Source organism: Cupressus sempervirens, chromosome 7 (assembly GCF_028749045.1).
Source record: "Cupressus sempervirens isolate cs-2001-9-10 chromosome 7, ASM2874904v1, whole genome shotgun sequence".
NCBI classification, from domain to species: domain Eukaryota; kingdom Viridiplantae; phylum Streptophyta; class Pinopsida; order Cupressales; family Cupressaceae; genus Cupressus; species Cupressus sempervirens.
This window is the reverse complement of record NC_143124.1, coordinates 786,310,348-786,454,526: the sequence shown is the minus strand read 5'-3', so window position 1 is coordinate 786,454,526 and position 144,179 is coordinate 786,310,348. Positions and strand designations below refer to the sequence as shown.

The following is a 144,179-nucleotide window of genomic DNA, read 5'->3' as shown; positions in this document are numbered from 1 at the left end:
TATTTCATAAATGAGAATAATAAATATTAATCAATAATATTTGCAAAATTCTTAGTGAATAACTTTAAATTAGTAATTAGTAATATATACAAAAATCTCAAATAAAAGAAGAAGTTTCTAAAGTAGTAATATAAAAATAAATAAAAATAAGTTTTTAAAATTCATTGTATTCTTATTTGAACAAAGATTTTGAATAATCATCAAAATAGAAACAAACAAAAAATAGAAACACATATATAATCAAATAATACATATTTATCATGCATACATATTATAACAATTATAAAATGATATTTTTGTATATTATTAAATAAAATATTAAGTTGTCTATAACAAGTGTTGATGATTTACTAATAAATTTATTTGTTATATTGATGGTTCTCTAAAATATTAGCTTATCAATTCATATGGTCATACAATTTTTTAGCCTGTCATATACGGTTAAAAAGTTCAAAGACGACCAATACAACCATCAAATTCCAGGCTTGCTTCCAACAATGATTTATGGAAAATTAAAATGTAACCAAAAAAATTGTAGAAATAATAAACTCTTCAAATGATTACAAATGCAAATTAAATAGATTTGATGGCTTTTGGTGATGAAAACTAGCACCCATCTCTTGTGTTCATTTGTCTGCACCGAAACTTTTTTTCACTGTGTATGCAGAGAGAATATTGTGGTTCAACTATTAACAAATACAAGTCAGAATTTCCTTATGAAACAACAATTAATGAAATATGAACCAAGATTAGTTATAATAAATATTCCAAATTAAGACAAGATATATCTTTTTAAATTATTTCTTGTTTTTTAATATTACAAGTTTATTTTATAGTATTTTTGTTGTTAAAATGTAAATTGTAGTATTTATATTTTGACATTGCTTTATTGTTCATTTGTGCAGAATGTGATGAACACTTTGCCAATGCAATCTTTGTGATGGGAGAGATTGATGAAAATGATTATAACTACCCTTTTTCACAAGGACGATCCATAGTTGAAGTGAAAACTTTTATTATACCAGAAATCAATAAAATTGAAGGAGCACTTAGAGTAAGCATAATTTTTTTTTCCCTTATTTGTGAAGTTATTTTTTATACTTCAAGTGACAAAATTTTATGTTATTGTTTGTAGACATTGATCACTCAAGGGGGTGCAAAGAAGATTCTGATTCAAAATAATTTGCCTATTGGTTGCTCACCTTCTTGTCTTTCTATAAAAAAGGGTCATTTAGATGAAATGGGATGTTTGAAGAACTACAATAAGTTTGTATAGATGAGTAACATGATCTTGAAACAAATGGTAGAGCAAGTACAAAAAGAGCATCCAAACATTTCAATAGTTTTTGCTAATTATCATGGTGCAGTACTTGAAATTTTGAAGGATCCATTGTTTAATGGTAAGCAAGTTAGAATTAAAATAAAATTATTTTAATAATTATTTTATCCATTAAATTTATTTTTTAATAAATTTTTTCAATAATCAAATTGAGAATTTGTATTGTGCAGGGTTACAACCACATGTTCTTCAAACTTGTTGTGGACATGGAGGACTCTACAATCACAACCCACTATTCACATGTGGTTCTATAAGATGTTGCCCTAATCCTCAAAAATATTTTAATTGGAATGGAGTTCATTTAACAGAGGCTACATACAAGAGAATTGCTTCAAAATTTATAGATGGAGAATTTACAAGCCCTTTGTTTAATTTTCTTTTTAAGAATTGTTAGATATTGTCACATACTATCTACAAAGTTTGTTAAAGATTAACAAAAGGAAATTTACAGGTTCCTTTTAGTTTGATTTTAAATAAAATTAAGTATTATTTGTCTAACAAGTTGTGAATCTTTTTATAGAAAATAAATTTTAAAAAATCACCCTATTTGATTCTGTTCAAGAATTATCTATGTAATGTTCATAAAATTGTTATTTAACATTTCTGATTTAGATGTATAATTTTTTAAAAGGTTATTGCTTTAAAATATATATTTGTAACATTCTAACTAAAATATAAATAGAAATGTTTAGTAAAATTTGTGCATTACTTATTCTAAATAATTAAAATCATAATAAATATAGAGCTTAATTGAAATTGGAAGACATGTATGCTTTCCTCTAATAGTAACTCTCAAATATTAAGACGTTTAATACAACTATATTTATCATTTAATAACTATCATGTTATACGCTACCTTTTAAGATGTCATGTGGATAATTTTAACATATTTTTTTTATATTTACTTTCAAATAAGAACTTCATTCACTTAAAATAATAAGAAAGATTCAAAGTAGACTTAGGATAGTATTTCAAATATCTAATAAAAGTAAGTAAATGGTGACAACTAGTGATACATATTGTCATGACACATCCTCCCTACCATGTTGGCTTGGAGGCATACATTTAGAAACATTTTTTCAAAACTTTAATACTATTACATGACTATGCCATTATACCATGTGTCTTTTGACTTTTATTATTGACATGGTGAATGTTTCTATACTTTTCTAGTATACATTCAAATTACATATATCTAAAAAAAACTTATGGAAATTTGATTTTTTACAATACAAAGCATTATTGTAAACTAAATATAATTACTTAAGAAATAATTTGATTTTAATAAAATGATTCTATTTCAAATATTATTAATTTTAATTGATTTTTCTACTTTAATATTAGGTTTGTGTATGAATTATTTCGTTATGTGAGAATATAAAAGTTGTAAGAATTCTATTTTGAAATAAAATTGATGAACATACAAATCAACAAAGAAAATATAAATATCAATTCTATTAGTTTTTGGATACTTAATGCTTGAGGTTCTAGTCATCCATTATGAAAGAGGGTGCTTAAAAAAGTAGATAAGAAACAATAAATTGAGAGATTACAAAAATTTGAAAAATGAATAGAAGATTAAGAAATGAATATAATATTGTAATAATTGCTTTTGTCGACCAACTCAAATCAATTACTTTACAAACCAAACAATTTCTCAAACATGATAACGCACAAATAAACTACATTGAACTATTTTTTCAATAATGACCATTATCATCTCCCTCCTGTAATATATCATTATATGCCTAATAATTATTTATTTTGCATGAATATGCAACCCATATTTTTCTCATATATTAAAAGAAAATTAGATACTTTATAAATTTTCTCTTTAAAGAGTTTCGAAGATTTGAATCTTGTATTCTATGCAATCTAAAAATGAGTTTCTATTCTTTAATTTATTCATATAGAGGCACAATGAATTCCTTCTATCATATTAGTTTTCACTTTAGTGTTCGTTAAAAATAAATAATGATAATAATATTAAATATTGTAAAATTTGTAATTAAATAATATAGAAATAAGAAATAGTTATATAATTGAGTTATATATGGAAATATATGAATTTAGTGTGTGTATATATATAAATATGTATGTATGCATGCACGTACATACAATCAAGAGAAAGGTTTATTTTTATTATAATAATATTTGAATATCAGTCTTAATTTCATTATTTTATAATATAGATCATAATAATTATTTAAAATATTTATGTTTTTTAATAAACATTAAAAATATTTTTGTTAATCTTGTCTTTTATCATAATATTTTTTTTCTTCAAAACACACAAAATTTGGCTACTTTTGTACGTCTCATTATGTTTTTTCACAAAGACCCCCATTTGAATAGTTTTCATTCTTCAATAGTCATAGTTATTTGACTATTAAATAATAAAAAATCTTCACCAAATGTAGTACTTCTTATGTATCCATGTGTAAGAACCATGTCCTACTAAGCAATTGCCACAACATCAAATTGCTAAAAAAATGGAAATAACACAAGCAAAACTCTAATTAAATAGTCAACATTTAATCTATTAGTCATAATCACATATTAACAAGATAGTTATCCATTAAATAATGTAACACATGACATTATCCAAGGATCCTAACTTACACGTCATCCATCCATCCACCAAAATGAATTAAATAATAATACATTCAATGATCATTACAATTACATTATCCATTATACATAATTACATCAAGTGATTATCATAAGATGATTGTATTAATTACATCAAATGGGAGTTTGAAACAAGTTTTCCTCAGATATGTGTCCATTTGCGAGTCTTGGTCTCCATAGCTATCAGGCATTGTCCATCTACTATCTAAGATGAGAGTGTGGCCCAAGAGCTTTTACGATGCCAACCACAAAGTATTTAGCTCCCTCAAGGTCCTTCCTGACATGAAGAATGCCTTGACCCTGGCATGAGAAGCCTAGCAACAAAGAAAAGAGGATGTCATATGCCCTTTAATAATGGAACTCAATATAAAATCACAATTGTAGTTGCTAATGATATTATCAAATAACTATCTACATATAAATAATTAAACTATTTATATATTTTTTTAAAAAAAGTAAAATATTAAATATATAAGCAATCACTAAATAAATCATAGACAGTAATAATTACATATAAAATAATGAACCGATTAACTAACAAATATCATGCTATTATTAAAATTATCTATATATGTTTACCAAATGGGTCATGACCCATCCTATGATGAAAATACACAGGAGTGTGTGCGTGCGCACACACATGTCAAAAATGAAAAGGTCAAGGAGACCATCAAAGGAGGAGATAATAATTAAATAACATGCAAACAAAATAAAAAGGCATAAGGAAGGCATTTGGTTAACAAAAAGAGGATAGACTTTTAGAAGGACATGAACATAAGCAAGAAAAACCAAGGAACTTAATGAATTCAAGTGATAAGAATGTGATTTATTTTGGATAAAATGGTACATATAAGCTATTTCCACTCCTTCTAAACATTTCCATATTAAGATAACAAACACTTGCACCCCGAAGGAGGTGCAAGGGGTACATCGATAGGGGAAAATTGCAAGTTTTTGTATTTGTGTGATTTTAAGATTGTTCCTAACATCATGAATAGTCAATTTACTAAATACATTCTAAGACATTGAAATGATTGAAATCAAACTATTAAATTGATTCTCCTTTGCAAAAACCATAGTCACAAATAGATACAAATGAAAGTTGAAGGTTGATTACATCAAACATTCAAATGCAAGTGGGAATAGAGCCTCGTTTTAATTGCATTATGTGGTTGGTTTCTTTCTTTTAGATTGTCAATGATTTTGTGGTTGTATCCTTATCTACCCTTGGTATGTGCAAGATAAAATTCATCTGTTATCCATTTTCCAAATGTAGATTCAAAAGGAGTTTCAAGAATATTAGATGAAGGATGCCTTTTAGGAGAATTCAGTCAACATTCTCCACACAAAACCCTAATTGGAAACCATGTTTTGAGCACTTGCAAATGAAAAGCTAAATACAACACAATCTAGAACCTTCAGAAATAACAATTTTTGTTATGTGGTTAGGTATGATTGATCATACTTAGATCCATGAGATCTTTACAAAGACCACGGAGTAGCAAATACAAGATGTGAAAAATAAATAAAAGATAAATATTTTTTGAAAACATGATAGATATTTTTGTACAAACTTTTGCATGTAAGTAAATTCATTTCTATAAACTTCAAATTCCACATTTTCTGCTTTCATATGCTTGCAAACCCATATTTCCATTTTAAGCTTCAATTTCAATTCAAATATATATTTTTTGTTCAGTAATTACCCAAAAAAAATATTTTATTTTGATTTTAAAATCAAATCATAAAGAAACAGTCTTTTCTTCTAGATAGTAATCGATTGAACACAGTTCACAAGGTGGAAAAAAATGTCTACAAAGTTCTCCTAAAAAAATTTACATCAATGACAATGAAATGACATACATTGTTGTGCCAGTACACACATTTACTCTAGATCGGTGACAATCCAACTTTAATGAATACAAATAGTAATAAAACTTACACAAACATTTTGTGCTCTTTTTGGCTCCTTATTTTTTCCTTTGTTAACCTCATAGTATGTTGTAGTGCTATTGCTTTAAATATAGGCTTTGGTAAGTGTTGATGTTTGTCAAATCTTGATAGCAATATGACAAATAAACTATTTGTTTGTACATTCCATATAAGAATATAATGTATCCAACATGATACACATCAATATGCTTAAGCTCTAAAAGATACTTAAAAAGTATTTTATTTCATATATGATGCTCAAAATATTAGAATTTTCTTATTAATGCAGATGTATAAATGTATATAATATTATTTTTTATTATAATTAAGAATAATTGCAAGAAATTATTATTTGATAGAAATGACGTGGATATGTTATATATTCAATTGAAAAGAAAAAAAAAAATTTAACTAATATTTAGAGAAAGAATAAATAAAAATGACATGTGATACAAAATTTTAAATATCATATAAAATTGATGTATAATTTATAACTCAATATTTATAAACTTGTGTAGATTCAAGGTTTATGCATTTGGCTCAACTATGTTACATGTTTCTATGAATCTCTCTGTGCTTCATGTTTTTCCATGTGTATGTGAGTCTCTAATGAGAGAGAAAATCCATGGGTTTAAATATCATTTTCAAACATTAGTGTCAATGATAGTAGTGATGTTCACTTTTTCATAATCTAGAGTGGTGCGACATTTCACTTGATGATCGTAATACTGCATAGAAACATGATACACAATCATCATTAATATTTGGATGGTGTAAATCTCCATTGATCACACTTTTAAAAGCATCATCCATCAAAGAAATTCTTTAATTTAAACCCAAACAAGTTCAAGTTTTCAATTCTAATATTTAAAATTTTAGTTAATCGAATTCCAAATTTTACAAAATTTCCATGGTTGTCCATTTTTTTAGCTATAGTGTCACTTTCCAATTCATTCATGGGATTGGGTTTTAGAATTGACATGGCCATAGGTGATTTCATGATCATATATTGCTTTAATATGATTAAAGATCAATGTGTGACAAATCATAAAACTATTTTACATTGGTGAGGAGCAACGTCATGAAAATAAAATTTGTCCTAGTTGTTTATTTTGGCTTATTAAAAATTAGTTGATGCTAGTTTTGGGCTATTAGGCATAGTTATGAATGGGACTCATGGATTGAAATTGGTCATCCCTAAATCCATAAGAAATTTCAATGGATTCATTTTTGAAAGAATCAAACTGATGTGACAAAAAAGGGAAATTCTATGAGGAGTCGGGGAGGATGATCAATCAAAAGAGTACATAATTTGTTTGGAGGACAAACTAGTTGAGAAGCGTGAAATGGTTTTGGGATGAGTTGATGGAAGTGGTTTATTTCTTCTAGTTAGGAACATAAGGAGTCTCTAAATGAATATTGTCATCCTTAGATTGTCAATAATGGTATAATGAAATAAGGTTTCTGTGACTTGATTCTAACACCATTTCCTCCATTATCATAACATCATTGTCTTGTACACATTCGGGTTATAAACATGTTTCCTTTGCATGTTGTAGTATGTTAAGGAAGCCAAGACCAATTCTAGTTGAAAATTCTGACAAATCATTTGTCAGATTGTCAGTCCAATTGATTGATGGTGGTGACATATTTGGTAACACAAAGAAGGGATTGCTACTACATATCTCAATAAAATCCATAGAATCAGGTAGATTTTCCATAGATAAAGAGAGAACATTCAATAAAATATTAAAATTATCATACAACTATATCACTTGCATCATTGTAAAAGTCAATTTACAACTAAAATCCTATTGAATGCAAATGTTCAAAAAAGTTAGAAAATAGAAAGTAATATCTTCAACCCTATTACAATGTATAATATTTATGATTAATTGGATATAATTGAAAATATTGTCCATCACAATGAAAATAGCTTACAATCTAAAGTTATGTTACTTTGTCTCTTCTAAAGTACCATAACATTATCATGTTCAAGAGCTCCAATGTATTATCTAGTGCATCTAGTGGAAAATATTGAAGAGCGAGAAGTCTTGAGAATCGATTTGGGGCTTGTACTAAAAAGTTAATCATGTCATACAAATAATGAAGTACATTTTAAAAGGTAAATCTCATTCTTCTATATCTCTGCATACATGAATCACACTATGGGAAATCTGTATGTAGTACAAGGTCCCTCCACACATATTGGATTATATTACCATAAATTATAAAATTACTTGGCATACAAAAGTTGAAGAAGATTTCAAAAGCTAAAGATAATTCTTGCATAGCTATGCATACAAGACTCTTCATGTGGGAAATCCATATGTAACCCAAGGTCCCTCCACTCCCATCTCAGCAAAGGGAATTTTTCACTTCAATGCATATCAATGTTCAAAATACTTGTAAATTTTAGAATCATGACTAGGCTTTAATAAAATCAAGAATTGACCCACCTACACAATTTATTCTAACTTCTAAACAGATACAACTGTTAGCCAATAAAATAAAAGTTAATCAATCCTAAATTTTAAAAAAGTCTTTATCAAGAGATCCAGATAAAGGAGATCAAACCTAAGGAAATATTTGTCTACAAAGGGACCTAGAAAATGAGGATTAATATAAGGATCCATTGAATAATGCATAGGAGAATGATAATGAACTGATAAATGTAAGGAAATAATTATTTTTTAACCATCTACACACAAGTCTACATTAATTTGTTTTGTGTTTGCACAAAATGTGAAGCAAGGAGTAGAGTGTATACTTCCACTTTAAAGTTGTGCAAACACCTTAATGAGAGATGAATTTAAAGAAAATAACATGCAATTAGAAGAGATGTTTCCACCATGGGATTCCCCTAAAAAAGGTCAAACCAAGTGAGAGAAGATGCATAAAAAAGAGAGCATGAAAGATATATATGCTAACCTTGGGCTCAATATGATCATATTCTAACTAATATCTATCAAAATTAATTATCATCATTCCCAAAAGGTAGAATAACTATAAGCACAATGGAATATCACATAAGATATACAAAGACAATTCTTTTTAGGAAAATATCATAGAGACCAAAAAGAACGGGAGCTACCATTTTGCATCATCCCCAACCGAACAACACAAAGGAACATTTACAAACAACAACACATGTATACAACATATAAGAAGAAATGAGATACAAATAGAGGAATTTCATGAAAATTTTATTCCTTTTCACCTTGCCCCAATAGAGAAACAATGGTCATTTAAGGAATTCTAACCAAAAAATATAATAATAAGCACAGTACAACAAGAGAACACAATTAAATCTACCTCTACAAATGAGATAATCAAGCATATTTCTTGCCCACCATCCTTGTTTGTAATGTTTAGGAGAGGTGGGAAATACATAAGAGGAAAAACATCAAGCACAATAGATGGAACAATACCCAGTTTCATACAAGGACCATGCTCTAAGGATGAGTCACTTTATCACAAGGATCAAGAGATAATTATTTTACAAATGTAGCTTATAAATCATGATTAATATCAATAATATCATGCATATCATCAAAGCCACTAGCATGATCATCATGAACATTAGAATCATTGAAATCATTGTCATCAAGAGTATCCTCTTCACCCAAATTAATGAAAATAGGATCTCTAGTCCAAATATAATCATCATATTTGTTCAATTTCATCTTTTTAAAATTTACTTCTACCCTTGGTCTATGTAAGGGATGATCAAAGGGAAAAAAATGAGTTAAAGATTTCTTAGAGGATGATTTTTTTTGGGAATCATGCTCATTAGATTTAGCATGATTTTTATGGTGATGATCATAGGCATAACAATTATGTTTGATTTTATATAAAAATGGCTTTGTTTAGAATCAATAAACATTGGTTCCTTTTATTCTTTAGGGAAAAGAACAAAAAGTACCCTACTATGTTGAGAGTTGACTTGTAGAGTATTTATAGCATATAGGAGGTGGAAGAAAGGAATAAATAGGAGGTGTGGAAGGTTTAGGATTAATTCTAGGTCTATGGAAAGGAGATAGAACAAGCTTAGGATTTATATGTTCATAAATCTTCTTAATTTTGAATTTTTGAGAGGATAGGGAATATTTTTCTTTTCAAGGATGGACTAATTAAGGCATAAAAGGCCAAAAGAAGTCAAGGTCAAAGTTCCCTCAATGCGCTAAAGGATGATAGAGACTATGAATAACCACGATGATGTCGCATCATGGGAATTTTTTAAAGGTTAATGAATAGGAGAGACTATAGATTTAATGGAACCGAGCGAAGGAAGATCAAGTCTAACTTAAAACTAATTGGAAGTTGGGATGGAAAATGAATTTGTAATCAATTTCTATGGAAAATGTGATGTAACCATGAGAAGTATATGTGGCATCATTAAAAATTTTGCATGACATCAGATTTATTATTGATATTTCAATTTAATTGCCCAATCTAAAGATTTTTTTTAGTTATGTCATTCACCATTAAAGTAGAACCTATAAGGTCACCATGAGAGAAAAGACCATTAACCTTTTCTATAATGTAAATAGGACCATTAGGTTCTTCAATAATTTCTTTGGGACCAAATGTAATGCAAATATTAGGTTCAAGTTTAGGTTTGGGTTTAAATTGATCCATAAGTTTGACAACATCGTTGGCCTCAGTGCACTTAGCATCACAACTCACAATGGTAGGAGAGTCAACAAAATGGGTGGAAGAAGGTAAATAATGAGTAAACTCAATGGTATGGGTCAAATGGGAAGGTAAAGGGTTGGTGTAAATTTTAAAGTTTTGATTGCAAGGGTCAATCAATTTGTTTCCTTGACCATTAACACCTTCAATAGATATAACATTAGAGTCAATGAGGTCTTGAATAAGAGAATTCAAATGAAAACACTTCTTAGTATAATGGCTATGTTGATGACGATACTGTTGGAAATATAAGAGGAGTAACTGAGAGGGGAAGGGTGAATCAATTACCACAAAAATAAATCCCAAATCCCTCAGATGTCAAGAAGAATAAAAATAAAAATTTTGCTAAAACTCAGTTAACACTAACAATTTACTGTCACTCTATATGTACTAAAATATCAACTATAACTCAGTAAATACTAAGCATGCAGATCTTAAGATATTAAGTGTGATTAACCTTAATTAACTTAGTTGCATACACATAAAATAAATAGCATGAACACAAGTGACACCAAGATTTAACGTGGAAATCCAATTTGGGAAAAAGTACCAATTGCAACTAGTTACTATTTTTCATTCTTCTAAAGTGAGCCCAGTTAGGAGCCAATCATGTTAAAGGTTTCAAAGAACATTGTAAGGTGTGACCCTATTAAAGGATTTAATCACCCTATTAGGAGTGTCCTTGTTAGAGGTCTTTAGACACTTCAACCTAGAAATGTCACTTTGTTAGAGGATTTGGCAAATAGTTGTTAAGCTAAATTTGTTAAGAGATTTGATATATTGCTACAATTATCAAAGAGTAACAATGATATGACTTGATTTTTGATTTCAAATCTTTGTTCTAGCTTGAATACTTGATCCTCCTTGATTAGATAAAACTTTACAGCTCAATCAACTTAGGATACTCTGCTATCCTTCCAATTTGCTTCCTTGGTTTATCTTTTCAATCCCATGCTTCTCAGATTTAATCCCACAACTTGACCTTATACTTATATCTTTTGCATAGTCTAGTCAGCTTAAATACACTTACAAATTTTCAATATTCATCCGTTAAGTCAGCTAGAATGAACAAATAAATTGATTAAGCTAGATATGTTGGTTTAAGAAAATCCTTTGTTAGCTGACCCAACTCAGTCAACACTAACTTATAAAACACTTTGTTCAAACTTCCTTTGTTAACTGTGTGAACTCAGTTAACACTACATCCTAAAGTAAATTCCTTTGGTAATTGAGTGAGCTTGGTTAATACTAGTTCCATGCCAACTTCTCTTTGGTGCTTGAGTGAACTTGGTAGACATTGTCTTCTTGCAAAATTTCTTTGGTGTATGAGTGAAGCTCGATGCATACTATCTCTAAACTTGGTTTACTTTGGAATGCTTGATAGACACTAGAAACTATCTTCATTGCTTGAGTGAGCTCAATAGACACTGATTAGGAAAGACTTGAAATTTTGTGTAAAATTAAAGACAATATACAATTGAATAATTTTTTTCAACAAGTACTTCCATAAGACTTTGTGATCAAAGGATTCAAGAATTTTTTTAGATATATCAATTGGTTTGATGGGAGGAAGTGTCAAAACATTAGCAATAAGAAAATTTAACATCACATGTAATGCCCCACCAAGGGATCCAAAGAATTTCACTAAGTTTGCCAAACAATTTTTATTTTTTAAACATGAAAGATAAACCATTCATAACATTTGCAGAAGCAATAGTAACATCCAACTGAAAGTAAACATAACATACATAACAAGTTACATTCTTTAAAGATCCCTTAACATTGAATTACTTCTACTCATAACTTATTCATCTAACATTACATCCTTAACAATGAAATAACAAGGATACATCCAATGTTCCTAAACAATATTACAAGTGTCCTTTTGTAATTACTTTAAATTGCTCAATCATCCACTGTACATGTTACAAGGTATGAAAAAGCTTAAAAGAATATACATCCATGTAAATAAAGTACATCATCATTCCAAAATTAATCCATGATGCAATAACATAAATGAAACCATAACCATACATGATACATCATCATCATAAAGATATAAACATCCATCATAAAAGATAATCATACATCACAAACATAACTAACTAAGTGCACGGTTCCTCCCAATCGTAAATAGCATCATTAGACCATCGTGGATCCTAGCCATCCCTCCGTGCGCAACATTCCAAAGCACCGAAGAGATCATCAGCTATAAACATAGTAGGAATGTCACTCCTAAAAACATCCTACTATCATGAAAAGTAAAGCATAAGATATCATCATCTAACATATGCAAATCATCAATATAGGAAACATACCAGAAAATACATCCATCATAAGGTATATCATCTATCATAATGCTCCAAGAACATAATGAAGATAAATACCAACCAAGAATGCTCCAGCCACGGTGTCTCCGACGGATCTCAAATGATAATAGTGGAAACACACTACCACCCGACCACGTGGAACCTAAATGGTCCACTCCCACCGTGCTGAGGAGATAGTCTCAAGTCCCAAATAGGATATCAAAACCACAAAGCATAAATCTCTATGAGTCCAAGAATCCTAACTCAAAGGTTCCAACACACACAAAACTGACATCTAATTCCCAGAGGCACAACAATGACATGTAGGAAATCTACTCTGCAAGCGGGAAAGTGTCATCGCATTTATCTCGTACAAGTTACCCTGGAAGTTATCTAAACTCCACGGGTCCATACAGATCTCATGCGGCCACTAGTATCCTCTCATACTGACGAGGCATACTATGGAATGCAAGGTCGCAACCATGTGTCTCACTACTCCCATCCTATCCTGTACAAGCACTCAAGGCATGGGCGAGAACATCCAAAACAATTATCTTTTTAGGTTCATTTAATCCCCATTTAGTGTGTAAATGTTATCACTTATTAACCAAACTTACAATGAGTTACCCTGGCAGCCACTTAGGGCCCCGGCCCCCATTGCAAGCCACTTCCCGACACTACATGTAGATTACCTACCCTAATGCTCATGGAATCACAAATCACCACAGTCCTATACAAGCGACTGTAAAGAAAATCCAAAAGATAATCCATAAGAAGAATCATCAAATATTCGCAAAATAATCATCAAATATCCATAATAAGAATCATCAAATATCCATGATAAAAGCATCAAATATCCATGAGCAACATCCATAGAAAATCATGACCACAACAGTTCTCTATTGGCAACTGAAGGCATCACTGATAATCATAAGTATCCATTGGTTCTCAATAACCAAAATATATCATCACATCCATTGGTTCTTAACAAGCAACCAAGAATATCTTAAAATCATACTGATCGAAGACTCCAAAATGGTTGAGTCAAACATGTCACAACATGACATCATCAAGAATAAATCCACATCATAGTCCCATCATGGCGACTAGAAAATAATCCAAGGATAACTGATCGATGACTCAAAAATGATTAGCTCAGGTGTCTCATACACATACATCTCAACTTCACACATGAAGACTGATGAACAAATACAAACATTTCATAGAGCATACGATCACATTACCATGGTTGGGCTTATAAAGATCAAGACCAAATAAGATCAACATGCCAACACATCTCATAACCCCCGAGCCTCTGGTAACAACCTACGACTGGTCAACACTAGTCAACCCAAAACCCAAAACAAGAAGCATATAGAATACACAATGCAAACACATGTTTTGGTTTACTAAACTCTCATAGTTGTATTAAGTGTAGAGTTTCATTTTTCCATTTTCAATTGTAGGGGTTTCAGTTTCCATTTTCAAGTATACTCAAGTGTCTAAGTTTCATCATTTGACCTACAAGTCAACCCATTTGTTTCTCGATAGCATTTTTCCTAAGAATAACCTAAGGATAATTATTCACTAAACTAATCATCATTGACTTTTAATTAAATTGTCCTCTATTTTAACCATGATCCATATCCAAATTGATCAACTCATCTTATCGTTACTTCAACTTTTCACATAAATCAAGGATCATTAATCATTAAATTATAAGAGAGCCAATTATCAATCTTCGAATAACTTAATTAAATCCATCAATTAACATAGGTACACCATCCATGACCTATTAACATCTAATAGTTTCCAATTAGAAACTCAATTAAGTATTACTAAAGTTTGAGTCTTTTAATTTAATCGTTATCATCATTGACAACCTTATAATATCTAAGGTCATAATTCAAGTCATAAGACTTGTCAACCTCAATATAGATAATTTACAATCTCGTCAAAAGATTTATATTAATTAAATCTCCATTACATAGCTTAAATATTAAATCCAATTAACTCTAATTAATTGATTTAATTAATAATTTCACAACCAAATTATCAACCCAAAGAATATCAGTTGACTAACAATAGTTTGTACATCAAATTCAACTTCAATCCAATACACAAATATTAATATTTTAATAATAATAATATTAGCAAGTTATTTGGTAATCTTATCCATAATGACTACATTCTTCTTTCTTAACAATTTTGTATTAATGATAATCATTTCCTAATTAAATCTCTATTGCATTTAATTATATCAAAAACTCATTAATTGATTAGAATCAATTATATTTCAATTCCAAAAAACTATTGTCTTTACAGAACTCCAATCGTTAAATAATCTCTTCTAGATTGATTCTAATTGAATTAACTGTTTATACTATTACTTAAACCATTATTTATTAATAGTTTGTTAGACCCAACAAACATTAATAAATAATAAACTTATCAAACTATTATTTCCATAAATCTCATTAGTTAATATTTAACTAACCTTTAAGGCATATCAATAATCAATATAGTAATTCAAATCGTAGCTACGTTAAGACAAGGTCAAAATGTAACAGTGACCCATTGTCCAATATTAATAAAATTTGAGTCACTTAATTTAAAATTACCATCTCCAAATTATATATTAAATGTTATTTAATACATATTAAATGTTATAAAAGTCCTAACAAATCCAATATCTCTAACGAATTCAATATCTCTTTTTCAATTTAATAATAATTAAAAAAAATTTATTAAATTAATAAACCATACTCAATCTTAGTTATTAACATCTATATATAATTTAATTGTCATATTCCATTATTAACAAATATATATATACATTTATAATGTTAAATCTTTATCACATTATAACATTAGAACTAATTAATAACAAATATTAACATTGATTAATTTATATATTTTAAACCATATTTAAAAATGTTATAACATAATATATAATATTACAAACGATGTACATTCCTTAAATCAAAGGTGGATAACCGTCGGCCACAATGCATGCGGCCTGCGGATCGCAGGTACCCTGCGATCACACAGAGCCTGCATCCAGTACCGCCGCCCGTAAAGGGATGGAGAGGGGGGGGTGCGGTGGTTAAAACCCCACCCACCCATATATATATAATTTCATTCATAAAATGTTTGTAGTAACGTTTTACTATTGTGCGCTAAGATATGCGATTTGGATTTATTATTAAGGTTTCTCATTTCAACTTATACAAATATATACATATATGTATATATGTATATATATGTATATACGTATATGTATGTATATTTATGTATATATATACATACAAAATTTGTTATCAACCATCACTATAATTTAAAATACAAATATATGTATTTATTTATATGCAGATTTACAAGAGAAAATGCATACTTAGATTTAAAGGACTTTTCTAAATAAGTATTTTCCCTTTGAAATAATTGTTTTCTAAACACATCCATTAATCTATCCAATAGGTTTTACTATAAATTTGAAATCATCTTTCTCAATTTAATTCTAATTCGAACCCAAACCCGTTTAGATCTAATGTCTCCTTAACTGGATCTAGGGTTTTCTAATGTTTTCTACTCAACCAATAACATCTCTAGATTTCAATTCCAGATTTCAAATTTATTCATGGAATATAATCTGACACATATAGCAACTTGATGAAGACAGGAAGAGAAATGGTGCAAAGAGAATACGCGAATATCATGAGTGCACCTGGACACTGATGCTAATTTTGCCATGCCTTAGAAGTCCATAGAAAATCCCTTTCTTCTCCATCATCCGCGATTCCTTCAAGATCCAAGCCAATCGAATCCTCCAAGTGACTAGATGTGCTAGAGGGAGCATCGAAGCATATAGAAAATATACGAGCATATGAAGAAGAATATGAGCTTGTAACTTGCAGCTTCCATTCAGCTTGTAGCTTCCATAAGGCTTCGCTTAAGCTTCCATAAAGCTTGTCCACACACACTAGGAGAGCCTCAATTTAAAGGCCTCTAAGATGCATCTAGAGTGTCTCTAGAAACAACTAGAAGATAAGCATGACAACCAAGCATGAGTCTTCTCCAACCTTCTAGATAAGTCTTAAGGTTGTAGACACCATGTGCTCAAATAAAATGCTAACTTCTAAGTGTAGACAACTAGTGCATTCTTAGAGTGCAAACTCCAGTGTTATCTACATGACAACTCTCGAGAATTCGCCAACTCCTATGTGAGCAAATAATAAAATAATGCACATTAATTAATATAATATTTACTTTACTCTTTCCAATTTAATTTATTTATTTATTAAATCTCATGCACAAACTTTAATAATTCCACTTTTCAATCTTAATATATTTATATTTTAATCACATGAGATTTAGAATCTTTTATTAATTTAAAATATATTTTCTACTTTTAAAATTTTATTTTCCAAAACTTAATTACTAAAATATTTATTAGCTTTAATAATAATATTATTTAGACATTTATTTAAAAATGAACTTCCAATATATTATTATTAAAATAAATATTGTCACATTCCAAATTTAAACTTTTAACTTTTATCTTCAAATTTAATTATTTTATTTAATTAATTTCTCAATTAATTAAATAAAATAAATATTAAAATATCATATTAATTTTCCATTTAATTAAAACATTAATTAAATCTTTTAATTAGGCTTAATTAATAGAAAATACACCAAAGATTCACAAGGTAGAAATACGAAAATCCATCATAGCCAAAATACATACAAAATCAAACCAAAGGTTTAAATCATGAATTACGTTATCCAACGTATTCGGAGGGTACTCAACTCAGATACTTGTCCTAATTTTCCAATTAGAACAAATGGCTTAAAGGTTGGGATTTGGACTTGAGAATTTATCTCCCCTCTCTTATCATTGAGATAGTGTGATAGGGTACACTCATCTTGGCAATTCAGGGAAGTCAATACCCGGTACCTGCAACCTGCATAAAAGCCATGCATGTACAAGCACAATATTTACTAAACTAAACAAGCAATGGCAGAAAGTGGTGCATCGTGTAGATCCCGACTAGCAGGTGACTACGACTCCCTTCCTTAACCACATCAGACACGCCATACAAAAGCAAACACGCAAGGCAAACACGCACACCATACACATGCAAGTATGGGGTAAGTATCCATAATAAAACACATATGATAATAAGTAATCTTACTAATCATCATTAAGCACTGTAATAATCATCATGCATACATGAAATATAAAGTCTAAGTGATCTCATCACATAATAAACTGAATCCATAGCACAATATTTGATAATCTCAAAACATGTTGCTAACCATCAACATGAAACTAGCTTTAAAAAGAGTTCAACAATGTTAGCAAAATGTGAACTAGGGGCAGGCACTACATCACATTATGTAAAAATCCAAAAAGAGGTTTTGTCCACTTGCTAATAAATTTTATTTAATGAATTATTTATCTTGATGAAGACATTATCTTTATAATTTTTTTAGAAAGGTTGAGATGCAACATCACTTTTATCAAGTAGGGCCATTTACATGATGCTCTCAAATTGACTCCCTTGAAGCTGATGATTGTAAAGCACAACAAACAATTGAATAAAATAAGAGAATTCAAAAAGAAAAACCTTAACACTAATGCTTTTTATAAACTAGAAATAAAATTACTTTGCACATATTTTTTGGCACATGATAAAAAATCTAAGCATGCAAATGCTTAAATCTACCAATGAAATCAATCACATTTTATTTAACACCTTTGTTTATGATGCATCAAACTAGCCAAATAAATATTAGGATCAATATGAATGGAGATAAAATCAAATTCATTTCACTTCAAAAGTATGATGGCGGCCTACTAGATTTGGTGATGACAAGGTGACATATTGTTTGAAAATGATCAATTACTTTCGATGGTAAGAATTACATTAAAAATGATTCTTATGTTAATGGTTTGTATCATAATATATTGAGCATTGGAAAAAGGTGTGAAAATAGATACAATGTCATATTAAATAATGAAGGTTGTGAAATTAGGAAGAAATCAAGAATATTGATTGTGTTTGGCAAGAAAATTGTTATAAATATGTACCAACTAGAAGGAGCTACATAAATATTCTTGATATCCACATTTGATGAAAGTTAGCCTAGCACCAAATGATGTGCCAAATAAATGTTGACAATTTGGTATGGATGAGTTCATCTAAAACTATTAGAGACTTATCAAAATTGAGAAAATCAAAAAATGTGATACACAAAAGATGTAAAGAAGGAAAGAAGAGAACATAAAAATTGAAGGCAAAATAGCTCCCATCTACCAGTTTAGTGGATCTTGTACACCTTGAAATTTGCAGTCTTACTAGAAAAAGAGGTTTTCTAGGTGAGAGATACTTTGTACTAATCATTAATTATCATTCCAAATATACATGGATTGCATTTCTAAGAGAAATATCTAAAGCATTTGAGAATTAGACATTTAAAACAATAATTGAAAATGAACGTGGTAGGAGAATCAAGTGTTTGAGATATGAAAGGGTGGAGAATTTACCTCTAAAGAGTTTAAAAGGTACTATGAGAAACATGGAATGAAATGAAAACTATTTGCAACCACAACACCATTATAAAATGTTGTTATGAAAAGAATGAATAGAACAATTTAGTAGACAACAAGGACTATGATCAAGGAAGAAAATCTACATTAAATTTACTAAAAGGAAGTTGTACACACTTTTATCTACACTTTGAACTAAGTTCTATATTGAAAAAGATATTGTAAGACTTAATATAAAATTTGGCATGAAATAGCACCTACCATGAAATATTTTAAAATCTTTAGAAGTAAGCATTACAAGAGACGAAGACAATTTGGGAAAGTTTGATAGTAGAATTGATGAAGGGATATTTTTGCAATACTCTACCATAAGCAAAAAGTATTGATGTTATGACAAAAGGCTAAATAAAGTTGTGAAATGGATGAATGTGGAGGTTGATAAATATTTTTAAAATAAACCATAAATTACTGTTAACTATGATCTAATAAAGTCAAGAAGAAAGAAGAAGAATCAAGACTAAAACTTAATTTTGTTGGTAAAACTCCAACATATGTATAGAAACATCATTTAAAAAATTAAATTATCACTAATAAGAACAAGGGTATTGTGACTAGAAGTAACACAATGAAAAATAAATAAATTTATATTGTATACTTTTAGAAGTTGAACATAAATATGTGAGAAAATCTTGTAATGATTAGAGTTGGATCAAGGTAATGAAAGAAGAGCTAAAGATTAGATTGAGAAGAACTAGGATTGGGAGCTTGTTCTTGGACCTGTGTGAAAGAATGTGATTGGTGCTAAATGGATTTTTAGGAATAAATTGGATGAAAATGGTAAATTTGTGAGAAAAAAGATATACTTGTAGGCAATAGTTACTCTCAAATTGAAGGAATTGGCTTTGATGAGACATGTGCTCTTGTTGCTCAAATAAAGGCCATTAGAATTTTCTTGGTATTTATAGCTTTTAGAAAATTCAAGGTTTATTAGATGGATGTCAAGTCAACATTTCTAAATAATGATGTAAAGGAAGAATTTTATATCTAATAATTGGAAGGATTCATGTTAGAAGTAGATTCAAATATAATTTGTAGATTGAAGAAGGCTTTTTATGGATTGAAATAGACACCTAGAGCTTAGTATAGTAAGTTGGATGAATATTTTTTCATTCAAGGATTATAGAAAGGTTCAACGGATAACAATTTGAACTTCAAAATAGATACTGGCACAACTCTAATTGTTGTATATGTGGATGATATGATATTTGGAGGAAAATATGACATATGTAAGAAGTTTGTTGAAGATATACAGAAAGATTCTGAAATGCCTATGATCAATGAAATAGTATTTATTTTTTGGATTGAAAGTGAATTAGAAAAATAAAGATATTTATCTCTTAAACCATATATGTGAAGGAATTGTTGAAGAAATTTGGCCTAGAAAACACAAATCCAATAAGTACCCCAATTGTTACCAACTACAAGTTGACTAAGGAAGATGACTCACTGAAATTGTAGAGACGAGTAAGTATAGATCGATGAGTGGAGGTTTGTTGTACTTGATTGTGTCTATACCATATATCATGTATTTAATATGTGTGGTAGGAAAATTTTAGTAAGAAATGAAAGAATCTCATGTTATGGGTGTGAAGAGGATCTTTAGATTCATGAAAGGGACTACATATTATAGGTTATGATATCCAAAAGGATCATATTTTATATTCAATAGGAAAGCCTTCTTTCTTGACTCTTGATTAGTTTCTTTGTCAAATAAGAAGCAGGATGTTATAAATCTTCCAATTTATAAATTAGAATATATTACATCATCCTCTTCATATACATAGGTATTATGGATGAAGTCTTTGAAAAACATATGAATCAGTTTCGGTGAACTAGTTCCTATACTATGCGATAAGACTATTGCTATAAGTATGTCAAGGAATTCAGTAATGCATTGAAGAATAAAATATATTGACATCAAATACCACTTTATCACAGGGAAGGTTGAGGTTAGAGAAGTTAAATTGGAGGATCTACCGACAAATGAGCATATTGCAAACATATTCACAAAACCTTTTTCCAAGGATACTTTCAAGTATCTCAGAGGGAAGATGAGCCTTTTGCCTCTTTCTATTGCTCATTAGTGTGCATTGGCCCAATGGTTTTTCTCATCTTTATCTTTTTGGATTAGTGTTGGCAAGCTTCCTCTTAGAGGGAGAAATGTGTTTTAGTAAGAGAGAACAATTTTTTTTTTTTGACCCTTTGCCATTGTTGTTAAAGGGGGAGAGTATTTGGAGATTTATTTTTTGAAAATGGTCTTTCAGTGCTTTGTAATTGATGAATTCTTCCATCAATTACAAAGGGGGAGTTTTTTAGAATTTGATGTTGATGGTTATCATTGATGTCAACATCTTTCTCTCAACCTCTAATATGTTAGTATTTGTGAACTGATAGTTTTGGTGTATATATTGATTGCATGTTGATTATCTTTCATTGATAGCCTGCATATCATATATTTTGCATCACAATTGGCTAGGCATAAATTATTTTACCATTTTGTGCCTCTGTGGTGGCATGCAACATTTTGGTGGATCATCTTTTTGGTTGATCCTTTGTGGAGAGTGTGGTTTCAATTTTAGTTCTAAAAACCTATTTTAGCATTTCCATCATAGCTGTTGGCATCCAAGATTGTTTCAGCATGTTGAATGCTTGAGGATTTTTGTGTTTCTCAAGGAGGTGTGACCTATCTCAAATATGTTTTAGTCAACCAATTTTTCCTGTGCATCTAGTATAAATATAGTATCATTTTAAGAGGGATGTATACAAGTTTATGTATGCAAATTCTTGTGATCTTGTTTTCTTATATGCAAGCTATATGTGATCCAAGTGGAAACTTACTCATTTAGTGTATTTTAGGAGATGGAGATAGTATAAGGCTATAACTAAAAAGGCTCAACAACTATATTCTATTGTGGTTCCTATTTCATCTATCATATACTAGATATAAGCTTATCAATAATGCACCTTTTCTTATTGGTAGTGAGCTATATTTCTTGGGCATAACTACTTTGGTAGTGACGCCTACTAGCAATACCCCTTCTTATGGAAATGAACATTTTAGGTTGTCATCCTTGTACAAAATCACCTTAATTTTTGTCACCCTAATAAGTGTTTTTTTATTTTTATAAGAATTAGCTTCTCTGTGGTTTTTTCCATATTGCATTTTACACGTAAATCCTAGTGTTGGTTGTGTCAGTGTTCCTATGCTTTTATGATTATCTTTCTTAAAGTGATTTATCACACTTTAATGGGAATATTGTGGTGCTTGATGATTGTTAAGTGTTAATAGATATATCAATTTTTCTATAAGTTTGTGAGAATAATTAATTTCCCCCCTCCCTCCACTTAGTTGTTCAGTATGTTCAACAATAGTCCTCCTTAAGAATAGGAGGGTCCCTCAGTCACTACTTGTGGGAAAGATTATGAGTTTCAAGAACTACTATCATGCATTATTGGACAATTCTTGATTTAAAATTGGTTTCTTCATTTCAAGGTAATATTGTTTCAAGGGATGATGAAGAAGTGGGCAAATATGACTTTCTATATGTTATTTGGAAATGCTAAAGTTATGACCAAAATAATTGGTGTACATATCTAAACTATATAAAAACATTAAACAAATGAATGCCTTATTCAACTTGGTTTTTGAAGAGGTGAGGTCGGATTGGTTTAGTATACAACATCTTCTAGTGATAATAGCTATTGTTATGCCTAGTATTGTAGGTAAAGTAATATAGTTGTATTTTTGTCCTTGGGATAAATATCAAGCATGTAATTAAATATGTTGAATGGGAGGAGGTCCCCGTCACAACCTCTACTAGTGTGGGGCTAACCTAAAAAATCCCTCTTAGTACACACACACACACACACACACACACACACACACACACACAGCTTAATGTTGGCCTCCATAGAAACACCTCTATAATAGCACAATATTGCAAAATATTGCAGAAATAATTGTAGATGCTTACACACAACCAATGGAAGATTGTAGAAGATGTGAGAAGGATTTTTTGAACAAGTATTGAAGAATGTTCTAGAAAAAAAACTCACCAATTTTTCCTGTCAAAAAAATAATTTTATCCCTGGCAAAATTGGTAGTGGAAAATCAAAAATTAGGAATTAGTGATTGAAAATTAATTTTTAAAAAATGCTTTTTAAACTTTAGAAACTTACTAATGTTGTTTGTTAAAATTATTTGTGAGCATCACTAGGAACATTAGTTCCCTGCTTATAGATAGGTAGGGACTAATAATAATTGTTTAATAGAATTATCATATTGTGTGTGTAACTTCATTAAATAGAATGATCATATTTTGGAACTCTATTAAAACATGTAACTAGAGTTTGAATCTAATATCTATGTGGAAAATTTTGAATTTGATGTTTGATATCTTTATCAAAAAACTTTGATATCCTTATTAAAAAAAGGATACAAAGACTTGTTAAAAGATTCTTGGTCTATTGATGAAGTGAATTTGTTAAGAGATTCATTTGCATATAAATATTTAGAAGTTGGATGCAATCAACATTATTTTTTCATGCAATTCATCGCATTACTGGCGACTTTCTCAAACTAAAAGCCCAAACAAACCCCAATAGAAGATAATGAAATAGAACGTAGGTGCTTTTCGTGCCAATCCTAGATCTTAACTAGTTAACAATATCAAATCAAGAAATTTATGACTTGATTTTGGAAAATTCAATTTTGTTCTTCCCATCAATTGTACCAAAAAACAAATGTTCTATATAATCTGCACAAATGAATCTTCAATTTTTACAAGGTGCAACTCATTTATGAGCTCGAGAGGTGTAACACCCCGCTAGAGGATCCAAAAGAAATAATCTAAAGTCTTATTAAGTTTTCCAAAAAAAAAAAAATTTAAAAACAAGAAAGATAAATCATACACATCAAACACATAGTAGCGGAAGCAATAACATACAATCAACTAGAAGCATACATAACAGGTTACATTCCTTAAGGATCTCAAGACATTGAGTCACATTTAAATTTAACTAATACTAACTCTAACAACTACCACATCCATATGAAAGAGTAATTAAAAATTCCAATGTCCATTTAAATAATATACACTCGTTCTGAATGCCACATGACAAATAAATTTGGAATGCTCAATCATCCACTGTACTCGTCATAGGGTATCGAAGGCTAAAAGAATATACATATGTAGAAATAGAAATTCATCCTGCTCCTTAGATCCATGATAAAAAGTACAATAAAATAAATCAAAACATCCACCATACATGATATATCCATTCATCATAATGATACATAGATAGAATGAAAGTAAATGCAGACAAGGAAGCTCTAGTCACGGTGACTACAAACGGATCTCAATGGTGAGAGTGAAAAAGCACTACCACCTGACCACGTGGAACCTAAATGGCCAACTCCCACCACACTGAGGAGATAGTCTCAAGTCCCAAACAGGATATCAAACAAAATATCAAAAGTACTCTCTAAGTCCACAAAATCCTAAAAGTAATCTAACTCAATGGTTCCAAGATAGGTCGACATCTAAGCCTAGAGGTACACAAGACACATAGGAAACCTACTATGTAAGCGGGCAAGTGTCATCGTACGAATCACACTGGAGTTACCCTGGCAGTCTCTTAGGACCCTCATGTCCCTTGTGATCCATATGTGGCCACTCTATCCTCTCATACTAATACTACAGAATGCAAGGTCACAACTAAGCGTTCTCTCTACTCCCATCCTAGTCTATACTAGCACTCGAGGCATGGGTGAGAACATACATAGACTCTTATTAGGTTCATTTTAATCCCCATTTGGTGTAATGTTTTCACTTATTAAACAACTTACAATGGGCTACCCTGGGAACCATTTAGGGCTCCGGCTCCCATTGCAAGCCACTTCCTGACATTACATGTAGATAACCTACCCTAGGCTTAGAAAAGCACAAATCAATAATCATATAAAAATCACCTCAGTCCTTAATAAATGATTGGAAAGCATTAAAAGATAATCCACAATAATCACATCATGTCTCAATGAGCAACTGGAAAGCATCCCAAAATAAATCACAATACCCATCAATTCTCAATGAGCAACTAGAATGTATCCCAATAATACTAATTAGCGACTCAAAATGGTTAAGTCAAACATGTCACAACATGACATCACCAAGAACAAAGAAAAACACTTCAATCCTATCAAAGTGACTGAAAAGCAACCCAAGTATAACTAATCAAGGACTAAAAATGGTTAAGTCAATTATCTCATAACAATCACCTCAACTTCACATGCTAACACTAGAAAGCAATAACGAACAGTAAATACAAACATATCATAGAGCATACCATCACATTACCATAGTTGGTTATAAAAGATCAAGATCAAATCAGCATGACATCACAATCACATAACTCCCAAGCCTTTGGTAAACATCTTAAACTAGTCAATGCTCTAGTCAACTCCAAAACCCAAACACAGACAACATACATATACAAAGTGCAAGTTTCATATTTTGGTTTGATTTGAAAACATAATGTGGAGTTAAATGGAAGGTTTTTAGTTTTCGTTTTAATGCATTTTCTAGGTAGATTAACAATTCCGAATTTACCCTACAATTAACCCATTTTAATATTCAAAGAGTAAAAAAAATTACCCCTATTAGTTAGAGTCAATTTTCAAGAATAATCTAAGGGTAATCTATTTATTTAATTCATTAAAATAATTCTTATTGATAGAATAATTTACACTTCTATTAAAAATCAGAATTAATAATAATGATCAATTAAAATTTACAATTCTATTAATTTACCTTCATGATAAAACTCAATTTCCTAAAAGAATAATCTGAGGATAATCATTTTTTATTTAAGTTATAAAATAACAATTTATTGATTTTAAGTAAAATAATTATAATTTTATTAAAATCAATATTATTAATTATTAACAACAATAATTAAATTTAAAATTTCATCAATTAACTTTCATTATTAATAAATCTTAACTAAATTTAATTTAATTAGATTAATTAATAATTAATAAAAATATATTACATTCATTAATAATTTATTTAATTATTAAACATTAATATAATTAAATAATAAAATTATTAATAAATAATAATATAAATTTAATAATAAAATTATTAATAAAAAATAATATAAATTTAATAATAAAATTATTAATAAATAATAATATAAATTTAATAATAAAATTATTAATAAATAATAATGTAAATTTAATAAAATTTGAAAAGAATTTAAATTTATTAAAATTTAATTATATATAAAAAAATAATTTGTTTTAAAAACAAACACAAACCTTTAATAAGGCTACGGATGGTTGCCATGCGCGGCCTCCTGTTGATGCAGGGCTTGCGGCAGCCTTGCTGACGCAGTCCCTGCACCAGCAGTGATTGCCGACAGCATATATGCAAAGGGGGGTGTCTCATTTCAATTTTTTTTTAATAATATTTAATTTAAATGAAATTTGTCCAAACAATAACCTCTTTTTTATAAAAAAATAATTTTGTTTGTTTAAAAAAAACCCCTCCATTATTATTAAGTTTTAATAATATATATTTATTATTATTATTATTATTATTATTATTATTATTATAATATTTCAATATCATTTGCAAATATAATCTGATAAAAGAATTACTATCAACCATTCAAATTTCCCATTTTAGAATTTTCTTTTCTTTCAAAACCCTACCCATATTTAGTTACTTAATCTAATTTGTGAATTTATTAGATGAGAATTTTAAGATATTTTTAATCCTATGTATACAAAAGATTTAACATGCATAATAGAAATTCACTATATTGAAACATTTGACATAGATAATCATTCAAATAATCATTTCACATACACAAAGAAGACAGGAAAGGAAATTGCATAATTAGATTGTGCAAATAATCACAAGCATCTACCTAGACACTGATCCTAATCGCTACGCTCAAGAACATTGAAGAGCAATCCCTCCTCACAGAACCTTTTCCTTTCTAAAAATTCCTTCCTCCTCCAAAACTCACTCTCAAAATTCACTTCCAAAATCATCTCCCTTGAAAATGAACCCTCACATTGTGATAAAGAGTTCTCTCTTTAAATCAGAGTACTAATTGTGTGTTCATCCAGGAGAACTTTGTGCTCACCGGACTTCAACTCCTATCAACTTTTCTTAATCTTTTCTTTTTCTTCCCATGCACATTTAATGAATTATAAAATAACTTTATTTAAATTTTTACTTTCTTTTGATTAATTTATTAAATTTAATCTCATGCACGCATCATGCAATCAATAATAAATGAATTTCTTTTTCACTTTTTAATTAAATTTAATCTCATGCATACTTTATATAATTTTAAAACTCTTAATAATTTAATATCTTTTCACTTCTTAATTTATTTTCAAACGTTTAATTGATAAATTATTTATTAACTTAAATAATAATAACATTTAGCATTTATTTAAAAATGAACTCTAAATATATTATTATTAAATTAAATAAAGATTATCATGTTCTAAATTATTCTTATAACTTTTATCTTCAAATTTAATTCTTTTTATTTAATTAATTTTTCAATTAATTAAGTATAATTAAATATTAAAATATCATAATAATTTTTCATTAAATTAAATCATTAATTTAATATTTTAATTAGACTTAATTAATAGAAAATTCATCAAGAACTCATAAAATAAAATATGAAAACTCATCATAGCAAAACACATACAAAATCAAAATGAAGGGTTATAATCACAAATTAACGTCATCTGAAGCATTTGGAGGGTAGACAACTCAGATACTTGTCCTAATTATCTAGGACAAATGGCTTAAAGGTTTAAGATTTGGACTCAAGAATTTATCTCCCCTCTCTTACCATTGAGATAATGTGATAGGGTACGCTCATCCTGGCAATTCAGGGAAGTCAATACCCAGTACCTGCAACCTGCATAAAATCCATGCATGTACAAACACAATATTCAGAAGTTAAAATACTAGACTCAAGAGACAATTTTAGAAGTAGAGAGGTATTATGATGCTATTGCCCTTGAGATTTTTGAAGATGAGTCAAAAATAAAGCTCAAGTCAGTGATATCACTGGTCGAACAATTTTGAAGAACTTTCGAGGATGCTTCTTCTGATGAAGATATTAGGAAAGCATTTGAAGAGGTATTGTTAGTGTAGACACCTAAAAACCTTTAGAAAATAAAGTATTTTTATTTTCTGAAAAATTTCTGATGACATCATCATTTATTAATTAATTATTTATTTAATTAATTTTTTTATTTTTATGCCATTAAATCCCTTTATCTTAATTAAAAATATTTAATTAAGGAATCCTTCCCAAAAATGTTTAAATCTTATTTAAACATTATTTCCTTATTTATTAATTATTTAATTAATAAATTGACCAAAAAACCCAAAATAAATAAAAAATTTATTTTTTGCCCAAAACTTGGCCAATTTCCTTAAGACCACTAACCTCTTCCAAAATCTTCTAATCCTTCTTTAATTATGATTAAAGGCTAATCCCATCATTTCCTACCCCTAATCCCAACTCAAAATATTTAATTAAGATTAAATATTAATCCTCATGTTTATTAAAAAAAGTTTTAATAAATATCTCCTCAACCCAAACCCTTGAAATAAATAAAACTTTATTTATTTTCTAAAAATCTAATTTATCCTCATCCTAAGAAGTTCTAGACTCTTCTAGAAAGTCTTCATCCTCGTCCTAGAAAATTCTAGACTATTCTAAAAAGTCTTTATCCTCATCCAAAGTCTAGACTCTTCTAGAAGATGTCTTTAAACCTAATCCTAATCCCCTCCTAACCTTCTCACATTCTCTAAACATGGGTTAAGACTTACTAACCCAAGCCAAAGTTAACAAATATCTCCTCCTTCACCCACCCTCATTAAATGCCATCCACTTGCCTATCCCTAAGCTAATCCTAAACCATCCTAATCCATCCTCTAATCATTTGCACAAGCCTAAGTAAGCTTAAAACCTTCCTAATCAAGTCCAAGTCGAAATTTCTCTCATCTCCCTCAAAATATCCCAACTATAAAACTTTATGAAGCCCACTAAGCCATAAATGACTCTTTCAAAGCCCTTTTATTGCTCTTACAAGCCATTATGAGGGTCTTTATGAAGATTTTATCCCTTGAGCCTCCTTTGTTGACTCATCTTTCCCCTTTCCTCCATCCTCTCACCCTGTGACATGTGTCACTCCCTGATTGACTGTAAGGAAGCACTATCCATGTGCTCTCCTCTCATGCAATCTGAGCCCTCCATGAGCTTTTTCCCATCCTTGCATCTTAGCCCTCAATCCCTCAAGCCTCTTTCCTATAAATTGGATCCTTCCCCTTTGCAAAACAACACAATCCATGAAGTAAAGTCATAATGCCATTTTTAAGAAGCCATTTTACATCAAAACCATACACTCACACCCAAATTCCAACTCCATTTGAAGCCCTTTTTGAAGCATAAAAGCTTGAGCATACATCCTATCTATTTAGACAAAGCTACTCAAAAAGAGAGCTTCTCATTGAGAGAGCCCATTAATGGCTCATTATTCTCAATTGAGAACTCATCTTAGTCTATCTTGAAGTTTATGAATTTTGTTTATTTTGTAGAAGCTTTATTTAAACTTGGTTTCTATTAGCATACTAACATTGCTCATATACATTTTGGCATGCCCGGTAGGACCCCACATGGGTAATTTTCATTAGCTTTTTTAGTCAAGTTTTGTATGCCATTTGCTAATTTTTTCTAATTTGGCTTGTTTTTGTGATTGGTAGGATTGTATAAATTGGTTTTGTAGGTCCACATGAGCATGAAGAAGACAAAGGAACTCATAGTCTATCTCATAGTATTTGCAGATTTTTCAAGCTTATAGGTGGACAAAGCACTTGGAATTCTTCTTCTTCTTCTTGTCTATATTCTTCTTATTCCATCTACTTCTTCTTCTTCTTCTTGTGGGAGATCTTGGCCATTTTTTTTCAAGGAAGCAAAATCATACACACTTCTTTTTAGTGCTTAAAATGAACCCCCCAAATCATACGTAAATCCATTAAAAAATTAAAAATTTGCAAAAAAGAAAAAAAAAATTTAACAAGTGAAACTAAACCAATCCAATCATTTGCATCCTTGCAACATCAAGGTTTTAGATACATTCATGCAAAGTTAGGAACACTTCATTTTTGAGAATTTAAAAAGAACTTCAAGTTTCCATTTCAAAAGGTTCAAAATCAACACTAAGTGCACACTAAAATCTAAATCAAACTCAAAGCATCAATCAAGGATAAAATGAACCTCATTTGCAAATATTTTAAAGTTCTTTTAAAAATCTCATGAAAACTAAGAGTCCTAAATGGTTGCCAAAAATTGTCCTAAAAACTTTGTTATTTGTTCCAAACAAATGTCTTGTTGCAAAATCTTAAATGTTTCTTAGGTTTTTCATGCATCAAAATAATCTAGGAATATCATTTTTGGGCTTAAAATATGAAAACTAGAACACAATCTTGAATGAAAACCAAAGTCCAAAGAGTCATTTTCACTTTTGAGTCCAAAACAATCTTGAATGATCTAAGGTTAAAACAAAGCACTTCAAAGTTCTTAAAACAACACACAAAATCTCAATCTTGAATGCTCAAAGGAAAAAACTTGAATGTTTAATCACTTGTCTTTGAATGCATGTTGCTAAAATCACTCTTGAGTGCCATGGATTAAAATCAAGTTTGTCTTTTTTATGAATGCATGATTAAAACAACAAATCCAATCTTGAATACCATAGATCAAATAATCATCTTTTAAGGCATAAAAAGAATCCACATTTTTGAAATCTTCTAAGTTATAAAAAACTAATAAAGATGCTTTGAGTAAGTTTGTAGTTGGACTCACCCTCTTTAATCACCCATCAATTTAACCATTGGTTGCAATCTCAGTGCCATCTATGGGGATGGGTCTACCTAAGAGGGTGTTAAGTGCTCCACAAAGATCAAACTCCACTCACTTGGGTCTTTAGTGGTTTTTTTAAGTTAGAAAATTTTTTGAATGCGTATTAATCTCGCTCACACTTCATTTGGGCATAAAAATTGGACAAATCTTGATGTGGAGGGCCTCCAGGCGCGCGCTTGGCAATCGAGTTTCACACATCTTTGTTTTGGGCTTAAAACAAACTCACACTCAATCTTGAATGCCTAACAATCAATGAACATTGCATAGTTTGGAAACATTTTCAATGACGCTCGCATTTCTTATGTTGACGATCTCTCGACTTTCATTATGCTGACGATGTTGTCAAATTGGAATGAATATTATATGCCATAATCACAAGTGTCTTCAATCATAGCTTAGAAAATCTAAATCATCAATTGGAATAAACGTGTGTCTTTTAAAGCCCAAGATCATGTATGTGGTCTTGTTTTACACTTTTTAGGAGGCCTGCTTGAGGATTTCATCACTCCTTGGGACGACCTCAACTCCAACGTTCTGACAGAGTATAAAAATTGGGAGGTGAATCCAAAGACACCTCTCTTGGAATCAAGATTTTGTCACTCGAGCTAAGCCTCAAGGAACTTTATACCCTTGAGAAGTGAAAGAGGAGAAGTGGGTTACCGCTCCTCTCAGCTGTGTGACATCTTTTTGGTTTCATCTACGAATTTGCACCTCACGTACCTTGCATATATCGAGGACTCCCTAGCTATAACAAATTTCATCCTTGTAGAAAGCTTCCTAGGATGTTGGTGTGTTTGACGTGCTTGCTCCAAAAAAAATTTTGCTTGTTTGTTCATAGCTTTTGAATGAATGTTTGCCAACTTTGGTCAAAATCCCAAAAAAGCAGAAATCTCCCAGCTCAAGGCATACTTAGCGTAGTCACTGCCTCATCAGAAAATCATCCAAGCTCCCTCGCTGCAACCGAATCTATCTAGTTCCTTGCTTTTGAACAATCCCAAATCCAAAGTCTCTCCAAATCATCCCCCCCAACCAGCTAGCAACCCAATCCAAAATCACACCCAAGCCTTTAGAGAGTTGTGGTCATTCTGCTAGAATTTGCTATCCAATCAATCTGACCAATCCACCAGCCTCACCAAGGTTATCCCTTTGACAGAGCTTTGTCTAGGGTAATCTAGCTTTGTCACTTGTTATCCCTCATCACCTTAAGCTAAAGGTTGGGATCCACAAGTGGTCAATCTCGTGTCATGCCCATAGGATCATTAGTCTATCCTTAAGTTGACACAATCTCCACCAATCCAGCACATAGGAAAGCAAAACTCTCACTTTTTGATAGCATGCCCTTGAAGTCTTCCATCCACAGGAAAGCCAAAAATTTCCAGCCAATCCTCCTTAGGTCTGTCATACAACTTTGACTCTCCCTAGGAAATCCTTCATCAGCCAATCCAAAATCTGCGCTTAATCCAAATCCAACCATGAGCTTCCGTGTTCATCCATATGCAAGACCCCATCTCCATCCGACTCATCATCAAAACATGAAATCCCAAACCTATCATGATGTGTTTGGTTGTATTGTCCTTGCTCCTGCCACCTCCTATTCCAATGATGATGAAAATTTTGTTGACTATGATGGGTATATTGAAAGCCTTAGAAACATTCCCCCAAGCATCCCACAAAATCCATGCATTCTTCCAAACTATCTAGTCATGCCATCTGATATCCCAGCTTCTCCTCCATCACCCAATCAACCAAGCTTTCAATCTTCCACCCCCATCACACTAGCTATTCCTGTCAATCCACCTCCACCTCCGACACACGAGTCTCCAAGGAATCTCCTAGAGGAAATACAAGAAAAGTCGCCTCTAGCAGTCGATAAGCCATGTCATCTAATCCAACGATGTGAAATAGTCAGTAATGAAGCTTCCCCATCTATAATATCACCTCCATCTCCCATAGCTATCATCCCCATACCATCCATCAAATTGCTTAAAATCCTTCCACTTCTCGCAAGCATCAAAATCCCACCATCTGTCAAAACCCTCCAAATCCTATCCACATCACCTCCAAGCATTTCCCAAATCTCCCATAATGACCCTTATGCATCCATCTTCTACTCACCCATCTCCACTACTGAATCTCCCATCTATCCATCCGCTGCCTTTGAAGAGTCCATCCCTTCACCTCCTATCGCACCATCCACTCCAAACCAATCCTATCAAGATCCTGCCCAAAAGCATGTTGACATCCCCCAAAGCATAAATGAAGATATCATTGTACCATGTCTTCCATCCATAGTGCAATCACTATCCCCTCCATCTCCAAAACCTCAAGCCATACCTCCTCTACTGCAGGATATCTTTTCATCCCATCAGCTAAATCAAGATCCTATCCTACCATCTCCTCCACTCCATGCTTCCATCTTACCACCTATCCAAGCTATTTCACCATCTATGATATACCCTCTTGGTTCACTTACATTCATCCATAGTGGCCTCCTCTCAGCAAAAGAATTAAGAATAGTATCTCCCTATTGCAGTACATCTGATAAAGCACTTCCACCATTTTCTGCAAGCAAAAAGTATCCTCAGCTAGTTCAAATGCTCAATCGATGGCATTATCAAGGTCAAGGTTTAGGACCACAAGAGCAAAGAATCAAAAAGCCTATTATTGCACAAAAAAATCTAGGATTTCATGGTCTTGGATATGTATCCAAAGGCTCACCATCTAAAGGTGTTGGTACACCACACCCCCAAACCAAGCCTATCTCCAAACCCCCCATGCTAGCCTCCCATCACTCCTTCAAGAAATCATATGTCATCCCCCCTCCACCATCTTTGCAACCTAAAACAACCTACCATATCCCCCCTTCATCCGCTAAATCCATTTTGGGTCCCTATGTCCCAAAATCTACCATCCTCCATCCTCCTATCATCCATCATTCAAATCCTATTCCCTCCATTCCTATGCAAGATCAGCAAAGGCACATATCGAGGCACATCATCCATCATCATCCCCCTACATGCTCTCCCATATCCTCTCCATCTCGCAAAGCTTCTCATAACCATCTTCCCAAAGCTTACCACAACAATGTGAATGCCAACTTCAAAATGCATAAAGCTATAAATCCACATCCTAGGCAATCATATGTCTATTCTAAAAAACATACTCCAAAAAGGAAAAATCCAATCAAAGAATGCAAAACAATGCAAAAGCCTATGAAAAGAAAATCCAAAACCATGTGGATCCCAAAGAAAAAAGTTGAAACCCAATGCATCATGGCATCCACCATTGCTAATCCCCCATCCAGTGACTCATGTCCCCCATCTCCTAACTCCATCTTGGGTGCCTATATCCCCAAGCGCGCTTCCACAAATCCTCCATCAAGCCCCTGTCTACCATCTATTCCCCATCTGCTCTTTTCACACCCATCCCAACATGTGCCAATGTTGATCCTACAAGCATCTTCATCTCATGCTCCTTTCCAGCCTTTTCATCCCTCCATCTCCTACTGTCAATCCCATCTAATCCGATCTATTGCATAAATCACACATCCAGTGTACCAACAGCTAGCAACAAAATTGAACATTCCAATAGCCAGTGAAAAATCCCAAAAAAGCCAAAATAGCTAAAGAAAGCCAAAATCATTCCAGCTAAGTCCAAAGTCAAAAAGTCAAAAAAAAAAAGAAAAGAAAAATAAGGCGTCCACTAGTGAAAACTTGACAATTCAAGCGCCTTGGACAAGTACCATGATGAAAACTTGGCAAACAAGTGTCATGTGTAATCCCGCCATCCCCAGCTTAGCCTATCACCCTCATGCTTTTGGTCATCACTTGAAATCCAACTCCATCTTCCAATCTATCCACATATCCTCCACCCTCCATCTTCCATCTCACACCATCCACTTATCTCCTGCAGCTTCAGCCAACCATCCCAGCTATCATCTAGCTCCCTAGCCCCTTCAACTTTTTCCATCCTAGCTTCAATCCTATCACATCCATCATAAGACCTCCTTCCGCATGTTATCTTCTGATCGGGGGCACTATATTCCTTGGAGATCTTGTCTTGTCCATCCTCCCTTGTCATTGGTATCTAGCTCTAGGCTATCCTCATGCAAACCCAATGTCATCTCTTTATATCCATCATAATCCTAGCTATCTACCATCCTATCCAACCATCTCATCCTGCTCCTCTAGCTATCCTTGGTCACAAAATCTCTCATCATCGTTGGATGCATCCTGCCAAATCCATATTTTTCGATATCACCCCACCCTTAGCTTTCGCATCTTGCACAACATCGAACCATCCCGCTATCCTATCATCCTGACCTTTTGCCTGCTTGTAACTATCTTGGTCAACTTCAGCTTGTAAATATCTTAGTCTGTCAGCTTGTACATCCTCTTTAGCTTAGTACCATTGTATCTATCCAGCTTTTGTGTCAGTTCCTCCTTGATCAGCGCCTTGCACACATCGCACATCTTGGTTAGCTATTCCAATGCATCCTTTAGCTAGATCTCCTATCACCAAAGTGTTATTCTTCTTAGTTCAGCTTGCCATATGCATCACTCACTCAGATCCATCGGCTTAGGTGCTCTCTGATAGATCCTTGTAGGATATAGCTTTCCTCATGTCTGATCTTGGTCTGTTAGTACCTCGTCCTACCCATCTCGTTGGCAAACGGTTCTCTTTTGGATTTTCACTTTCTTTTGATTTGGAATCTTCCCTTTTGGGTCTTGAAGTATCTTTCCCAAGCAATCTTTTTTGTTCCCCCCTCAAGGTTGCCATGATCTTCCATATCATGGTATGCTACGAATGGGGCACTCTGAGCTTACAATTTTGATCAAGTCTTTTGTTTGTTTCTTTTTTGCTTGTGGGTTACCCAGTGTCGGTTCTACACTGTTTCCTCCGAGTTTCATGTGTGATGTTGGGGCAATCCTTGTGTGTTTGTTTCGAGTCAGTCTGTCAGTCCTCTAGATGGTTGGTGACATGGCCTTGATGTTCTTGGTAACCTTGGCAATTAACCAATAGTCCTATAGCAAATCTAGTGCTCAACTACATGGTGGTACTTCTCTTTGAAGTATCCCCCCTGCTCAAAAAGCTTCACTGGTTTTCCTTCATCTCCATTATCCCCCATCCATATCCAGCATCCGTCTCTCCTACCCCAGCTTATGCATCAGTATCTCTTTGAATCACTCCTCACCTTTAGCTTTAGGGATCCACAATCCTAGTCTTAGGGATCCACCAATCCAAAACAATCCACCAAGCCTCATCTTTCGAGATCCACAATCCTAGTCTTAGGGATCTCTGAAACCCATCTTCCGCCAATCTGACTTTTTGAAATCTTGTTGCATCAGCTTTATAGTCCCCTCATCCATCTCCCCATCCTGGATTCCTTTTATAACACTCCACTCCTTCATCCTCTGCAATCCCTGAGATCTTAAGCTTGCTTCCTCTTGTGCCTCTAATTCTCCCTTTATCATTCTCCTGTAGTGAGAGTTTGAGCTAACTAAACCTCTTCTCTTAAGCCAATCTGAGTCTTCTTGCTCATGTCGGATTCTTGTACTTTTCAAGAAGTCGTTGAGCCTCGCTTTCTCTCCCCGCCGCCTTCTTGAGGGGGCATCTTCTAGTCCATTCTCTCCTCTTCTGCTCTAGCCTTGGGCATCTTATTTTCTTATCTTTGATGCCATGCCACTTGCGACATCACATCAAAGAGGGGCAAAATGTAGACACCTAAAAACCTTTAGAAAATAAAGTATTTTTATTTTTTGAAAAATTCATAATGACATCATCATTTATTAATTAATTATTTATTTAATTTATTTATTTATTTTTATGCCATTAAATCCCTTTATCTTAATTAAAAATATTTAATTAAGGAATCCCTCCCAAAAATGTTTAAATCTTATTTAAACATTATTTCCTTATTTATTAATTATTTAATTAATAAATTGACCAAAAAATCCAAAATAAATTAAAAAATTATTTTTTGCCCAAAACTTGGCCAATTTCTTTAAGACCACTAACCTCTTCCAAAATCTTCTAATCCTTATTTAATTTTGATTAAAGGCTAATCTCGTCATTTCCTACCCCTAATCCCAACTCAAAATATTCAATTAAGATTAAATATTAATCCTCATGTTTATTAAAAAAGTTTTAATAAATATCTCCTCAACCCAAACCCTTGAAATAAATAAAACTTTATTTATTTTCTAAAAATCTAATTTATCCTCATCCTAAGAATTTCTAGACTCTTCTAGAAAGTCTTCATCCTCATCCTAGGAAATTCTAAAAATATCAGAGCTAAAGTGTGTGAAAGCCAAGCAGAATGGAGGACTAAAAATAGAGATCTGTAATTTGCAAGTGTGTTGTAAGTTGTTATCAAATAAAGCCTTACTATTACTTTCTGATCATTGTACCAATCTAGGGTAAATCCTTTGGATTAAGGTTGACCTAAAAGTCATTTTTAAATCCTTTAACTAGGTGACATTCCAAGCAAATGATCTAAAGTCCTCTAACAAGGCTCACTCCTAACAGGGTGATTGAATTTCTCTAACTAGGTCACATTTAATAGTGTGCATTGTAACCTTTATTAGGGTTGGCCTTACATAGGGCATCACTTTAGAAGAGTGAGAATGAGTAGCACATTACTAGTGGTTTTTTCCAAGTTAGGTTTTCACGTAAAACCATTATGTCAAATGTGTTATTGAATCTATTATATTTGGTGCTTACATTTCTACAAAGTTGATTTGATAGTAACCTACAAGTTCAAGTGATTGTATGATCTAATGGATGCATGCATGATGAATATATTTTATGGATATGGGTTCACTAAGTTGTGAAAAGTTTTATTTGTGCATTTGGACCTTGGATAACTAATTCACCCCCCCCACCCGCCAAGTTATTCTAAAGAATTCCAACACCTATTTCATCCAAGAGAATTTCATATAGATATGTTGATTTGACTTTAAGGTTAGTGGTGATAAGATGTTTTTGTATTCTTTCAATTAGTTTCCACTAGTAGTTGCTCCCTCAAACTCTTAATTATGTATCACAATTGGAGTGACCAGCATGCCAAAAATAGTCTTATCCATTTTCCAATCTCATCGTTCTACTTGTCTATACCTATTTTGAAGCGAGAAAGAAGTCTTGAATTCCCCTTGCACCCATTTAGGTCTATAATATATCTCCTAATTGAGCCTATTGTTAAAGTCAATTTACAAGGTATTTAAATTCCTCCACAATCTCAAGCATATTTCCTTCAAAGAAATAAACCCACTACTTCTTCCTATTTAAATTGAAAATATGATCTACGTCTTGCTAATTTTTCACATACATTCCAACTTCCTAAAAAAAAATTCTCTACAGCTCTCAAGTGTTCTCTTAGATCCTAGGTTGTTTGTCTAATTAAAATGAGATTGTTTGCAGAAAGCTTCACCACATACCTAGCAAGTTGGACACCCTACCCCATAGTTTTGTTTAGACATTATTCATTTTTATGAATGCATGAGACATATAAGGTGGGTGAGAAAAGAAAAAATTGTTTTACCCCAGTATCACTGCTAAAATATTTTTACATGCCTTCTTTTATCCCACCTTTAGCACTTTAACCTGCTCATAGAGTCTATATGTCACAGCCCTAAGCTCATTTAGAATCTTGAGTTCCTCTATTTTTTTTTGAAGCCTATCTATAAGAATTGTGTCAGATTCTTTTTTGAAGTCTATGAAATAATAGAATGCCTCTTTGCATTGAGGATCTCAAACTTTCTCACTAAGGTGTCTGGGAGTGATGTAGTGATTGATGGTAAAGCTTGTCAATCTAACTCAAACCTTCCCTTTCACTCTCTTTCTTCTTTTTTGCCCAAGTATTAATAATATGCTCTATCATGCCCTCAAATAATTTACCAAGAAGTAGATTGACCGTAATCTCCCTCTTTATTTCCACCATTTTAAGAAAAATCCTAATTTAAAATTGAAGCCTTTGGTTAAGCTTGGTCTACTCAAGTGAAAAATATAAGAGCTTTGGGTAGATTGATATAGTCCAGACATATATCTACACACCATTCGTAGGTATGACAATGGAGGAAATTTATCAAAATTGAACTATACACTAGTCATTTTTAGGGTTTATCATAAGGATTTTCATATTAGGGTTTGAAAGAAGGTTAGTAAGGGTTTCAGACATTAGGGCTTCAATTGGATTAGGAACATGCCAACTTCACTTTATCATGATTTTCAGTCAATCAAAAATCAAAAATAATTTTTTATAATAATTCAGTTATATATAATTTTGATATTATCATTAGCTTTTATACATATAAATGAAATAAGACAAGATTTCTCAAGGTGCCTCTTAATTTTAGGGTGAATATTATTAAAATAGGCATCTCAAAAATGATATCTCTTAGCTCATTTTTATATATTATAAAAATAAATATATTGCTAGTGACAATGCAACACAAAAAACAACAAAATTAATGTTGAAGTTGATGAAAAATCAACCCACAACTCCCAAGAATCACCTACATGCAAACATGTATCACAAAAAGAGAGAAGCAAAAGCCGTGAAGAATGGAATTCATAGATCCACAAAAGATGAAACATTCTTGATGTGCAAAAAAGAATTGCAAATTATATTGATGAATGAATTAGTACAAAGCGATCAATCCTTATAAGGAATATCAAAGCACTAAAAGGTAAAACCTAGGTTGGATGATAATAATTGATAAAAGAATTAATTATTATATTCCCAAAGTTTAGCATAAAGTAAACTAGATATAATAAGTGACTAAATAATTAAATCAATTGATTTAATTAATAAGAAAATAATTTATTACTCTAATACCCCCCTTAAGATAAAATTAGTAAGTAGCTTAAAACCTAGAAACCACTACTGGAAGTAAACTTGGGTCCCAACAATAAAGCCTAATGAGGTACCCAAGCATAACCCAATCTCTAAAAAGAGGAGAAATAGAGAACATCACATGGGAAAAACCCTACTCCAAAAAGAGATCAAAAATATGTTGAAAGAACAAGTGAAGGACTAAAGAAGCCTGCAAACTAAGGAATGTCCCAAAAGGTAGGAACAAAAGACATGATCATGTAGAACACCACTAAAGCACAAGAAGTTGCAAAGCTTTGTTGAAAGTAACTTCTTATCTGAAGAACCTCCACTAAAATAGAACCTGACTAGGTAGAGAAGACTATAATCCACATGAGTGCTCTCAAAAGACACTACTCGAATTAGGAGGAAAACAAGGAAAACAACCAAACTCGAAGATACAGATGGCATGAAACACCAAAGCCTGAAGAGTTGATCAATCGAACATGGAAGGCTACAACTAAAGTAGGAATGAATAGAAGATTATTTATATAGTAAATGATCCATCTCACCAAAATGAATAGGTACCTGTACACTAAGAAAGTGTCCCTCTCCAAACCCTTTTATCCAAGGGATTCCATTGAATTTGGAATGCTTGGATGTTAGTTTGGAGCTCCCTATCCATGGAGTGCAAGAGAGTGTGTTTCAAGTACAATAGCTCTTAGCTGAGCCTTAGGAATACTCTTCTTGCTAGTAAACCATGCAATGGGAGGTTCCAAAGACAAGATGCAAGAGTTCAAATGTCCACAAGGAGTTCCTCAATGATGTAATGCAATATGGAAGCTAAGCTAGAAATGAGAATGCAAAGTGCAACTATTCTAAGCAATATGCAAGTGTTACAAATCCAACTAATTACTATGTGAGCTAAGCTATTGTAAAGAAACTACATTAACATGCAACTATGCTAAAATGCTATATGCTAACAATGCCATGGATGAGAGAATGTAGATAAGAAATAGAAGTTCTCCACTAAGAGCTCTCAAGAATTCAAATGGTAAATCTGTCACATAACAATACTCAAGAGTGTGGATCCTTTGAGGGGAAAAGCTCTCTCCCTTTTAAAGTTGTATGGATGTAGAGATCAAGACAAAGATGGTGGATGATCAATGGTGGAATTTGAAAAGGGGAGTGACCCATGTGCACACACAAGTCAACCAATAGAATATAAGTTGACTTGCCATATAAGACAAAAGTCACAAAGCCTTTTACTTTTTAATTTGAAAATTAGAAAAGGACTTTATGTGTGCACTTTAAGTGGGTTAGAAGAATGGGGTATTTTATTTAATTAAAAAGGGGCATGTTCTTTTAATCAAATAATGAACTTAGTATAGCATAGTCAAACTATAAGTTATAGTCAAATTAATTGATTATTAGCAATTTGGTCTAAGTAAATGATTAATTAATTTAGCCAAAATGCTGAGAAGGGGGCTAATAGTCTAGGTGACCATTTTTAGGTGATTACATTTTCTCCTCTTTGACTAATGTGTGATCCATCTAGGAACACATTACGTCAAAGAAAACAGAAGCTAAGTAGGCAACGATAGATATAGATATTTGATTCTGAAGAACAAAGTGCAGAAAGAGATAGCAAATCCTGAATGTAGAGCCTGATAGCGGTAGTATTGAACACTAAGAAAAAAATATGGTGTTAGAGTTCAAGAAGAATGCTAACACCTAGCAAAGCAAATATATCAGGAGCAAGTGCAACAGATCAAATGAATGCTCCTAAGAAATAGATAGCTATAGCAAGTGATGATAGAGTATTTCTACCCCCTTGAGATCAAAATCAAAATGAGGTAAGGGGATGGAAAAACAAGTGTGATATGAGAAAATTGAGATATAGTAGTGTCTAAGATGATAGATAGATGATTAGAACCAAAAAGTGACTATTAAGGAATGACAGAATGTCCCAGTTTGACTAGATTTGACCATGAAGGATACAACATAAAAATGAGGGCAAATTGAATAGAAAAATGATTTTACACATGAGAGGGTGAATTTGAGTAGATATGAAGCATGAAAATGATAAAGACATGAAGAAATGAAGATGCCCTAGCGATGATTCAAAGATTAGACCTCAAAAGGTTAGCTAACTACTTAGAAGAAGGTAAAATTTTAAAATATAATTTTGACTATCAAGATGAATTTGGATTTTGATTTCAATCCCAAAAATAGATCCAGGACGTTGAAATTAGCCAAGGGTGCAATTTTTGCAAAATTTTGAGGAGTTTAAAAATTAGGTCAGAGACTATAAAAGGGGCCCAAGTGTCATTTTCAAATTCATTTGTCTTTTGTGGTTTTTGAGAGCTTGTGAGTGGTCGAGAGAGCATTATGACTTTGGAAAAAATTCTAACTCACCAACACCATTTTGAGCATAGCTGGTTGCACAACTGGCCAGATCACTACGGGGTGCCGGTAAATGACTACTTTTTTGTCATTTTTTTGAGCTTTTTTTCTCTTTTTTGCACATTTTTAGAAGTATGGTACAAAATATAGGGATTTTTTTTTAAAGTATTGCACGATACTTTATAAGATATCGCATGATATTTCACATTAAAAAAAGTGTTGCACGAGTATATTTAGGTGTGTCGTATGGGACACACCCATTTGTCACCTGAACTAGTGTGCAATATCATACGATAGAATTGTATCAAACTGCTTTAGAAAAAGTATCGCACAATACCATTCCAACATTTTATGTCGCCTGGATGTAGGAAGAAATATCACACAACCTATTTTAAACCATTTTTTCATTGATTTTTGCATTTTGATCATGTTTATGATGCGTTACTAATGTTTACATGTCATGTGTTTGCAGGAGGTGTTCCCAATGCTTCTTATTAGAGCCCCAAAGTGGTGGGGTTGTGAGGTGTGCAACATTTGACCCATTATGAGCTTCCAATGATGTCAACCGTGGGATTGAGATGGGTTATACAGATGCCCCATACATGGGTGAACCATGGGTTGTTGACTACACTTGATGAGCAGTGGCATAGTGAGCATAACACCTTCCATCTACCAATCGGTGAGGCCTCAATTACATTGGAGGATGTGTATCATATTCTTTGAGTGCCTTGTTATGGTGATCTGATAAGTTGTATGTTTGATTGCTTTGTTATGTTTTTACATTTTTGATTTTGATGCAAGGTGTACTGATGTCAAGTTTGATTATGAGTTGCAGGTGTACTATGATCAGACCCCAACAAAGAGGCGAGTGGTGATGCAAAAGATGTTTTAGGATGTTACCATCGTAGATTGCCATCTAAGTTGGGAGCACCTCATCGATAAGTATGGAGCAGATTACCCTCTTCCTAGCTTGCTATGTTCTTTCGTAGCTTAGGCCTTGGTGATAGATAGGAGCCAGAAGGGCTTCCCACTAGGATAGGGTCGATTGGTGGTGGATCTGATTGCATGACCACGTAGGATGACATGGGGGCCAACAATACTAGCAAATATGTACCATGAGCTTCATGAGATAGTATACCATAGTGGTCGTTCCTGGGCATGCAGGGCAGTATTGCCACAAAACTGGGCCTAAGAGCATATTGTTGTGATCCGACCATGAGTGCAGCCTCAAGAGCGGACCCAACCCTACATTTTTGGGTATACAAGTTTTGTCCTGCGCACTCATAGTGGGGATGTGACTTATTATCACAACATTTTTGATGAGCTAACAACATTCACATAGTGGCCCTACCGAGAGTTCCATAGGTGGTCAGATGCTTGAGAGTTAGACTATATGAGATATAACATGCCACTAGTGGGTAGGCATTCAAAGATCGTAGAGCAGTTCATGATCAGTTGGGTATAGCAGTAATTTGTAGAGTGGTAGGTGATATCAATGGAGACCACCACCTATGCTCACTTTCACTCTGATGAGGCACGGGGATGGCTACCGATGTTGGATTATTAGAGTGTGGGAGACAACAGCTCTAGTGTAGACTCCCTAGGATTATTGCCCAGATGTGGCTGATGCAAGAATAGATCTAGCGTATTTATATGAGATGCAGAGACATCCATTTCCATGTTTTACAGATCCAAATGTATTACTCACCGTAGGGGGACATAGAGGTGGTGGAGGGAGACAGATGGAGGTTGGGGAGGGTTCTTTCTCTGGGAGGAGGAGGATGCGAGCACAAGACGCTATGGAGGAGGACGATGTGCCAATGAGGCAGTGACGAGAGGTACAGGTGGAGGCAGAGGTAGAGCAACCAACTTGAGTGGATGATGATCAGGATGTGAGGATTCATACTTTGGAGGCAGAGTTACAGACAGCCTGAGTGACCATTGTAGTATGAAATTAGCAGCTCCTAGATGAGCAGGCACGAGGGGATGAGCTTTGTAGGGTGCGAGATGCAGTGAGGCGAGAGGCATCTCATCATGGTGCGTACACTGCATATTATTATGCTACTTACAGGAGTGTGGTGCCACCAAGGCAGGGGCTTCCTGATTACTCGAAGTGGGCAAGCAGGTCAAATGGTGCAGTATAGCCGCTAGATAGGAGATAGGCTCCACCACCAAGGACACCACTAGTTGGAGAGGATACAAGCCAGTCATAGGTTGATTATGATGGTTTTGACATTTTTTATTGTACATCATGTATTTTTGAGACGGATATCTAGATTTTAGGTCTCATATTTGTATATATGTACGATGACACATTGAGATATATATATATATATATATATATATATATATATATATATATATATATATATATATATATATATATATATATATATGAGATACTAGATTTTGATCGACAGATTTGTGTACTTGTCTCATTTTGATGGATGTTTCAGCATTTTAAGTTTTCATGTGATGTTTCTATTTCTATTTCCTACTCATGTATGTGTTGTTTTGATGTTTATGTGTATATGCTCATGTTTCTCTCTCATTTATGATGTTTTAGCTCTCATGTGTATGATATAGATTTATGTTTCTAAAAATATGTAATACTTGCATAAATTGAATATGATGTTTAGGTTAACCCCTTGTGATGACAAGATGGCAACATAGAGATGAAGCAAAAGATCAAGAAGGTGAAAAGACATGATAAACAAGAAAGCAAAGAAAAGATGCAAAAGTAGTTAGGTAATATGTCTACAAAAAAAGATGAAGAGAGAGAGAGAGAGCTCTTCCCATATGCATGAATGTAAAACTAGCCTAGAATGAACCTATAATGCAAGCTAATATGAAAAGTTGTTTACCAGTAAGAAACACATAACATTTAGACTCTTACTTCATCATTGAGCATTTATTAGGGACATCATGATCATACAATCATCACTAGTATAACTATGAGGATATGAATATGATCGATATTAGATAGGTATGTGGAAATCTAATCTAACCATCGAACACATATAAGTCAACATGACTACGCGATTAGATTCCCTAAGTTTAGTATAGCAATATTACACCCGTATCAAGGCATAAGGGCCAGGATAACCCTTGAGTGCGATCTTGAAAAACAGTCAAGGATGATACATTTATAAGTCAAAGTGTCAAATAAGACAAGCATGAATGCTTTAAACACTATAGACAAATAAATTATACCCACAAGCAAATCAAGAAAACATGCCCCATGCCCCCAATCTTCTAGTTCATGACATCCTTGAAAGACTACTAGGGAGGGAACATATAGCAAATAAATCATCATAGACAGCACACAAAGTAGATAAAGTTCATCATAGATCAATCATTTAAGTGTTTAAGTGCGTGTATGTAAGCCACTTGGCCATTTCTTCAAGACTTGATTCTGATAGTGAGAAATATCATGACATCGAAGATCGTAGATAAACTATCTGAAAAGTGTTAAACACTTGATGTCAAGGGGGGTAGTGTTGAGAAACACTATTTTGTGAGTTGCCAAAGAGACCCTAATGTACAAGGAAAACCTCAAATGGGCTAAGCAGCGGTGTCCCTGAGACAAGGACAAGAAACAATCCCAAGCTAGGAAGTGTGTAGTGAAATGGGTGATGGAGACTGATAGACATAGGTGCAAGGGTTTCAAGTAGTTCCTATTTCCAGGTTTTCACCACTTGGCATTTTTTTTTCAGGACTTTTTTCAATTTTTTTGGGATTTTTGAATTTTTTGAATTTTTTGGTGATACATCAAAGTTTCTATTGCTAGGTTTTCACTAAGATGATCATTTTTTTAGGACATTTTTTTCTTTTTTAGGATTTTTTCAGGATCATAGATATGTACAAGATAGCTGAGCAATGAGCCTCTAAGCATAGAACTTCTTCAAATGTAGGACATTGATAGGTTCTGCAAGTTCTTCACCTTTAGGAGTAGACAATTGATAAGCATTAAACCCAAATACCATTGTGATAATGTATGGGCCTAACTAGTTATGTTCAAACTTTCCCTTCTACTCTCTATGCTGCTAATTTTTCAAGTTCTCTCTAAGTACGAGTTCACCTACTCGAAACTCACATGGATGAAATTTATTGTTATACTGAGTAGACATGCACTTCTAATAAGCCCTCATGTGATTAAAAACAGCCTTACAACACTCGTCAAGAGTCTAATTCCTGTATTCACATAGCTCTATGGTCATCATTAGTTATCAACCCATATAAGGAGAGTTGAAGGGGGGCATCTCTACTTCTAATAGGAGGATGACCTCACAACCATAGACTAGAGAAAAGGACATTGATCTTGTAGGAGTATGAATGGTAGTTCTGTAGGCCCAAAGTGCTAGATTTATCTATAGGTGCCAATCTTTCCCATGCTTATGTACTGAACAGTGTAAGATTTTCAGCAATGTTTTGTTGGAGGCCTCATCTTGGTCGTTCCCTTGAGGGTACTAAATAGAAGACCAATGTTGTTTGATTCAAAATTTCTTACACAGTTATTTGATATCCTTATTCTTGAACTATCCTCCATTATCAGTGACAATGGAGAAATGAATACCATACTAAAAAATTATGTGATTTAAGATAAATAGGGAAACATGTTTTCCTATAGTAGAAAATAGTGGCACAACTTCAACCCATTTGGTGAAATATTTAGTTGGTGTAATGATGAACTTGTGACCACTAGATGAACTTGGGTGAATTTTGCCTACCAAGTCAAAGGCCCATTGTTGAAATGACCAATATGTCATGGAGAGAATCAGCTCACACCCAAAAGCATGAATTAGGTTACCATGAAGTTGACATTTTTGACAGGACTTGGCATAATGAACAACATCAGCTTACATGGTTGGCCAGTAATAACCCACCCTAAGCAATTTTTTAGCAAGTGTAAGGCCATTAGAATGTGCCCCACAAATGTCGTCATAGACTTCGACAAGTGCTTTTTTGGACTCTTCTAGTTCTAAATACCTAAGTAACATTCTATCTAGACTCTTCCTATACAAGTCACCAGATACCAAAGTGTAATGTGAGGCATTGCAAAGGAATTGGCATTTTTGGTTGCGCATGAGGTTCTCAGGAACATTTGGTAACACAGGTAAGAGAAAATAGTCACATAGCGAGAGGAATCATGACCTACATTTGTGCAGATCACTTGGTTATCTGAGGAATCGTAGGTAGGTAGGATGATGCAATTCTTCCACCAAGAACGCAATTCATGATTCATGTTCTTGTAGTTGGAGGATAGATGTTAGAGTGACCATAGCATCAATAGCCTTGTTTTCTGCTCTAGGAATTTGCTAGAATGTCACAAAAGTGAAGTAGTTCCTTAGAGCATCTATCAACTTTTTGTAAGGTATTAACTTGTCATCCTTTGTTTGATAGTCATTGTTCACTTGGTTGATAACAAGTTGAGAATCTCCATAGCTATGCAATTTAGTTATTCTCCATTCAGGAGCCATTTTGATCCCATTTGTTAGTGCCTCATATTCTGCAATGTTGTTTGTATAGGGGAATAAGATTTTGTAAGATTTGGGGATCATATATCCATGAGGGAAAACAAACAAGATACCTACTCAAGTCCATTTTATGTATGAGAACTATCAAAGAACATTTTCCAAGTTCTCTCAATGATGTACATAATTGGGGGATCTGGAAATTTAGCTTGTATGGGTATCATATCCTCTAGTTGAATATCAACCAATTGGTTAGCTATAGCTTGTTCTTTGATGGCTTTACATTCAACATACTGAATGTCAAATTCTAAAAGAATCATCATCCATTTAGCTAGATGACCAATAAGTGCAACATTGCTCAACAAAGATTTCAAAGGATCAACTTTAGCAATTAGGTGAACTATATTGGCCAACATGTAATGTCAGAATTTTTGAGAAGCAAAGACCACTACAAGATACGCTATCTTGGTACCGGTCTAGTTCATTTCATAAGAGACCAAAGTTTGACTGATGTAATATATAGATCGTTCTTTACCTATCTCATCACTTTGGGCTAATAGTGCTCCTAGAGAAATTGCAACTGAGATATACAAGATCAAAGGTTTGCCTAGAATAGGTGGCATCAAAATTGGAGGTTTTTTCAAGTACCCTTTTATTTGGTCTAGACTTTGTTGACACTCATCATTCCAGATATGAGTAGAGCCTTTATGCAAATTCTTGTTAAAAGGTTGAGCTTTATCCATGTTGAGAACATAAAAATGCCTCACATGATCATGACGGTCACCATTTCCATTGTATTTGTCATATTTAGGAACCTCTATATCCTTAGGAAATGGTAGCATGTATAGACTCCTATGAAATGGAAGAGCGCATATTGATTCAACCAATGAAGTTTTGGGTGGTTCTTTTGATGTTTTCAATTGTGTAAATTGTTTCCTCAGTTCTCGTATTTCTTCCCTTAAGATTTTAGCTTTAGTGGGTTCTCATTTTTGAATTATGCATTCCACATCAAAATCTTAAGGGAGTTTCCAACCCCTTGCTACCAAATTGTTCTCACCCTTAGGTGTCTCACAGGGTGTACCAAAAAAAAATTTTAAATTGTAAAGTGGATTATGCCTAACATTGGTTGTTTGTGTTTGAGTAGATTTAGGGTCCTCCACACAAGGTTGTCCACGAGGACGTCTAGGTGGGGTTTCCAATTGCTTGAAGACAAAAGGGGTATGACAACCACTACCAACTTGAAATCTAATTGTAACCGGCATGTAAGGACTTGTCTTTGCTTAATAGGACAAGAAAAGTATGTCAAATTTGAAGCTCTTACAATCAAGATCAGTCACTTGTCAAAGTATAATAGATGGCTTGTCAAACAGTGCTCAAGAACTTATAGCATCGGTGACTTGAGTTGAGAGAGCAAGCAAGAAGCTCAATAGCGAGTAGCTAATATAGAATGGTAACCAGATTTTGACAAGTGATTCATCAATGATGTTTCAAGACTTACATCCAATGGACTAAACCCATTTTTTTAACTTCAAACAATGCCTAACAGATCTATGTGAAACCAGGACTAGGAGCGACTGGGGTGACAAGATCCTAAATCAAAAAAATCAAAACATAGGCCCTATTTTGGCAGTAAATAATCTCAGGTGATACTTTCTCAGAAACCAGGTGATAGTGAGACAGCATAATATGTCGTACGACACAGTTTAGAACACTCCTACGATACTTATCTCTTGAGCAATAGTTCACACAAGGCGAGACGATAAAACTTAGTATAATAAGGCGATGGACTTTACAAAAAATGAGCAACACAAGTTTGCAAAAAGACTATTGCATGATATTTCTCTAGAGAATAGGCAATAAAGTGCCAATTTTTGTGCAAAACGGACCAATTTTGACTCCAAAATTGTGTTTCAGTTTGACAATCAGGTAATTTTTTGGATCAGACAATGTGAGATTTCAGTTCGTATCAATTATCAACAAGGTTTTCAAATAGTAGGGGTTTTAACATGTCTCAAATAGTTGAACAAGGGTAAAAACAACCTTGCCAACATGCATTTGTGATATTAGACCAACTTTTCTACCAATATTACCGAGATGTTTGATTTGTAAGAACATTAACATTGGTCAACACATTTGAAAACAATAGCCAAGAAATCTACCTTAGAGTCATAGTTCATTACTCAACAACTTGGCCCACGCTTGATGCTCCTTCGTCTCACACCAAGTGGTTACCCACAAGAGATATTGGCTTTGTCGTGAAAGTTCCATAAGCACAACCAAGGGAACACATATGGTGGGTATAAATCCTGAGGTGATCCAGGTAGTCCACTAGGATCAATCCTTGCACCAAGAAGTTGAGCGAAAAATAGGGTAGATACTAACCTAGGGTGTTTAGAAAGGGCTTTTATTTGTAATGTTCCTCCTGCACCCAATTAAGGGACATCCCACCTTGTGGTGGGTAATAGACCTCGTGGTCACAAAAGCACCTTAAGTATTCTTGCCTGCTGATCTCTTTATGGTCAAAATCTCATAAGCGAACACACTAAGCGAAAACAAACACTATTTCTACCAAGGTTTTGTGTCCTTGATAGCCTTGAGTTTATAGTGGGTTGGAAGAGCCAGGTAATCTTCTTGTCCCCTCTTGGGTCATTCCCCTCAGGTTGTCCAAGAGCAGGCCCTCTAAAGGATCCTAGCTACTACAAAATGGATCTACTCTCAAAGTTCAAGATTTTTGATTCACCTCAAAGGTAAAGAGCATAATCTCCTACCTCGATTGCTTCCCCCAAACATGCCAAGAAGATCCAATTATCCACTTGCTTTTGAAATCCAAAGGTGGGTCAAGATTTTTGATTCACTGCAAGGGTGAAGAGCATACTCTCCTATCACCAAGGAATCCCAATTGCAAGTTTAATGTGCCTAAAAAAATGAACAACTATTAGATGTTGCACATGAAATAAAAAAAGCAAGCAAGTTGGGTTTTTATGCATCAGGCAGCCCTGCAAACAAGTGTTAGTAGCCCTTGTGCATCTTAAGCTTTGACATTCATTCTTTTAGGCAATTTAGGCAATGTTAATGCTTCAAGACAACACCCTACAATCACAACCATTCACCCCACAAGTTAGCTTCAAAAATAATACGTAATCTATAAACAAGAACCTCTGTAAAACAACTGGGAACCTGTAAGAACTAGTAAGCATCAAGAAGCCAGTGAAATTTTGACAAAATCACCTTAAACAACAAAAAAATTCAAGTCTGGCGATAGTTTCTACTAGAAGATTGTTGTAGGATACTTCTCAGTATGAGTGTGCGACAGAGCCTTCTTGTGCAATATTTCTTCCTAAGCCAGACGATAGAATTTTCTATACTGGGGTGATAGAGTACAATATAGTCATGTGACACTATTTCCAAAAAAGTATCGCCCAACAATTATGAAAACTGTCATACAAAACTGGAAAAATGTCATCCAAAAACTACAACTGAAAAAAGAAAAAAATTGTAGACAGTAAGCGAAAATGCAAATGAAAATAGTAAAGTAGAGGACAAAACTTGATGTTCTGCCCCACGATGGGCACCAAAAATGTACACTAAGAGAGTATCCCTCTCCAAACCCTTCTATTCAAGGGATTCCATTGAATTTAGAATGCTTGGATGCTAGCTTGGAGCTCCCTATCCATAGAGTGCAAGAGAGTTTGTTTAAAGTACAATAGCTCTTAGCTGAGCCTTAAGAATACTCTTCTTGCTAGTAAGCCATGCAATGGGAGGTTCCAAAGACAAGATGCAAGAGTGAAAATGTCCACAAGGAGCTCTTCAATGATGCAATGCAATATGGAAGCTAAGCTAGAAATGAGAATGCAAAGTGCAGTTATTCTAAAAAATATGCAAGTGTTACAAATACAACTAATTACTATGTGAGCTAAGCTATTGTAAAGAAACTACATTAACATGCAACTATGCTAAAATGCTATATGCCAACAATGCCATGGATGAGAGAATGTAGACAAGAAATAGAAGTTCTCCACTAAGAGCTCTCAAGAATTTGAATAGTAAACCTGCAACATAACAATACTCAAGAGTGTGGATCCTTTTGAGGGGGAAATCTCTCTCCCTTTTAAAGTTGTACGGATAGTAGAGATCAAGATGAAGATGGTGGATGATCAATGATGGAATTTTAAAAGAGGAGTGATCCATGTGCACACACAAGTCAACCAATAGAATATAAGTTGACTTGTCATATAAGACAAAAGTCACAAAGCCTTTTTCTTTTAATTTAAAAATTAGAGGACTTTATGTGTGCACTTTAAGTGGGTTCTAGAAGAATGGGGTATTTCATTTTATTAAAAGGGGACATGTTCTTTTAATCAAATAATGAACTTAGCATGGCATAGTCAAACTATAGTTTATAATTAAATTAATTGATTATTAGCAATTTGGTCTAAGTAAATGATTAATTAATTTAGCCAAAACGCTGAGAAGGGGGGTTAGTAGTCTAGATGACTATTTTTAGGTGATTACAGTACCCTGCTATTGCATATGCCTAGTACATATGAACAAATATTGAATGCATAGCTCACTCCATCAAACCAAGGAAGCATAATTACAAATAGAAGAACCCTCCCTAATGCAGACAAGGGTGAGGTGATAGGAAACTAGAAAAGTGAGCCAAAATAATTTCATGTCAAGGAACCATGATCAAGATGTGTGTACTGATGTGATCAATCTTAGACATGTCATAAGGCTAATGTCATAGAGGGGAAACTCATTGGACAAAGGAAGATGGAAAACAAAGGCAAAACATTGAAACCCTACCACACTTTAATCAGAATAGTGCATATACAATAAGGCACAAGATATAATGAATCCCAAGAATACAATAATTTATATGAGTGTCCTCAAATGACACTGCTTGAATTAAAAGGAAAAACAAGACAAAACAACTAAAATAAAAATACATATGCAATATGGTACTTTATCTTAGTGTGTTTATAAGAATGCATACAAATGATGTCTAAATAGACCTAAAGAGACATAGGGCTGATACAAAAGCAATACAACCCATGAGGTATCATCTAAAGTAAAAAAATTGATCCCTAGACCTGAAACAACCAAGCTATCCACCAGAATACAAAAATGCAAAAAAAAAAAAAATGAATAAAATGTACTTGGAGCAGGATCTAGAAAAACAATCAACATTACTAGAAAGAGTTCTAAAAGACCTTTCAAATGATATAAAGAATTCCCAGATCAGAGATCAAATGCTCAAGATATGTCTCCTAGAGTGCAAAATAGAATCCCTAGCTTTGACAGCAAAAAAGCCATATAAAAAACATAAAACTGAAAATTACTTGCACCATTGTGATGAGCTTGGAACTAGCTTTCTAAAAATATCTAATTTCTGAAAAATAGAGTTTGTATGCCTAAGATAGATCCAAGCAAAGCTAGAAGGGGTGACAGGAGTGTTGATGTCAGTGAGTGATAAGCACAAATTTGACAGTCAAATGGTTGTCGAGGCAAAAAAAATGCTTGAAAATTTACCCCTACCAAAAAAAATCCAATCGATGAAAAGAAAAATGGGATGACAAAAAAATACCTATCACTGGATCAAAGGGTCAGTGCCAGAAAAGTTCAGTGGCGAAAAAAAATCCCATGTGTTTTTGCTCCACACTACCATTAAAAATCTACCAAAAAGTGAAGAGTCCCCAAATCATGCATAGGAATGATGAAAAAATGTTGTCAACACCCAAAAAAGGTGATGCCAAAATAAAGCGTGTGTGGTTGAACATGGAATTTTATGGGGCCTTGATTCACTAGTCTACGCTTGAGCACAAAAGTGTGGGGCCTCTATTGATAAAACCACCAAACAAGCACACTTTAATCACAGTCAACACCAAAAAATGTGCATTGAACCTAGCTTTGTAATCAACGGGGCCAAAAAAGTCCTTGGTGCGAGGACCAACCACATAAAAGCTTGACCAGTTAAAAAAGGATTGTGAACCACAAAAGAAAATCCAATTCCATGTGAATCTCAAAAAATAAGGCATGTGTCACACTAAAAAAGAAGGTGCAACAGCCAAAAAAGTGCCCTTCTGCCAAAAAAAGCGAAACCCAATGTGCATACGTTGATGTCTCAGTTAGCACACAAGATCTGAGGCATGATTGGCACACAAAATCAAAATCCCCTACCTGCAAATTTTGTAGTAGTGTGTTCAATGATGGGTGGCACCCAAGGGAAATTCATGGGAGTCACAAAAATGTGTGGGCCAATAACTGCCTCTGAAAAGAAAAGGTCCCGCCAAAGACAAAAAGTGCTTCAAGCCTCAAAAAAAAAAGAGGTCTCATGTTGTTCATGACATGAAATACATGGAGGTCGACAGTTCGAGTAGGGAGGGGCCCAAAGAAGGGCATGAGATCCAAAAAAAAATGTTGATGGAGCACTTGGGACTAGTACAGATGGTGTAGATCCCCCAAAAAATGCATTGATTGCATGGGCTAACCAAATCTTGCAGTGAACAGATCCCACATAAAAATGTTGCCCACTTGGATAATAGAGTCCAAGGCACATTGGAGAGTGCACTCAGATCTATTAGGGTCGCTCTTTGAATGAGTTGTGTGCAGTGGATGATGAGAAAAGACACCTCCATTCAATAAATTTTTTGCCTCTATTTTTTATCAAAAAAAGGTGCATGCACTTTTGAAAAAAAAAAAAACTCTTCTAAAATTTATTAAAAGGCGTTTCTTTTTAATAAAGAAAATTTGAAAAAGAAATTCTCCCTCAAATTTTAAGTGCTCTGAAAAATAGGCCCCCCAAGATCTAATATAAGATACCTCTGAAAGCTCAGATCTGACAATTATTAGGATTATTGTTAGGGCAAGGGTTTAAATTGTGGTTAGAAATATGATTGGTTAATGCTAATAGATTTTGACTATCCATGAGATGGTTGGTGTTGGGATTTGATTAGGGTTAGGATTTAAGGCTATAATTAGGATTAGGCAATATGGTTTAGGATTATGATTATTTTTAATGTTGGGTTTAAGGTTTTTGCCAAATATAGTATTGTGGCTTGAGTTAGGGTTAAGGTTACAATATGGTTTAGGAGTTGCAATTAGGGTTGCATTTAGGAATATGGTCTAAGTTACAATTGAGATGTCTAAGTTATGATTTACATCATCATTAATATTATCATGATGATTAGGGTTTAGAATTAGGATACAATTTAGGGTTTAAGATTAATATTATGGATATCATTATACTTAAGATTTATATATGTACCATCTTAAAAAGGGTACTTGCTTTGTAAGATCCTTTAGCCCTCTTTTTGGCAATCTCCTAGAATGTGGATGCATTTATGCTCATAATGTTGCATTTTTTAGATTTTTTCTCCATTTCCAACCACTCTTTCTCTATCCCCAAGAGCCTAGAGGGCATTTTGAGGCGATAAACCTCCTGGGTATAGGTTGAGATCGAACCTTAACTAAGGGAAGAGGTCAATATCAACCCTTACCCTAGAATAGAGGTCAAGGTTAGCCTCTACCCAATGAGATTTTTCTCAAGACTTTGGGATTTCCTCAGGCTTTTCCATTCCTTCTTGCATGAATAAAGTCAACCCCCTTTTCGAATTTGATCAAAAAATCAATATAAAAGGGTGTTTTCTCACTTCATTTAGGAATAATACTTACACATGTAATTTATTTGTCCATTATTCATTTACAAAAAACTTATTTATGCAAGCAATCTTTCAAGGTGCATTCAAGGAGTTCAAGTTTAGAAAGCAAGGATTCATTAGAGGCCCTCATTATTCATGCATTTCCTTCGCAAGATCTAGCTTCTTTCTTCATTGGAGATTGTACAGTTGGTCATCAAGGAAGAAGACCATCATCACCATTCCATATTCATTTAGGCATTATTCCTTCAAACATCGAAGAACATACTTACATCCATGTTTCTATGATTTGACACGTGTGCATATATTGCATTTATGGAGGCATCCTACATCCTACATTATCATTCAACACCATACATCTATATACAAGCAATTATACATCTTTTTGGAAAATAAGTTTGAATCCTTCCATACAGATTTGTAAGTAAGGTGAATATTTATATTTACATTACTTTTACATGTTTTCTCACTTCAACATCGATTCCCAATTTAAGTCTTGACCAAGGCAAGCCACTCCCTCCCAACATTTCCTTTTTCTTATTTACATGTATAGATTCACATTTTTTTGAATTTGTAGATTTGAATTAACAAAATTAGGGTTTTACTTTTTATTAGACTTCAGGATTATAGAAACTCCATGTAGTTTAGGTCTAAGTGAACCAGCTCATCCTTGACCCTTCCCAGTTCATCCTTGACCCTCCATTTTGGTCTTGACCTATGGCCTATAGAATTTTAGGGCTTGCAGTTTCAAGTCTTGAGTGCTCATATCCAACTTGGTTCAAGTTTATGTTGTGGCTTGATAGCAATTTTTCATATCTAAAGTAATATCAATCCTTAGCCCCTAAGGTGAGTACATTTCTCTCTTCATCAATTTGTAGTACTTATTTACATGTTTCATATGTAATCATTTCATGTGTTTAATTATCATTTATGCTTATGTATTTATTTGCATCTTAATTAGTCAATCTTCTTCATATAAACAACTAATGCACAACATAAAACACAACAAAAAGGGAAAGAAAGGGACATTTTGAGTATACCTTTGAGGAGAGCCTTGGATCTAGTATTGGCACCCCCCTTTGATCCATTTGAGTTGTACTTTAATCTTATTTGGAATTCTTTTGTGGGTTATGAGTTTGAAAGTTCCTCTTTTTCCTTTCCTAATGTATGCAAGAGGTAGGATAATAAATATACATGTTTGATGTACCATATTACCCACATTACAATATCATGGTTGAAATTTTAGTTAAGGTTATGGTTTGAGGCTAGGGTTAGGATAAGGATTTAGGTTTTAGCATTAGGATTATAGTTAGGATTAGGATTTACATCATGATTAATATTATGACTAGGGTTAGGGATAGGGTTGGATTAGGGTTAAAAATATGATTATGGTTGAAATGTTTACATCATGGTAAAAATTAGAATTAGGGTGAGGGTTTAAGGTGTAAGATTGTCAATTATCCTCAAGGTTAAGGTTTAAATCATGATTAGAGATGGGGGTTTTATTAGGTTAGGGTTTTATACTACATCTATTATTAGGATTATAATTATGGTTAGTGTTTATATCATAATTTGTATTATTATTGGATTTAGAGTTTGAGGTTAGGATTATGGTTTAGGGTTTCATACTAAGATTATGGCTAGATTTACGATTTAAATTATGTATAGAATCGTAATTAGGATTAGGGCTTTGGTAAGGGTAAGGTTAAAGTGGTAAGGTTAGGAGAAGGATTATGGATAGGGTTAGGATTTAATATTTGGGTTTAGAATAGGAGTTAGGGTTAGGATCAAGATTAGGGTTTAGGGTTATGATTAGGGTTTAGAATTATAATTAGGCTTAGAATTTATGATTAGGCTTAGGATTAGAGTTAGGGTTGATATTATGCTAAGGACTATTGTTAGGAAAGGGGTTTACATAATGTTTAGTATTATGGTTATTCTTAGATAATTGATTAGGGTTAGACTTTATGGTTATGATTGTAGTTAAGGTTATTATCAGGATGAAAGTTTAAAATAGAATCAGTATTATGATCTAGATTATAATTATGATTAGGCTTAAGAATATGATGGGAATAATTATTAGGAGAGGAGTTTACATCATGGTTAGTATTATGGTTAGTGTTAGGTTTTTTTTATTAGATTAAAGATTTAAAGAGATACTTTAAGGTTAGGGTTTATCGTCTAGAATACAAATTATTATTAGAGTTAGGATTTACATTATGGTTAGAGGTTTTGTTTTGGTGAGGGTTAGGATCCATGTTAGTGTTAGGATTAGGGTTTGAGGTCCAAGAGTAGGATTGTAGTCAGGATTATGTTCGAGGTTAGGGTCTACATCATGGTTGGTGTTATTATTAGGATATGGTTTAGGTTTAAGGGTTGGAGATGTTAAATTACGACCATGGTTAGTATATTGGATAGAATTAGTATTTTTAATAGGGGTAGGATTAAGGGTTATAATTAAGATTAGGGTTTAGGGATTTTCATTAGGATTATTGTTAGAGTTAGGGTTCATGGTTATTATTAAAATTAGAGTTAGAATTTTGATTAGGGTTAGTGTTAGGATTTTGATTTAGTATTATGGAATAAGATTATGTTTAGGGTTTAGATTTAAATTATGGTTAATGTTATTGTTAGGGTTTCATTTTTAGGTTATGATTAGATGTAAGGCTTATAATAAAATCAATCAAAATGGATTAAAATATAATAAAAATATTAATATTTTAGGGTTGAATATAGGATTAAGTTTAGTGATAGAGATGGACTTGATTATAGGATTAGGTTTAGGAATAAAGATAGATTTAGGGCTAGTATTAGATTAGAGTTGATCATTTGAAAATTTAATAATTAACATTCAAAACATATTTTTTTAAATAGAATTTAGATGCATGCAAAATAGAAAAAAAAGTTAAAGTTCCATTTGTATGTAGATCTTAGTTTTCAACTTATTCTAGTCCATATTAAGCATTTACTAAAAAACTAAACTTTATTCTGAGTAGAACTTTGATTGATCAATATCTTTAAGCATAACTCTAATTAAACTCTGACCTAAAATATAATCCCTAATTTAACCCTAAAATATAATCATTATTGTAAGAGTTGATGAAATCCAGCTCCGTAGTCACCAAGATCACCTACATGCAAATAGCTTGCCGAAGAGAAATCTAAGGAGGAGGAAGAGCTTGGAGGAAACAATGGAAGAGAAAATATTTCACAATAGAGAAAATGAAATTGCTATGTGAATGGATGATTTTACAATGAGAGAGAGACCAAATATAAAGGCCTCAAGGAAGCTTGTAGAACAAGCTGGAAAGAGGTAGAAGATAAGGTTGACAACTAAGCACTCTTCCACAAAAAGGTGGAACATGGTAGAAGGGAACAAACTCCCATGTTGTTGTCAACAACTCATCACTACAACTATTAACTACTAAATATTAAATAAATGCATTAACTTAAGTAAGCTTAAGTAATAGAATAAATAATTAATTATTTACTCTAACACCCCCCTTTAAGTGTAACTTAGAGGAATACCTTAAGCTCACAAAACTAAGATGAAATGCAAAATGGGTCCTGGCAATGAGGCCATGTTAGGTACCCATGTAAAATGCAAAGAGATGCAACCTCTTCATGGGAAAAACGCTCCCCCAAAAAGAGGTAGTCTTTACTTAGTGCGATTACAATAGCCAATTTAGGGCCTATTTCTGAAAGTAGTATTTCTGTCTACAGAACTTATAATCTAATTGTAGATCTGGAAAGTCGACAAAAAAATACACTTTAAAAAAAAATAGAACCTGATTATGTGTCTAGATGAGCCCGTACTAAGCATTTGAAGTGGCAAAAATCGAGAATTGTGAGTTGTAGAAAAATTCAGGAACAGAGATCTCAAACCACCTACACCAATGTGTAGATCACGAAATCCTACTCCAAGACAAAAAGAAATTGCTCAAAAAAATGAGTCTGTATGAGGAAGATATCGATGTTTGAAAATCACCTCTGTAGTTATTTTTCTGAACTGCCGCCATTGCACCTCCTAAAAATAAAGAAAAAAGCCCAAAAAATATCAGACCTGTTATGTCAAACCCTCTTTCTCCTTTTTCTCCAAATACTAAAAAAATGTTCTTCTTCCCGATTGAAGAAAAGCCTCAACGAAGCTTGTAGAACAAGCTAGAAATAGGTAGAAGATAAGATTGACAACTAAGCACTCTTCCACAAAAAAGTGGAACATGCTAGAAGGGAACAAACTCTTGTATTATCAACAACTCATCACTACAACTATTAACTACTAAATATTAAATAAATGCATTAACCTAAGTAAGCTTAAGTAATAGAATAAATAATTAATTATTATTTATTTATTTACTCTAACTCTTATATGTAATTATAATTCTACTTCTCTAACATTAGCCACACTTGACCCCTCCTCATAATTTAACTCTAACTCGGAAACCTCACCTAACTTAAATATTTATCAAATAAACTTTAGTTGAATCACAACTCTAGCATAACCTTAGTACTAACCCTAAACCTTGTAGTCATAATTGAACTCTATCCCTACCTTAAACTAAGTTGAACCCTAATTAAATCATAACCTAAAATGTAATTGTTTTATTTTTTTTAATTTAACTCTAACCCTTGTAATGAGTTTTTTTTAATCCTCGTCATTTAATTTATCAATCCAAGGCGATGTCCATGGATGTATGCAAATAAGAACTGAGAAAACTTGCTTGACAATCTATTTACATTTGCATGAAAGAAAATTTCTAATCTACTCACACTTGTTGCAATTGAAATTACAATAATCAAAAAGGCTAAATTAAATTACACTTAATGGAAATGAAATGCTTGATTGATTTGAATTTACTCAAAGAAATTGGAAATTACATTGTTGGAATTGAAACTAAAATATATCCTATTTCCTCAGGCCAAAACAAGCCTTTTTAATCCCTCATTTCCTCAAAGTATTTCAAAGCATTTATAGAATACATATTCTATATCTACTAAGCTAAACTACTAACAATGTGGATCCAAGTTCCTATTTTCAAGGGGCTAATTACAAAACTCAAAGAGAAATGTATTTTTTTATCCATGATTATACCACTTCAATTTCAATCAATTCCACTTGTTTACTTATCCTTCATTTTTGTGATTAATGACAAACCCTTAAATTTTTTTTAGCCATTTTTATCCATATCAATTTTTATTTCTCAATTATATTAAGAATCATAGATATTGTCATTTTATGAAGAGTAGGTTTTTAACTAAAAATGTTTTCCTTTATTGCTCCAATTCTAAATGAATCATCTTTAATAATGATCTATAAATTTTATATTGGGAATCACACAAAATAATTGTAGGCCTATTTGTACATTTTCAAGTCTAGATTCCATAACATATTGAATTTCTCAATCTTGTTAAGAAATGAGTGAGATGTAACTATTTTAGTAGGATTCCCTTTTTCACTATTTCTAGGCACTTAACTTTTGGAAATCTTCAAGTTCTCAACGTGAATGATGGAATTTATCATAAATAAATTTGACCAAGTCATTGATCTTGATCATAAATATCAAATTAAAATAATGCTACAACAATCAAATATTTTTCTAATTTGAATTATTTTTGTTGGAGAAAGATAGCACAGTGTATTGCACACCTTCAACTTGCACAAAACAAATATTCTATCCACTGACTTAAAAATAATTGATGTTTCACATGATTATGAATCAATGTTAGAATGTGTTGGTTGTATGAAAGATTCTTCTCTCTCTTCTCACGATATCTTCAAAGTCGAGGTGTCTAGAATTCTCTATTGTTGATGTCAGGAACTCTTTGCAAAAACTGCTTTTAAAATCTTTGTTTTGTCATGAGTTAATTAATTACTCACTTAGCCACATTGTAGTAACTTGCAAACTCATAGAGACATTATATAAGTAATTAGAGTTACATTTATTTATTTAAAAAAATCAAATATTTACTTTATATTCTACCTTAAAACAACTAATGAGCTTTACAATATTCCTCAAATCCACTTTAACATCAATTTATTAAGAAAAAATATATGATTTTACTTGATTAATTGTGAGATCAAATATGGTCCCATTGTCTCCCCCACACTTAAATGTTGTAAGCCCCTTTGCAACTCACATTGAGTCTTTAGATTTATTAAATTCACCTTTCTAGCACCTCTTCAACTAGCTTCTAACAATCTGAGTAGCTCTTGAGTTAGCATTTTTATGAATATCTTTGCTTTAGATAGCTCTGGGAAGTTCCTGATCAACTCAAGATTTCTCTATAAGTCTTAGTATACATTTTTAAGCACTTTTTCTTCTTCTTTATGAATGGATTGAGAATAAGAAAATAGCTTTAATACAAATAAAAATGAAATAATAAAGCAAATACCTAATTTTATCTCTATTTTTCATTTACCCACAACACAATAGATGGAGCTTACTTTTCATGTAATGCATACAAGGAGTTCCTTCATCTTTAGAGAGATGCATATTGATCTTTTACATTGAAAAACAATTGATACTTCTTTCTCATCTTTTTTTCATGTTATCGAAGTTTTGTGCTTGAAGATGTAAACATCTAAATCTTATTACACAATCAGGTAATACTATTTAGTTCTCATCTAAGGCATTCTTGCTTAAGTATTACATGTTTAATTAATGTATATTATCCCCCTAATTAATTAATTCAATTAATTAATTGTAGTCTAATTAATTATCAATATGACAACCCATAGTTTAATTGTTAATTAAATCCCTATCCCTCTATTAGATTAAAATCCACTAAGATCACTTGGGAAAAAATTGTAACCATTTTAAGAAATCATTGGTTACCTCAAACCTTCTATGATTAGAAACTTTTAGATTTTCAAAACTTAAAGCAAGGGACATTACGAGTTTACAATATTGCCATTCGGGTTAACCAATGCCCCAATAACTTTTATGAACTTAATGAACAACATATTTCAAGATTGTCTAGATAAGTTTGTATTGGTCTTTATAGATGACATTTTAATCTATTCTAAGAACGAAGAAGAACATCAAAAGCATTTAGAAATAGTTTTGGAAAGATTAAGAGAACATAAATTGTATAGGAAATTATCTAAGTGCTTTTTATCAAAAGGAAATTTAGTATTTAGGGCACATTATATCAGCTCAGGGCATAGTTGTAGATCCATCAAAAATAAAAGCAATTAAGGAATGGCCTATACTTAGAAATGTATCAAAGGTTAGAAGCTTTATAGGATTAGTAAGATTCTATAGAAAGTTTGTCAAAAATTTCTCAATGATAGCCTATCCAATCACATCGCTTCAGAGGAAGGGGAAGAAATTTATCTGAACAGAAAAATGTCAAACAACCTTCGAGTTTTTTTTTTAAAAACTAACTACAGCACCCATATTAAAAGTACCTGATCCACAAAAAATAATTCATAGTTAAACAGATGCATCCAGAGAAGGATTAGGAGGTGTGTTAATGCAGGATGAACAAGTTATTGCTTATGAATCCATAAAAATTAAAAAATTATGAACAAAATAAAGCACCCCATGATCTTGAATTAGTGGCTATTGTGCATGCCTTGCAAATGTGGAGACATTACTTAATCGAGAAACCTTTTGAACTTAAATCCGATCATCATGGTTTGAAATATATCTTCACCCAACCGAATCTAAATGCTAGGCAAAGGAGGTGGCTAGAATTTTTAGCAAATTACGAGTTCGATATAAGTTATATTAAATGTAAGGAAAACAAAGTGGCAGATGCCCTAAGCCGAAGAAGGCACATCTCTGCAATAACTACTATAAACTTCAGGTTAAAGGATCAAATTTTGCAACACTCAGAATGTGATGAGTTTTATGTAGAAATCAGCCTAGCTCTTATCAGGGACCCACAAGATCCCAAGTATTGAGAGTTTAGCTTAGAAGAGGATGGATTACTAAGATATCACAACATGATCCATGTACCCAGCGACCCTGAACTTCGAAGACTAATTTTAGAAAAATTCCATTCAATCCCATATTTAGGACACCTGGGAGTAACAAAAATGCTATCTGATATAAAACCCCTATATTTTTGGAAAGCAATGAAAAGGGAAATAACAAAATTTTTTGCTAGTTGTTTGGAATGCCAGAGAGTAAAAGCAGAAAATCGGTACCCAACAGGCCTAACCCTAATGAGGTACCTGAGTGCAAACGACAAGTAATATCCATAGATTTCGTACAAGGATTACCCATGACACGAAATTGACACAATACCATTTTGGTCATAGTTGATAGATTGACAAAGGTTGCTCATTTCATACCAGGAAATTTAACTGATGGACTACCACAAATTGCCCATAAATTCATAAAAGAAATCTTCAGATTACATGGAATTCCAGAGAAAATTATTTCAGATAGGGATACTAGGATAACTTCCAAATTTTCGCAAACATTATTTTCAACCTTGGGTACTAAATTAAACATTAGTTCAACTTATCATCCTAAGATAGATGGTTAAACAGAACAAGTGAATCAAATATTAGAAGATCTCTTGAAAGTATATTGTATAGACCAACAGTACCAATGGCAAACATACCAACCCTTGGTAGAATTTGCTTATAACAACTCCTATCAATCCACCATTAAAATGGCTCCCTTTGAGGCCTTGTATGGTTGTAACTGTAGAACTCTAGTAAGTTGGAATCAGTTGGAAGATAGAATCATTGTTGGACTTGAAATGCTTCAAGAAATGGAAGAGCGAGTAATCCAAATTCATCGAAGGTTAAAGGAAGCTAACGACGGACAGAAAAGTTATGTTGATGCCAAAAGAACACCTAGAGAATTTTCAGTAGGAGCGAAGGTATTATTAAGAGTTAAACCTCAGAAGAGTACCATCAAGTTTGGTAAGAATGCTAAATTAGCCAGGAGATATGTGGGGCCCTTTCAAATACTAAAAGTTGTAAACCTAGTAGCTTACATAATTGCTTTACCACCAGGGCTTGCCAGGATGCATGACGTATTCCATGTGTCATATCTTAAAAAGTACATTATCCACCATGATCATATGATTGATTGGAAATTATTGTAGGTGCGAGAACTAGGGGTGGTAGAGGTAAAACCACTCAGAATACTTGAGGTGCATAAGTTCCACTTACGAAATCAGGAGGTGACTCAGTGCACGGTCAAGTGGGACCAATATGCTGAGGATAATGCCACTTGGGAGGATTATCATGAAATTTTCCAAAAATACCCCCATCTTTTCTCCGAAACTGGAAATTGAATATTTCTTTTCTTCCTGTATAAACTGAATAAGTATTGCTTAAGTTTTGTTAGTATGTTCATCGAGGACGATGAAAAATCAAAGGGGGAGAGTATGTCACATCCCAAATTTTGCCCTACTTTTTAATTTGTTCATAACTATTTGTTTAATGAATTATTTATTTTCCTGATCATGTGAAATGAATTAGTTATTTATAAACGTTGTATCAACTATTAACAGATTATTTCTCTTCTTGATCATGTGAAATGAGTTAGTTATCTATATACGTTGTACCAACTATTAACGAATTATTTCTTTTCATGATCATGTGAAATGAGTTAGTTATTATAGATGTTGATGAAATAACCAGTAACTTATAACTATTATTAGATAATTAGCAGTTGTTTGATTTGAATTAACGATCAATACATTTTTGAATTAATGTTTTGGCGAGAATGTTTTGCTTGGGTGGTTACAGGAGAAGACTGAAGAGAGGTGAAGCATTGTGAAACTGGATCATCAGAATGGGATATGGTCATTTGGTTCAGTCATCAGGATTGGCAAGTACGACCTAAGACTCTCTTGGAAAGGATACGAAGACTTGTCCACAGGTTACATTATGGGACCACATGAGCTATTAGGAAAATAATATAATAAAAACATAAAATAATCTAAATTAAAATATAATTCATACCTTTAGAGATTTAATATTAAATCTTCTTATTTTATCATTATAATAAACACTTAAATACAAACACATAAATATAAAAATGAAATAGCACCAATAAACTATTATAATATAATATAATGATGTCACCTCATCAATATATTTACGTTAACGTATATAAGAGCATATAATAATAAAATAAAGTTTAAACTCTTCAATTCCTCCTTATTTCTTTTCCCTTAAGTTCTTTTCAAAATCGAATTCATGTTGTATTCGAATAGTCATCTTGGAAACTGATAGAAGCCTAGGAGTCTCGGCTAAGTCTTTAAGAAGCCATGATCGAATTAAATGGAGCATACCTCCTTCTATCTTCTATTCTCTCCTATCTCCATACTGTTGCGCTTTCATATTGAATTCACAGTTGAATACCCTTCCTCATTCACACCCTGAATCCCTATTTTCTTCTTAATATTGCCGACGACTGAAGTCTGGAATTAGTCTCAAATTAGTGGGTGGACAAGAGACCTGACTAGAGCAAGGGAGATACAATCCAATCACAAGACCGATCTCGAGGTAGGGAGGGTTGTTCTAATAAGTTAAGATGTGTGAGGATAAATACGGTTCGAAGTTGGGAGGTTAAGTCTATGTCAATACTTCTCCTCTCACCAATGTCGAGGCTTGAACAACAAGATAAAAGGATTCTTCCGTTATTTATGTACGTTTCTTTTGCACTGTTACATTCAATCCTTTGAAGAATAATCGATAGATTAGTTTTCTAATAGCATAATTTGAATGAATATATTAGTTGATATAGAAGTTAGTTGTTACTTTGTTTTCAGCTGAATATGTTATCAATTAGAAAAGGTTAAAATGTTAGCAATGTATTTATTTATTTATTTATTTATTTATTTATTTATTTATTTATTTTGATCTCGTTATATCAGCTGAGCATGAAATACAGTTAAAAAAGAAACAGTTACTTTCACTGTAGTTAGTTAATGGAAGTCATTGTCATATGAAATGGAATCAGTTACTTATTAAATCAGATTATTAGGTGATTTAAATTGGTTATGAAAATTAGTTTGTTACAACAAGGACATTTATGTTCACCAAGAGAACATGAAACCGAAGGACCTAAATGAGATACATGAAAAAGTAATCTTGCATTTTAGAATAAGTAAACTCACAGAATTTCCTACTTAATTTTGAAATAACAGAAGTTTACATCCCCATTATAAATTGTTCAAAAACAAAAATTGATGCAAACTCATCCTTACTTAGAGGGGAATGCTGAAGATTGATGTATATAAGATCTCAATCTTAATAATCACAATATACAGAACCACATCCACACCATTTCACATGCTTATTTTCATTGTATTGACTCGTAGAACATCAGCAGGAACAAGGACATTTATGTTCACCAAGAGAACGTGAAACTAAAGGACCTGACTGAGATACTTGAAAATGGAAGTTATCTTGCATTTTACAATAAGTAGACTCGTAAAATTCACTACTTAATTTTGAAATAACAGAAGTTTTCATTTTCATTGTATTGACTCGTAGAACATCAGCAGGAACAAGGACATTTATGCTCACCAAGAGAACGTGAAACTAAAGGACCTGACTGAGATACTTGAAAATGGAAGTTATCTTGCATTTTAGAATAAGTAAACTCGTAAAATTCACTACTTAATTTTGAAATAACAGAAGTTTTCATCTCCATTATAAATTATTCAAATACAAAAATTGAGGCCAACTCATCCTTACTTAGAGGGGGATGCTGAAGATTGATGTATTTACGATCTCAATCTTAAAGGTCACAATATATAGAACCACATCCACACCGTTTCACGTGATTATTTCCATTGTATTGACTATCAGAGTATCTGCAATCATGGTATTCAAATCATTACAAAGCTGTTTAAAAAACCATTACAAATATGTATATCCTCCTTGTAAAGATGAAGCATATCAAAATAACACTTGAAAACAGAAATTGACAACATGTGATAATACTTCACAAGTGAATATGACTGGATCAGGGAAAAGAAAAATAATGTGATTGGTCAGCTAATAAAGACCTATCACGATATGATTCACAATAAACATGAATGAACCTATCAAAAAACAATAACATGAATGAAAGATCACTTCTGACTATTTTAAAATTTGAAAGGTCAACAACCAATATATAAATTATATCCTTAATGGCATGACTAATAACACGTTAGTATTTATAAGCAATCCTGCCGAAATGATTTCAAGTAAAATTTTAAAAGCTGGGACCATTTTAAATAATATGGTAGTTAGAAAATTTGGTGAATCAACAATCACATCCTATTTTTCCTACCGAGTTTTAATGAAGTAAACTTGTGGGTGTCTATCACAAGCTTTTGGCAAGACTAGCAAATTTTGTGCCAAGTACTCACAAGGTACTTAAGGAGTCTGACCCTGCCATTTGCACCTATGCATGATAAACATCAATAACACTCCAAAAACATGGGTTTGCAGCTTTAAAAGTCCTGTACACTCATGTTGCACATGCATCTGCATTACAGCAATCTAGAGAAAATTGCATGGATGTTTAGGAGACTCAAAGAATGATTTTCTGGAGTCTGTATTTCAGATTTGCAAGGTAGTTGGTCTTTTTCTTCTTTATATTGATAATTTTTTTACATATTCGATCTTTTATAGCATGCAAAATTTACAAATTTTATTGCTTTGAATTGAATTCAAGTGATTATTTTCCTGCATTTACGATTACACAAATTTGCGTAAAAATTTTATTTTTTATTTTATTGAATATGAGGTTCACAGAGGCATTGGGGCATCCCTTCGATGTCTAGTGGACCGCCAAGTGTCTTTTGAACGTCTTGTGGATACCTAAGCATCTCCATGACACAAAGATGGAAAAGATACTTGCAAGAAGACGAAAAAAATGACATAAATGCCTAAACCCAAACCCTAATGCCTTATGAGCCCCACCCAAATACTAAACACACTAAAAACTTACATATAGGACCTTAAGCCTCATTTAAACTCTAAATTTCTAACAGCAGGTTGTGAGGGGAAGAGAAAAAATAAGGATTCAGGAAGAGTAAGAGGAGCAGTGATGCCAATCCACATGTTGGTTCAAAGGATTCAAAGCATTAGTCAAGCCTCATGGTAAGCAGCAGTGATGCCAATCCACATGTTGGTTCAAAGCATTATTCAACCCCCAAGGTAAGCTCCTAGTTCTTCCATGAATATTTTTTCATTTTAGTTTTTTTAATAAATATGTAAATACCTTGCTCAATAATAAATATGTTCTTGAATTTTTAGTATTTACCGTAAATTCTCTCTGTATTTGCTGATAAGTAATCTCAGATATTCGGGCTCGACAAGTATGCTATTTGTGACTTATCTTCCATATGTTGCAATTGACATTCATTGATAACAGAGAAAGGGCAGAAGATTTCAAAACACTGGCAAATAACTTATGATCCATATTTCTGTATTGCATAATCTGAAACTGATAATGTTATTACATATTGCATCACCACAGTTCCATTGTATTCAGATACAGGAAGAGTATACTGATAGCAAAAATAAACAAATTGCACCCTCATGTCCTCACACCATAATACTGACTAGAAGAAGGAATTAATGAATGGAAAAGATGACTTATTGTTCTTCCCACACAGTGCCAATGAATCATAATGGGCTGACTCTAAGATAGAATGCCTTCAGTAATAGTGACTGATAATAAATATTAATGTTTTAATTAAAATATATATAAAAATAAAGTAATCTAACAATAAATAAAAATAATAGTGAATGGACATACAAAATAATAAATATTAATATACTATGGATCAAAAAATATATGTTGATATAGTAAATAATTTTTTTAATATTCTAATTTCTAACCAAACTCGAATGCTTTAATATTGTTCAATGTTAAATAAATAAATACACCATAAATTTAAATAAATTGAAACCTAGTATAATAAATATCTACCGCCGCTGCATCTGCTCGAACAGAAGAATACAACATAAAGAAGCAGATGGTAGGTTTGTCTCTCCGGTTTCGCTATCAAGAAGGATGGATCTGCGGATAAAGCCACTACTATTAGCAGCCAGGGGCAGATGGCACAAGTCTCAATTTCCTTTCAAGAAGATATCAGCATCACTAGATTTGACCACACTGATGACGAATAGGGCATAAACGAAGGGGGGTGATCTTTTGGCGTCTGCCGTAGCTGGGTCTACTCGAACGGAATCAACAAAAACTGCCCGCTTTGGAACTACTCCTGCCTTCGCAGAAAGCAACAACTGTTTTATTGGCCATACAAATTTAAGCCGAATTTTAATGAACTTTTTTCATTTTTTATGAATTCACCGAAATTCAACCACGAAGCCGGAAATTCGGCAAACTCTGTGACTTAGGTTCCAGCTGATCTCACTTCCAAATATATCCACAAAATATTTATTCTTGTTGACACCAAAGTCACATTACCCGTCTAGCAAAAATGATAGAATTACCAAGCTGCCAAAAAGTGTCTGCCAATAGCAATAATAAGACATATTCAAGTTAAGCGATAAACTTGGCATCTTTTCCTTCTTCACAAATATTTATCAATGAATGAGCCTGATGTCAGATGCAGTGGCAATAGAGCATGAGCTCGATATCAATTATAATATTTCATTCAACCTTAACGTCTTCAAATAATTCCTAGCATATGTTATGTATCTCAAAGATAATCAATATGAATTCCAAGTTGTTCAATTGAACTTCACTCACAAAACTCTTTTAGACTTAATCTTATTCATCAAATGCAACTCGTAACAAGCTTCCAAACAATGGTATTTATTTTACTCTAAGTTGCTGATTTGGGTCTGAGGACGCATTCAGATTCGGGTTTGTGGGTTCAAGCAAAAAAAAATTCCCGTTTGGATTCATAGGTGGGTTTGTGTATATATATATATATATATATACAAGAAAAAATATATATATGCATTATATATACAAAAAAATCAGAGAAACTCGTGGATCCTCCTGGGTTCATCATGGGTCCTCCTGTATTTGCCATGGTCCTCCTCAATTCGACATGGGTCCGTCTGGATTCGTTGTGGGTCCAAGCAGGGTCCTTCATTTGGACTATGGGTCCGCTCGAGTTCATGTTCGCAAGCGACCCCATAGTCCAAATGAAGAGCCCTACCTAGACTCGGGTGCGAACCCAGACCCGGATCTAAGCAATAGGGTCCAAACCCGGTAACCTAGGTTTTACTTAGTCAATAGCTTGTCCAAATGAAGGACCCTGCCCAGACTCACAGCGAACTCAGGCGTGAACCCGAACCCACAGTCCAAATGAAGGACCCTGCCTAGACTCGGGCACAAACTCGGACCCGGATCTAGGCAGTAGGGTCCGAACCCGATAACTTAGATTTTACTTAGTCAATAGCTTGTCTAGCGCGCACTTGGGCGAACCCACAGTCCAAATGAAGGACCCTGCCCGAACTCGCAACGAACCTAGGCGTGAACCCAGCACCTTAGATTTTACTTAGTCAATAGCTTGTTCTCCATTAAGAAACCGTTCGTTCCTAAATCAGATCTTAGAAATTGTTTTTCATTTGAAGAACACTGCACAAATTTCAGTACTAAATATTATACTCCAATGCAAAATCTATGTGACTCTGCCAAACACGAGCTAGGATGGAATCTTTCACAATGGATACTGATCTTCCCAAGAGGTTTTCATCTTCCACAAAGGTTGAGTTGGATCAAATCCACAAGGGTTTCAATCAGAGATTAAGAATAAACTTCAACATGTCTCAAATGAATCTCTCACTGCTCTTTTATAGCCCACAAGAGAAACTTTTCAAATCCTCCTTTTTGAATTTCTGTCTTCTTTTCATTTATTTTCCTATTTCCATCTTTAATTTCTATTTCAGCTTGGGAAAATAAAGTGGCATTTTTATAATTTTCCATTGACATAAAAGGGGTCTCACTTTAAACTTAGAAATTAATTACTTTATGACCTTAATAATGAAAATTAGTCGTTAGGGTTTGTGGCTAGGGATTGTAGAGGTAACATACTGAAGACAAGGGCAAAGAGTATCAAGGAGAGGACTAATAATGTAGCTTGGAACAAAGATGAATACAGGTAGCAAGAGATTGCAGCTTGAGAGGATTTGAAGGTGGTTCTACAGACACAAGAAACTGAGGAAAATTGGGCCATGGTAGCAGTGACTAACTAGTTATTAGGGCCCGTTTGGTTACTGTTAACCATTTTTGCCGCCCCCGCCCCGTTTGTTCCACTAATTAACCAATCTCATAGAACCCAGGGTGACAACCATGTTTACGTCCATTTATTGCCATGCAAACCTAATAGGGATATGAAAAAACTTTGACTTTTCCTTTATATCCCTAAGTCTTTTATCCTTCGCATCGAATGAATCTTTCAAGTTGCGATCGTGTGAAGGCCTTTTTTCGCTTTGTCACTGCAATTTATGTCTTAACCATCAAATGGGTCACGAAGGTGCGATGACAATCAAGATTGCAGTTAGCGCAACTTCGTTGCTACCTGGGCTAACATTCAAATGCAAGTTGTGAAGGAGGAAAGTGTTATGGTCACAAAGCATTTATGCATTATGGGATCTCAAGTTGCAAGGTTGTGATTCAAGGAAACAATCAGGTTAAATGGATGTTCACATCTTCGCATGCAATTAAGACTAACCCATGGTCAAGGCTACGAGGGTGTGAGATGGCTTGTTCGTGACGTCACAAGGATAAGTGTTGAACCCCATTTTCTGGTTGCGAGGAAGCGACAAATGGACATGTGTCTTGGTGGGCCTGGTTCATGAGAAGTTATTTCATCGCATTGTCGCAAGGGCAGTTAATGTAACTAGTTTTGAAGGAGTTCATCAAATGAAAGCTGATCAATTAAATCGATACAACTCCATCGAAAAGATTCAGTATTTTAAGTTGCGATGGTGCGACAATGAAGAGTTGCAAACAAATCAAGGGGTTTTGCATCTTCGCATGCAGTTAAAGCTTAACCTGTGTTAAGGTGGCAATGATGCAAAATGCCTTGTTCGCTCGTTCGCAAGGTTAAAGGTATGGTTAAGTTCCAAGGTTGCGACGAGGTGATCAACAGTTGAGGTTGGTCTTTGCAACTTCGTAGGTAGCAAAGCAGTTAAGTGTTCTCAAGTTGCTAAGCCGCAAAAAGTGTCATGCAGTCAAGCAAAGTGTTTTTGCACCGTCATACATGAGTCAAGGCAAACCTTGGTTAAGGTTGTGAAATAGCGAAATACCTTGCACACACCTTCGAAGGGTTAACATCGAAGTTAATGGGATAAGGTGGCGATGATGTGATGACAATTAAAATAGTTGGCTTCGCATGGTCGCAGCGATCATGGTTAAGGATGTGGACTTCGCATGGTTGCAGGTATCAAAGATGCAGTCAGGGTTCCAATTGCGACAGTGCAAAAATTAATGCTGACGTTTAAGCTCATGACAGTCGCAGTGTCGCATGCATTTTATGTCACACTCAGTTTCAGGTTGCAAAGAGGTGACAGTGAAAAAAAAAGGTGGCACAACATCGCATGTACCAAGCAGGCTTTGTATTGGGCGGTTCCGAGGAGCGACATGGTTAAGAATGAAGATATCGCATCATCATGCAGTTAGATGGGTTGTTAGGCCCTAATTGCGTGTGAGAGGCCTATTTCATGTTGTTCGCAGGGTCACATAGGTCAAGAGGATATCAACAAGCGGGTTGCAATTTCAGAGGTTCAAGCAGTTAATCAGAGAAAACAAGTCATGAAGCCGCAAACAAAGTAGGCACAAGTCGATATGATAGAAAGAACACAAGATGATGTGGCAGAATACTTAAGAGGCATAGGGCCACGTGATGAGGATAGATGGTTGACTCCATTTGACCTGATGACATTAACGACTTGGCGTATCGAGAACACTATCAAAGACAGCTCTTTAATGGCAAATCGATCCTTTGATCATCTACAACCACTCTTTGGTGTTCTCCATACTTGATGATGCAGTTTGCTTCCTTCTGCCACCTTGGGTAATCCATCTACCCTACCATGCATTTATGGCTGCCATTTTTGCCCCCGCAAAGCCAAATTTGCATGTAAAAGATTAGATTTCCTATATGGGGACATGCATCTAATCATGATCTTCTTTGATTAGCAATTATTGCTCTTCTGCAACTTTAAGCTCAGTGGTTGAGTTTGAACTCAATGTAAACATCAGAGTTATCCATGAACTCTATAAAAGGTAGTTGTAAATATGTTTTGAGGGTTCTCCTCTATTTTGTTATGTCTACTTGCAGTGGCCTTATGCTCTGCAACCGTATTCCTTGCTTTCCATTAATGAAATAGCTCTCTTCTTTACCTCTTCTTGCCATTCACAGTTCGTGCATATATTTTGCCTTGTTTTGAAAGTTTCCTTCTAGTTTCTAAGGTCTATATGTTGTGTCTAAACTATCAATGATTGTTGTATGGTGAAGATGTCTTTCCATTCAGCACTTGATCAGTTATAAACCTGCATGTGATTTTTTTAGAGTAGAATAGAGTTAGAATTTGTGTATCTGGGCTTTTAATTGATGTTTTGTCCAGTTGTGGGCAGAGTTGTAACCGTTTCAATTAGGTGCATCCCCCCCCCCTTTAGATTAGATTAGGTAGTTTGATTTCCTGCGTCTCCTTCTCCCTTTTCCTTCAAAGAGTAGTCAGATGCATCCAGATTGTAAGTCGGCCTTCTCCGGAGATTTGACCTCAAAGCGCAAGTCCCACACTTGGAGGTCGTTTCCATGTTACACAAGGTCACTTGAGGGTCATACCTCAAGCAAGGGTGGAGACTTTTGTGTCAACAGTTACCAGAATTGGAAAGGAATTAGCATTTGTAATTCTGAAAACTTTCTAATCCAGTGTTTGGGTGCGCAAAATCGGAATTGAAATTTGGAAAAATTAGAATTTGATGTCCTCGTTTATCCCCCCAAAAACAAAATTTCATCTTCCATCAAAATAAGTGGAATTGATCAAATTCCCATTCTAATTCTAATTTGACAAAAACAATCATTGGAGAATAAGTTGAAATATACATTTTTTCAGGTCCAATTGAAAGTGTTAGTTACATGTTACCAGCGCTGAAGCATTCAATTCAAACCCCCAGTTTCCTCATTCTTACCACCTTGAGCACAGGTACATATATATAGTTTCACAGAAAGCAATGCAGACGATTTCTTTGCACTGCCGCAATGAATGAGCCAGATGAAGAAAGAAGTGGGGCGCGAGAAAAAATTCCATCATCTCCGGACACAAGCAGTGATGTCAAAGAAGCCAGCATGGCATCTGCCGTTTGAGTGGGTGGATTTTTCCAGCGATTTAAAATGAAGAAATTGGGCGCAGCAAAGGTAATGTCTGTGTGAGATGGATGCCTGTGTATTTGGATCAGAAAAAGGGGAATAAAGAGATGCTAAATCTGGACTTACCCTCAAAACTGTATTGAAATTTGTTAGTATTATAGTGGGTATGATCCTAATTTGCAGCATCAATCGGATTTTCTACTGTTGTATTTTTATGATATTCTTTACTGTAAGAGTTGATTTGGTTCTGATGGTGTTCTGTTGTATGGGGATGATCCTGCTCAGAATTTCTTGCCGGAATATTTGTGCATCCGATTTAGGAACAAGGCCAGTATGCTAGCACCATTTCTTGCAATATTAATCTGGTTTATTTTTCATATTTTCATTTCAATGTGCTCGGTGTCTCATTATACAACAGTATGGCATTGTGTAATGACAATTGGTTATTCCCCTACCTCTTTGACTGCTGTGTTTGATTGAGGTTAATTTAATACACCAGTAAGCTCCAAGACTTGCAAGAACAACTATGGATGTCCCCAGATGTGTTCATTGTGCTATTTCATTCAGTTAAAAAATTAAAAAATGCTTATTCTGGTTAGTATTCCAATTCCAGAAGTGTGCAATCGAATGGAGGAAATGTCTATTCTCATTATGAATTCTTGGTGAGCCAAGCGAATCTGGAATAACAAATCCAAAATATCAAATTCCGGCAAACAAATGGGCCCTTAAGGGTGCCGAGAAGACAACGGAAGAAAAAGGCAAGACGAGCTAGGCACGCGATGGACACAAGGGGATAGAATAGACGGTTTTGGTGAGTGGGTGGGAGTTTCTATTTCTTTTTGGTCAATTTCACACGGAGGATTTTAAAATTTTGAGATGTGCCTCAAATTTGGTGGTATCAAATTGGATGCTCAAACTGTGACATCTCAGTCAAAGGGGATTAGCGATTCCATTGGGTGTTGGAATGTGAATTGTGGGCATGGTTTGTATTTATGGGGTGGAAGTCACCATTTTGGGTGTGTTTTTCTCGTGGATGGATGCACTGTTGTTGTAATTCATTATTGTAAAGATGTACATTGTAATCACTTTTAAATGATTAATTAAATATAAACTATTACCAACCAAAAAAATATTATTTTCAACTTTTTGATGTTCAAACTTTTCATTTTATCAAATTAGGATTAAAGCTTTTGAGTATCCTCTCTTTCTATGCTTCGTGCAACCAAAAGAAAAAAGAAAACTGAAATCCTTGTTCAACAAAGGTTAAGAACTTTAGAACGAAGATTTCTATTTGTGTATCCTCTATTTACTTGAAGTAAGTTATATAAAAAGAAAAACCTCGAATCTTAATCCCTTACATTATGCATAGTTTGAATTTTATTTTAAAATTATAAATTATAAATTTATATCATTTATTGAAATGTCACTAAGTATGATCTCACAGCATAAGCGAGGGTGAGGTTGAGCTTCAAAAGATTGAAGTTGAAAATGAATCTGATTATCCACATGATGAAAGTACAGAAGCAGAGGGGTGAAACCACAAGTTCCATTTAGAGTGCAAATACTAGTTGCCCTAAAATACTGCAAAAGAATGCTAACAGTCTCTTTGATCCTAAGTGCCCTCTACACAATTTGCCAAAAAAGTTACAAATAAAGCCTAGTGCATTTGGGGGTACTAGCTTGTGGGAGCACCACTTTTGTAAAGCTTGAAATTCAGGGAAGCACTACTAGAGTTAATCCCCGCTCCTTCACATATGAGGCTAAGATGTAGATATATGGGAGAAGGTAGGAAAATTCAGTTATAGGGTTGAGATAAGGAAGTTATTGCTAGGGAAGAAAATGTACCTACAAAACCATATTTGTCTCCAAGGTCAACAGGTCATCATAGGCAGGATTCTACTACATCTACTTCACAAAAACAGCCAATTGCACATATTTTGGCTTTTTTTACTTCAAAGACAACGAAGCCCAGAAAGGGAAAAACAAGTTGGCATGTGCTATGAAAGGATGAGGCAGATGATGTCATTCGCAAATTCTTCTTGCCAATGGCATTCCACTGCATGTAGCTCACTTGTCATTATAAGGAGGCAGTGGCGAAAATAGAAAGGGTGGGACCATCACTTGTTCCACCAGGTGAGACTGGATTGAGGACAAAGGCATCTCACAGGAATATGTTTGTCATTGTAGAAGCTGCCATTGAAGAAAGAAGACTGCGGCAGCTAGCATGCTGCAAGGCATAGAAGACTAGCAGTATTTGTTGACATTGACCTACAAGGACATGTGAACAAGAAGATAAAAGCTTAGCTCACTGATCTTGTCATGTTTTTGTACAAGCAGATCTAAAGATTGAACATGACAACCGGCGTACTCATTGCCTGAAACAGGAGGACAAAAGCACGAGAGGTCACTCAACTTCCTCTCTTTAGGCAAAATAACGGTGTAAGAAGGCACAGGCAAGATGAATGTCATAGCTGGGTGTTGCCTTTTGGGGGTTTCCTCCCAGAAGAACTGGTGTTCATGAAATGCACTTGCATATAAAAATAGTTCTGTCCCTTCCTACACTGCACCTGTCGTATAAATATTGTTCCACTCCTCAGGTTGGCCCATGGTATCAACTATTGAATAATCCAAAATGTACATCATAGGAAAGCATGTTCGCCAAAAGCAAAATTATTATTAAAAATATCCCCACACATTACCTAGTTTGGCTAGAAGCAAGTCAGCCAAGGCGTCACCATTGAATAATTGACGTATTAATTATTTCGTCTATTGTTTATTACATCATTTTTTAGTTCTTTAAAATTGCTTGCAAGTAGGCTGGTTGACCCAGCCTTAATCGGGGACACCACACCCTGCCATTAGCTGAATTACCTCCTGCAAAAGGCTGATTAAATCTACCAGCATTCTATTGGTAATTCATCTCTTAAAATGCGAGCCATCTCCACCATTAATCCCTCATAGATTATTGAGATCTTTTGTTTTTTCTATTGGCTCCTTGCATATTTTCTTCATTCCTATCCATGAATCTGTATTAAAAGAGTTTCCATGGACTGGCAAACAGAATGGCTCTAATACCAATGGAATGAACATAGTGCTTTTCTCTATCGACTGATTCACAGTTTTAAACCAACACATGCATGTGATAGTTATAACAGCAGAAGTAAAACCATGACATTTGCATCCCAAAACACTTAGATCGGATAATATACTCAACTTTGCATGTAAATCTCAGTTTATTAAATGCCAGAATAGATCAAACAGTAATTACTGAAATGAAATCATCATAAAACAATTTCGAGCAACACTGATTTCTGCAATATAATCTAAAATGTACCAAAGAGATTTGCAAATGATACTGTCACACTACTATTTACTTGCAAAATAAGTCTAATATAACTTATGGAAGCAGATCACAATCCAGACAAAATAAACAATGGATCATCATGATAGGTATGTCATCCCCTTCGTATTCAGCTCATTGTTCAATTTGTAACTCCATACTTGAAGACTTGATTGGTTTAAGGAAGTCTCATTTCCAGTATTTTGCAAATCTGCAAACTTTGCCCAAGTGCCAAACTGCACGAACAGGCCCAGTTTATGATTGAATATTTTGAGCTAGGTTGAGTGTCATGGCCTACTGATTTAGGGGTATGCTTATATGGTATCAAACAGCTTATCACACAGAAGCATTAAATTGTTTTGGGAGGAATGCAAATCATAGATTGCAGTGAATGAATCTATGATGGCACCGTTTTGCACAAGTCAGAGGGTGTGTTTAGCAAATCTTGGAGGAGGGTGGCGCAAATATGCAGTTGTTCGAGGGGGAACTCTGCTTAGTTATAATTTACAGGTAGAACAAACATGTGGGCATTTCTTTCAAGGATGGTCTGCGATGATACGATAGGGGCTTTGATAATATGGCACCGCCAGTCTTTGGCGTGGTGCACAGGGGCTAGTTTGGCTGAAGTGGGGCAGCCATGGATTTTGTGAGTCCACACATAAATGAAAGGGTGGAGCCATTCTGCAGAAGGAATAGGAGTCGAATGCAGGTTCAAATGGGTATTCGAGTGTTGGACTTTGTAGGGTGGTGATCTTTGGCAATGCCGTTGTGGCAGAGACCCTACACAATCTGATATCACTTGGGAAAGCATTGTTTTTGTTGAAAAGAATGCAAAGTAAATTTGCAAATTGGATCAATGTGATTACCAGGGATAGAGCCATGGGGAACACGAAGTGAATGGGAGAGAGTTTAAATGTAATTAGCTCTGCAATATCCACTCTCGCAGCTACGAAAGTCAAAGTCAGCACCATTTTGGGGCTCCAGTTTGGTGTTTTATTGAGGAAACAGTAAAAGCATGTATCCCGAATTGCTCGTGTGGGTTAAAATAGTTTTTTTAATAAGCATTCACCTTATTACTTGCCAAAAGTAAGCATTTTTGGGAAAGGACAAAGCCCGCACATGGGGCTAGGTGGGCCAGTTTGGAGGTTGACTAGGGTGCCAGATAGAATATTTTGGAGACATGTGGCAACAGTCAGACTCGATGTGGTGTCTGATTGGCAGTCTGACAGCGAATAAGAACGGGGAGCATGGCATGCATACCAAAGCAGTGAGATAGGCCAGGCAAGACCCGGGAACCAAGTAGTGCGCTCCCGTGATCCTGCGATCCGAGATGGCAAAACAGTGACATCATCACGGGATCATGGCAGGACAACAAATGGCAATGTGGGCCATGGGTAGATGGTGATCCAAGCAACAAGTTGGGTGGTAAATTGTACCTAGGGACCAACTGGATGGAGCAATGTAGCAGAGGACGGAAGCAGTCAGTGGAACCCATGTTAAAGATTGCACAAGATCAAATGGCTACCTTGATTCTGTGATTAGAAGTGCTCGGTTGTAATATGCGCAGGATCACAGAATGCTGGGTTGGCGATGATGCAGGCAACTCAGGCAGTGACGTAGGGACCTGAGAACGAATAGCAGAGCAACATGCGGTGGAGTTGGCTAGATGGTGTTGATGGCGCAAGATGCCAAGGTGGAGATGATGCAACGATGAGGTGATGCCCAAGTCACGTAGAAGTGTAATTACAGGCCAATCAGGGCCTGCCAAGTGGCAGTCTGAGTTGACTAGCGTTGACCAAGGTTGTACTAGGCCTAAAATTGAGCAGGAATGCAAAATCTGAAACGTACAGGCATTAATAAATAAACATTCCCAAAGGTAATGTGCTAAATAAATTAAAATATAATGCGAAATTCTTTAGTGATAAAAACTTAAATGTGCATTGACACTCATTACATAATATGGTCAAGTCAGAATTGAATATAGTTGGGTTGAAACAAACTAAGGTAAAAGGGTAAAGTTAGAAAACTGCCATATCTGTTAGAAAACTGGTTAAAATTATGAGCAGCAACAGAGGGCAAACTGTGCAGGAAGAAGGAAAATTACAAAGACAGACCAGTTTTAGAGGATTTTTAAACAGATTTGAATGTGGGTTTTTTCGGAACTTATCAGAGGCTTTCCAAGTATGATTTTTCTATTGTTGAGGGCCATTTTGCAGAGTTTTATTATTGTATTTTCTGACTTTTCAGAAAATTTAACTGGGGTTTTGTCCTTGATTTTCTCTCGAATTTAGGTTGTTAAGACAGCATAATGATGAGAGTTAGAGGCCGTTGCAAGAAGATGATTGAAAGGAATATTTGGTTGTTGATTTGTTGCAACAAAATGGCAAGTGTTTCTCAGATTGAAGAGCAGGTGTTTATGGTTAGATAGATAATGATGAGGATAAAATACAGAAAATAGAGGAAGAGACAAGTGTCCATGGCAGCTCAGATCCGGGTTTCTCTTCTCCCCTACATACACTCAGTTTCTTTCTTGTTTAGGGTTCCATTCTTTGGTTCTGGATCTGAGGACCAGTCGCTCCAATTTTTCATTCTAGTCAGTGTATAATGTCTTGTGCAATCTTAATGTTGAAGGTTTTGGTTCACTTTGTTGTGTGTTTGGTTTTCAGCTTCTTGTAATCCTCTGTGTCAGTGAAAGCAAATCAGTTGTGTGAAAAAAATTGGTAATGACTCTTGAGTGTATTCAGCTATCTTTTAGTCATGAAAATCAATGGTTTGGGTGATTGTTATTGCACATTTACTGTGGTAAATATTTCAGTTGTTTGTTCACATTCAACGAATGTGTTTAATATCTTTCAGCTGCACAATGAAGATGGTTTTATGATCCTCGGGATACTTCAAAAAGTATGTTATCAAGGTGTTCATGAGAGATCTCATCTTTGCAATGCAATGATGTTGTGTAGATTACTGATTTTGCATTTGGTTCATTGTCACTGAATGGTTGTTAGCTTGTCGATTCCCAATGGATAAGCACCAGCCAGCTAGATGCAAGTTGTGCAAACCTTGGAAAAAAATCACAAATATCTTTAGCTTCCAGCATAATTTATTGTTATCTCTCTGATTTCCGATCCTGCTGCTGCTGGACTTTCCTTTCTCTCTAATAAAGTTGGTATCTCAGACATTACCTTGGATAGATGCTGGTTTGGTACAAGGGATACCCTTTTCATCAGATTCTTCTCTTTTTCAGATAGGCTTCGTGCCCTTAGAGCAAAGAGAAAGTTGTTCTCTCTCCCCACTAAAATTTATCTAGATGATCTTACGAAGGCACAGGTTACAGAACTCAAACATGCTCGGCGAATTGTGGCAGATGCTAGGCATGTTGGGAAATGGGCTATTATTAGGAATCTTAGAGCAGTTGTTCGTGACTCTCCTCCTACTGGTTGGGTAGAGAGGACAACCTCTAAACCGGCATGACGGTCCCGATAGCAGTCTAACAAGAGGAAGCCCCCTTCCTTCTTGTCAACTGTTGGAATGGTAATGGCTCTTTATGGTTATTACCGAGTCTTTTTCAGAATGTGGTGGGGTCCTCAGATATTTTGGCCATTACTAAGACTCATGATAGCCCCATGCGCCCTCTTCCAGGTTATCCTGGTTATCAATGGTTGTCGATTTGTAGAGATGAGGTCAGGACTTCTGGTGGGGTTCGTGGGTCCGAGGGTGCGGCTTGCTTGGTTCGGGATGATATTTTCAGTTTCACTTCAGTTGTTCACTCTGATGCCTTTGCCAAATTTATGTGGATCCGGATTGGTCGGCAAAAATACCGATAGAGAGATATTTTCACTGTTGTTTGTTATTTTCCTCCGACCTCCTCCCCTTATGCCATTCATGACCCGGAGAATGGAGATCCTTTCTGTGACCTTCAGGAGAGCATTTCACAGTTTGAGGCTTTGGGTGACACTATTATTCTTGGTGACATCAACACTCGAACCAGGGATCTTCAAACTTCGTTGTATGATCGTGGTTCTGATTCACACTACACTTCTGAGTTAGACCCGACTAATATGGGACTTCAGCGCACCTCGGAGGATGTCCTTGGACTGCTCTCAGGTTATGGCCGTCACCTCCTCCAACTTTGTGAGTCTTCTGGGTTGTTGATTCTAAACTGCTTATCCTTCCTTCTTGGATCGGACCTCTTTATCTATTGGCCACACTGTGGTGGTGCGAGTGTTGTTGACTATGTCATTTCCTCTCATTCCTTCATTCCTTCCATTCATAGCTTCAACATTTCGCATCTCCCCTTGGTCGATCATGCTCTTCTTAGCATTTTTATTTGCATTTCACCCCACTCGTCGCACTCCTTCCAGCGTTCTCATTGTCCAACTGTTACCGTCTCCTTTTTTACTCGATTCCATTACTCTGAGAGCGATGGTGAGCTTTTTATCTACCACCTTAGGAGACTTCTGACACCTGCTAGGTATAGTGAGTCGCTTGCTGCCTCTGACATGTTTGATTCACTGGCCTCTACCATCTAGGATCATGCTCTCCTTTCTATTCCTCATCATTCCCCTACCTCTCTCAGAGCTGAGCGTCAGAATACTTGTCCTATGAATAAATGGTTTGATACCGATTGCAAAGCTTTCCATCGCTCTGTTCACGTTACCTTTGAGACTCAGTCTCCTACCTTCACCCATCTGCACCTTTTGTACCTTCATTTTCTTCGCCACAAGAAGCATTCTTTTTCCTCTTTTCAATGCAGAACCCTTTGTTCCACGCTTATTCAAAATCCCCAGATCTTTTGGCATACCCTTTCCCTCGTTGCTCCCCCTTGTCCTCGACTCTTGACTACCACTCTCTGACCTCCCATATCATTACGCTGTATAACATTCCTAGGCAGCCACCTCTTCACTCCACTCCACCTCCTCACTGCCATTTATTCTCCTACTCCAGTGTTATCGAGGCCATCAGATCTTTGAGATACAGCAGAGCAGCAGATGAAGAAGGTTTTCAAGCAGAACTTTTCAAACTTGGTGCTTCGGTTCTTGGATCTTACCTTTGTACACTCTTTAATAGAGTTGTTTGCACTAGGTTTCCTGAGTCCTGGTCTAGGCATGTGGTTTACCCTATTCACAAGTCTGGGCCTGCTTCTGATCCGGGTAACTATAGAACTATTATGATTGGACATACTTTTGCCAAACTTTATGCCATTGCTCTGAACACCATGTTATCTAGTGAGTTGGATAGAAGAGGCTGTAGAGCTAACGGGCAAGTTGGTTTTTGGGCAAATTATCAGACTATGGATCATGTTTTCATGCTGCAGACTATCATTGAGGAGGCTAGGCACCACTCTCAGAAGGTTTATTGTTGTTTTGTGGACTTTCGTAAGGCTTTTGATTCTATCCCTCGGTTGGCCTTATTTCAGGAGATTGGGATCTCAGATATGTTGTAGACTGCTATTATGAGGCTTTATGAGAGGGTAACCAGTAGGCTCAAGACTCCGAAGGGCTTTTTTGTTCCGATTCAGAGCACCATTGGGGTGAAGCAAGGCTGTCCTCTTTCTCCTACTCTGTTTGGTTTGTATATTGATGAGTTGGAGCATTTCCTTGTGAACTCCTCTCAACTGAGGGATGGATGCTATTTGCATCAAGTTTTGATCTCTATTCTCCTTTTTGTTGATGATGTGGTTCTCTTAGCCTCTTCTTCTGATAGCTTACAGAGACTTCTGGATGGTCTGGCTTCTTTTTGTGACCAGCGACAACTTGTGGTCAATTTATGTAAGACTCGGGTTATGGTCTTTAACTATTTAAAGACCTCTCATCTTCATTTCTTCTTTCAGGGTCATGAGGTTGAGATGACTTCCTCTTATATGTATCTCAGTGTGAAGTTTTCAGGGCCATGCTTTAGCTTGAGACCAGCTATTCAGTCCAGAGTTAATAAGGGCATGGGTTCGCTATCCATACTCTTGTCTGGCATACTGTTCTTTTGTTGAGATTTTGAGATCTAACACCTCTACTAGGTCTCGTTGTTGGTACGCCCAGGCCAGCTCTTTGTTGAGTTCGATTGGTATTGATATAGATCGTCTTCCTCTATACCAATGTTCACTTGATCCTCTTGCTCATCTTCTCCCCTCACGTCAGGAGTTGAACGAGCATGTCAGACAGGATATTTACAGACAGTACATTACCACTACTTGGAGTAATCCTCTTGGAGGTCTATAACCTACAATGGCCTTCCATGTTGAGCATTTTCTTGTGATTCAAGATGGTATTACTGTTCGCCCCGCTTATCTCTATCGGCGCTGGAACCATGCCTTACGGTTTTCTTTAGGCTCATTCAGAGTTGGTTCTCACCGCCTCAGGGCTTGGACTGATCACCATATGGATTGGGCTGATAGGGTTTGTAAGTTGTGTACTTTGGCAGAGGCTGAGACTGAGATCCACTTCATATTTCGATGTCCGCTTTACTATGAGATCAGAGGGAGATTTTACTGCCTTTTCAAAGAGTGCTCTTGTCTTTCGATGTTCTTCAGCTATATTGATCAACGGTGTCTTGCACTTTATCTTCAGGAGGCCACCCATCTTCGAGAGATTATCCTGCAGTCTTTTATACCTCAGGGGTGTACTTCGGACCAGCTCATTACTACCTTTTTCTCTCCCTTGTCTCCCCTACGGGGTTTAAAAAGGTCTTCAAGTACTTCTCATTCCAGATCAGTTAGACATTGCACCAGTCTCTCCAGGCAGCAACAGTCATACAGCGGCTCTACACGACATTCTAAGACTATGGATAGCTCACAGGTTTACCCCTCTATTACTGATTTTTTTGTGACAAGGAAGGTCCATTAGTCCTTACCTTGTTTTCTTTCTTGTTTTGTGTATTGCTTCGTTTATGTTTTGCCACCGTTTGGTGCTTCTGCTTTGATCGGCTCTTCTGTTTGTATGCTCAGTCCCATAAACCTTGTTGGTTTTAAGTGGACATTAATATTATCTTATCTTATCTCATGTTTCACAACAATTGGTTGTTCAATTAGTAACCAGCCATTATTGAATAGCTCCTTCCTGTTGTAGATGCCTTTGTGAGATTATCTACTTTTTTTTATTCATGGATCTGTTGAGTGAGTTAGTTTACTAAATCTAGGTGTACCCTCCCTGGTCTTGCAGAACTAGAAGTGTTGGGGGACATTTTATCAATGTCAGTTGGTCCAGCCTTTCAAAGAGGTTTGATAATTGGAGTTGGCTTTCTCCTTAGAATTCATTGTGAAAATGTGTTGATAGCTTGTAGAGCATAAAACCATTTTCAGAACCAACAAATCCATCAACTACTCAAGACAACTTGATGGAGTGGTTCGACACCAAATAATGATTGAATTTAAATCAACTTTGACGGTGCATCAATGGGGGATGCAGGTCCGTCAAGAGTAGGTTGTCTTGCTAGAGATTAGCAAGGGAATACTCTCGCCTAGTGTATGCATGCAAGGATACTCTGGACAAATGTATGTATGAAAAGGTTCATAAATAGGCACCATGGTTGAAAAACTCTAAAAGGTATCACATGTCTTGCAATATATCAGGCCAAATTACTAGATGATTTTATTGCCAATAAAATCAAAGATGATGCAGGAGCATCTCGGGTGTAAGGGCAATCTTGCATCACCTAAAAATATTTCTATTTTGTCATTTTCAGTAGGGGCTATTTCAATATAGAGTTACTATTTATGAAAACTTACTATTTTTAGTAAGTGGGTCATATGATCTTGGAATGTTCTGATTTCATAGGTGGAGGATCATATCAACCTGCCAGTACTGCATTGTCATATTGTTACATCCCAAATTTTGCCGATTTAAAATAATCATATAGCCATTATATATATTTCATGCGAATGTCAGTTGTATAGTTAAATCAGTTGAATGTTATGATCATGTGAAATGGATATTATGGTTGTTCATTTTGATTCATGTAAAAATGACTTGTTAATTGCTTGTTACAATTTTAATTGAAAATGAATATTTATTTTTTATTTTTTTATTTTGGTAAAGGTGACAAGTCACCATACTAAATTTATTAATGTGAAAAACTGTTTGAGGGCTCGAAGAGGCAAAACCAGCAAAACCTCCTTTACTTGCCAAATTAAAACTGAAATGCACACCCAAACAATACCACATGGGCCAAATCATCTTGAAAAGGATGAGGTTACAAGCTCTTCAGCCAAATTTGGTGAAAGGTGACAACCCTGAAATAACCCATAGATATTATATTTGTCAAATACATTGGAGCCAAACTCCAGGCCCACCCCCAAGTTGGCTAAAAAATCAACAAATTGGTTGGCTTCCCTGAAGCAATGACTAATTTTAAACTCCTAAAACCTCGGCAAAAGCTTCCAACCTTCGTCTAATACATATTGAAGATCCCAACTAACCACCTTCTTTGAGGACAATACTGAAGTAACAATCTAAGAGTCACCTTCAATGTGCAATTTCAAAACCCCTGGAGATAATGCTAGTTTAACACTATCCCTAAGAGAGCTCTTACCTCCGCTAGGTTGTTAGTCCTATCCGGAAGCTTACAATACGAAGCTTTTAACATATGACAATGATGGTCCCTAAGGACACAACCGCCACCTAATCTGCCTGGGTTCCCTCTAGATTCACCATCAAAATTTAGCTTGCAAAAAGGAGAAGGGGCTTCCCATTTAGCATGTTTCCGGATCTCAGCCTTAGGTTTATTGCCAACTAATATGCCCTTAAAAAGGAATAGAAATCAGCAGCCATCTATTTAGGATTAAGCCATCAACGGATGAGAATGAAGAGGACATGTTCTTAGTCCTTAAAGTAAAAGCATTGACATTTTCTGAGATAGATTTATCAATCACACACCCTATCCACCAAAGAAAATTCCTTCCTGAATATTCTTCTATTTCTTTCCCACCAAATCCCCCAAACAACTCAAGATGGAGCAATTCTCCATATCTCTGCAAAAAAAGAGCCCTTTGAAGGAGAGGCCAACCCACCAGCAATTGAGATGAATTAGGAAGTGGACCATACAAACCAAGTCTGTGAAGGACCCTCATCCAACACTCATGAGCAAAGTCACATGACAGAAGAAGATGTATAACATTCTCCCACTCCTTACCACATAGGACACAAAGGAAACTATCAACGATACGTAACCTTTGAAGTCTATCTGAAGTGAGGATTCTATTTTGAAGAGCCAACAAAAGAAAAGCTTCAGCCTTTGGAAGAACAGCATCATGCCAACAAAACTTAAATTTCCTTTCGTGAGATATATTCTGCCCATTAATAAGGGATTGATATCCTTCCTTGACTAAATATTGTCCACTTCCGCTTCTACTCCAAATCAGCCTATCACTCTCATCATTGCAGCATAGAGGTAAAGCTCTATGTTTTTTATCTGAGGTATAGGCAGCCCTGAAAAATCTTTCCAAAGTACATTAGAGAATCCATTAGAATACTCAAAAGAGACATAATCCTTTACTTTGGAGCCCCATAAAGGTTTCAAAACAACCCGAGCTGAATTAAATTTATCAGATAAAGAAAAGGGATGAAAGTCATTCCATGAGTCTGACTAGAATAGTGCCTTATCGCCCCAGTTAACGACCCACAATAAATGTTGCAACAATACTTCTCTACTCTTAACCAAAAACTTCCACATAGCTGATCCTTTAGGGGGATTCCGCATTGTGAATATGCGCTCCAGCTCATCCGAATCCAAGTATTTAGTCTTGATAATCCTTGCCCATAATGCTGAAGGATTCTTATAAAACTTCCATGCCAGCTTGGCCCCAGGGCTAATATTCCTCTCATGAATATTGTGGACCCCAACTCCACCCCTAACCTTTAGTTTACAGATCTTATCCCATGAGACCAAAGCAACTTTTTTCTTCTCAACCAAATTCCCCTTCCAAATAAAATCTGTAAGAAGGCTCCTAATAGATGAGATGACACCTTTAGGGGCTAAGAGAACCAACATCACATAATTAGGGATGGAGGAAAGTATTGTTTTAACCATTAAGATCCTACCTGCAAGGGACAACCACCTGGCCTTCCAAGAGGCAATTCATTCTTTAATAGACTGAAGAATACCACCCCAATAAGTAGCCTTACTGGTACCTTGGAAAAAAGGGACACCTAAACACTTGCATGGGGAATCAGCCACCATAAAACCAAGGCATCTCTAAACATCCCTCCTGATATGGATATTCATCTTGAAGGAAAAACTCTTGGATTTAGAAGGATTCACTATCTGCCCTGAGGCCTCACAATATTCATTCAAAGTATCTCGAATAAAAAGTGCTTCCCTCAATGATCCCTTACCAAACAACAACGAGTCATCAGCAAACAAATTGTGAGTCACTGAAATTTGTGAATGGTGAATTCTAAATCCTTCCCATAACCCCAATTCATGTTTATGAGAAATCAGCCTACCGAGACCCTCTGCCAACAAGAGAAAGAGGAAGGGGGATAGAGGATTGCCCTGCTTCAACCCTTGGGAGGAAAAGAAGAAGCCACATGGGGAACCATTAATTGAGTACTGAAAATAATGCTCCTGAGATACAAGAAATAATCCACTTTCTATGGAAACCAAATTTATCCAAAATCTGCCTCAGGAAAGACCAATTAACCCTATCATACGCCTTCATTATATCTAATTTTACAACCATAGCTGGAAAACCTTCAGTCTTGATAGAATGGAGAACCTCATGAGCCACCAAAGCTCCTTCCAATTACTCCCTACCACGCACAAAGCCCCCTTGTTGTTCTGGAATAATCAACGGGATCACCTCAGCCAATCTAAAGGAGATTGCTTTGTGATAATCTTATATATTGTATTACAAAGGGCAATAGGCCTGAAATCTGCAAATGTATTTGGCTGAGAACATTTCAGAATAAGAGTGATGAAGTTCATGTTAAATTGTTTTAGCATGTTTCAACGAATCCTGGATTCTTCTGCTGCCAATAAAATATCATTCCTCATAAAATCCCACCATTTTTTAAAAAACAACGGGGTAAAGCCATCTGGGCCTGGAGCCTTATCAGCAACCATAGAGAAAACCACCTTCCTGATTTCTTCCAATGTGATAGGCTTCAACAAATTTGCATTCTGCTGGTCGGAAACTAGTTTTGGAATACAAACCAGCACCGATTGGAAGCTTGTACAGAATGATCAGATTTAAGTAAACTTTCAAAATACCCAACTGCCTCCCTGTCAATGTCCCCTTCTTCAGTAAGGATACTGCCTGACTTGTCTTTAATCTAGAAAATAGTATTACAATTTCTTCTTACCTTAGCTGAAGCATGAAAAAATTGAGTATTCCTGACTCCCTCTGACAACCATAACTCCATAGACCTCTGTCTCCAGTAAATCTCTTCCCTCAAAAGGACTAAATCCAACTTTTCTTTTAAAGTTTTTTGGATTTCATAAACCTCAGCTGTAAGACCATTGGCAATGACATATTCATACCACTGCTCTAATTGGGACTGAAAATCCTTCTTTTCCTCAAAAAAGTTACCAAAATTAGATTTGTTCCATTCTTTTATCCTTGACTTCATATGACATAATTTATTAGAAAGCTGAAACATTCTTGATCCTTTCACAAAAGGGCATTCACTCCACCAATCAAACAAGAGAGACATGAAATTCTTGTCAGTAAACCACATACGTTCCATCTTAAAATATGACCTACATCTGAAACCTTTTCCACCTAATTGGAGATATAAAGCAATTGGGAAGTGACCTGAGCCTATGAAGGGTAGAATTGAAGAAGCACGACAACCTTATTCCAAAACCCAATGAGAGTTCAGGAGAAATCTATCTAACCTGACACCTACATGGTGGGCACCTTTACTTCTATTGGTCCAAGTAACTATCCCATTTGTCGGCACACAATCCAGCAAAGTATTACCCTCTATAAATTCCTAAAAATCTTGTGTAACTCTAGGGGATGGTTGCAACTCCCCAACTTTATCACCAGCCCCAAGTGTTGCATTAAAATCCCCTCCCAGTATTACCTTTCCTGTCCCAAGATCATGGATCATAACTGATAACAAATCCCATATTTATTATTCTTACAAGAAGTTATAAAAGTTAGTTATGATGAAATGATCATTAGCCGTTATAATGATTAAAGAATAACTTTTGATTATAGTTATCTTGATTGGAAAGTATGTTATTATTGTGGAAAATTCCTCTTGGGTGCAGGAGAAGACAAAGGGGAAAAAGTATTGTTAAACGAGAACTAAGGAATGGGACACCAAGAGTCCATCGGCATGCCATCAGGTATGGATTCTAACCATCTTGGTCAAGGATTTAATAACTAGGCAAGCAAGAGTATACATTGGACAACCATGAGCTACCCAATCATTCATAACATTAAAGGAAACATTAAGCATCTAATAATATAAGAATTGTTACCTTTCTATCTAAAATTGTTATGTAGTCTCCTAATTATATATTTGTATATTAACACTATGTTATCCAAACATTTGTACTTGCACCTACATGTATATGTATCAAAGTAACTATTTCACAAAAAATCGTTTGGCTTGAATCGAATTGCCAAATTGCGTGAATCACCACGATTCTCGTTACTATGATATGTATATATAAGTGCGTAAATCAATACAATGATACAAAAGAATTACTTGATCAAACTTAAGCACATATATATATATATATATATATAGAGAGAGAGAGAGAGAGAGAGAGAGAGAGAGAGAGAGATGGCATGATAACATGATGCCAATATATTTTTACATGTATCTTCAAATATTGGCTCCTTATAATTTGGGCAATTGCCATACTCATAATTTGCTTAAAATTCATTGGTGAAATTACTCCTTTTATTTTTGGTTGGAATTTAAATTTCTTGGAACCGATAGCTGGCTTGCACAGCCACCTCGGTCTTCTTTTGTAACTGAGAGAGGAAGAGCATTTTTGGATTGCATATTTATGCTCTCACTAACACATGCAAGTATCTTTTATCATTTTGTCTGCATATTTATGCTCTCACTAACACATGCAAGTATCTTTTATCATTTTGTCCAAACTTTGTTATACTCTACAAAATTAATTCCTTCCCACAGCAACCAACCAGGTCTGCATTTTACTTTTGAAATCATTTGGAAAACCTTTACATTGTATTGATCCTAGAAGGAATACATTGGCTCTTGGTCGAATTTATTTCAGCTTTCCAATTGGCATTCACCCGCGTCTCAGCCCATGGTTGCAAGACCACTCTAGGCAATGCAAGACTTAATCACAGGTTATGCAAACATTGTTTCATTGATACATTACCATATATCTACATTGCACAATTTATGTCGCTATTAGGCAAACAATGGTCTTACTATATTGCCATTTGTATACTTTGCTCATTATTAATATTATCATGCAAACAATGACTACGTTGCCATGGGATTGTTTGGCCAATGGAATTGTTAGTCAATCCCTGAACATCATTTTCGATGTCGTGCATATAGAATGTTGTTGATATTACCATCATGAAAAATTGTAATTGTCCTTGTGATCACAATACATAATTTGAAATTACTTTCCATTGAAATAATTTTTGCATGAAATGCTCCACAAACTGGCACTGAAATACTTATGTACAAATAAATCAGCCTAACTCATATTCAAAGGTGTTGGCAATATACCTCTAAGATAAGATCAGCTCGGGATGCCATAACTATAACATTAAACGCAGAATACTCAATCTAAACCTGATTTGAATATGATCTCAGGATCTCCTAGGATGCATTCTTAAGACCATAAAGCTCAAGTCAAATGGCTGGGAGGAGAAAACATTCTTGCAAGAACAAAAGAAAGTCAGAAATGGAAGTGATTAAAGCATAAAACTAAATATGTACATCTAAGTCACCTCATGGTTCTCCAATAAGAAACTCTTCTTGTCAAATTGGGCAGTGGGTGATCAGGCAAATTGTAGCCCACTGAAATCCTTGGCCAAGGTAGGTAAGTTGCATACTTGTCACAACGATCATTAGAATTCAAAGTGCTAACTAACAGAGGGGAATTGATGGAGGATATCCACAGCCTTGTCTGTTGCTTAGCCGACACTCTTAACACCGGAATACTTGGATGGCGGGACCATGGGTCCCCAAGCCTAGCCTTGGGGTAGGGAGGTCCTTCTCAATTGAGATTGTGTGGGGATGAGTTACAGTTTGTGGTTGGGAGGTTAAGCCCATGTCAATGCTTCTCTTCACCAGATGTCGAGGGTTGCTCAACACAGTGTCCATCTTTCGATTTATGTATGGTATTTGACTCTTTTACTCTCATTCATCCTTGCCATTATGTTATGTGATAATGATACTTAGTTTTGTTATTAACTTATGTTGTCTTTTGTAAAGATTGTATTAGAAATAGAAGGAAAGAACATGGAAGTAGTAATTGTTTTTCATATGTAAATTGATTAGTTCGTTATTGATCTCATGAATGTGAAATGCAATAACTAAATAAGTTTGTTATCTTCTCCTTCATATGAATTAGTTGTTATAACTATCACTTGTCATTTTGTTATGATTATTGATGTATTCTGAGATATTGTTCTAAATTGGCTATGGAGAAATAGTATGTTACATGTGGTATCAGAGCGTTGGGTCCAACTCTAAACCTTGGGCTCATCACTTAACCACACTAGGAAAACTAAAAGTGTAGATTTAAATGTTAATAGGATGTACACCCAAATGACTCCTTGCAAGAAACCCCGACACCCCATATACTTTTATCTAATAAAGAACATGTTGATGCATGACTATTCCTACTACTCCACACCCAAAGATGTTTAAACCTTAGCATAGACCTTGCAGCGAATCAAGAAAGAGAGGATTGGGCAGACTCCTGTCAAGAAGGCAATGCTGAGAAACAAACTTACTGGATGCAAGAGAAGACAAAAGGGGGAAGTATTGGTAAACGGGAACTAAGGAATGGGGCACTGTGAGTCCATCAACAAGCCATCAGGTATGGATTCATTTGGTGTTTGAGGAAGTTGTGGGAAGAAAAGTTGCTGATAAATCTAAAGAAGTGTAGTTTTGTGAAGGAGTTGTTGTACCTAAGATTTGTAGTTTCAGCAGGAGGTCTACAGATGGACCCTGAGAAAGTGAAGGCTATCCTTAAATGGCCTACTCCACAAAGTGCTACGGAGGTAAGATCTTTTTATGGACTGGCTAGTTTTTATAAAAAGTTTATCAAAGATTTTAGCAATATTTGTCAACCCTTGACTAAAACGATGAGAGGAGATAAGAAAGAGTCTAAGTGGCCTATAGGAGCAGTTAAGAGTTTCAATTTGTTGAAACAAAAAGTTACAGAGTAACCTGTTTCAGCACTTTGAGATTTTAATAAGGTGTTTCACGTAGATTGTGGCACTAATGGTATTGCAATAGGAGTTGTTTTGAGTCAAGAAGGTAGACCTATTGCTTATTTTAGTGAGAATCTGAATGATGCCAAATGAAAGTATTTTGTTTCTAATCTGGAATTTCATGCTATAGTTCAAGCATTGAAGAAGTGGAGGCACTATCTTCTTCCTAAGGAGTTCGTTTTGTATACTTACCATCAAGCTTTGCAATAATAAAATAGTGTGGAAAATTGAACCAAAGGCATTTGAAATGGGTTAGTTATACATTTGTTTTGAAACACAAAAGTGGGAAGTCTAACAGAGTTGCAAATGCTATTAGCAAAAGAAAGCTTTTGCTGACAGAGATGCAGATCGAGGTGGTTGGGCTCAAGGAACTCAAGAATTTGTATCCGGAGGATCGTGATTTTGGTAAAGCTTGGAAAAGTTGTACAGATTTTGTTACACTTGAGAGAACGAAGTGGTTGGAATTCATAATCCAAGATCGTATATTGTTCAAGGGAAGTCATTTGCGCATTCCCAGAAGTTCTATGAGGGAGAATCCCACTAAGGAGAAGAATAGTGGACGATTGGTTGGACACTTTGGTAGAGATAAACCACTGCTTTAGTTGTTGAGAATTATTATTGACCACAATTGCAGCAAGATGTGAAGAAGTTTGTGCAGTGTTGCAGATTATGTCAAATGGCGAAAAGAGTGAAGCAAAATATGGGGTTATATCAGTCATTACCTGTACCTAAGAAGCCATGGGAAGATGTCAACATGGATTTCATTCTTGGTTTACCAACGACACAGCGAGGGCATGATTCGATATTTGTGGTGGTTGGTGGATTTTCAAAAATGGCACATGTCATTCCCTACAAGAAGACTAGTGATGTTGTTCATGTAGCGGAGTTGTTTTTCAAAGAAGTGGTGAGACAACATGGTCTGCCAATGAATATAGTTTCTAATCGAGATCCAAGTTTGTTGGTTATTTTTGGCATAAATTGTGTAAGAAATTGAAGACAGATTTGAAGTTCAGCTCATCCCATCACCCACAAACTAATGGACAAACAGAGTTGTGAGCCAGAGTTTGAGAAATTTGTTGAGATGCTTGGTTGGAGATAAGTGAAAAGGTTGGGATCTGATTTTACTATAGGCAGAATTTGCATATAATAATTCTGTCAATAGGAGTACTTGTAAATCACCATTCCAGATTGCATATGGGAGCAGCCCCAAAAATGCTTCTGAATTCAGGCAGTTGGATAAAGGAGAAACAAGGAGTACTGAAGCTAAAGATGTTGTTGAACATTTGAAGAATATCCATGAGGAGGTTAGGAAGCATACTACGAGGTTGAATACGAAGTACAAGGCTAAGGCAGATGAGAAAAGAAGGTATAAAGAATTTCAAGTTGGGGATAAAGTCATGGTTCATTTTAGAAAGGAGCATTTTCCAATGGGTACATATAATAAGCTGAAAATGAAGAAGTTTGGACCATGCAAGATACTGAAAAAGCATGAATTTGGAAATGCCAACGACATAGAGTTGCCTATTGAACTGAATATTTCACCCGTATTTAACATTTCAAAACTGATAGAATATCACAAAGGAGGTGATGGAGATGAGATTGCAGAAGCGCAGTAAAGTTCCAGCAACTACTTCAACTACAATGGAGATTGAGGAAATACTAGACAGTCATGTTGGCAGAAATACATGGAACAGAACATATGAAGAGTACCTAGTCAAATGGAAAGGGAGGCCAGTAGAAGATTCATCATGGCTGACAAGGGAGGAGGTTAACCGTCTTGATTTTCCTCTGAACACTTGAAACGTGACAGGGTCATTTCTCAAATTACACCGAGTGTTGATGCAAGAGCATCCTGGGTGTAAGGGCAATCTTGCATCACCCAAAAATATTTCTATTTTGTCATTTTCAATAAGGGTTATTTCAGTACAGGGTTACTATTTATGGAAACTTGATAATTTTAGTAAGTGGATTATACGATCTCGGAGTGTTCTAGTTTCACAGGTGAAGGTACATCTTATAGTCATATTAGACTGCCAGTGGAGCTACATTGTCATACCATGTGTATTGCAAAAGTTATTGAGGTTTTTGGGTATTAAACCTTTGAGCTCAATTTTGAAGGCCTAGAGGCTCCAAAACAATGTTTGTGCCTGAGTTGACAAGCGCTAACGCCTTTTAGATGCTATAGTTCAAGAGCCGACAATTCCAAAAAGTACTTATAGTTGAAAATAGGACATATGGTTTGAAAGTTCTGGCCTCCCGAATTTGGGGTAACTAAAAACATAATTAGGGCTGACCCTATGTTAAAAATAAGAAAATAATAATTAATTAGGGTTTTGTTGGCTTCAAAGGTTAGGGTTCATATCTAGAACCTTCTTGGGTGGTGAAATTTTGCCTATATAATGAAGGCCCATAGTGATGTCTAAGCAGCTCTGGATGATATTGCGTAGCTCTGTCTTGCAAATTATTGTAAGGAAGGCGCCCATGTGGGTTTGCATATTGTATTTCAAAAATTTGTAATTTTGCATTTGCGGCGATAATAAGCCATATTTTGTTCTCGCAAATTGTTGTTATTTATTTGTTTTTCTTAGGTGTTTGTGGTATTAGGACAAGCACCTTTCATCAAAAGATTATAATGATTTTCACGCAGCAATTTTTTCTTGAAAAACTAGACAATTGTGGAAGAAAGGGGCAGAAAACCGCCATGTTTACCTGTGGCGTCATCATTTAGCAAGACACAAATTCTGCAATGGGCACAGGATAACATTTATGCTATGCATTTCAAAGTGTAAAATGCATGAGTAGACAAAATATGGAATGTGAGCTACTTTCATGTAGAACACAAAAGAAAAATTACAGGGAGAGTAATGTGTCCTCAATAGTGCTCTCCCTTCATCATGTCACCATCAAGACAGGAAATAATGTGAGGTAATTAATCAGCTATTTACCATCCTGTCGTACTATTCTTGCAAGACACCTCCACTCCCATATGACTACCTCATAGATCTTCCCATACCTTATCATCCTCTTGCATTAGCTCTACCACTAACTTGGAAAATTTTCCCACCTCTATTTTTCCATCACATTTAATGTGGGAAATTTTGAAAGTTTTGAATGTTGTTTTATGATTTGTACTAATTTATCAACTTCCAATTCCTTGTTCCTCTAATTATCGCACTCATTATAATATGTGAAACTCCCTCTAGATGAAGCATCTAAACCAACAATCTCTTTGTCAATTTCACTACATTGTTGTGCTTCCACTTCATTTTTTGTGGCTGTATCAAGCCTTTGCATACACAAGCCAAAATGCTCCGCTTTGAATTGTCCCTAGAGATTGATAAATTAAACCATTTCAGCCCATTAACAGGCCAAAAGAAACATTATTTTTAATAATAATATTTTATTTATTTATTTTTGATATATTTAGTAACTAACATATTTATAACATTTAAGTTGTGTGTCAACTGACCCAACTGGGTACGGGACATGACAGGTTTCTATTTTTAAACCCCCACAAACTACTAGGATCTCTTCAAATATAAGAAATTTGAATACAATGAGGGGATTTGGGAGTAGAGACTAGAATCAACAACTTGGAAAATTATCTATGTCAATATCATAACATTGTTGGTCAATGATGTAGCGTTACACTATTAGTCAATGGTTCAAATGTCATTATTTTTAAAAAAATACAATACAAGCTTCAACATTGCACAAAAACGGTAGACAAAATATAAGAGATTGTTATCGATTTGTTCAAGTCCAAGCCACAAACACATCCTTCAATTTCAATCAATGAGTATGGAAAGCAAAAATTAGAACCTCCCCCAAAGTTATGCCAAATGATTTAATAAGCAATTTATGAATTATGATAATGGTTTTAAAAGGCAATCATCATAAATAGTCGCCAACTAAATATTGTATGAAGATTTTGCATCATGATGCAGTTTTGTACTCACTTTGAATATAATGAATCACATTTAATAGAAAACACTTTTATACTCATTTTATGGACTCATTAGATATATAAAAAAGGGCACTTTCACGTCCCAGTGGGAAAGAAAAAAAATCATTTCAATTGTATAGTGATGTAAGCAAGCATCCTAATTCTTTTTGAAAGTGTCATGAGTAACCACATCACCAACTTTTGATCTCATTGCCATGGAAAACAATTGTACTAAATTGAACTTGTGCTCTCCAAGAACTTTGGAGTTCCCCTTTACTTACCAACCCACCCATGGAAAATTGAAAAAATGGGCTAATTGTCCACCAATTCATTATGATTAAGAAGGGCACATACAACCAAGCTACAAGCATAGGGTTTACTCGGGGAGCTTCCCATTAACATGTTAGAACCCTAAGGTCTTAATTCATGACTCTTGTAGTGCCTCTCCCATTTGATTTCTTTAAGTCATCTTGATGGATGCAACCTTGTTGATTTCTTCTCGAGAAGGGATCGTGATTGTGACCATGAGTGGTCTACACCCTTGAGGTGATTGTATTTATGTTACTGTATCAATTGCTTTAATTATGCTTATGGCTGATTTACGAGATTATGATGTGTTAGATGGTTCACTAAGGTTTGTGCCAGTGGTTACTAGGATCAATGTGGCATCATGATGTTGTTACGTGATTACCTTGAGATGTGTGCAAAGATTGCACTATGTATTATTATCTTGCTACACTAGACTAGGTTCCTGTAGCAGTGGTTAGTCATGTTTATGACTGTGTTAGCTTATGTGTTTTAAGTGTCTTTTCATGTTATTTAAACAACCATTATTAAATGCTTAAATAATTAGAAATGGATTGTCTATGTTGGATTCATTGGTTATGTGCTACAGATATTTACCTTGTTATATTTTGATTCGAGAGATACTTGTTACTCATGTTATGTTTTACATTTGAGATTATCTGAAGGTCAGGTGTTATACTTTGATTTCAATATCATAGATGTTAGACTACTATGCTGTTCAGTTGATCATATTTGCATGATGATGCCATTTTGAGATGATAGTATGTTTTATGATGATATCTAGTTATCCGGTATTTGGACATATCTCTAATTATGTTATGTGATGGATTTAATGCTATGATTATTTACTTCATTCTTGCTTCATTATGCTATATGCGAGCGTGAGTGATGTAAATAGATTATATCAGTATAATTGAATAAATGGTTAAATTAAGTGATTTAATGCATTTATTGCTTTGACTATTTTATTATATGCAATTGCACTTGATCGTATATTTTAGTGTGTAGGATTTATATCCCTCGCTATGAGTCGCACATGGAGTTCGTGATTCAGCTATTCATATTTACCAATGTCACCCCTGTATGGTCGACGTATCTTATTTAAATGTTTAAATTAAACCTTCTGGTGAATTGATAAATTCGGACACATTTGTATTATGTGACTAGACTTGTGAACGTATCTGTGCATTTAGAGGTTCGTATTGTCACAAAATTGTTAAGGATTCTGTGATTTTGGTTTTTTGATTTTTGGGTTTTATTTTAATTAATTTAATTTCTGGCAACTTTGTCGTAGATGAATTTCAATTACTTGGAATAGCCTATTTTCATTTGCATTGATTCGGGGTTTAACTAGGTTGGTTGGTTATTTGCCCTAATTGATTATTTACTTGAAAAGTGAATAAGTATCCTAAAAGGAAGTTAATTCCTCACTTCTCACTTTTGAATTAGAAAGTTTGAGAGTAAACATAAAATCCTCTTCATGAGGAATTACTGTTCTATTCGTTGTGGGAGCTAAGGGCATGGGATCATCGCAAGATTGGTCTCATTGGATCCAATTCAAGGAGACCTTGAATTGTCGTGATTTTTGGCTACTTCTGCGGAGTTTTTATTTTATTGTCAGATTCCCATTTCCCCCCTTTGGTTGCGAGGTAGGGCTCTCCTGTTTTATTGTTTCAACTATGTTTCTACTTCTGTTTTTTGGTAGCCATTTGTTAGGAGGCTAAGAACTAGTGTTCCCCTCCGTGTATGTATGCTAGCTCTACCCGGTTGAGCGGGTATGAGCATTTTCCTATTTTTCGAGATGAGGGTTTGGGGTTTTGCACTGTCATGCTGGTTGTTTTTGCATACGGACTCCAAACCCAAATTTTATTGGATTTTCGTGGCTTTTGTTCCTTAAGACCAAATGGGTTTTAATTTTGGATTTTTTGAGTTTTGAGGCTTTTACCTCATTTTGTGTGCATGTTTTCTTGGGTTTTCTTGGCATGATGTTGGTTGTAGACCTGGATCATCCGTTGGGATGCCAGTTAGATCATTCTTGCACTTTTATGTTGCATTGGGATACGTGTTGCATCCGAACTCCCAACTTTGTGTTTGGTTGAGTGATTTTATACCATGTGCTATTGTTTCTTTTGGACACTTGTTATTTCGTGGACACTAGGATTCGTGTAGAATCCATACTCCCGGATTGAGGCCAGTTGAGTGAGTTCATGATGTTTGGTCTTGTTGCATCATTGGGATTTGTGCAGAATCCATCCTCCAGAATTCATCCTCCCGGATTGAGGCTAGTTGAGTGACTTCATGATGTCTGGTTTTATTGTTCTTGGGATCCGTGTAGAATTTGTCCTCCCGAGTTGTTTTCGGTTGAGTGATATTTTGCTTGTGTTTTGATCCAGTCTTTGTCTAATGATCTTTGTAATGGTGGTGCGCCACACACGAGCACCTACGCGTGCATTTGTCGGGTGACTTGCGAGGCCCAATCTTTCGTGGACTTGCCAAAAGTTGTGATCATTTGGGGTTGGGTTGGGAATGTGCATGCCTACGGGCACTCGTCATTAGATGAGCATGGGTAGGGTAGGGTAACATATGGAGGGGGCTTCTTTTATCCGTAGCCTAGTGTCCATGCCCAAGGCATTGCATGCAAAAGTTTTAAGTAAGTGATAACTAAATAAAACACTAGGTGGTAATAAAATTTAAGATAATAAAATGTTAGTCCGAGGCCCTTCCATTGGGGAGTTGAGCCGCACGATCCGAGCTTGGGCTTTCTGATGCCAAGTGACTCTCCATGATGTTAGCCCCTACGTAGTAGCCCACTGAGTGTCTGACCAAGACCTATAGTTTATGCATTATCCTTGTTCTTGGTTTCAGTCATCAAACTGTTTGGCGTGAGTGTTAGCCATGGACATTGTGCTTTTTGTGTATTTGTGGTTGGATCATTATCTCCATCAGCACGGTGGGAGTGGACCTATGGGTTCTGTTGTGACTGCCAGTCACCATCGCCCAAGCCTGGGACCCCCTTTCTTTAAAATCATATGCCAGCTATCTCCTGGTTTTATGGAGCGCAAGTCAACCTCAAGCAAGGAATGGTCAACTAGTGAAAAAATCCCCGAATGTTTTAAAACTGCGCTTTGAACTCTCCATGCAACGGGATTTTATGATAGTGCAAGAATATTGTGAAAAGGATAAAATCCTTCACTCCATAAAAAGCCCGACCCCGCAAATTCAGGAGCGCAATTTTAAGATAGCAAAGGATATTGGGAAAAGGATAAAATCCTTCACTCCATAAAAGGCCCGACCCCGCAAGTTTAGGAGTGCAGATTTGTTGTTGCCGTGGAATGTTGGCAAAGGATAAAATCCTCCAGTTTGAAAAAAGCCCGCCCCCTAAATCATGGAGCACAGAGTTGGGCTACTCACAGAAATTATTCCGCAAAAATCCCACTTTCCATAAATCGTGGAGCACATAATCGCGCCAGGCTGAGGAAAGCTTTGAAACAAATGCATGACACAAGTGTTGCATTGGGAAGAATTGAACATGTAGTCAGCAAATTGGTAGAAGAAAATTTTATGCGTGCATTCAAGCACAAGTCCTTGCCACTCCAATTCCATGTGCATCGTGAACAAGGCAGATAACCCTGGCTATACATATAACGGGAATTGGGCAATCAAATAAACATTTGCCCTGATTCCAAATGAACAAAGCAGATGGCCCTGGCTACACTAAAAAGGATAACTAGGCAGTAAAATGAGCACTTGCAGTTAGACAACACATTTGAAGCTGGAATTTGTTGGTAAGTATAGAACGGTCAGGGAATCATTATCAGATTTTGTCTTCCCAGCTCAGACAATGGCTCAGAGAACCCTGTGGCCATGAATGCATCCAAAGAAAATTCTATAAGCTCTTTGGAAACAGTTGCCAGCTGGTAAATCATGAAAAGCAGGAATATTGGAAAATTTTGAGGAAAATCCGAAATTTAAGGCAAAAGAATGAAATTCCTTATGAAGGGAAAAGTTGGATTCAAAGAAAAGCGAAAAAACAATTTTCCTTCAAAAAAAAAAAAATTTGGATTTACAAAATTAAATATTAGTTTTAATAATATTTAATTTGGTTGTTTAAATAATAAATCCAAAAATAAATATTGGAGAGAAGTTGCAAAAAAGTTTGATTTTTCATTAAAACGTGGAAATTAATAAAATATTGATTTTAATTGATATTTAATTAACTAAAATCAAAATCAAAATCAAAAGGGGATAAGAAATACTTAGCTTCATCTTGAAGCTAAGAACATCAAAAATAGCAACTTTTTGAAACAAACAGCAAAAGCGACAAGTGGCACAAAAGATGGAAACCGTGATGGCTAAGTAAAGCAACTGCCTAATTTTAGTCTACAGCTTTAAAGGCATCTTTTGTGAAGGATGATTTCTATAAGAAACCCTCTCATTCATTCAGGCTCACACAAAAATCTAAAGAGCAAATTGAGAATAGGAGCGAGATTCAAGGAGTTCAAGAAAGCAGATTTTTGGGAAATTTTTTGAAATTGTTGAGGAGTTTTCTAGGAATTCAGGATAGAGGATTTTGAATCCTATTAGAAAGGAATTTTTTTTGCAGTGAGTTGTGAAAATTGCATATTTCTCACGGAAGTATTGAAAAGTGAATCTTGAAAGGAGTACGGAAATTTTGGCAAAAATCCAACATCTGTCTTATGCACAAGTTGTATCTGTTGTTTTTAATACTTTCCTTGCATAGTCTTATGTGTGTACATTTTCTATTTTGCAGGAAAGGAGAATGACAGAGCCCAGGGGAACAGGAGAAATGCGAGGACAATTGATAAAGAATGAAAGGAGAGGATTCTATCTTGAATCCAAAATTGTATCAAAGTGGGCAGAAATCAAAGATACAAGTCTTGGCGACCTTGATTTGAAAGATTTTAACCGGAGAATGCTCGGATATAGTGACTATCACACGACACACCTAGCCACCAGAATTGTGAGAAGTGGAATTTTCGCTACAGCTAGTTTCCCTCCTTTTCAACATCCAGAGTTGATTGTGGAATGTACCAAACACTACAATCCTAGAGATAGAACCATCAGGGATTCTGAACCAAATGTTCTCGAAGATTTTTCTCCGGCATCCATTTTTGAAGCGTTTGGAATTCCTTCTCACCCAAGGATGGTCACAAAGACACAAGAGCAAGCACTGAGAATCTACATGTCTGGAATCAATTTCTATGAAGAAATAATCAACAAAAGATGGTTGAAAAAGAATAGATCACATCATTCCAAGATTCCTAAGGAAATAGTATGGCTTGACTTGCAGAGGGAATATAGTGACATGGTCATGATATTGAGTTGCATATTTGGCATGCCTTATTCTTATAGGTTTGAATCTTGGATGTGGTATTTTGTTCAGCAGGTGATGGAGGAAGGCGACAGAATAGATTGGGTTGGGCTCATAAGTGATAATCTAAATGAACAGTTGATGAATCTAGAGCATACAAGGAAATTTTACATGAGTTCCTATGTCATCTACATGCTAGCACGGAGGACAAATTATGATGGACTACGATGCAAAGGACCGATTGGAAGCGGAACCCAACACCTCAAAGTCCATGAATGTTACCCACAATTGCATTTGTACTCAAAGGACGATTACATGAAGGTTAATGATATATTTGCCATGCGCATAGTAAGAACATTACAAAAGAGGCCACATATAAGAATGTCAATGGGTGCGATGAAGTTGGTCGAGGAATATGGTGCCTGGTTCATTCAGTTTCCTACTTTTTCATACATCAGAGTTCAAGGATTCTCCACGGAGCCATACAAACTTCCCAGGTATCCAACGGATAAGATGGTCTTGTTAGAGCTTACTCGACAACTTACAGCCTATGACAAGATTCAGAAAGGGAAAAAGAAGTTGGGGTTGCAATTTCCAATTTCCATAGGAGAAGGGAAAACTGAGGTATGCCCATGTCTAAAAGTTGCAAAAAAATCATCACATGAGCTCCACTTCTTCCGCCTTCCGCTTTATCCAAAAAGGAATGATTTTGATCCTTACAACAATGTCTCATCAATAGGAGGATCAAAGTACCAACACAAGGTTCACCTTGAATACTTTTGGGCAAATGCAGCAAATGAGAACGAGATTAGCAAAAGGTTGCATTCAAGACTACCATTGAACATTATTAGAACATGCAACATATTCAAGGTTCCTGATCAAATGGAGGAGGACCCAAACATGATGCGAAAGGGATTCAATCCAGAAATGACAGCTCAACCATATGATTGGAAGAAGAAAGAAATTACAGATCTCACAGCTCTTTCAAAACCAGTCTTAGATTTTACAAAGTGGTGGATCGAGCGTAAGCTTGAAAAATTAGTTGCACCAGCTAATGGATTCACATATAGGTTGCTTCGTCATAGACCACTTAGGGATGAAAGATCAGGACAAATATCTGAAGGGATTGTTGAGGAAAGAGGAACTCCATCTGAAGATGTAGGAACCAAGAAAGGGAAAGAGGTACCTCGAGAAAAGCGTCCTAGGATTGAGGAAGTCATCCAAGAACCTCAAAATAAGAAGCAGAAACATGGAGATGCTCCCTCTTCTCCAAGTCGAACTCCAAGTGTCCAAGAGATAAAAACATTTGAAAGGCAGGATCTAGGGACAAGTATAAGGAGATTTGAGCAAGAAGAGAATTTGGATAGGCCAATTCATGATAGGCTGAGTATAAATGCCTATGAAAAGTCCATGCAAGAAAGAGAGAGAGATCAAGATATTGCTACAAAGGAAAGTCTCGCTACGATCTTAGAGCGAGAAATGATTAATGATGGAGATGGTCCACTAGAGGAAGAAACTCCAGGAGTAGCAATACATCTTCCAAGTGCCGAAGCCGTAGTTCCTGAGGTTACAATGGATAGTCCAGGAGGTGAAGAGGAGATTAACATTCGAGCGGTCCAAAGGAAAGAACAATTGGTAATTCCAGGGGACCAAAGTATACCCATTCCAAAATAGTTGAGGCAACGAATTCAATTGCATCAACAAAGGGAGGTTGGTCCAGCAATTGAATTATAGGAAATTTTGGACCGATCAGAAGAACAAGGGAAAGCAAAAAGATATACTAAATTCATCAGAGGAGAATCAGGATCCAGAATCTTGCAGATTGCGACTCCCACAGTTGACAAAGGAAAAAATCAGATTGCTCCAGATGAATATCATGTTATGGAAGTAAATCTTGGTCGGGCCTCCCGAGAGCAAATATTGGAAGAATTTGATGACTCCACATAGGCTTTGAAGGATAGGCTGAAGAAAGTAGAAGAAGGGTATGAAAAGCAGAAAAGAGAAATTAGGGCCTTATGTCAGTAAATCAATAACTTGCCTCATCCAGTAAGAGAGGAAGGTCCATCATTTGTCCTTCCAACAGGTGTTTCCAGTGAAGTGGTAGGTGATATTGACAGAATCAAGCGGATTGCTCAAGGTGCAAAGATTTGGATCGAAGGAATTCAAGAGGTAGCCTTCAAACATGCAGAAGAATTAGTACAAGTGCACAATAGGGCATTGGCTGCAATCTCTAGGATCCAATGCATGGAGGAATCATGGGTGGATGAGCATATTTACAAAGAAGAGGTGATTGCCGACATTCAGAATCTGATGGAGACCCCAAAGCAAGAATTGATTGATGGTCGAGTTATCAGCGAGGGGGATGTCTATGATTTTATTCGATGGTACAGTGCAATGATCATGGCTAAGGAAATGTTTGAGAGCTTTACCAGGGAATCCAGTCGATGGAAGAAGATTGTTGATAACATCAAGCAAGGAATATCAAATGCAGTTGCATCCTTGTTATCACAGAGATTGCTGGAAGAAGAAATAACAACTGATAATCTGAAAGTCAAGTTAGAGGAATTCTTTCAACTAAATGTATATGGAAGAGATGATTTTGAGGACTTCTCCATCTTCTCAAATACAATGCACACTACCAAGGACTTACTACCAGATTGGGATGAAAGCTTGGGAAAAGCAAAAAAAGCAATTACAGTTCTAGAATTCAAGCAAGAATCTGCACCAAGCATTAGTACAGAGGAGTTGGAAACAGTGTTAGATCGATTTCGATCTTTCAGGTGAAAAAATCAAGGATAGATGCATTAAATGCATAGTGGGTGTGCATAGGGATCATTTATTACACCCCACTCCTTAAACTAGCATGCATAGTGGGCATTTATTACCCACTACAGTAGTGGATTCCTTGTGGCATTAATGTAGATTCCTTTCCATTGCCCTAACCCTAATTAGGGCTGATGTGGCACAATCTTGGCCATCAGTTATTGTGATCATTCAGGCCACCTATTGTAATCGAGGACCTATATAAAGGCCTCATTTCTCATTTGTAAAGGGAGACTTTTATGAGATTGTTGCTATGAGTTACTGAGATAATAAAGTTTTCATTGGAGTTTGGTGAATACTTGATGTGTCTCAGTGCTTGCTTGTTCTCCTAAATTTTTTCAATTAGATTAAGTTTAGCCTAGTTGATGTGTAGTGATTGCAATGAAGAATATGATGGTGTTGAAAGATCCCTGATGGATGCCCTTGTTGATCTGCTGTAGTTTTTAAATTAATAAACTATATTTTCCTGTGATTTATTTGATGGTCTTTGAGAATAGACAGAAGTTGCAAAAGGTTTTGTTTTTGTTTTGTGTTTTTTGATAGTTTTCACAATAGTAATGAATAATGAACAATAAACATGAGAGGAGACTGAAAATAAATAAGAGCATAGAGCCAAATCAGAATTGCTATAAATCGTACCAAGCAAATTTCTGATTTATAAAGCCAAATAATAAATCCAATGCAGTTCCAAGGAGCTTACATCCAACAATGATGCCAAACTGCTGCAAATGGCGGCCCTAAGACTGCAAGGAATCACATCCCAGCTGAAACAATCAATCTACAACGCTAAACCATAAATCTGCAACCTGAATCCACAATACAGAATGGCGTACTCTATCCCTGACAGCAACACACACTGTCTGAAGAATCCAATGCCAATAACTGCTAAGGGCTACGTCCCAGCCAATCCAGAACCTGGGGTTTGCGTCCCAGATGAAGAATTGCTCTCACAAAGCCAATTCACAAAAACAAGTTTTTCAATATAACTTTTGACGTTTTAGTGATTCTAATTCGTTGTGTAAAGTTAGCCTGAACCCCTTTCATGCATATGCTCAATTTCTATCATTCGTATACATTGTTCTTTATGATGGTGTATGTGGTGATATGAAAATCTTTGGCATAACCCTTGAAGATTGCACCAATTCATGCATAGTTGTAGTATAACTTGGCGAAGCGGAATTCAATAAATTGAGGAATTTGTCCACTAGAGTACTATTTGTTGTTATCACTACCCTTAGGATTAGAATATAACTCCTAAACCCTATCTTATTCAATTTTTGCATATTCTGTGAAAACTCCAAAAAAAGCACTTTGTTGCAAAACCTTAAGATAGCTCCCACGTCCAGTATGGCTTGAAATGAATCTAAATAAACACGTAAGGCCCCTTGTGATCATCAGCAAATCACATCAACCACCGATCTTATCCACAGTCCAGACCTGGCATTAAAGGAACCTTGAAGTCATTGTATGATCTTCTAGCAATCTTAGCATACACAAGACTTTATTCAAGAGAGGATAAGATATTTCAGTATTTTGTTCTACTATTTGGTGAGTCATAAAACACACATCAACAAGTTCTACGTGGTTGGGAAGCATAGCTACCTTTATCACTGTTGGGGACCGCCGTACAGAGAGTCTATTATCCTAATGCAACCGTTGTTGGATGTTTTCACTTGGTACTTCGGGTTCCGGAGTATGCTTTCTTGTGATTTATGCTTTCATTGGAATGCTTGTATATCACGTTTAGATAATGTTAGTATTGACACATTTCCTTATTATGATGTTTAGCGTATGATTAGACGATGTGATTTTCTTAGTTGGAGTATCTATTGCTTATTGGTTTAGCATGTTAGATTTCCTATTTTTATGATGATATTATGCTTTAGTACTGACGTCCTCATAAGACAACTCCAACTATCTAGTTGGTAGTTTGGGATGTTAGGCATGGAGGATGGCTAGAACCTTCGAGGTCTCATGATGCTATTATGGTTGGGAGGAACCGCACTTGAGTTTTGTTATGTTCGTACATTGCGATGTTGCTTTCAATACTTTTCCTTCACTGCTATGTTTAGATGATTAAATTCAGCTTCCGTCTTTCAGTTGTTATGATTCGAGTGTCTATGCCTTGATTGTGGATCCGGTACTCCCTGGTGTGGAGGAATCTTCATTTCTTAGCTTTTTACCTTAATGTTTTCTGGCTTGTTTTGAATCCTCGCACTAAATTGTACTTTCTCACGTGAGAGTGCAAAAGTTCGTGTGGTGTTCTGGGTTTTCTCGCAGAGCTCTTGGTACTTCCTCGCGCGAAACCCACACCAATTATGGGTGTTTTGGCTGCTAGGCCAAGTGTTTCCTCACACCGTTTGGTGCATTTCCTCGCACGAAAGGCAAATTCTCGCGTGGCATACTGTACTTCCTTGCGTGAAATTCTATCAACTGTTGTCCTCGCACGAAAAACAAGGGGCATCTCCACTAGTTTTCGGGGAATGCATTTTGGTGTTTAAGTACCCTTTGGGTTTGCTTAATTTTCCATGCTTTGACAGATCTGAGATTCTTTGTTCTATTGTCGTCTTTGGTTTCGTTTCTCTGTTTGTGTCAATTTGGTAGTGGCGTTTGGAGATTTGTTGGTTGTTGGGATTGTTGGTAAAGTCTTCTGTTGCAAACCTTTTGATCCTTGTATGATGTTGTCATGTGCATTCATACTTGTTTAAAAAATTTCTTGGCTTATATTTAATCCTTGTTCCAAGAATCTCCGGGCAAGGCATTACAACTCTCATAGTCAACAATATAAGCAAAAATAATATTTCTTTAACAAATGTAAACAAACACTCACAAACAACAAATAAGAATGACTTGAATGGGTATATATTTGTGGTAAATAGAATACCCAAAATCCCCATGCACAATTAGAGGTGCAATTACACATAATAAAGATGTAGAGTCTATAAACCCAAGACCTTTTTGCGTACTCTTGCAGATGCTAATAGACAAGGGCCTTGAAACTAAAGAAGATTATCTTCCCCTCAATATTTTATTCCCTTCTTAAAATCAAGAAGCTGTTGTGTCTAAATTAATACTAAGGAATTGTGCCCCAATTATTGATGAGAAAGTTGTTTATGCAAAAATTACACTAAGTACCCCAATTATGATGGATTAATTGAGGTATACAATACTGATAAAGAGAAAATCCAATGAAGATTGGTCTTGCAAAGATCTCCATACTAAAGGATCAAAAGCTAAAGAATATCAAAATCGAGATGAAGGAATTACAAAGTTCAATTTGTGGTACAAAGGAATATGAACTAAGAGAAGCATATAGAAGTACTCTATCTATAAACTCAATCAAAGAATCTAGAGGAGATGGTAAGCAAAGAGAAAGTTCTAACATATTCATGTTGGAGAGGCCTGCCATAATAAAATTTATTTTAGCTAACCAAAAGGTTCGAAAATGTATGAACACTTCTAAACATTCCACCTAAAATTATTAGTTGAATTTTGAACAACAACAAAAAAGTTGAAAAAACACCTAATGAAGCTCTCTACCACACCTTGACAATGTCTAACAAAGAATTCACCATGAAAATTAATAAACCTAAACCAATTTTTGTTCCAAAAAGGTTGTTGCCAGAAAAACAAATGGATGTGTTTAATGATGTAATCAACACTTTAGTTTAAGGATTCACTTTCAAACAAAGTGTATTTTGACATTATGTAACATAATACCATAATCAAAACATGTTCCTTGAACTTACCTTAGTTACCAATTCAGGTACATGAATCGGATTCGTGGATTCGTGATTTTTTTCCTATTAGAATTTGAGTGTGTATATATATATATTTGCTCCTATGTATGCTTTTCTCCTCATGATCTTCCGTAGGGTTGAATTCTTTGACATGGTAATCTGTTTTGCGCCCATTTTGTTTTGACCACATGGTCCTGAATTTTTCCCTCCCAAATTTTGTATTTCTTCATTGTTATCCAGATATTCATGCATATTAACATTTCATTTTCTTCATCCAATTGAGGTTTTGCTTCATCCATGTATTCTTTCTTCTATCTAGTCTTTCATCTATGATCAGTTTAGGCCAACGATGTTTTTCCATACCTTGAATTTTCTTTAGATAGCTTAACGACCGAACTGTTGTTGAAGCCTCTAAAGGAAATATGCATGTTTCCACCAATAAGATCTCATATGTTAAATATATTAGCCATATATGAAATTCTGTAAATTACGATTCAATGATTAATTTGCATTAAATATGAATTAATGTTTGTATGGAGAAATTTGTTTGTGTATCATATAAACAGGGTGTATTACATTTCATACTTGGTTCAATTCTGGGTCCCGCGCCCTTTGCTGGAATCGGTTATCTTCTCTTAGCAGTTACGTATTGCCAAGAAGGATATTGCTGAAGGCTGCTTGTTTTCAGTTATTTAAAATTGCTATTCAACGTGTTTTTCTTCCTTCAGTCATTGTTGGTCTTATTAGTGAAAACGACAGCAGTAATGATATTAGCGAATATCATCTCACGGCAGCAGTTATGATATTATTAATATCATCTCACAGCATCACACAGTGGCCCGCGTTGGCAAATTGATGAGCGTTTTTGGCAAGAACAGTATCATCAGTTCTTTTCTTCGTACGGCAATCTGTGTTTTCTTATCATTGAAATATATACATTCTTTAGAGTTATCTTTCTCAGTGTGACTTTTTCGATATTGTAATTGATGATTCTGATATGCTCAGTATCATCAAGTTTTATCTGCCATTGATCAGAGGTGATCGATTCTTATTTAATGCTTTATATGTTCATAGAGCTGTAGCTCTGTCAATATGTAATGAAGGTTTTCATATAAATAAAGGATTCATCTTTGAGGCTGGGTTGTTTCCCTCATTGCAGAGGGTTTTTCCCAGGATATATGCAGATGTTTTATTTATTAGTTTCTAGTCCAGATTTAACATCATAGGGAACCGCGGTTTTAATTTTGAGGCTGCTGATGATAAAATATTTTTGGGTTCTCTCTGATTGCCTTCATTTCTGATCTAACATGCTGCTACCCCAAATCTCAAATCCGTAAAGGATAACTGAGAAACTAACAAACCAAAAAGCATCTTCTTTGTTTTCCAAACCCATGACTCTACTTTCCTACATCTATTTTGTAAGGAATATAGCGTTTTCCAGCCATTGTAAATTCTGCTTGCTTTACATGTTTCCCAACTGAGTTTGTTGTGGAAAACGATACCAAGATACTTGCTTTAACTACTATCTCTTAATGATCGCCTTCGAAAAGAAAAGTGTTTTGTGTATTCCTGTTTCTTTTCAAAGAGAAGATTGTCACTTGGTTTTTGCTAGTTTCACTTGCATCGAATTAAAATTTCCCAACTGAGTTTGTTGTGGAAAACGATACCAAGATACTTGTACTCAACTACTATCTCTTAATGATCGCCTTCGAAAAGAAAAGTGTTTTGTGTATTCCTGTTTCTTTTCAAAGAGAAGATTGTCACTTGGTTTTTGCTAGTTTCACTTGCATCAATTTTTAACAACTGCCAAGAAAAGAAAGCAAAACACGTAAAGCTAGCTGCCGCTTCCAGAAGGAAACAAGAAAATAATGTTTTAGGATATGATAACTAAATCTGAACTATGCCATTAAAAAGAAATATTTTAACATATGTAAAAAAGATTTAACGCAGATTTGAGGATATGATAGGATAAACCAAATCTGATTTGTGTCATAAAAAGAAAGATTTTATACAGATTTTAAAGCAGATGTGATAATGTTTCATAATCAGGTATGGGCACCCAAGATATTTAAGAAAATATTCCATTTTGAGAAGCACCATTTTTAATAGATTTTATCCTTGAAGAGTTTTATGGATATTAATGTAATAAAAATGGAAAATGCACTGTAAGAAGATTTTTTATTTATTTATAATCAGAGTGAGGTTGATGAGAAGAGAAAGAAGTACAGATTTATGAAGAGAAGTACAGATTCAAATAGAATTTATTGGAGGTCGGTGCCTCCTTCTGATCTGGTGCTCAGAGAACTCACGTTTGTAAGATGGGTGTCTTATGTGGGTTGTTGCCTCTAGTTTGTAAGAAATTAATAAAAGTAATATTTTGCCTCGGTGTTTTTTCTTCAAAGTTTCAAACTTTTCCACATAATTTCTATGTCCTTACATGTGTTGTTTACTTTATGATTTCTGAAGTCACATTTGCAGATTTGAAATAAGTGAAAAAATTCATCCTAATACTAATTACACTCTCCCTCAGCCCACCCCACTACCCCCTCAGTATAGGTTGTGCTTTTCAAGCACGTTTGAAACATTAAATGTAGATTTGGAAAATATTTTAGTTACACTAGCAGCATATTAAAAGAACCTAAAAATTCTTCCAGTTTTAATAAAAACATAGCAAAGCCTGAATTTTGTTTGCCTTATCACCAGAAGAAGACAAACTACTTTGAATAAATTTTCAACACACATTCGCAAATAACAAATTGCACGAAATGTTTATGTGAGGTAGAATAAGACTTACTCATTTTGTAGGTCTGAATATCCCCATTGATTTGGAGACCGAAAATCGCCCATCGAAGCTTGACGATAATGGCCAGAAAAGGTGGAATTTACTCTTGGACCAAACACGAGCGGATCAACCTGCTCGCCCAAGGCAAGCATTGTGGGATTAGCAAACCCTCCCGGACCATGTGTGGCGGGATTAACATATTTTCCTGGGCGAGGAATTCCCGTGTATGAGTTGTGGCTTCTGTTGCGCTGGCCATTTGTTAGTGAGCAGTGAGACAATCGACCATTGATTTTCTGTATGGGATGCCTCACAGCACTTAAAGCACTTGATTTAGTGGTAAATACAACAAAGCCAAAACCCCTAGAATGACCATTCTCTTTATGCACTACAACGTTAGCCTTTTCTATTTGTCCGTACTGTAAGAATGCCTCCCTGAGCATCTCTGAGTTTGTGCTATGGCTCAAACTCTCAATACATATTGTCCTCTTTAATTCATCTCGGTTTGCAACACGGTCTACGTGAGCTGAAAACCACACTTCTTTCAATGCAGTCGATTTCACAACCTCCAAGAGCTCATCTTTGGTGAGAGAATCCACCAGCATTTCAATGACTTCTATAGTGTTACATTGTTGCTGTTCCTCCGTTGTGGTGTCTTCCTGTCTGGTTTTCTTCGATTGTCCCCCTTCCTCCATGTTCGCTCCATTCCTTTTCTTCCTCTTGCTTTGATCATTCTCTGGGCTTTTCGTAATTGTTCCGTCAACCTTCATTGTCTTCACTTCTCCTTCTTCATGTGTGCTTTTCTTTACTTCTCCCTCTTGCTCTGTGATTTTCTTCAGTTCTTTTACTTCTTTCTTTCGCTTCTTTTTCTTATTCTTCTTACGCTTGCCCTCGCTATGATCATTCTGTGGGTTTTTCTCGACTATTCCGTCAACCTTCATTGTCTTCACTTCTCCTTCTTCCTGTGCGTTTTTCTTTACTTCTCCCTCTTCCTCTGTGATTTTCTTCAGTTCTCCTCCTAATTTTTTTGCTCGCTTCTTTTTCTTCCCCTTCTTACGCTTGCCCTCGCTTTGTTCATTCTCAATTTTTTTCTCCACAACTTCATCGATCTCCATTTTCTCCGAGAGCTTTTTGGCTGTCACAGTAACCTCAATCTCCTTCTCTGATTCATTCTGTTGCAGCTCCACTTTCTTCACAGTTGACTCATTGGCCTTCGCAACCTCCAAAATTGTCTTCACCGTCTGTGGACTTTCCATCTCCAAGTTTGCCTTGGGTACATTTTCTTGCTCTGATTTTCCTTCTCCTTCATTTACTTTTTTTGCTCGCTTCTTTTTCTTACTCTTGTTATGCTTACCCTCGCTTTGTTCATTCTCAATTTTTTTCTCCACCATTTCATCGATCTCCATTTTCTCCGAGAGCTTTTGCTCTGTCACAATGACCTCAATCTCCTTCTCTAATTCATTCTGCTGCAGCTCCACTTTCTTCGCAGTTGACTCGTCGACCTTCGCAACCTCTAAAATTTTCGTCACAGTATGTGGACTTTCCATCTCCAACTTTGCCTTCGGTACACTTTCCTGCTCTACTTTTCCTTCACCTTCTTTTACTTTTTTCGCTCGCTTCCTTTTCTTACTCTTCTTACGGTTGCCCTCACTTTGTTCGTTCTCAATTTTATTCTCCATCATTTCATCAATCTCCATTTTCTCCGAGAGCTTTTGCTCGGTCTCCGTTTTTACAGTAACCTCAATCTCCTTTTCTGATTCATTCTTCTGCAACTCCACTTTCTCCTTTTCTGATTCATTCTGCTGCAACTCGACTTTCTTCACAGTTGACTCATCGGCCTGCGCAAACTCCACCGTCTGTGGACTTTCCATCTCCAACTTTGCCTTTGATACATTTTCCTGCTCTGATTTTCCTTCTCCTTCTTTTACTTTTTTCGTTTGCTTCTTTTTCTTACTCTTCTTACACTTGCCCTCGCTTTGTTCATTCTCAATTTTTTTCTCCACCATTTCATCGATCTCCATTTTCTCCGAAAGCGTTTGCTCTGTCTCCATTTTCACAGTAACCTCAATCTCCTTCTCTGATTCAATCTGCTGCAGCGCTGGTGTCTTCGTAGCTGACTCATCGGCCTTCGCAACCTCCAAAATTGTCTTCACCGTCTGTGGACTTTCCATCTCCAGCTTTGCCTTTGGTACATTTTCATGTTCTGATTTTCCTTCTCTTTCTTTTACTTTTTTAGCTCGCTGCATTTCCTTACTTTTCTTACGGTTGCCCTCGCTTTGTTCATTCTCAATTTTTTTCTCCACCATTTCATTGATCTCCATTTGCTCCGAGAGCTTTTGCGCTGTCTCCATTTTCACAGTAACCTCAATCTCCTTCTCTGATTCCTTCTGCTGCAGCTCCAGTGTCTTCGCAGCTGATTCATCGGCCTTTGCAACCTCTAAAATTTTATTCACCGTCTGTGGACTTTCCGTCTCCAACTCTGCCTCGGGTACACATTTCTGCTCGGATTTTCCAACTATCTGATTGGAATCTACAATTACCTCTTTTTTCTGCTCCCCTTGTACATACTCTTCAGGTAAAATTTCTTCATTTTTCGACTCGTCAGCTACATTGAGACTACTTTTCTGCTCACCGGCAAATCTATCGACATCCACTGTCCCCGCTGCTAAACTCCCGGTATTTTCCGCACCAGCCACTAATTTAGCAGCATTTCTCTTGCGATTTTTTTTGGCTGACACCGTTTTCTCTGAAATTTTTGGGTCCGTGGATTTATCCTCTCTATTGATCTCGTTAGCCTCTGCCGCTCCTGTAACTTTCTGATCGACCTCTGCTTTCTCTGCACCATTTTGATCGGCGTTTTCGTTGCGCTCTACCTCGATCGAAATTTGCATCGCAGCTTGTCCTTCATTTTGTGTCGATTCCTGCGCTGTTTCTTCCTCTTCCTTTGTTCTAAGCTTGACGGCTTTATTCTTTGGGGTCTTGCCCGTTGTCTCTCTCTTGGATTCCACCATTTTAAGAGGAATCTGGATGAGCTGTGGGGACTTCGATTACAATCCAGACAGAGATCTGTGACCTTCCTGCATTAAAACCATGAGGATTTGTCAAAATTGAACTGTCCGATGTCCTTTATTAGGGTTTATCGTCAGGTTGGGGTTTTACAGAAGTGAGATAGGTACTCCTGACATAGGCGTTCCAGGGCTACGAATACCCTATAGACTGAAGGTATTTTATCGACATCAAATAGCCCAAGGGACCACTAGTGAGAAGTTTAAATCGTTTTCATGTTTTATAACCCTCCTCTAATGAACTTCTATCACAAAACAGTTTTATGGAGTCTCTGCAAACAAGGTAAAGGCGAATAGTTATGTAAAAAGCCTTCCTTTAAATGTAAACTATCCTCTTTTAATATTATGCATACATATTATGAGATGTACCATATTTGAAAATGAAATATCATTTAGTTTCAATATATTTTTTAATGTAAAAAATTATACTCTCTTTCATCTCAAAAATATTATTTAGTTTCAATACATTTTTTAATGTGAAAAATTATACTTTCTTTCATCTCAAACCTATTTAAGAACCATCTATCTACTTGTTCAATATTAGAGATGATGAGATTTGGTTCTCAATTATGCCACTAGCTATTTGGCTTTACCTTTGATTATCACTCTTAGGTAGTCTTTATCTTGATGACTCGAAATGGGATTGAACTCTTTTGCATAGTAGGTTTTTTTCCCCTCCCCATTTGCTTTGTCCACATGGCAGTCCTAAATTTTTCCAACACGAGTCTTTTTATCTCTTCATTATTGTCGAGACATTTTTTACAGGTCAATCACCATTTATTCAACCATGTGTTGTTTTGCCTCATCTACATCTTTCTACATATTATTCTCTCATTGTCTACAAACTTGAGCAAACAATGTTTATCCATATTATAATTTTTATTTGAATAACTTAACAAACAAATCATTCTTGAAGCTTCCATTGGGAACATACCTACTTCAACCAAGAGAATCACATTGCATAATTGTTAATTTGACTTTAAGGTTAGTTGTGATAAGATGCTTTTCTAAACTTTCAAATATTTTCAGTGCGTGGTTAGAAAGGTTGCTCTTTCAAAACTTATAACCATATATCACAATTGGAATGACTAGCAGGCCAAAAAGAGTCTTATTGGTTTTCCAATCTTGCCATTCTACTTATCTACACCTAGTTTGAAGTATGAAAGAAGCTCTCCACCCCTCTGTTGGTACTCTCAAATTTTGAGAGTGACATGTTGAAATGTTGTTAAAAGTAGCCCTATTTGAGCTTTTGAGAATTGGTACCCTAGATGGACTTCAAGCAAGACCAAGTGAATATATATTTTTCCCACATTTCTTTCAGCCCATTTATGCATCTTGAGTCCTTAGTTTGTATTTTTGAATGGTTTTATAATGAATCATTTTTAGCTGTTGTCAAATCTGCAAATATTGCCCAAATGTTAACCCAAATAATCATCCTCTCTTTGAATTTGAATATCTTGAGCCCTATTGAGCGTCATGGCCTACTGGCTTAGGGGTTTGTTCATTGTAAACCAAAGAGCTTATGTTTCAAGTTTCAAGTATCTGTGCTCAGTTTTGATAGGTTTTGCAACTCCTCAAACTCTAGCATTTCATCCGGTCTTGCTAATTGCACTTTTCCAATAAAAGAAGTTGCCCACTTTGAGGCCTTGCATTTTGGGACTTGTGATTGGTTAGAACAAGATGATTTCTTCTCTGCATTATAAATAGTAGAGACTTGCCCTCTACCAGTTTTGAGCTCATTTTAAATATGTTTGATCACTTTGCTCAACCCCATTTGAAACCCAATTTATTCAATTTATTTGGTTATCAAGTATTGCAGAATTTCTCTCTCTTCCTACATATTAGGTTTTTCTTTCATCCTCTAGGGTTTCAAATTTTGGTAACCATTGGGGCTCCATCTTTTGTGTTTCCAACTAGCGAGAATTGATGTATTTTGAGTAGCACTTATAGTATTTCAATGAGCATATCTAATGGATTAGTGTTGAATTTTCAGAAGGTTTTTGAGTTTTGTAAGTTGTATGCATGTTGTATGTAAGATGTAGCAAAAAAATTAATTCATATACGGTTCTAGTTTAGATCTCTCTATTGTGCTTCTTGACTAAGTTTCAAGTGAAAAAATCAAGGATTTGTGTCATTTGGTGTTTTGTTATGAGATATTTAGTTTTTTGTTTTGCTTTGATTCAAAGAGTCAATTAAATGCCTGATAGAAAGTGAAGATTGATTAAGTCTTGTACAAAGAGTTGATAAGAAGGATGAGTTAACATTGTTGCTACAGAATGTTGCAAGACAATATCTCTTAGTTATTATGCTATTGTTTGAAATATGTAATGCAATATTATATTTCTCTCGACTCAAAAAACCCAATATGAAAAAGGCACTGATCTCATCTTTGAAATTTTTGTTGTGGTGTTTTTGCTTCTAGTCCATGTTATCTTGTTGCGATTAAATCTAAACTTAGAATTACCTTTTCCTTTGTTGTATGGTGTTGTTTTACCCAAATCTCATGCTCCATGTTAAGATTGATGATCAATGGAAAATTTGTGCTTGTCTATTGGATCTCTTCATGTTGATGAATTATATGAGATGTATCTGCTTAATTAGATTTAAATATGTATCTATCTGAATAGGGGGAAAATGAATCCATTGTCCTATGCATAGATGAACGGTGAAAACCAAGATTTACCTCCTAATGTAGGCCCAATTTAACACAAGATCAAGTGTCAATTTGTAACCTAATGTAAAAGGGTGAATTGTTTGGACTTACTTCTCCCTCACCTTCACAAAGAGAGGGTTTTATGAAGGTAAATATTCAATATGAAAGCTGAGTGTAGAGAAATGGAAATATGTATCAAAATAAAGAAGGAAAGAAGACTCACTTTGGTGAATACAAACCTATAAGTGGGATGTCAGATGATCTTTGTAATTACTGAAACTCACTATCTCAACCTAAAATTATGAAACTATAATAATTATAAATATTTCAATTTACTATCAGGGTTGAACTGCAAAAAACAATTTTTGAAACTCTGAAGTTTTGTGAAAAGGGTATTTGAATTTGCACTCTATTTTTCCTTTTATGATCCACAACTTGTAAAAAATGGTTTTTATTTGTTGATGGGAGATTTTTCTTGGTCAAACCCTAGTTTAGGAATTAACCTTGAAATTGAAATAATGAAAATGTTGGAAAGTAAGTAAATGCACAAGTTCGCCTTACAATAGTATAATTTCTCAAATCAAATATAATGAGCTCACTTTACAGAGTGAATGGGTCAAGAGGGTGTAAATGTAGGATGATCAATGTAGAAAAGGATGAAAGTAAAAGCCCTTCCTTGATGACCAACTCCACTATCACTAAAGGGGGAAGCTAGATCTTGAAAGGTTGTGACATGAACATGGAAGAGATGATGAAGCTCCCAACTAAACTCCTTGAAGCTCCTTGAAAGCACCTTGAGTGCAAGAGATATGATGTCCAATGACTTGAAAAAGGATCTCCTTAAATGTACTTGAATGCTTGAGATGCTTGAACACTTGAAGGCTCTAGTACTTGAGTGCTTGTGCATGTTAATGATGAGATGTTTGGTAGTTGGATGCAAAATGACGCAAATGGATGTGCTTATAAAAGGGCTTAGAATAAAATTTCTCTCATCAGCCAATCAGACACAATATTAATGCCTCAAATCAACCTCAATATAGGGCCCAAGAAGAGGGTCCAAAAATGGATCCTGAGAAGGGACACAATGCATCATTAGAGACATACTATGTCATTAGGGATGTATTGTGTCCTTGATTCTTAGATCAAAAATCCATGGGATTCCCTCAAGGTCCCATAACAAGTCCCAGTTTTGAGAAATCAGATATAGATCTCTAGAAAACTCAATTTCAAAGCCAAATAGAGATTTTGAGTGATTGAAGAAAGGGAAGGGAAGACCTAAATAAATAGGTCCTACCTCAAGGTTTGCATCATGAAATAGGAATTCCAGGAAGTATCTATTAGGTCCTACCCTAATTTCATCTAGAAGAAGTGAAAAGAGAGAAGAAGAAATGGGAGAATGTGAATTAAATGCAAGTCTAGAATTAAATCACACTAAATAGGTGATAAATTTTCATAAAGTTGAAGTTCTTCCAATTAAATATGATACATTTATCCCCCACTTTAGCGAGAGTATGGGCTCAACCCAAACTCTTGGCAAAGTAGAGCACGAGATATAAGGTGATCTTATCAGAATCAAGGAGACAAAGAATCCATCAAGCCCCCAAGAGATCGAGTCTTTCCCAACTCCAAGATCATAATACAAGAGAAATTACTAATGAAGAGAAGAAGAGAAGGAGTGTGATTAATTCTACCAATGAGAAGTGCACATCTCATTTTGAACTATGCAAAAAATAAATTAAAAATGTGTTACTTGTGTATGAGACTTTCACATATTGAATTTTGAAAGGATAGTATTAAAGGTTCTAATGATTTTGTGTGCTTGATAGTCAGTCTCACATATTTTGCACTTTGTGGTGGTTTTATACCCATGGAATATAGTAATCTTATACCATGAGAATGGTTTTGAGTATGTTGGGATAGGTCAAATGGTTTAGAAAGTGTATGTATCATGCTGGTCAACCAATCCAAGACATGTAGAAAGGGAGAGTAGCTCGCCCTAACAATTTGTGGAATGCTACTATACTCTATCTATTGCGATTAAAATAAATATAAACATATAAAAATAAGGGGACCATATATGCCCCCTGTTAAGATGGAAAGATAATGACTTATTTTGGCATCTTAAGGAAGTGACAAAGAAGGATAAAGTAATTTCAGCATCAAGATAGTATTCATAAGCAAAACCCAATCCAAACCAAAGAGGTCACTGCGCCTACGAGGTCATGGAAGGATAGATTGTCTCATTCGAGAAGTGAAAAAGAAAATCCTTGCAAGGGATAACACACTATTATGAGGCTCCAAGGTAAGTGATCAATCTTTGCAAATGATATAAGATTGAATGTCGCATGATAAAAACAAATATCACATAACCAAAGGAAATAGTGGATCCTTGAGAGAATGAGAAAGATGGATAGGGTTCCCTTGCCCCCCAAGTGTAGGAACAAAGGGAAGATAGGACCTATTATGCTACTCACAAGTGAGCCATGTATGACAATGAGCCCCCAAGAGATAGACTAGTATTACATGGCATGGAGCATCATAATAGGGACCTAGGCATTATTTAAAGAAATCTAGATTCAAACAAAGCCCATCATAAGGAGCTATGTGAGTAAACTCATTATTAATGAGTTGTTAAATCTTGAAATGTAAAAATTTAAAATTATTGGTAGAGTGACCATGATAATGGTGATACATGCAAAGTGTAAGATTCACAAGTTGTTATCTGTGTTTATTTCTACATTTAGATCTAGTAATCACCTTAGCAAAAAGAAGTTTATGCAAAACAAATTCTTGATTAGTAGAAGATGATAAAGGAGAGGATATGAACAAATAATTAAATTTACAACTTTGTTGCACACATCCTAGTGCATATTTAACAATGGTGTTGAAAGAATGCATACTCCCCCCTTTGCCTAAGGGCATATAGGCTTCTTCTTCTTGTTTACTAACGTTATTCTCAATGAATCCATAACCAGAACGAATATCACTTGGTTTGATATATACATCATGAGTAGAAGTAGAAATAAAGTTATTACAAAGAGAATTTGCTTGAGATTTTATGATTGAGAGGTCATTAACTCTATATTGTCCAATAAAAGATGGATTAAAATATAATATACCCCTATCATCTTCAAATAGAGGGGAGGAAGAAGGTTCTTTAGTCTTGTGAGGTTTATCTTTAGTCTTAGGTTCCTTCACTTTATTTGTAGAAAGAGAAACTTGAGCATATTTTGTGTTTTAACAAAGCTTAGGTGCATCATCAACATGAACAGTATACATAATATTGTTATGAACAAACTTGACCTTACCATGAAGAGTATAAGAAACGACATGCATAGAATGAAACCAAGGTCTTCCTAAGAGAAGGTTATAATTGAGGGGTGCAGGCATAACATGCATAGGAGTATTCAATATCACTGGACCTACTTCAATAGGTAGAGTTAGAATACCCAAAGTTCTCGTGGCAATGTTATCAAATCCTTGAATAGGAATGTTATTAGGATGAATATATGTAAGATCAAAATTTATAGTCTTCAACATATCTAGACTACAAACATTCAAACTATGTCTATTATCGATCAATCTTTGACATGTGGTATTTTTATTAATAACACAACTATTATAAGAGCATCATAATGATCATGAATCTCCTTAGGAGGAAAATCATCAAGCATAAACATATTTGGAGGGGGGATAGATATACCATGCATGCATTGTAAAAAACCATTGATGTCATCTTGGTTAAGAGGTGAAATTGGAAGAGCGTGTAAATATTTTTTTAAGATGTCATTCCTCCAGGGTTCCTTCGGGCAAGTCACATTTAAGAAGTTTTATTAATAAGTTTAAGTCTCAAGTGCAATGTCCATAATCATGAAATGAATAAACAGATACATAAGCTCCTACACCATACATAAGAACAACTAATATGATAAAGTACATCTAGATAACATCATCCATTGCACATTTCGCAGGGTAAATACTATACAACATGCCATAGGATCTCAAATACAATATACACAATACACATAGATACAACATATGAATAGAAATCTCTAGGATAACAAGAATAATGATAATGATACAATTGCATCAACGAGAATCCAACATATACATATCTGATGGGGACCCAGATAGTAAGAAGTCACTACCTCTCAATCGCGTGGTCACATAAACAGACTCCCATTTCCATCGTGCTGAGGGGATAGTGTATGATCCACATACATATATTTGTTAAATTTGTAGCTTCAGTTGAATTGAAGCACATAATAGATCAAATATATATTTGAAATATGTTCATACATAGATACATATTGTTGAGATCTAATTGAAAAGATCATTGTTGAGAAAGATTAAAAGAAGGAAATTGTTGAAGAAGACTATGTGTTTCAATCATTGTTTTGTCACTGATGTCAAACCTGCTATTGGCTGGTAAGACAAATGCTTATAAGAATCAAGTACTATCACTCAATTTTTTGATGAAGAGGATTTGATCAAAAGATGTAACAATAGCACCTAGAGGAAAGGTTGAGTTATGATTATGTAATGAAGTACGAGGATTAGTTAAGATATTGATGTATTGTGTATTGATAATCTACTTAAGGTTACAAAGGTTGGTTACACTTAGAAAGTTTAGAAGAACAAGTTACACAAAGTTTGTTTGCCAAGCTTGACCGAGTGGATAGTAGGTGTCGAGCAAAGTCAGTGCAAGCCGAGGAGAAAATTAGTTGGAGCTGAGTAAAAGTTCATTCTAGTGTATGCCGAGCAAAATAGTTGATGTCGAGTAAAGTTCAGTTGATGTCAAGCACCAGTAAACTTTAGCAGGTGCCAAGTAATTTCACAGTGGATGCCGAGAAATGTAGTATGTGCCGAGCATTAGAAGGTTGATAATGTCGAGTTGCTGCATTATTTAGAAGATAGAAGATTTGACGAATCTGAGTTGTTAAGTTTATTTTTTTGGATTTTGTGAACTAGGAGGAAGATAAGGTGATGAGCTGGTGGCACATAATTTGAGGTAAACCATTTTTAGGCGAATTCAAAGTGGATTCTAGGAGAAGTTTCTAGAAGAGATATGAGATATAGGGTAGATACATTGTATCCTACCTAATCCATTAGAACCCTAATTTGGATGATGGAGAATGAGCAACAAAATATCTTAATTTCCTATTTATAGGAATATCTGGTCATCAAGCAAAGTTTTCATGTGCGAGAACCTAAGGGAGACAAGGAGTCAAGGGTTTTGCTTCATCAAGTGACCTAAGACAAGAGTCTACAATGGCATGTTAAGCAAGAAGGATTAAGGAGATGAATGCTTGAAGGGCGAACAAGCTATTAGAGCTGCAAAGTATAAAGGCCAAGTAGAATTAAGGACTAAATAGAGATCTATAATCTGCAAGAGAAGTTGTAAGTTGTATCAAATCAAAGCCTTACTATTACTCTCTAACAATCGTATCAGTCTAGGGTAAATCCTTTGGATTAAGGTTGACCTAACAATCATTTATTAATCCTTTAACTGGGTGGCATTCCAAGTGAATGGCCTAAAGTTCTCTAACAAGGCTCACTTCTAATAGGGTGATTGAAATCCTTTAATAGGGTCACATTTAACAGTGTGTATTATAACCTTTAACATGTTAGGATTAAACCACAAACATAAATAACAATTACATGCAAATATAACCAATAACAAAAAATAATAGATCACATAGAAAAGAACACAAGACACCAAGATTTAACATGGTTCACCCAATCCTTGGGCTACATCCACCAAACAACAAGTTTGATATTATTACGATCCAGTGATTACAACCTGATTACAATCTGTAATCCCTTATAGCTCAAAATCGCTGCAAGAACCAATTTCACATCACCACACTAAAATAATCCCTAACCCTAACCCCTTTTATACAAGTATTTTTATACCACTTTAGGGTTACAACATGTCATCCATATGTCGGCCATACATCGGCCATGACCCAAAACCCCAAAAAATTTATGAAGTATGTATAGTACTTCCCTAATTAGTCACCACAAACTAACAATCTCCCACTTGAGGATTGATTAGACTCCACACTAGACAACAATTTCCCACTTGGAGACTAATCCTATAGCAATACCGATACCACATGGGGCTCCCACTAGATCAAACCACCCTGGACTTTGTTGTTCTTGTATTCATGTTCAGTTTAGAAGACCAACCGAAGCTGAAGAGGAGTTCAACTTCTCCCTTGTTACTATCTTTGTAAATATATTTGTTGGATTAGCATCTGTATGTATCTTGTCCAACTTCAGTTGTCCATCCTTCAAAACTGACTGAATGAAATGGTACCACAATTGTATGTGTTTGGTCTTTGAATGCAGAGTTGAATTTTTTGCAAGATGAATGACACTCTGACTATCTGTAAACAAATAATTATTCTTTTGAGGGTGTCCCAATTCTTCCAAGAAGAATTAAAGCCATATCATCTCCTTGGTTGCCTCTGTAGCAGCAACACACTCTGCCTCTATAGTGGATAAAGAATTAACCTTCTATAACCTAGAAACCCAACTCACGGCTGCCCCACCAATAGTAAAGACATAACTTGTAGTACTCCACCTAGTATCAATATCCCCTGCCAAATCTGAGTCAACATAGCCATGTAAATCAGTAGTAGAGCCCCCAAAGTGTAAACACTTAGTGGGCATTCCTCTCAAATATCTGAGAATCCACTTGATTGCATTCTAATGCTCAATTCCTGGATGACTCATATACCTGCTAATGACTCCCACTGCATGTGCAATATCTGGCCTTGTACATACCATAACATACATCAAGCTTCCTATTGCTGAAGCATAGGGCACCTTGGACATCTTATCCTCCTCTTCTTGTGTCTTGGGACGCATCTCCTTATTCAACTTCAAATGACCAAGTAAAGGTGTGCTAATAACTTTAGCATTGTCCATAGAGAAATGTTGCAACACCTTCTCAACATAACCAACCTAAAATAGTGTCAATTTTTTGTTCTTCCTATCTCTGCAAATCTTCATACCAAGGGTTTATTTTGTTGCCCCCAAATCCTTCATGGCAAATGCATGTGCTAACTAGCATTTCAACCTTGTAATATGATCCATGTTAGACCCAACTACGAGCATATCATCAACATATAAACATAAAATAATGTAGCTATCATCATCCAACCTCTTAAAATAAACACAATGATCTGAATGACACCTATTGTATTCATGCTCATGCATAAAACTATCAAATTTTGGATACCATTGCCGAGGGGCTTGCTTTAAGCCATATAGACTTTTCTTCAATTTGCACACTAAGTTCTTCTTACCTTTGACCTCAAATCCCCATGGTTGAGCCATATATATCTCTTCATCCAAATTACCATGAAGGAAAGTTGTTTTAACATCAAGCTGCTCTAAATGCAAATCTTCAATAGCCATATTACTTAAAACAATACGAATAGAAGTCATTTTAACAACAGGAGAAAATATCTTATCAAAATCGATACCTTTTTCCTGTGCAAATTCTTTTATAACTAACCTGGCTTTAAATCTTTTCTTACCTCCATCCTCTTGTTTTAACCTATAAACCCACTTATTCTATAAAGCTCTTTTACTTGTAGGCAACTTACATAAATCCCATGTCTTATTCTTTAGCAAAGAGTCCATTTTGTCTTTCATTGCAAACTCCCACTGAATCTTAGTATCCACCTGCACAACTTCATCATAACATTTAGGTTCACCAACATCAGTACGTAAAATAGACTACAAAGAGGAAGAAAATCTTTTTGGAGGTCTAATTTGCCTTGTTGACTGTCTAACATTCACTAGTGTGTGTGGTATTTGTTGTTGCGGTTGTTGCACATCATGAGGAATTGTTGAAACATCATCTTTTGGAGTATCATCCAACACTACATAATCATCTTCTTTCTTCTCATGTTACTGCAACAGATCTTTGTACAACACTTTCTCATTGAATATGACATCCTTGCTTCTTACAATTTTATGATTTTCAAAATCCCAAAGTCTATAACCAAATTCATTAATGTCATATCCAACAAATACACATTTCTTTGACTTAGCTTCCAGCTTGGTTCTATTTTCAGAATCTATTTGAGCAAATGCTTTACAACCAAAGGTTTTGAGAAAAGAATAAATCATCTTCTTACCAGTCCATGCTTTCTTTGGAATACCACAACCCAAAGGAGTAGAGGGACCTCTATTAATCAAATATATAGTAGTATTGACAGCCTACTCCCACATGTGTAAGGGCAACCTGGCATGCAACCTCATGCTCCTTGCATGCTCCATTATAGTCCTGTTCAGGCACTCAGCCACTCCATTTTCCTGTGGAGTCCCTGGAATAGTTTTTTGTCTACGAATTCCATTAGTGGAGCAATAATATTCAAATTCATGACTACAATACTCACCACCATTATCAGATCTAAGACATTTTAATTTCTTGCCAGTCTCATTTTCAACCAAGCATTTCCATTTCTTAAATGTTTGAAATACATCATATTTTTGTCTTAGAAAATAAACCCATACTCTTCTAGTTGAATCATCAATGAATGTAACATAATAATGAGATCCACCAAGGGAAGATACTTGAGCCAGTCCCCATACATCGATATGCACAAGCTCTAATTTCTCCTTTTTGTTTTCCTTCCCAGTCTTCATAAAACTCACTCTCTTTTGTTTTCCATACACACAACTTTTACGAAAATCCATATTAACACATTTCAGACTTGGTAAAACATTTTTTGAATGAAGTACTTTCATACCTTTCTCACTCATGTGCCCAAGTTTGTTGTGCCACAGTGCTATATCAAAATTTATAGTAGCTATTTGTTCTTCTTGCTCAACTGCAACAACTATTCCTAAACATTCATTTTTCTCTAAAACAATTAAAGTAGAAGGAACAATATGACCTATACAAAGATATAAGGTGCCTACTTTCACACCTTTTGCTACTACAAGGGAACCTTTTGAAACCTTCTAATTTTTATCATTAAAAGTAACTACACAACCCTCATCACTGAGTTGCCCTACTGAAATTAAATTCCTACTAAGCCTTGGAACATGTCTTACCTCATGTAGTAGCCAATGATTCCCATTCTAAAAATTAATCTTAACTTTTTCCTTTCCAACAATCCGATAGGGTTCATTATCCCCCAAATAAAGAAGCCTAATATCCCCTTGGACATAATCAATGAAATAACCTCTATGAGGTGTAGCATGGAATGAAGCACCAGAATCTAAAACCCATGAATCATCAACACTTTCTAAAGATAGAAGCAAAGCATCCTCTTCGAATTCGTTTTTTTCCACATTTGCCTCCTTGTCTCCATTTGGTTTATCTCCTTCATTTTTCTTTCGAGTCCAAAAATATTTCTTTTTATGCCCTGGTTTCCCACAGTAACAATAGTCATTTGGTCCTCTTGATTGAGACCTCCTCCCCTTTGACTTTCCTCTTGATTTCCCATGATTTCCAAAATTACTTCCTCTCTCAATGATTCTGGCTTTGCTTTGTGCATTCAAAGCACTTCCTGATGTAGATCCACCTGAGGTTTTCCTACGAGTTTCCTCACTCAAAATAACACCGATCACATAATCATATTTTAGGGTACTAGGTCCAGGAACAAGATTACTCACAGCCATTATCAAGCCATTCCAGCTTTCAGGTAAAGAACACAAAATCAACAGAGCCCTAATTTCTTTATCAAAATTGATATCCATAGAAGATAACTGACTAGTAATAGTATTAAACTCATTTAAATGATCCGCAATAGATCCACCTTCTACCATTTTCATATTAAATAAATGCTTCGTGAGAAATACCTTGTTTGAAGTGGAGGGCTTTTCATACAATTTTGCTAGGGTTTGCATCAACTCTTTCGTCGTCTTTGCTTTTGTAATATTAAATGCCACCAATGGTGCCAGGCATAATCGAATGCTTCCAAGCACCTTTCTGTCCAAAAGATCGCAATCGTTATTTGACATAGATCCCTAATTCTTGGTTTTGCCTTCCAATGGCTTCCATAAATCTTTTTGATAAAGATAGTTTTCCATTTGCATCTTCCATAACTAAAAGTTCTACCCATTAAACCTCTCAACTGTCAGCTTACCTTCATCTACCATTGCTCCCACTCAATCATGAGACTTCCACTCAACCGTGAGACTTTCCTATAGAGGATAACTTTAAAAAAAAATCTCACTTTGATACCACTTGTTAGGATTAAACCACGAATAGAAATAACAATTACGTGCAAATATAACCAATAATAGAAAATAATAGATCACACAAAAGAACACAAGACACCGAGATTTGGCGTGGTTCACCCAATCCTTGGACTACATCCACCAGACAACAAGTCTGATATTATTACGATCCAGTGATTACAACCTGATTACAATCTGTAATCCCTTATAGCTCAATACTGCCACAAGAACCAATTTCACATCACCACACTAAAAAAATCCCTAACCCTAAGCCCTTCTATAGAAGTATTTTTATGTTGCTTTAGGGTTACACATGTCAGCCATATGTTGGCCATACGTCGGCCACAACCCAAAACTCCAAAGAATTTATGAAGTATGTATAGTACTTCCCTGATCAGTCACCACAAACTAACAATCTCCCACTTGGGGACTGATTAGACTCCACACTAGACAACATAACAGGGTTGGCCTTTCATAGGGCATCACTTTAGAAGATTGAAAAGAGTAGTATGTTATTGGTGTTTTTTCCCAAATTGGGTTTCCACTTAAATCATTGTGTCAAGCGTGTTGATGAATCTACTATGTTTCATGATTTACATTTCTACAAGTTGATTTGATAATAACCTACAAGCTTTTAGTGATTGCATAATCTTATGGATGCATGCATGAGTATAAATATTATATGGGTTCACTAAGTTGTGAAAAGTTTTATTTATACATCTAGACCTTGGATGATTGATTCACCCCCCCTCTCGTTTATTCTTAAAATATTCCAACAATTGGTATCAGAGCCATTTGCTTGAGAGAACTAGTTTGAAAGTACTAGAAGCACAAAGATTGAGATGTCAAAAAGAGTAGTACCTAAGTTCCATAGAGATAACTTTCCCACATGGTAAAGTTTGATGAAGCTACACCTTGGAGGACTTGGAGATCATGCACAATCTACCATTTTTGTCGAACATGTTGATCCAGCTAGTACCACAATTGCTGAAGGTATGAGGAAGAAGAAAGAACACAATTAGAAAATGCTAGAGATTGCCTCTATCGTAAGTTATGTCAAATTTGATGATATCAAAGGTCTTGATAGTGCAAAGAAAATGTGGGATGCCCTAGCTACCATCTATGGAGGAGACGCCAATGTTCTTAGAGCCAAAGCTAAAAGCCTCAAAGGCAAGTTTGATGAAATGAGAATGGAAGAAGGTGAGAATATTGCTCAATATGTTGAAAGGATAAAAGAAGTGGTTAATGCAATAAGAGGAGCAAATGGGAAACTAGATGATGATACTATTTTAACAAAAGTTTTGAGAACATTGTTACTTATATATGCCATTAGAGTTTCTACAATTCAAGAACTAAGATGTATTCCAGGGAATAAACTATCACTTGAAGGTCTGATAGGTAGACTCACTACTTTTGAGCTATCTAACTTTGATAATTACAGACCTAAAAAGATTGAATCTATTTTCAAAGCTAAGGTGTCATTAAAGGAACTTGATGAGAAGAAGAAGAAGAAGAAGTTTGATGAAATGAGAATGGAAGAAGGTGAGAATATTGCTCAATATGTTGAAAGGATAAAAGAAGTGGTTAATGCAATAAAAGGAGCAAATCACAAACTAGATGATGATACTATTTTAAGTAAAGTTTTGAGAACACTACTACCTAGATATGCCATTACGGTTTCTGCAATTCAAGAACTAAGATGTATTCCAAGGAATAAACTATCACTTGAAGGTCTGGTAGGTAGACTCATTGCTTTTGAGCTATTGAACTTTGATAATTACAAATCTGAAAAGATTGACTCTATTTTCAAAGCTAAGGTGTCATTAAAGGAACTTGATGAGAAGAAGAAAAAGAAGAAGTATGTGTCTAGTGACAGTGATATAGATGAGGAGGATGTTGAAGAACTTGAAGCACTGTTGGCAAGAAGATTCCACAAACGTAAAGACAAATTAAAACATAAGTTACCCATCATTTGTTCCAATTGCAATGAGGTTGGTCATATTGTTGTTAGATGTATAGAAAAGAAGAACTATAGAGGTAGTGACAGATACAAGAGTAGAAAAGATGAAGACAACAAAGATTACAAAGAAAAAGGCAAGAAATCTTGCTACATTGTTGAAGAAAATGATTCTAATGAACATTATGATGAGGTGGTATATATTGCAATGAAGGATGAATTTGATGAAGATGATGCAACTGCACTTGTGACTTGTGTGAACAAGAATGATAGATGGATCATTGATAGTGGATGTTCAGATCACATGACTGGAGACAAAAGTAAGTTCATTACCCTGAATTGTTATGATGAAAATAGTGTAAGATTTGGTAATGATGCACCATGTTTGATAAAAGAAAAAGGTTCTATCAAACTCATAGATAAGATTTTATGTGACAATGCTTACTATGTTGAAGGACTTAAATATAATTTGTTGATTGTGTCACAACTGAACAATTTTGGATGTAAGGTTGAATTTGAAAACAAGATTGTTAAGATATATGACACAAATGGGAAACTGATTAGAAAGGGTGATCAACCTAGAAATAATCTATTTTATCTTGATATAGATGATGCTACTTGTCTTGTTATAAAATTTGATGATGTATGGCTATGACACAAGAGGTTATGTCATGCTAATTTTGATAACTTGATTAATATCAGTAACATGAAGAAAGTTAGAGGTTTGCCTAAGTTGAAGAAGCCTGATAATGTAATGTGCAAACAATGTCAGTTGGGCAAAATGACAAAGTCAAGTTTTAAGAGTAAAACTTATACCTCTAAAGGAATACTAGAGATTGTTCATACTGACTTGTGGACCAATTGATGTGCAAAGCTACAAAGGAGATAAGTACATAACGTTATTTGTTGATAACTATTCTAGGATGATGATAGTTATGTTTCTGAAATAGAAACCTGATGCTTTCCAAATGTTTAGGTGGTACTTAGCAAGAGTTGAAATGGAAAAAAGTAAAAGTATGAGATGTTTGAGATTTGACAGAGGAGGAGAATTCACATCAAATGAATTTGAGATGTTTTGTAATGACAGAGGAATCAAAAGACAGACATTTGCCCCTTAGAACCCCTCCAGAAAATGGAATAGCTAAAAGGAGGAATAGATCTATAATGGATTGTGCAAGAACACTCATGATGGAGAAGAATGTTGCTTTGAAATACTAGAGAGAAGTTGTAAGTACAACTGTCTACACCTTGAATTGTGTGAAAATCAAGAAAGGTACTCATTCAACACCTTTTGAACTATGGTATGGATACTCACCCAATGTAAAATACTTTAAGGTATTTCGAAGCAAGTGTTACATTCTTAAAGATGCTAGGAATAGCAAGCTTGATGCAAAAAGTGAAGAAGATTTGATGAATCTGAGCTGAAAAGTTTGTTTTCTTAGATTTTTTGAACTAGGTGGAAGATAAGGTGATGAGCTAGTGGCACCGAATTTGAGGTAAACTATTTTTAGGTGAATTCAAAGTGGATTCTAGGAGAAGCTTCTAGAAGAGATATGAGATATAGGTAGATACATTGTATCATACCTAATCCATCATAACCCTAATTTGGATGATGGAGAATGAGTGAAAAAATATCTTAATTTCCTATTTATAGGAATTTCAGTCATGAAGCAAAGTTGTCATGTGCGAGAACCTAAGGGAATTGCTGGAACAACTACACCTAGGACCCCTCCACAAAATGGAATTGCTGAAACAAGAAACAAGTCTATAATGGACTGTGCCAGAATACTTGCGATGGAGAAGAATGTTGCTTTAAAATACTAGAGAGAAGCTATAAGTACTGCTGTATACATCTTAAACTGCATGCAAGTCAAGAAAGGTACTCACTCAACACCTTTTGAATTATGGTATGGTCATCCACCTAATGTGAAATATTTTAAGGTATTTGGAAGAAAATGCTATATTCTCAAAGATGTTAGGAATGGAAAGTTTGATGCAAAAACTGAAGAAGTTATATTCTTTGGTTACTCCACAAGAAGTAAATCTTACAAGTGTTTAAATACTAACACTAACAAAATTGTGGAAAGTGCAAATGTGAATTTTGATGAGTTTATAGAAGCACATGATGCTGAATCTACAAAAGAACAAGAAGAATACAAATCATTTGTATACTATTATGAAGGAATGCCTACTGAAGAAGATGCTACAAATCATGCAGCAAACCAACAACAAGTTTCAACAACTACCAAGTCACATCCTATGAATGCCGAGTTGCATTCAGATGTCGAGTTGTAGAATGAGGAAAATGTACAATATGACTATGAGATAGCACACATGAAAGAGATGTTGAAACACCTGATAGAGATGTACAGAGTGATACTGAATTTGAGAGACAAAATGCAGCTACAAGAACTGAGCCTAGACTATCCAAATATGTCAAAAGACACCATCGTGTAGATCAAATCATTGGAGAAAAATATGCAAGGCCAATGAAAAGAAATAGGTTGAGAAGTGAATCATGTTTGTTAAGCATGAAGGAACCTAAGATAGTGAGAGATGCATTGGAAGACGATGATTGGTACAAGGCCATGGAAGAGGAAATTCAATAGATAGAAAAGAACAAGACTTGGAGTCCAGTTCCTAGACCAGAAGATAAGAATGTGATTGGCACAAAATGGGTATTCAGAAACAAGTTAGATGAGAATGGTGAAGTGACAAGAAACAAAGCAAGACTAGTTTGCAAAGGGTATGCACAAGAAGAAGGAATTGATTATGGTGAAACATTTGCCCCTATTGTAAGAATGGAAGGAGTGAGAATTCTACTTTCTTATGCTGCATATAAAGGTTTCAAAGTTTATCAGATGGATGTTAAGTCAATATTTCTGAATGGCATATTAGAAGAAGAAGTCTACATAGAACAGCCAAAAGGTTTTGTTGATAAAAATAATAAGAACATGGTATGTAGGCTGCACAAAGCCATATATGGATTGAAATAAGCACCAAGAGCATGGTATGAGAGACTCCATACTTATCTTGTTAAGATTGGATTTGAAAGGACAGATGATAACAACAATTTGTACATAAAGACAGATAAAGAAAAAAGTATACTATTATCTAAAATATTTGTTGATGACATAATATTTGGAGGACAAGATGCTTTGTGTAAAGATCTTGCAAATCAGATGAAGCAAGAGTTTGAAATGTCAATGTTTGGGGAGATCAAATTCTTTGTGAGATTACAAGTTTATCAAATGAAATATGGTGTATATATCACTCAATCAAAATATGTCAAAGAGATATTGAAGACATTTGGACTTGAGGATTCAAAACCAATAAGTACACCTATGGTGACAACACTCCAGCTATCAAAGAATGATGATTCAGCTGAGGTCAATCAAACATTATACATATCCATGATTGGGAAATTGCAATATGTAGTACACAATAGACCTGATATTGCATTAGCTATGGGGATAGTTGCAAGATTCTCTGCTAACCCTAGAGAGAATCACTTGATGGCTGTTAAAAGGATAATGAGATACTTGAAAGGAATAGAAGAGTATAGTTTATACTATAAGAAGAATGAAAAGTTTAAACTGAAAACCTACACCAATGCTGATTGGGCTAGAAATATTGATTACAGAAAGAGAACCAGTGGAGGAGCATTCTTCTTAGGCAAAAGACTTGTTACATGGACTAGCAAGAAGCAGAGTTATACTTCCTAATCTACTGCTAAAACAGAGTATGTTGCTACTACTATTAACTGCACAAACATTGTATGGATCAAATAGCTACTTAAGGGAATGAAGGAAGAAATCACAGAACCAGTGACACTTTATTGTGATAATACAAGTGCTATAAATATATCAAAGAATCCTATAACGCATACAAAGACAACACACATTGCAATAAAGTATCATTATGTAAGGGGATTGGTTCAAGAAAAAGAGGTGAAGATGGAATATATTAACACAAAGGAGAAAATTGTTGATATCTTCACCACAGCATTACTTAAGGATACTTATGAGTATTTGAGAGGTAAACTAGGGGTGATATCCCTATCAAAGGTTATGTAAAACATAGAGGGAGTACCCTACATCAAATAAGTTGACATTCATTTCATACAAATTGATGTAGTGGATCTTACTTTAGGAATTGCCTAAAGTAATTATAGAGCTAGAATTACAAATCAGTCACAAGCAAGGTGACAGAGGGAGAAAATTGAAGAGCATGCAAAAGCCTATGTCTGCATATATCAAAGATGCCAAGTGTTGAGTATATGTCTTTGGCATTATTGTAAAAGAGGGGGAAAGTACATTAAACTAATCAAGGGAGATGATCAAGGGAGAAAGTACATTACTGATTGGTTTGGTAAGAAAGAAAAAGGGAGAAAGGAGAAAGCAATTAGAGGAAGGATCAGAACAAAAAGAGGGAGATATTCTGATATTCTACTAATCCATGAGAGAAGAGAATCAGAAAAGAAGAAACTCAGAGGGAGTTTTATTTTGTAACCTAATAAGAATAGAGCTACTGATAGAAGGAGAAAGTTCAAATCACAAGTTTTCTTTTTGGTATTGCCTTACTATTTTAATCTAGTTAGTTTGATGGAACAAGATGTTCATCATTTGTTTGACTGGTTGATCAGTTTGGTTTGCCATTAATGCCAAAGAGGGAGATTGTTGATATATGATTGAAAAGATCATTTGAGTGGAAATATTGTTGAAGAAGACTATGAGTTTCAATCATTTTTTTGTCACTGATGTCAAACTTTCTATATGCTCGTAAGACAATTGCTTATATGTTTCAAGCACTATTAGTTAGTTGATTGATTAGGAGGATGTGATCAACAAGATGTAACAAAAGTGCCTAAAGAAAAGGTTGAGTTATGATTATGTATTGAAGTGCAAGAATCAGTTAAGACAGTGATAACATAATGTATTGATGATCCACTTGAGGTTACAAAATGACTAGCTACACTTAGAAAGTTCAGAAGAATAAGGTTGAAAAAAGTTCATTTGCCAAGCTTAACCAAGTTGATAGAAGGTGTCGAGCAAAGTTAGTGCAAGCCGAGCAAAAAGTTTGTTGGAGCCAAGTGAAAGCAAATTCTAGTGGATGCCAAGCAAGTTAGTAAATGTTGAGTAAAATTTAGTTAATGTCGAGCACCAGTAAAATTCAGTTGATGCTAAGTGATTTTATAGTAGATGCCAAGCAACATAGTATGTGCCGAGCATCAGAAGATTGATAATGTCGAGCTACTGCATTATGAAAAGATCAAAGATTTGCCAATTAAAAGCTAACAAGTTTTTTTCTTGGAACTTGTGAATCAGGAGGAAGATAAGATTGATGAGTTGGATGCACAAAATCTTATGTAAACCATTTTTTAGGCAAATTCAAATGGATTCTAAGAGAAGTTTCTAGAAAAGACAAGATATAGGGTAGATACGTTGTATCCTACCTAATCCATCGAAAACCCTAATTTTGGTGATGGATAATGAGTGTGAAAAGTGTTCTAATTTTCTATATGTAGGAATGTCTGGTCATGAAGCAAAGAGGTTGGAGAGTCTTGATGCAAAAATTTGACAAGGAGAAGGAAAGGGGTTTGCTTCATCAAGTGACCTAAGAGAAGAAGTCTACAATGGCATACTAAGTAAGAAGGATTAAAGAGGATGAATGCTTGAAAGGTGAACAAGTTGTCAGAGCTGCAAAGATTGGAAGCCAAGCAAAGTTGAGGACTGAATAGTGATTTGTAATCTACAAGTAAGGTTGTAAGTTGTATCAGATCAAAGCTCTACTGTTACTTTCTAAAAATTGTATCAGCCTAGGGTAAATCCTTTGGAGTAAGGTTGACTTAACATACATTGGAAAATCCTTTAACAGGGTGGCATTCCAAGTGAATGGCCTAAAGTCCTCTAACAAGGCCCACTTTTGACAAGGTCATTGAAATCCCTTAACTGGGTCACATTTAACTGTGTGTGTTGTAACCTTTAATAGGGTTGGCCTTTAATAGGGCATCACTTTAGAAGAGTGAAAAATGAGTAGCATGTTACTGGTGGTTTTTCCCAAATTGGGTTTCCACATTAAATCATTGTGTCAAATGTGTTGATGGATATGTTGTGTTTTATGCTTTACATTTCTACATGTTGATTTAATAGTAACATATCAGTTTTGGTTAACACACAATGAATGCATGCATGGTTGAGAATGTTTTATGGGTTCACTGAATTGTGAAAAGTTTTATTTGTACATCTGAACCTTGAATAACTGCTTCACCCCCATCTCAATTATTCTAAAGGAATTCCAACAATTATGTCATTTATGCGAGGCTTTAAACTATGTGTGTTTAGTGTGCATAAGAGCATGGATGGTGTGTTATGAGAACATGTATCGTCATTCTCGAATTGCCATTTTGCACTTGATTGTAGGTGGGACATTTCAAGATGTATTCTCTCTTTGATTTTAAATTTTTTTGATGTTAGAGGTTTTAACAAGAATAATGAGTCAATTGTTTTAGTTCATGATAGTGTTGTGTATGTTAATCCATGTTGTCTCACGCTGTGGGGTCAAAATCCATTGCCTCTATTGTAAGCCCACCTGTGTATTATTCTTGCACATTCTATCTATATAGGGAATTATTTTCGTACAATAATTTTATTTTTGATCGATGCCTTTTGGATAGGTCTAATAATGCGTATCAGTACCCAATCATTTTCAATTTTTTTTGTATAGCATTATACGAGTTTCTTGCATTGTTGCTGTCTGATTGTATTGTCATTAAATCTTGTCCAAACTATGTCAAAATCATTATATTTTGTGTATGCTTTGAATATTCCATCTGATCCATTTACTAGACCATCTGTTGTGTTGTAGTTTCCTACATATAGTTCTACTAGAATATTTGGTCTGAGATATATTTGACGTGGGAGTGAAATTTTTCCTGTGTGTAGGCATAATGCACTATTGTTTTCATTATGTTTGTCAATGGAATTGAGGATAGTCATTTCACTAGGAATAATTGCAAGGAATTTTGTATTATGAGCATCAACATCGATTCTTCTATAGTGGGTCTAATGGTGGTTTCCTCACGCATTATTCGTTGATATACTGCAAATCTTCATTTTTTTGCATGCCTATTCGTATTTTGTTGAGAACATTAATGAATTTTTATCCTTTTGCTTACTGTATGTGTTAATGAATAAATTTTAACATTGTCCATCCAAAAATTGTAAGGCATCAATTCTGACATAGTTGCTTTATTTTCAAATATGACTGCATCAAGTATTGGTTGTGCTTGGTACAAATCTCTGCAAAAAATTATATCGACATTTCCAAAGTATACAGTGGGCATTTGCATTATCTCACACAATCATTTGTCAATGTAACATAGTAATGTGGCACCAACTAAGGATATCTCATTAATGAGAATTCTTTCCAAGTTGGGTTTTTGCTTAACATATTTCACTTACAATTTGCATCCTTTCAATTGTCCCTTTTGTATTCTTATCCACATTATGGAAAGTACCTATTGTACCAATATCTTGATAGTCTTGAAGAAGATATTTGTTGTGAGGTATGCAAAGTACCTTTTTGATTGTAGAAGTTCCCATCGTGCAATCTTTTCATAAGAAAATATTTGAATGATGTCTTCATCATGTGGTTTTCCAAAGAATAATGTGGGAAAATTCATTTCCTCAGTATATTTTTCTTTGAATATTCCAATTGGGTGGTGCTCTTGTGAAGGTGCAATGCCAATTATCTTGTCTTGCATTTTATGTATGGATCTAGATTTGGTGAATCCATGTACCAAAGTTTATGAAGGCTCATTATGTTCTTCATCATCATTTGAATGTGTTGCATTTTTACTAATCAGAGAGGATGTTTCATCTTCACAACTTGCATATGTCATTTCATTATCAACACTAATCTCAAGAGCTTCTTTCCAATCATCTTTTATTTTAACATTTTCCATTATGTATAGTGGTGTACTTGTGAGTTTCGAGAGCACTTGCATCACTACATTTGCCACACCATTCCTATTTGAAATGCAATTTTGTATTCTAGGTGCCTTTTGAGAGCAATGACAATAGTTGTTGTGCTATTGGTTGCTTGTGGTACTGCATTTTGTATGATGTTCATGTTCACAGGAACATTGACAATAGAACCTGTCAGTCCCACTTGTGATCTTTTGTATCCCAGTTCCCATATTTGAGCAAATGCAATTCTTACTGACACTAGTCATTCTTCCAGTTGTGATAGGATTTTCACATCTTATATTCGTTCATTAATTCTAATATTTTTTGGTGTACTATATGTTGGGAGCTTGAATTGTTTCAATGCAAACAAGCGTGTTCAGTAGATGAAATTATTCGACTCTTCATATTTTATTTGCATCAGTGTATAGTAGTTGTTCTTTTCCTTTTGTTTCATTGGTCTAATTTCTTTCATGAAACACAATAGTTGACAAATTGAGCATGTGTGTTTTAGTGTATCCTGGATTGTTGTTTCAAATATTTCTATTGGTGACAATCGAATTTTTATTTTTTTAGTAGAAAACATTGTCTTGCCTCTTTTTTTTGCTCTTTTGATTACAGATGTGCATGCTGACTTATTTTGAGTGTTTTTGTTTTGGTTTGCATCAGTTGTTGTATTATTTTGTGTATCTCTAATAAATTTCTTAAGATGGCATAGTCAAAGTGCATCTTTTTTAAAAAATTTTTTATAGTATTACTTGGAGAATCTTTGATAAATCTCTTGAGGTGACATAGTCAAAGTGCATGCTTTCTATTAGGGTTTTCTAGTTTGATATTTTTAATGCGCACCTTGTCATGTCCTATATTATTTTTGTTTGCAATGTCTACAATGTGTTGTGCATTATGCTCTTTTATAAATCTCTTCAGTTTGTTGTATCACATATGTGCTCGATGAATGAATTTTTTTGACTGTAATCTTAGTAGCGGTTCAAAGTGACCAGCAATAGGATTTGTATCATGAAAGAGGATTGTGTATGCCTCTTCTTGTATTGATTCATTGAAGTGCAAGTACTTTTTTCTTGTTGTTGTTGACCAAATGCATATTTGTATGTTTAACCACTTGGATCACCAATGAATGTAGAATATATCTCCCAATAATCTAACTTCTCCATTGTGTATGTTTTGCTTTGTAGAAAGTCGCATTCTACACAAATATGTTTCTGGATAATGTACTTGGTGCAGTTCGTATAGAGTTTGTGGATGAAGTTTTGTACTATACGAGTGCAATGCTTCTAATTCACCTTCTTGTTTGCATTGTAAGAAGTAATCAATAGTCCCATTTCTTAGCTCAAGTGATGTATATCTATAATTTAGTAGGAATTCCAAGGATTCAAGTAAGTAGTCTCCTATGTTGTGCTTGAATGTTGGTACTCTGCATAGTCCTTCATTCTCTAGTACAATGTCAATACTGCAAGTTCTATCTTGATCTGTTGGCTTGTAATGCTCTATGTCTATAATTTCTATTTCATTTTATACCATTTTATGTTTCAAGAAGGACTAGTACCACCTTAGTTTTCATATCACTTGTATACTTGTGCAATGTTTCTTTTCTACATATAGATATTTCTTTCCTGCATGACAAGATGCATTTTTTCAATATACTATTTTTAGTTATCTTGGATTATTTACTTTGATTTTTCTATTCTTTAAAATTACACATGCCATAAGAAACTATATTATACACTGCAATATCTAGTCCCATTTATTCACAAGGGCACAATTTAACTTTTATAGAATGATTTAGATTCAGACTATGGTTGTCATGACAAGAAAAGTGTACTTCCACATTGATATTTTTATAGAGGAATAATTGCATACATTATTTCACAATGATAAATGTTAACCTAAAGACATGTAGGTAGTACAAAAACTTATACTTCTTATCTCTTCTACTATCACATATTAGAAAAAGATAGATTATGATAGTAGACTAAAAAACACATAACTTGTCACATCATTAGAATTCATTGATGAAATATTCAAAAAACAAAATGCTAATAGAAAACACTTGAATGGATATCTGAAGTATTATAGAGCTCATATAGAGGTTCTCTGGTATAATTTGGAAGTGAATATTGCATAACTATGTTGTCTAGTAAGCTTGATGGTGTAAGCGCAAATGGTGGTACAGAGGTAGTTTCATATTGGTTGGGCTGAATTATGGAAAATTTGGAATGTTTACTGACTTGGGTTCGAGAGCAATTGCCACTTGTAGTTTTCATTAGACATTTTACATTGGGAACCATTCTATTATCAAATGGGATATTATCTAGGGATGACATTTCTGATAGTAAACCATCATAGATATTAGCCAATGTCAGACAGTTAGTGTTTTTCTTGTTCTCTTCATCCATGTGGGTCTGATAGAGAGGCTTCATTGTAATTAATGCCTCACTATTGAGTATTGGACCATTGTATTCTCCCACTAATTTAGTATAACAGTTGATGCATCTTGTTGTGCCTTTCATGGTAAGTGCAGTAACCAACACAATTCAACTAGGGTGGACGAGAGCTCAAGCAATGCAACCTCATGAGATTAGGACACTTCAATCATTGTTCATAGCAAATGTATATTGGGAATGGGAATTAAAAGTTATTGAAACTACTAAACAAAGTTATTGTATGACTACAATTAACAGCTTGCATGAACTTCAACATTATGTTGATCTTCAAAATTAAATTACTTCACCCATTGTTTATGATATCATTCATACAAAATATGAGGCTCAAGTTCAATACCTCTTTCTACCTTATTATGTTTGATATTCATATGCTACATATATTTCTCAATTATGTACAAAGACACATAAAATATTATTATGTTTGATGCCAATAGAAAAATGAAGAGAGGTGTTTCTTTGATAGTTAAAAAGAGCATCAATAGAATTGATATCTCTACGAGCGTGAATATTTATGGTAAAGACATGGCTCTCTCACACACCACCACAAAGATTCTTGTTCAAGGAATTCTTTGTATATGCAATTGTAACCTTTGTATACCACAGTTATGTCTTTACATCAGGTCCACCCTACCACACCAATATATGTGAACCATATGTTACAACATGTCTGTAGCTTCATGTCTATTCGACCATAGCAGTACAACTAAGTAACCATGATCTTTAAATATTATAGTAGATAGAGAGTTAAAAGGCATACAAATTGAGATTAGAGTACCAATTCTGAGGTTTATAGAAAGGAAGCTAGAATAAACTTTTTGGACACCAAAAATTGGTTCAGGTACACTTTCAATGTAAAACCATTGTTGTACCAACTGTTGGATAATATGAACAAGGAAAACATATTCATTAGTCGTCAAACAATTTGGTTATTTCAAAGAATTAGTGTACAATAAGATATATCCATTTGTATGTCACTTTTTGTGAACCAGCGGTTCTTCATTGTAGTACAACTACACTTGTACAATATGGGCATTGTATAGATCTACATTACTTCTCACATATATAGATGTGACTATTACATACCATATAGACCTGATATATGGTAACAAAAGTTGTGCAAGACAAGTGTTTAGGAAGAACATTGTACATGTCAATCAGTTTGGCAAAGTTGAAAAGGCTAACATTACAAATCATATAAATAGAATTTACATAGTTCCATGTAGTCATTGAAATAGCAGATGTTGACATGTGGGCTTTAGAAAATCCTTACTACATTTTACAAATATGTGCATTATATGCCTTACAATTATACTCTTTCAATAATACTTTGGTAAAATTTGTAATATTTGCATGTACATGGTGTGCATGACATGCAAATAAAAAATTTATTTTGTATTTCTTCCCCAACCACAATATCCAATAATACTTCAATATTATCGCATTTTCTAGTGGAAACATGTTAAATGCTCCTCCATTCAATGCTTGTAACCTATGTCAATAATGGAAGAGGCCACTGTGACTATAGAGAAGGATTCATATATATAGAAAGGTGTATTATTAACATTTAAATGTTTCTAGAACAAATAGATTTGCTACTTTGGACTTTTCCCATCAGTTTGCAATGCTTTAAAACCAATCACGATACATGCTGGACAATAGTCCAAATCAAAATTTAATATTATATAGGGAAATATTGAAAGTTATCTTTATGCTTTTTTCACCTTTCCTCTTTACATCACCACCACAATATTAAATAGTCATCGATGAAATATTCAAAAAAGAAAAATGCTAATACAAAACACAAGTAGCGAATACAAATATTGCTACTATTCTTTTCTTTGATCATGTCTCCATGTTATCTTTATGTTTTTTTCACCTTCTCTTCACATCTCCACATCAAATATGATATGCTGGCTATGTTATCAAGCAATTAGAATAATGTTGTGAATGCTCTATGTCTATACCATTTGAATCATAAAATTCAATGGTGAAGCTCAATGACATTATTATCACTTAGACCATGACATTCAGGGCTTGTATATTTTGATGTCACATGGAAACTAGAGAAGTTGAATGTGTCATGGTTAACACCATACATGTCTATATTGTTAGGATTGGTAGCAAGATTGTTTAGAAATGAAGGAACATTTTCATTGAGAACATTACTAGCATATTTTTCTATAATTGAATCCATGTTGAGAATTGCAACATTCCATTTTTTGTGAGACAAGTGCATGGGGGAACGTCTTGTTGCAATAGTTGCAATGGGCATGAGTTTACCAAATTTGAGGGATGTATATTCTGATAACTCATTTCAAAATTGGGCAATCAAGTTGCACTAGGATAAGTTGATTCTGCTGGTCTCAAAATTGGTTTTGACAATTGAGTGTCAATACACTTAAGAAATTTACTAAGTTCATTCTGAGCTAATAAAATATGGCAAGTATAATAGATACTGAGTTGCAATGAGTATCGAGTCACTCATGTGTCGAGTAAATAGTAAGTGCGAAGAAAATAGATAAAGCTGAGCAAGTTTCAAGTGCTGAGTGAATAGTTAATGCCGAGCAAGTTCAAATGTTGAGCCAGAAAAAATTATAGTATGTGCCGAGCACCAATATCAACAAGTTTTGAGTAACACAAAATTGGCCCAGTTGTTTGTGATGGCACAAACAACTATGCAAACCATTTTTGAGCCAACATATGGATCTTGAAGCTTTGAAGATAAGATTGAATCTATTTGATTCCCTATGTGATTAACATGTAACCAATCAAAAAAATTGAAGGAATTGAGCCAGAAAGTTGGATGAATCTCAATCGTAGATTCATACCTAACCCTAAGCCACCAAAGTCTTTTTAAAGGGATATGAGACCCCATAATTCAATATGAATGCATGCGAAGAGGTAATGCTAGCAAAGATTTGATAGCAGTGAAAGGGGTGAATTGATCAACATACATTCAAGGTGACTTAGAAGAAGGGAAAAATTGCAGAATTAGTTAGCAGAACAAAGGATCAAGGTTAAAGAAATTTCAGATCAGATCAAAAAGGATCAAGATGAACTGAATTGGGATCTGAAATCAACAATATCAGATTATAAGTGTATCAAGTCAA

General features: G+C 34.9%; 1 protein-coding gene and 1 pseudogene across 1 annotated transcript; one reads left to right on the top strand and one right to left on the bottom strand.

The window, feature by feature from the left end:
- Positions 1 to 1,733, top strand: part of LOC149549702 (GDSL esterase/lipase At1g28650-like) — a 2,394-nt pseudogene extending 661 nt beyond the window's left edge.
- Positions 1,734 to 67,264: 65,531 nt separating this feature from the next.
- Positions 67,265 to 116,128, bottom strand: LOC149549701 (uncharacterized). Its single transcript, XM_089792989.1, has 2 exons — positions 112,772 to 116,128; positions 67,265 to 67,632 (listed from the first exon to the last, which is right to left on the bottom strand). Exons 1-2 carry the CDS (start codon positions 115,765 to 115,767, stop codon positions 67,557 to 67,559), a joined length of 3,072 nt encoding a protein of 1,023 aa, XP_089649115.1. The 5' UTR covers positions 115,768 to 116,128; the 3' UTR covers positions 67,265 to 67,556.
- Positions 116,129 to 144,179: the final 28,051 nt, after the last annotated feature.

Bases quoted from the DNA above. Each gene is read 5' to 3' on its own strand.
- LOC149549701 (XM_089792989.1), bottom strand. From the start codon at position 115,767: ATGGTGGAATCCAAGAGAGAGACAACGGGCAAGACCCCAAAGAATAAA. The intron at 67,633-112,771 runs GTAAGTCTTATT...CCATGATTGCAG, and splicing joins TATTCAGACCTACAAAATGA to ATACTCTGATAGTCAATACA.